The following is a 144,179-nucleotide window of genomic DNA, read 5'->3' as shown; positions in this document are numbered from 1 at the left end:
GAGGGTTAGGACCTTTTAGAGTGCGTACCATCAGTAGGACGGGCAATGTCCAACTTGAAACACTGGAAGGCAAGGGCATAGGATTTTTCAATGGCAATCGCATGAAGAAGTACTACCCTCCCACAGATCCTTTACATGAGCCCCCTATGATAGAGGCCCTTGTCAATGTCTGTATCGCAACCATCACCGAGATAGAGGATGATGAGGAAGCTCTTGCTCCAACTTATTTATGGATCACGGCCACAGCCCAAAAGACACATTCTTTTGATGCTTTGGTCGATGAGGGAGCTGACTTCAATATCCTAGCCCATGCTCATTGGACCCTCATTGGTCAACCCTAGTTGCAGCCAACTAATGCTAAACTTAGCCCATTTGGGGGCGAATCGTATGCACTCCTTGGGAAGTGCAAAGTCATTGTCTCTATTGAATCTAAAAGTTTGCCAATCATCTTCAATGTGTTGCCCAACACGAAGGAGGCAGGCAAGGCATTGCTACTAGAGCACAGTTTCAAAAAAAAAACCCATTGCTACGTCAATTATGACCTGCAGCATATCCACCTTGCCATAGGAAATGTGCACGTCGTGACAACTTTCAGCAAGGGCAGTGCGGGTCCCTCCAAGACCGCTACTCCACCAATAGAGAAGACCATGCCTAAGGCTAAGGAGGGGGGTTGTGATGTGTCACATCCCACTCAGCCCACAAAACACCACCCCATCAAACCCACTCCTAAGGTTAAGCAACTTACATTTCAATGGGTACCTAAACATCAAGGCAAGCCTTCCCACAATAAGCAAACATGACCCCACAGACCTAGGAACTCTCATACAAAGCTTGGAAAGCAGCCTAGACACCAAAGCTATAAATGCACCCTTAAGCCATGATGGGTCCCCATAACTCTATTACGTGCTCAAAGACACTATGAGGGAAACAACTGGATCTAGGTGCCCAAGACATTAGTCCTTAAGAACAAACCCCTTACATAGCTTGTGGCTACACCTGCTTCAAGCAGCGCGTTCACTAAACAACCAGCCATACCTAAGATCCAAGATGTCAAATCTATGACAACCACAAAGGCCGAAGCCCCAAAACCTAAGCCCATCTATTGGCCAAACCCACAACCCATTGGCTCTAAACTAGCCACTACTGATGCCAAAGTAAAGCCTCTAGGGACTCGACCAATCAACCCCGTGCAGCTTGAACCCACTATGTCTTTGGAGATCGCGCGAACCTATCAATTTATGTAGCAGTTAGATGTCCCACAATCATCTAATGTGACCGACTCTTGTATTCTTAAAGTAGCTCACGATGCAGGCTGCACGTCTTCCAAGCCACAGGACACACAACTAACCTTCCAAGCGGATGCTCATCCCAAGGAGCAATCTAGTGAAACATCATCGTTGATGCATCCATCTAGTTCTGTTCCAGTGCATCCACCAGCAAGTCTTAGGCCTTCATATGAGAGACACTCATTTCTTGCTATGGCCAAGGACCTTGTTGCCAATTCAGGTGATGACTTGGTTACTTGCATTAAAATGTTGGACAACACATTCACGACCTTTGCCCGAAGTTATGAGCGGCTAGACCTTGGCCTTCTTGATGAGCCACTTGCTTCTGAAGTTCGTGCTTTACCATGCACTTGGGAAGAGTACGAGCTCATGACCATCAAATTCCCCAAGGTTGTAGCTGAGCTTATCACTAGGGGTGAAGTCTCAAAGGAGCAAGCAATCATCGTCAAGATGCTGACCTCATATTGAAAGCCTACCGGCTCTGCAATCAATCATCGACAGGATGCTTATTGCTAGTGGTGAAGTCTCAAAGGAGCAAGCAATCATCGGCAGGATGCTGACCTCATACCAAAAGCCAGCCGGTTCTGCACCAATCCAAGAGCTTGAAGAGCTCCCGAGTCTTGCAAACTCTACCTCTTCATTCTTACAGCAATGGTACGCCTTTCGCCTCCAATGGGAGCAGAAAGGTTGCCAAATTATGATGAATGCCAAGCAGAGATGCGCAATCAAGGCTACGAAATATGACCCCACGTACATAGCTCCTACTTCTTTTAGGGTTATGGCCATCCTACATAACAAACTACTTGACAACCATTTATTGGCCCATCCTTACATCGATCAAGTCCTTATAGAAGAAGAGCTACACATTGCTAGCTCCCTCAAATCTGGTGATGTGCTACACGATGTCCTAACGTATATCATGCAAGCATCCATTTGACCGCATGAACTTGGCCATCATGCTCAATTGGAATACAACCCAAATTTCTACCAATGGGGGCTGTTGTCAAATTAAACACACCATGCTATGCTTTAATGCCCTTGCCTTGTCCTATTCAATTCTAGGAAGGATTTTCATCTTTCCATGAGGGGGAGGGGGTAAGGTGATCAGGAAAACATAACACAAAGGAAAAACATAATGAAGAGTTGAACTACACGTAAAAACTTAAGAGCAAAGCACAATTGGAAAATTCATGTCTTTTCTTTCAGTTTGTTATTTCTCAAATTTCACGTTCTTGTGCAACTTTTCTAAATTTTCAATTCTTTCATAATGCCATAATTCACTCTTGCCTACCCCATCAATACTAATTATGGGTAATGTTGCATGGTAGGTATCCATAATGGCAGGACATGAAAAAGGCGGTAAGCTTTCGTTCATGGAAGAAGAACAAGTCAAGTACGGGATAGGTGTGGAGACATGAGGATTTAATCAATTCACCTTTTCAAGCACACTCTAAATCTAGACGAAGCCATCCTAGAGGAGCCAACAGTAAAGCAGCTGGTGGATAAGTGTACTCTCCGAAAGTATGTGGAGGAAGTGGGACAAGTAGTGGATTATACTGCTTGTGCAAAGTTTCTGAGGAGTTTTGATGCTCGTAGGAACTGTGGCATAGTGACAGTAAAAAGAGGGGATGTTGCCACCAGGTGGAGGTACTACTTAATGCTGAAGTGGTAGAGAAGGCCCTTGGATTGGGCACCAAGGCTATGAAGCATCATAGAAGAGACGTATATGCCATGCTAGGGATGAATAGGAGTGAGGTGCACACAGTGGATGGAGTAAGTTTGGAAGACATCCCAAACCAGGAAGTAAAGATGCAAGCAAAGATGGTCCATACCCTCTTCTTAGGATAGAGATACAATGCTTTGATGAACAGGATCAGTATCTTGGTGTTCGAAAGCATAGCAATAGGGTCCCCTGAGGAAGTGGATTGGAACGGGTTCATCATAAAGACCATCAAGATAGTAGCAAAGGCCCTTGCTACGAGTGCAGTAGCAGCTGGAGGAGAGTCCCCAGCCTCTATAGTGAGATCGGCTTGCAAGAAGTCCTCTACCAAGGCTTCTACCATCAGATATAGTGGTGTACTGACGGCCATTATTCACAAGGCCACCAAGGGAGCAAGGGGAATTGAAGAGATAGTAGCACCCTCCTAGCCACTGCACCGTGAGGAAGATAGATCCAGTGAACATATCATTAGTAACAGAGAAGAGCCTGAAGCACCATCCACTCAAGCCGAAGTTAGGGCACAAGGCGAAGACTGCCAAGATCCAAAAACCAAAGAAGGAAAAGTTAAGCAAGGAAGAGAAAGCTAAGTTGAAAAGAGCACAAGAAGAGTCCAAGAGAATGGAGGAGGAATGCAGGAGAAAAGAAGAGGAAGAATTTGAAAGGATAAGAGAAGAGTCAAGAAGAGCCGAGGAGGAGAGGAAGAGAAGAGCTGAAGATGAAGCTGAAGAAATGAAGAGAAAGGAAGCTGCGGATTTGGTAGAGGCAACTCATAGGTCCGTGGAAGAGACCCATGGAGGGGGAGAGATGAGCCCACTAAGCCCGCATCATAAGGCTAGAGTTGGTGGCATTGTAGAAACAACCTCGATGTGGTTGCAAGAAAGGGCAAGGCGCCTCTACACCCCCTCCCCTCTTCCCTTGTGCCACTCCCAACTGAAACCACATCCACCACGACACAGGAGTCGATTCCAGCTGTGGACACGGCTCAATTAATGGCAATGATATAGCTCTTGGCTAACAAAGTGGCGGAGATTGCCCCCGAAGCAGGAACAAAGAGGCTAGCTCTAGCAGATGCAGAATCACGGCAAGACCCTAAGCGGTAGAAGCTAGAAGCATCAACCACTATGGCCTCTCTCATAGTGTCACCAACAGTAGACTATGATGCATATGTGGCTAAACTCCTCACTCAGTTGAGAAAGGTCAGAGAGGAAAAGAAAGCGGCCTTGGCAGAGCTGGATGTTGAAAAGGAAATCTTGGTAGCTTTGAGGCTCAACATGTCCAAGCAAGCCGCAGATCATCAAAAAGAGCTTAAGGCCCTAAAAGAGCAGTTGGATGCCAAGACCAAGGAAGCTCAAGAGAATGAGAATCATTTGAGGTGAAGATTGGAGGAGGAGGAACAGGATGTACTAGCTCATCTAAAGAGTCAGAAAATGTTAATTCAGCAGTATGATGAGCTAATGGAAAGGACCGCTCACTTGGAGAAGCACCGACAACAGGAAGAAAGCCAAGAGTTGGAAGAGAAACGTCAAGAGCAAGAGGACGCCCTGGCATTGCGACTGTGATATGAAATAGAGGAGCAAGGAAGACTAGAAAGAGAGATCCAAGTCCTAGAGCAAGAAAGGCAGGATGCCACATGAAGAAGCACACAGGAGCTAAAAGATAACTTGGAAAACACAAAAAGTGATGTGGAAGCTCTCATGGCTATGGCAATAACAAAAAGATGACTACATTTTGCAAAGTTAGAAAGTCATGAGCAGATCCGGGAGGAACTGTCATAGAGATTCGCAGAGGCACAACTGCAGTTTACCATTGCGGAACAAGGAACGAAAACAATAGAAGAGCAGTTGAACCACCACAATAAGGAGAAGACGCAGATGCTAGGCTTAGTGAATGAGCAACAACAGGTGGTAGTGATGTTGTCTTGAGAAATGGAGGAGGGAAGGAAAAAGATGGAAGAGAAGGCACAGCAATGGGAGTGGCATAACTTCGAAAGAGTGTGTGGACTAACAGAACGCCTGGTGGTGAGTGAATGCAAAAGAGTGTTCGCAAAATCAAGAGCAAAGGCTGCCGAAGCGTGCTCAGACACTCAGAGACAAGCCTTCTTGAGCACGATACAGAATGTTACCCAAGTTGAAGGCGAGGACGCAATGGAAACGATGAAGAGGAAGTTAGAATTGACATCTCATGCCTTGAGATATGGCCTTCAAGAACACACCCTTCCAACTGGCACATGTATTACTGGGGCACAATAATATAGTTACCTATGGCAAGCCAACCTTTCTGTTGAAGAGCTCAGGGAACTAGGGTTTGAAGGACAAGTGCAACAGCCACCACTTGAAGGCCAGCCGACGGTAGAGCAAGCCATGGAAGAGGGACCAGACTTTGAGCAAGAATTCAAGGAAGAACAACATAGAGAGCCTAGTCCACCCTTGCCTGAATTGCCACCGAAAGAGCTAGAAGGGGCACAAATTCCTGAACACATAGTAGCAGCCTGAAGAAGAAGGCAAGAGCTTGCAGAGAAAGCCCATAGGAGAGTGAGAGTATGGCCATAGCAACTCTGTGAAGAGCCCATGCCGATACACGAGGATCCCCATCCCGTCAACTGGTCTCAGGAGTTGATTATATGGCCACAGCACGAGTTTCAAACATGACCATTTGAGCTATCCTTGTCTTATCCACGAGCTTTGGATCGTGTTCTACCCCTAGAGACTGTGGCAAGAATCAACCAGATGGCTAATGACATTTCCAACATATGGATAGAGGAGAGAAACATTGTAGTTACCAGATGGAGGTAGAAACCAGCAAATTATTGGAAAGACAAGGTGAACCGGGTTCCCAAGACCGTCCAAGGCTACAAGGCGCAGCTGAAGTGGAGGAGGAAGATTTGGGATACCAACTTTGATGCCCGGACTGCTTTTTGCACCTCATTTCCTAAAGAGCAGAACGATCCCATCTACATGCCTTACCCTCGCAGACATGGAGTCGACCATGATAGGAACCTGCATGGGCCCCTTGACTTTCCAACGATCTACAGTGTCAATGCACGGACTCCCGAGGGATGCTTGGTTTTTAGATTGGAGGATATCCTTCCATCAATCAACCACTTCCTTGAGGATTTCTCCTCATGTCCACACCCGGCATATATAGTAACCTGTAATTACCTTAGGCTCATTAAGTTCTTACTTAAGTAAATGCCTGCAGCTGAGGAAGCCCACCTTCCCCCTCTCTTTTTTGATATCAACTTAGGCATTGATATTCGTACCATGGCTAGGCTCATGATGAGGGCGACCTTACTCCCCTCCTTTTGCACGAAAATCCTAGAGGACATGAGCAATACCCACTTCATGAGGTGTAACCATCCCTTTTTTTCCTCAGCACCTCTGAAGGTAAGAGCTAGCATCAAAGAAAATCTGCAAAGCCGCACATTTTTGACTAAGTGCCTGAGGCCACCTCGTGGACTGTCTGAGGATGATAGGAATACAGCATACGAACTCTTTTTGTATTCCAGTTAGCCATGATCAATGAGTCATCCAAAAAAAAAAGAGAAAATGAAAAAGAGAGAGAGAGAAAGAAAGAGAAAAAGAAAAAGAAAAGAGGCCAGTACCAGGAATGAAAAGAAAGAGGGCACTAGAGGACAAAAAGATGCAAGAAAGAGAAAAGCAAAGGTTTGAGCTCCCCATGAAACATCTTGAATGCCACATTTAGTGCACATAGGGTTTCCACCTAGCCCCTTTCCCACCTCACGCTTAGGGCACATCAAGGGTAGGACTACCAGACCTGTCACCCTAAGCTCTGCACTGCACCCATGGCGATGCACGAAGTGGGTTCTCAAGTGTGGGACAACACCCTGGGCTTGCCCAAGGTTTGACCCAACTCTCAGTTCTACTGCCACGTCCATTGCACACACCACGGAGAGGCAGACACCCCCCTTAGGACGTGCAAAACTTTGCCTTGCAGGTTGAGATCGGGCTGTATCAAGGAGAAAGCACATCAACCAATGGATCCACCCCACTACCATTTTCAATTTCAAGGGTAGATCTTTGTCAAGACACCTTTTTCCAATTCAACACCATTTTCAATTTCAAGGATAATCCCTCCAACACCATCCTTGACAAGGGCATGTGTACAAACTCAAAAGGCCACCCAACCACCAACACTACCACCTTCCAAGCTACCACCCATCAGTGCCATGCGATTGGCACTCGGCTAGGAGGGGGGTAATGTTTATTGCAACACCAGCAATAGGAAAAAAGCAGGAAAATAGAAAAATCTGAGAAGCAGGAAAAGGCATAGGGCAGGCATGGAGAAGGCGCCAAGAAGAATAATAAGTCTAAGAAAAATCCAAAAGCATAGGAACAACCCCCAAAAGTCCAAGGCGCAGCCGCCAAATTCTGGAGGAGTTAAAAGCAAGAAAGCACACCTTTAAATGCAAAGGTGCTCTCAAATCCTTGTAAAAGAGTGCCAGGCTCCCTCCTGTGCAAATTGTAAACTTAGAAGGGTGGTAGGAATACCTAGGAAGTGAAAGAATGGAGAAAAAGGGCCTAGGCCATGGCCGAACATGTAAAAATTGAGGATGACCACCCGTGGGAAGTAGGGCATGTATATAAACTTGAAAAGTGAATGAGAAGCTCATTCTTGTGTGTGGAAAAAAGCTTCTTCTTCTTCTTCTCTTCTTCTTGCCTTCTTACTTGTGCTTGAGAGAGGGAGTGAGTGAGTGTGAGGGAGTGAGGGAGTGAATGTGTGAGAGTGAGGGACCGAGGAGAAGAAGCTCCCCATCTCCTCTCTTCATCTTCTACTCTTCTCTACTCTTCTCTTATCTCGCGCCGCTATGGAGGATGGAGTTTGTTGGAGAGGGATTGAGATTGCTTGAGCTTGCCTCAAGGATCTTGGAATTATCAGCATGCACGGGAGAGGAGGGTACTCGATCGGGCATCAAGGTGAGCTCACTACACCCCATAGGTAGGGAGGGCGCATCGGCTATGTGAGAGGTAGCCATGGCCGCTCGGCTTGAAATGCTTGACCAATAAGTAGTCTGTAGTCTCAGGGGTTGAGTTTGTAGCTCCCTTCATCTATCAAATAGGTAGTCAATAGGTTTCGCAAGGTATCACCAATCATCTCCAGTAGGTGGTTTGAAGAGAAATGATAATGGCAGAGAAGAGATCTCCATGGAAGCCTTTACCAAGAAGCTTGGAAAGAGGAAAGAGAAGCCATGCTCTAAAAAGTAACCACAGTTTAACACTTCTAAATGGTCCCAAATTGACCACGAACTACCAAAATGACCATGAAGCTACCATTATTTCTTCAGACATTCTTCAAGACTATCAAATCTAGTCACGACTTACTGTAGAGACCTTAACTAGTCGCGGTTTTAACCGAGTCAAATCATGTGATTAATTCTTGTCCTCTAGTTACTATGTGCCTACACTGTAACTATAACCAGATTCACTGTGAAAATGGCCTTCCCATTGGATCAAAGATGTGCTCTGATACCATTGTAAAGAAGCTCATCCTCGCAGGAAGCCATTAGACTGAAAATACAAGAATTAGGCTATTTAACCAAAAAACCATAGCCAAGGTGGCTAGGCATGAAATGATATTACCAATGTTGGTTGAGAATCAAATGATGAGAAGCTGCAGCATGGTATGCACCCCAAGCTATGGTGGCCATCCAAGAGTATTCACCCTCTTAGATGGTGGGAGGTTGAGACTCCAAATATGTAATGTTGTAAAATCACAAAAAGATTCTAGCCTAGTTACAACTTAGCCTTTTATACTTAACCCTAATAGGCTGAATACTGGCTAAGGCATTTAGGTACTTTACTCTATTACATTTAGTCCTATTTCTCTAAGTAGATAATGACATCTTGCGGCACATGCATGGCATTATTCACCTCTCTAGCAAGTTCCATATTATACACCTTCCATGGTTACACATGAGTTATATTGATGTACTGGTCCCAAGATTCATTAACACAAAAGGAACACAATCATGACATACTTTAAAACAAAACTTATGTAGGGTCTTTGTGACTTGATAGACAATGTGCATTGTGAGTACCTTTGACTATTTGGCATGCATATGTATTACCTAGTTGACATTATTGACTTTCAGCTCCATAAAAACCTTTTCTTTCCATCATCTATCATCTTCCAAGATGGTTAACAAAGTCATGGGAATTCTATATATTGGCACCATTTTCATCTATTTACTCAATTGTAGAAGCACACTTTATCAAAACACATGTGCCATCATCCTCTCCCTTACAATGCTTGGTATCAAATAGTTTCATAGCATTCAACCATTGGTTACTAAAAAGTACCTATCATTACCAACATAAAGTGGCATAATACTTATACATGATACTAGCATAGTATACATAACACTAACATAAACTATCATGATACCAACACAAAGTACTAATGTAGTACTAGCATGAGCCAACATAGACTAACATAGTACTCACACATAGTGAGATTGTTGGTGGGTTAGTCAATGCAACTAGTTTTCAAGGTATTTCTAGTTTTTTAGATTTTAAACACTTGTCTTACTAGGCCTATTGAATTTTTGGCTTGTCTAGTTGTTGATGTCCTATGCGTTTAGGGTACACAATTTTTCTTATATGTGTAGGCACATGCATATACATATGCATCCACCTATATGTATGTATGTCCCTATGTGGATACATGTACAAATATCTATGTAAACATATACGTATACATATGCATGATCCTATGTGTACCAGTATGTCATGTTATGCCTATTGATCCTATTATACTATTTTATGCGACATATACATAAAGGCACACCTATAAACATGGGCTATGTATGCATATAGTGTAGCATATAGTATATGTGTGCATACACGTAAGCCTATGTGTACTTGGATATATATATATATATATATATATATATATTGTGTGTGTGTGTGTGTGTGTGTGTGTAAGCCTATGTGTACTTATGGGTATATACATAGCTATGGGTATACATATACATATCCATATATTGTCTTGTGCTACATGTACTTATGTGTAAACATATGCATATGCATATATTGTGTTATGCTATGTATATGTATAGGAACATGCATACTCATAGGCTATGTATACATATACCTTTGGATACATGTATACATTTAGACATATGTATTCACATGCATAAGCCTATGTGTACCTATGGGGATATATATACCCATGGATGGAAGTATGCATATGCATATACTATGTTATGCTGTGTGTATCATGGGTATACATATGTGTATGTAAGCATATGCATTTATTTTATGATCCTATGTATAGGTATAGGCATGTGCATACACATAGGTTATGCATGCACCTATATGTATACGTGTACCTATACATGTATGTGTCTATAGGTAAACATATACCTATAGGTATACATATGCATATGCATAAACCTATGTGTACCATTATGTCATGTTATGCACTATGTTTTTGTAGATGCTATGCAAATTTTGTTGTATGGGGGTCATCATCTTAAGATCTCAACCTATGGATGAGAGAGAGAGAATGATGACTAAGGTAGAGGCCTTCTTTGGGTATTCCCCATACCCTGGCCAAGCTATATGAGTACATGATCACCCCTTAGCCTTCTTGACTACAAGCTTAGTCATACAATCCCTAGTTACTCCAATAGTAGCTTTACCTTTTCAAGGTGCAAACACTCCATAGTCTCCATCACATGAGCCATCTTGAGAAAGTGATAGTAGTAGGAACCATGGGTGTAAGGGTCAAGGTAGAGATTGTTTTGGTAGTGATGAGGGCCCCTTCCCATAATAGCATGGAGAGAGATGATCCAATGTCATGAAGAGAATGAGGCATATCCCTAGCTGGATGTGTACTACCAACTAAATCCCAAGGATCCTCCAAAATCCTATGTAAAAGGAGGTCATCAACTACTTATGTGTTGTAATGTGTATACAAACTATAGAGATTTTCTTTTAAGCCCTTAAAAATAGTGACCCAAATGCATCCATGCAACCATTGTTGTAGTGCATGAGAAGCTCCCTAATCCCTTGCATCTAAGATTAAGAGACCATTGGGCTCGAGAAAGGATCCGAAATGAAATTTCTAACAAAAGGGCCATAGTTTAAAAAAGAGCAGTGGAAAATAAGAGGAGGTTAGAGCATGACGTGGGTCTTAATCCATTATTCATTACTACACATTGTCAAGAGTGGATAGATGATCAAAGTAGAGAGGAGCATGGGGCCTTAATCCCATAATAGAGGTAAGCACAATAAATCCAAATGGATTGTATTGGCTCATTGCATTTTTTGTTAGGGGGCATCAATACATGGGAGGTGAATTTTTTAAGTATACATTTTTTTCAAATTTTTATATGTGACTATTTGGAATTGATTGTATCTAGTACTTTTGGTGTTTCCATTTTGTAGTTTAGTATTATTGGCCAACTACTTATCATCCACACCATGAGACAACTTATATAAACATTTTCATAATAGGCCCAATACATGGATGCACTTGTGGCAGCAAGGTGTCATAAAAAAGTAACTGGTATGATATCATAATACAAAGAGTTTGTTAAGTCATTTCTTTTGTCAAAAACATTGAAAGTAATTAGTTATTATAAACTTGAAATTTTCACATCTATACGGGAAATAATGCAATGAGGCAATTGGAGAGTGAGGGAGTGGAGAAGGGGGTAATACACAGAGTGACGATCAAAATGATAAAATGGTGATGAGGATGAGTAGAGTGATGGCAATGAGAGGATGAGGAGAGTGATGAGGATGATGACCAGAAAGGCACTGGTGGTGATAGATCTTTAAAAGACATGTGAACTTTGATGTACATAGTAGCATAGTAGTACTACATGCCATAATAGATGGTTTCAAATTCATGTATATATCTTCAATATATTTCTAATAATATAAGCCACTTTTTCCATTCTATTGTGTACATTTAATTGTCTCAATCCATGTTATTGTGTATAGTATTTTCTTAATATGTGGATTCGATTTGTAAAATTAACTCCCAATGAGTATGCAACAAAGAGCACAAAAAAAAACATGGAGTTTCTAGTTTTACAAGACAGTTCTTGTTAGAACTAAAAGTCTACAACTAACAACTTCTTGGTGTTTTTTTCTACAAAAGTGAATTTGTAGTCACATGAAAGGAAGGGTGAGAGCGAAATTTTAGTGCCGAGAAGTGCTTAAAAATAGCTTTAAAAATTATGAATATCAAAGGAAAAATATTCAACGTCGAAGGCAGCGGCTCGATCTAGGACGATTTTAAGCGCCAAAGTGCTTTAGAGACACCCGAGCGACACTTGTTGATTTTTCATAATTTTTCAGACTGTTTTGCGGGTTGACAAGAGTTACTGGCCAATGCGGGATGCCAAGCGGGATGCCCAAGATTTTTCAGAGCTCAATTTGGAGTCCGGACGGGGAAATGGCCAAGAAACCGGTCAAGATGAAAAGAGGTGGACAAAATTTGGCCAAAATGGGCAAGTGACCCTTAGGAGCCCAACTTTTAATGTGGCATGAAACTTTCATGCAAAAGAGAGATGCAAGAATCGTGGAGAGCATGCACCAGACCACGCCCAAAAATTGCGCTTCTTGGTTGATGGAGGCATCATGGCTGTTGTAAACAACCCCCCCAATTGATCATGGGGCTTGAATCCCCCCTGCCTGCTGGTCTTATCGCCGTGCTTCACTCCTCCAATGGAGGTCTCTATGAAGAATTCTGATTTGATTATTTCCCTCTCCTCCCTCTCTCTCCCCTAAAGGCAGATTCATGTGGTGAAGAAGAAGAAGAAGAATGGATGAGGGATGCTTGTCCAATGAAGACCGGATTGCTCCGTGGTTCAAGAGGAAGGAAGATTGCTGATTGTGGACTGTCATGAGCATTAATGGTGGCTGGAAATCAGTCCCGAGGTATGGCAAATAAAAACCCGCAACCCGCAAAGAACGGTAATCTCATTTTTACAAAGGAAATTGATGTTTTATGCAATTTGCTTCATGAATACTTGTTCCCATGGAATGATTATGCATTATGATGTTGTTTGCTATGAGTTTGATCAGTTTATGCTCAAAAAATCAGAAAATCATAAGTGTCGTGGATGAAATTAATAGTGTAAAACCTGTAAAACACGCGAAATATGGGGAAATTAGGTGTTTTTGAGATATAAATGGAAAATATAATAAGACACACCAACTAAATTTGTGTTTTTGCTACAAATGAACCTAAGGGCCATAGCCCACAACTCACTTTGTATTTTCATTTATTTAATATTGTAAAAAATACAAGGAAAAATAGGAAAAACAAGAAAAAATAGGGGAAAAATGGATTTTGAGTGCCGAAAATTAAGGAAAAATAAGAACCATATTTGTGGATGTATGGGGAGTCTGAAGTATGAGGTTTAGCCTCAGTTTAGCCCTACCTTTATGTTTTAGTGAGTTTTTATTGCTTTTCATACAATAAAAATGTGGAAAATGCACCCTAAACCTATGCACCATGCACAACCTAAACGGGTGAGGGGGTAGAGTGTATAAAAGGTGTTTAAATGCTAAATGAAATGATGAAAATCTTGCTGGTTTTTTATGCATACCATTTAGGTTGGTCGATAATTAAAAATTAAGAACCTAGTAGCACGAGGGTTTCTCGGTGCTAGGTTCATGCAACGCCGCATACGAGTAATAGTCAAAATCATTGAAAGGAATGTTTTCCACATGTGCACCAATGCTGATTTTCTTAATTGTTTGAGCACATGGACATTCACAATTTGCATGAAGCATAAAATGATAAAAGGTATCAGACAATATCTCCTGGATACATGGCAATTGCTTTGTAGAGACATGACCAACGTTGAGTGAGTAAGGTTGTCCAAGTTGTAGGCTAGGCATTGGGTCCTAGGGGAAAGAAAGTGAGGAAAATGGTACATTCCTGGATACGATTAATTGGTACCTTGAGTGGAAATATGTGCGACATTGTGTTATATATGTTTAGCAACGCATCGAGGGGCCAATCCCCAAGGTGTAGGAGAGTCGCAGTGAGGTAGCGGCAGTCAACCGTGGAAGGACCTCCTATGTTTGTACTTCGTGCTATGTGGCAATGTGCTAGGACTCCCTCTGAGGAGTGTTAGTTTGGTTAGAGTTGGACTACGAGACGTGATACAAACGCAAGATGTTTAGGAAGATGATGTATGTGTCATCCACGCTCCTGGCCGCGAGGCCGTGGGGTTGTTGAGCGCATGATAGAGGTCCGGCTAGTGCATGAGCCAGTGCTAGCCCGTTTTAGGTCCTATCAAAGGGCAAAAATTACAAGTGTATCGCATTTAAATGACTATTTAAGTTGTCACAAAAGAAATGAATTGCATTTACATATGTAGAGTCACTACAAGGGATGAGGGGAATATTGATGAAGATTTTTTATGCATTCATTTTATTAAAAAAAGCCAATGCCGATATGCAAACTGATACATTTGCCAATATATGCTTGGTAATTACACCAATAATTATGTCTAAAAAAGTTTCTACATTTTCTAATATCTATAGTGACATAATTTTAATATGAATATTTTATCTCATGTATAAATGCTATTACGATCAATGCAATTAAAAATATTTCGACCAAGGCTCTACTATTTTGCTCATTTCAATGCCATTCACATTCCGAGTAAGGATGGTGTTTTCTAAATTGTTGAATGTGAATATGGAATGTAGGTTTGAATTACTAAAGTATAGGTGTTTTGTTACAGTTTTTGTTTGTATTGAGAGAGAGAGAGAGAGAGAGAGAGAGAGAGAGAGAGAGAGAGAGAGAGAGAGAGAGAGAGAAAGTCAAAGTGATGGGAAAGAGAGGGAGAGTGAGAGAAAAAGAAAGTGAAGGAGGGCAAGACTAGAGGGAGAGAAAAGAAAAAAAGAAAGGGCAAGAGGAGAGAGAAGAGAGAGGGAGAGGGAGAAAAGAGAGATCGACAAAGGACAAGAGAGGAGAAAGAACATTTAGAAAGGGAAGAGAGAGGGAAAGGGAGAGAAGAGTAAGAGGGAGAGATCAAAGTAGAGAGAGAGAGAGAGAGTGAGAGAGAGAGAGAGAGAGAGAGAGAGAGAGAGAGAGAGAGAGAGAGAGAATATTTCAATATAGTGAGTTAGAAGAGAGGAGAGGGAATATTTTAACATATGAAATTATTCTCACATAGTAAAAGACACCAAGGAGGGAAACTTGGAATCAAGAACAAGTGGATTAAATTTTTTGGGTAAGGGTAGTTTTCATATTTTGTATGTAAGCCAAACCTTGGTTTCCAAACACTACAAAGAATTAGGCCCACAGACAGCCACATTGTCACATTTTTCAAATTTAAAAATTTTTATAGGCACACTACACGTCTAATTTTTCAATTAGCAAAGCATGAGCATACCCATGTTGAAAATCGAGTTTATATGACATCATATAAGTGTGGCCCTTTATGCAACTACTTTAAATGCATATTACATGTAATTTTCATGGTAATATAAATGCCTACTTTAATATGCTTTTGTTTGCAATTTTCACACTTTTTCTCACTCAACTTTAAAAGCACTTTTTTTGTCCACATTAAAAAAAACTAGGGAGCTACTAGTTATAGATCTATCACACTATAGCTTCCTAGTTTTGTCTTTTCTTTTTCCCCCTAATTCTTGCATGCTGGTTGCACACTATTTATACAAATAGAACCAACATAGTGTTAAAGATTGCACACAATAACATAGCTTGACAAACTGAAACATTGAAGGATAATACAAAGAAAAAGTAAGAATGAAAAAATAATATTTTTGTTTGTATTACAATCTATACATGAGCTTGTATAAAGCTTTAAATGTCAATATTTGGCTTGCATACGATATATATGAACTTAAAGCTACTAAATCTTTGCTTGCATTGAAAATAAAAGTTTTATAACCTAAGGTAATATATATAATCCACTACTCCTAAAACCATTTGATTGAGTGGTTCTTGCTTCCAAGTCTCCCTCTTTAATGTCTTTTTGCCTACACAAATGAAACAATTTACATATTAGGAATAAGAAAAAATAGTAGAAAACTAGAAGCACAAAAGCTCAAATATTTCAACACTACAATTAAGAACCAAATTACAATAGAACTAATAGTTTTATTTGACACCTTCAAGTGATATACAAAGTATGGCCTTGCACTTCTACTTCGAGAACTTTGTATACTCCATGCTACATTCCTTGAAAGTATAGGATGGAAATTGCATGGACAAGACTCCCACAAAGATTTGAGCTTTGTACAATCATATGGCAAAGCATGTATATCAAATTCTACAGAGCTCATAGGATAAGTTTTACAAATCAACAATAAATAAAATTGAATTATCTAAACCATACAATTTAAACAAGAGAGAACATGATACATACCTTGGATATTTTGAGAATAGGCTTCTTCTACTTCCTCCTCCATAACATGGCTCAAATACTGCTCATGTTTTTTTATTATAATTTTTTTAAAAAGAAGCTCTCCTTTAAAAAAAATTGGCTTGAGCACACCTACAAGAAATAGTGATATTTCATCATAGCTACCCTTATATAATCTCAAAGTTTCAATATTTAAAAAGTTTATTTGTGTCATACACTTTAACAAACTCTTTAAACATGATACTTTGAGATTATAAATTGGGCGACGATGGTGAAATATTATCATCTCTTGTATGTGAGATGGACCCAATGAAAAAATCTCAACAAAATATCGTTAAATAGAGTCCTATAAAAAACGTAATAACAAAACATGAGTGATATTGGAACCTTCCATCAAGACTAGAATCTTGCCTCAAGGTGAAGCTAGGAGAGAAACCCTAAATCTCACAAGCTAAGAGAAAATAAACAAGAACCTCATGATCTCTGATAGCAAATAAGTATGACAGTCAAGAATATTCAACAACAAATAGCAAAGAACAAGAACAATAGAGAAGCTCTATATAAATAAAAGGAATTGATGAAGAGCCAAACCTTGGATTTTTTGAGAAAAGGAAGGGTTCTCTCCACTTTAAGAAAGCTCCCATGATTTGTGATACAAGCACAAGCACCTCATAGCATCTTTGATAAAGTCTCTCTCCCCACCCCTCTCTCTCTCTCTCTCTCTCTCTCTCTCTCTCTCTCTCTCTCTCTCTCTCTCTCTCTCTCTCTCTCTCTCTCTCTCTCTCTCTCTCTCTCTCTCTCTCTCTCTCTATTGGTTTGCTTACAAATGTTATTCCTTTTTTTAAAAAAGCTATCTTTCTTTATGTGTTTGTCAATGTAGCTACATGGAAAAAAAATTTGCTAAGGTCTACAAAATTATAAATGGATTTTATTCTGGGAAGTTAAATGTGCTTTATCTATTGTAGTGAAAGCTTTATCTACACCCGTGTAGATGTTGTAGTGGAAATAATATTACTATTTAGTCATTTTCAATTTCTTCTTGCATTGTCCTTCAAGATGGCATTGTGTCAAGTAATGTTATTATATATAATTTTTTATAGCATGTGGTTAGTTCGAATCTCATTAAAAATACCTAATGCGCACTTATACATGTCCAAATATTAGTCCATGTCAGACAAGATAGCAGACATGGATAGCAATAATTGGCCCCCCTACAAATCCTTACTTTTTGTTTTTCCTATGTATCCTCGATTTATGATTAGTAATATATTTGATATTTGGACATATATTCTGTCACACATATTGATGTACTTGTATCAAAGCTTTTACCAATAGATATTTTGATGGTGAGGCTTGACATTTTCAAACAATTTCATGCAAATGTACAACTTTAATCTCAATAGTATAACATTCATATGTTTTAATGAGTATTGTTTATAATTCATAAAATAAATGTGATTTTCAATATGGATCTTTTGACATATTGGTTCTGACAACCATAGATATGGTCAAAAGTTGTTTTTCAACTCAACGAATGTGTCAATGTGGCAATCTTTGGGCCTAATTTCTTGTAGTAACTTTACTAGTCCTTGATTTGTTCTATCAAGTTGACAAGGATAAAATAAAGAGAACTTTGGATAGTTTTTACATGCTTATAGTAAATATGGAAGATTGTGCCACTTACCTAATTGCTCCTTTGGTCATACTACCAACCTCTATAATTCTAACACAAAGGAAAAAGAGGTTGCATAAGTGTTGCACTTCCTTTGCATTTGGCCTACGAACTATATATAATCAATTACTTGCATTTCTATGTAATGATTTTATGTCCATCCTCATGTGGATGTCACCATAAGCCACATTAAATCAATGTTTATAGGATAAACTTAATAGCATGTGTTTCTCTCCTTAAGTTATCTAATAGAAAAAGGCTTTAGGCTCAAAAAAGCACAAAACCCAATGTTAATAGATGGATTTTTCTCATTGAAGTTCATGAAGAACTCACCCTATTCATGAAGAACTCTCCCTACATGATAAGAACAAAGATGAAAAAATCAAGAATTAGCAAGTATGAGCTTGGATACTATCAATAGTAGTTTTAGTTGTTATGGTATTGGTGTTACTCGTACTAATAATACTATCAATAATAAATGTACTAATAATCTCAATAATTCATAGAAAATTATCAAAGAGGTTGGTGGTACTGCTTGAGAGAGTAGACCTGCTAGTCTAAAGATATACACTCAACAGAGCTTTGTGCTTCCTGATCCTAGACTAAGTTATCAAATGATTCATATGAGAATATTCAAACATGAATATAGAGGTGGTGAATTAAGAAGCTTAGTTGCTCATCCACAAAAGTTTTTTGCTTCTTGGTTCTACTTGTAAAGGATGCATATGAGAATATTTAGAGAAGAAATTTGTTGTCAAGCTAGAAAATTCATTAAAGAAAAATATGTAAAGGCAAGTTATATCATTGATAGTAGTAATACTTGATGTAGATGTATCTCAATAAACTCTAGATAATGTCAGGGATGAAATATGTAGTTTTTTCAACTTATAAGTCCCTACCTGTAAACATCCTTTTTGTTTGGAGATACTCTTGTGTTGCTTGTGCAAAATTAAAAGTGAACAACCTCTTCACTTTGACAGTCATTCCTACATCTATGACTTTCTCCTATCCATGTAGACTTCTTAGCTTGCATATTAGCATCATATTTCTCTAAATTAATTAGCTAGATACCAAGGGATTTAGCAACTCTCTTATCATTGTATTGTTTTTTTGTTGCATTGTTAGAGTCACAACACATATTGCAAGTAAAGAAACTTGGCATGCTATCCTATCACATAAAGGTTTTGCAAACATACATAAGTCTACATTTCAAGGTCAACAATGAGAGAGAAGATAAATCGAGGAGTGAGAAGGGACGTTCTTAACTCTGTAGTTGAAAGCAAGAGAGAGAAGCCTAACCTTAACCAACAACAATCCCCACATTGATAGATTAATGTTTGCACGTGGAGTACCTCCATTTTTTGAGGTATTCCATTGACTCAGCACAATCCTATGAATCACACCGACAATGGGTCTCTTAGGTCTTGAAAATCAAGGGTATCATAGGCACCCATATAGAACTGCCTACTAAGAGCAGACTTGCTCAAGTTAATAGATTTAGGTGTGTCACGGCTCTTAGCAACCATATGAAGTGTTGTTCTCCTTGTAGCTAGCTTATCTACACTTTCACATCTGTGACCATGCTTATTGATGTATTCATGTTCTTTGCAATGGCCTTTGAAATTATCTAGTTAGGAAGCATGGTCTTCTTAACTACAATTCTTTGTAGTTTAGGATGTCATGAAATCCTACTAAGAGTTTTTTGACTTCCTTCTCCATCAAAACTACTAGTAATATTGAGGAAATAATGCATTGTACACAATGCAAGACCATGCTTGCTCCTCTCAAAGCGCTTTGAATATCCACATGATGACCTAGTGTGCACACATGGCTCAATTGGCATTTGTTCCATATGTGCAGATATATATGAATAGGATAGAGAACCTAGAGAGGGGGGGGGGGGGGTAGGGTAGGCAGGTGGTGGGCAAACAGAAGGGAGCAATAGGGGAGGCAAGCAAAGAGAGGAGTGGAGAACAAGAGGGTTAGAGAGCCAAAGTGTGATAGTACCAGAAGAGTGTGAATGTGACAAGAACGAGGGTAACATAGACTAGCATGCAATTTTAGAACTTCTTAAATTTTGGGGCTTTATTTTTTTGAATCTTATCTTTTTAGTGCTAAAAATATATTTAGCGCACTCAATTTCTTCCAAACCAAAAGACACTACTAAATATGTAACGTACCATGCTTTCACCCAAATATTTGGAGTCACTAATAGTGTCCTCATAATGCGAAACAAAGTAAGCAACGCTTAAAGGTGATAAGCATCGACCATTTGAGATATGATATACAAGTGAATATTTACAGACACTAAGGGTATGCTATACAACAAGATCCTTGTGATGCTCTGGTAAAGAAATTTCTGACATATGAGAAAACCTAAGCAGTAATATAGAGGTTTTCTGCATGTAGAAAAGAGAGAGTAACATGGCTGTTCTTCTTTACATTCTGAATGCTCACATGCGTTCGATAAAACCCCTGTTTTGAATGAATGAACTGGTCTAATGAAGCAGAAAGTTAGACATGGCGGTTAGCTGCTTGTGGAAGATGAGGCCAAGCTTGCTTGACGTAGAACTGTGTTGATCATGGCGACGTCCTGCAGGTGAGGAATGTTCATCCAACAGGAGAAACAGTTCTTCGGCCTGATCCCTCACCGAGATCAGAGACTGGGACGTGCTCTGCAGCAATACCGACAATCTATGGATGATCCCGGCCTTGAGGGCATCCCTCACAAGCGCTGCACGCATATTCGGTGTTGAGGCGCCCCTTATAAGCTGTATCAAAGAGTTAATGGCAGCACCGGTTGCCTCACTTGATACTGTCATTATCCCTCTGGCAAGTATGGGGACCATGTTCACATGCTGCGCAATGGCGACGGCAAGGCCCTCTCGGCGACATACTAGAACATTTAGGAGAGCCAATGCCCTCTCACAAAGCTCGGCTTCAATTTCCGACTCTGTCATTAGAAGCTCGAGGATGATGGCCATGGCGTGGCCATCCATGAGTGTCTTGAAAATCAAGGCTTCTGTGTACTCATGCAATCCAATAGATACTTTGGATAGGACCAGAAGCATGTGCAGGCTGTGTTTTCGTCCGGCACCGGCTGTTTGTTCTCGCCCGGCACTGGCGGTGTAGCCAAGTAAGGCTCTGATGAGATTGTCTATTTGGATATGGCGGAGAAGTTTGGCTTGAGCCTGATTGCTGTGGAAGAAGAGCCTGTGCAGAAGCTTGAGGGCATGGAACCTTGCTGTTCCTGGTAGCACCGATGATGAGAGGATTGTCATGATGCATTCCGGGCATGGAGCCCCACAAAGGAGGCTCACAGTCTCGCCCCCCAGATGAGGCAAATGCGTCAGGACACCAATCGCTTCAACACATATCTCCGTGGCTGCATTGTTCTGTGTATGCTTTGCCATCGCTGAATCTGCACGGGTGCCTTTCCTGCAAGCGCTTTGATGGTGCAAGGCGATGACCGCAGGGCCGTACGTGGGGAGAAGTGAGGCAACTGTGGCGGCAGCATGGCTTGAGGAGGACGCGTGCAAGGATTGACGGTGGAGGTAAGCAAAGTGGACGATGCTATGGAGGCGCTGTAGCCGCACCAGCGTCCTGCGGTCGGAGGAGATGCCTCGGACGACGCGGCCAATGGACACCTGCAGTCGGGCCGCAAGCCGATTGGAGGCTCGATCAACAGAGCTAGGGTTTTGGTCAGACATGGAGATAGGGATATCAACTTGATGATCAGGGTTATGCCAATCCGAGTTGCGATCTCGATCAGAGGCAGGAGGGTTCGTCCGATTAGAGTTAGGGTTTCTATCAGACACGCTAGCGTTATTCTGATCAGAGTTCGGGTTTCCGACAGACACGCTAGGGGCATTCTGATTTCGTCGATGGAGACCAGACGGGTTGCTAGGGACGTTAGGGTTCCGATCATCAACATTTAATCCATTGGAAGCAGATGAAGAAGGAATGATCAGATCTGGAGAAACATGGTGGCCGTGTGCTTGCGCCCACCGGTGGATGAGACGATGGAGGGTGTGGTTGGGCACCATGACGGAGTCGACTGGGTCCTGCAGGATCACTGCGTCATGACTGGCGCCATGGATGCCGCGCCCGGCCAGGAGTACTAATTGGCCTGTGACGGGGCAGAAGCGATGGCCGGAGGCGAGCCATTTGACGATGGAGGGCCGGTCGTAGGTGATGCCCGTGAGGAGGGTGACGGGGTCGCGCATGGGCTGGAGAGAGATCGGGCACAGAAACTCGGCAGGGACGTCGTCATCCTCATCAATGTCAGGCGTGAAGGGTTCTCCATCGTTCTGATCGACAGTACGTGTCATGAATATGTGAGAGAGCGAGAGAGAGAGAGAAGGGCGGGGGAAATGGCCGAGATCGATCGATGAATGGCAATGACGTGACACAGAGTGCGTGTCTGAGAAAGAGGCCGGGGGGGGGGGGGGGGGAGCGGCGCGGGGATCGATTGATGAATGGATTATGGCAATGTGATAAGAGTGTGTGTATCTGCCAATGTGTGTGTGTGTGAGGACAGAGCAATTTTTATAAGTGGTATTGAGAGAATTTGTGTGCTATATAAGAACATGTCCTTGGTAGTCCTTGGCACTTAAGAACTCACGCCATTGAACCAATTCTAAATGAATAAAATCTTATGGAGTTGACCTTACCAATCCTTCACCATGCACAATAAAAATTATACTAGTTACGAACATCTCCTGGCTAGTCCTTGGCACTTAACTTATGCCAGTGAACCAATTCTAAATGAATAAAATCTTATTGAGTTGACCTTACGAAGCCTTCACCATGCACAATAAAAATTATACTAGTTAAGAACATCTCCTGGCTAGTCCTTGGCACTTAAGGAACTTATGCCAGTGAACCAATTCTAAATGAATAAAATCTTATTGAGTTGACCTTACGAAGCCTTAACCATGTGCTTATTAAACCAAGTCCAAAATCACAAAAAACAGAATCAACCTCATAATCAACAATTGGACATGGATTATGATTACTTCAAATCATGCTTATAAACTGAGATATAAGATATCAACGTTTGGATAAACATTAAGACTACGCTTACAAAAGTAGATAAAGGTTGACCAAACTCATAGAAGGAAAAATGAAGAAGAAGATGTTAACATGTTTTACATGACTTTGAGGTACACAGATTGGCAAAAACAAACAACTACTTTGTCCATTGGTTCTTGGGTGTGTGGCTTATGGGGTAGACAATAAACAATATCCTTATTTTAGAAACTAATTTCCATTTTTAGGCTAAAATAAAGGGCCCCACAAAATTAAAAAAGATAGGATCATTCTTTAGCCTCCAAGATCATAATGACACTTAAAGTTCACAATCTAGAATAAAAAGTGCCATTTTAATCAAGGAAAAGTAGTGGCATCCATAGAAAATCATAGAGGAATGCATTAAAGGATGTGATAAGCTACATGTCAAGTTGAGGACTTTGTCACAAGTATGTGATGAGAGGTATTTCAAGGAAAAAAAAAACATTGAGGATAAATATTTATCACTTTGACCATGTCCACATAGTAGCACAAAAAATAGGAAAGTCTTTGTTCAAGTAATGGATCTAATTTGTGTGGGCAAACAAATAGATCATGCTTGTCCCCACAAGAAAACTTTGAAAAGTCAACTATTCAAATGAAGGAAGCTCACATCCTATTTTATGAAATGATTTCTATCACATTTTGAAAGCTACTTCCCTCGATTCCAATCATAAATATTGATCAAGAATGGAATTCATGACATAAAGTCAAGGAATAAAAGCAAAAATATATCTACTTTGGCAAAAGGGGGTTTCACTACTATCATGTGTTCAAGGCTACCCCTTACTTGTAGATCTACTATAAAGTAAACACACCCTTTTCTTATTCAACCTATGAATATTCCATGTAAATTATAATACTTTTATGTTAGAAATGTCTTAAATGGGGATTTCAAAAATCCCATCTATTGAACTCACATGATAAACTTACATATCTATAAGTGATCCCAGAGTTAAAAGTAAAGGTATCACATCATGCATGATCTTAGAACCAACTGACATGTATAATGGTCTATAAATATATGTTATTTATCTCCCCAAATGGCTCAATTGGCAATATCTAGGCCAAGGTCCAAATCCTCTTTGGTTTAGAAGTTAGCATTAATTTACCAGTATGTATGCAAACTTGTTAGTGCTTTTGATGTTTATCTAGTGGGGCTTTCTCTTCATTGCTTGAGATCTCTAAAATCTAATAATTTTGAAGAAAATAAAGTCAACCCACTAATTTGCACTCCCATATCAATTGATTCACTTATTATTGCTCACTACTATTGGTTGGTGTGCTATTCCATTCTTCGTGCTTATAGCATACATTGGTGACTTATTAGTTTGATGTAACACTTTTGTGATTATTATCATGTATGAGTTGCATTAAATGGCCCCCATCCCCCATAGTGATACCATTTTTCATCACTCAACAAAGGCTTAAGTGATTGTTAACCTTCTTACATTAATTCACTAGAACACGTGTGGAAAAGATACTTTAAGGATGTATTAACTTTTAGACCCTTATCAATATTATTTTGGGCACTTTTTTTTTCAAAGGACACCATGTTGTATTTTGGAAGAGATTGGGGCTCACTCCTATGAAAATTGCTCAAAAATTGTAACAAAATTTTGGGTTAGATTAGTTTGCCATAACAAACACGAGTACGGTCATAGAGTCTTCAATTCATTTTAGTTGGAGGAGGTCTAATTGGGCAAGGTATGTGCATAAAACAAAAGTGGATCAATAATAGGCAAAAGAGAAGGGTAGGGTGCCTAACCCAATCCCATGTATAAGACTCAAAAAGTGAATGGAGAATATCATTCTTGTGTGTGAAATTTTGAGGGAGCCTACTCTTGCTTCTAACTTATCGTGTTTTGTGCTTGTGGAGAGAGAGAGAGAGAGAGAGAGAGAGAGAGAGAGAGAGAGAGAGAGAGAGAGAGAGAGAGAGAGAGAGGGGAGGGAGGGAGAGTGAGGGACCAATAAAATAAGCTCTTCTCCATCCCCACCTTCTTCTTCTTCCTCCTCGTCATTCATCTTTTACAATGCATCTTTCATAGACAATGGCTTACAAGCTATGAAGTAGAGGTAGTGGAACCATCTTGACTAAAACACATGAGCTAAGAAGGTGGGCTCACTTCAACTCATCAAACCTATCGAATCTGAACTATAACATGTAAAGTAAGAAGTTGGGCTCACTTCAACTTATCATTGCTCTTGCATTCTTACTTTTAGGATATCGAAGAAGACTGTACAAATGATGTGAGAGAGAGTATATATAACTATGTGAGAGGTAGCAATGCTATGGTTAATCAAAGCTCTTGAAATAGGAACAATATCGTCCAATCTCCCATTGCTATGCAATGCATGAGACATGACATTTTGGTTTCATTTCCAAGACCAAAGAATGGATTCAATCAAAAGAATTCTCACTTTCATAGCATGTGATAGAATAAGAGCTTACACTCTAAAATGGATCATGGATAAGATAGGAAGAGTAGGTCAAGGTAGACTTGATCCATGGGTTTTTGTTGTTCTTGTTGTGATTGTTGTTATTTTGTTGTAGATTAGACCAAGTTAGGAAAAAAATAAAAGAAATCCCCAAAAATAAACTAAAAAATATTTAGACACTATGGAAAATGTGGTTTTGTAGATCCCTATTTCATAATCTATGAGAGCTAGAAAGATGGATTATGAAGGGTGAGAGAGGAAGCTTATATTCCAATTTGCCAATGAGTAAAAAAGAGCATTAACTTCACTTCAATGGATTCGGTCCACAGGAAAAAATTTTGACACATTTTTTAAACTTTTAAATACAATTTATGGGTGCATGTAAGATTGCGCTTTAGAACTTATCAAGAGACCCATGTCCATGGTTGTGTGTATTTCACACAATACAAAAAAAATCTACATGAACTTTTATTTGTAATCTAATTGCAACTTTCATGGTACTATAAATGTGAATTTGTACACACTACAACTACATTCTTTGAAACATGTATACAAATGCCCATAAACATGCACTAGATATTGGGATTATTAAAAAATGACAGAGCTACTAGTTTGTGGCTCTATCCATATTTTTGCAATCAACACCTCTCCTCTCTTTTTTTGCCCCTTTTGGTATGCCTATTATGCATTGTTTTTGCCAATGCCTATGCCTAGCCAATATGTTTGCATAGCCTAGACTAGCTTATGCATTTTCATAGCCTATATTCTAGTCTATGCACTTATGAATTAATATGGCTCCATGATATTTCTTTCAAAGTGATCTATACTATGATCAGATATTTCACTCAAGTTAATACAAAGTTCTCGGATTAACTCAAGTAGAATAACTAATCATAGAAAAGCTCATGACTATAAGCCAGGAAATGAGTTCAAATCCACCCTCCAACGTAGGGACCATTCTCATCTCCCTATAAGGTGAAAATTGCATTAGAAAATAATAACAATTTTTGCATAATATAAAATTTGAGAAGCCCAAAGGAGAGAAGCCCTAGTTATCCAAACTTGAAAGGGTTTTCAAAAGTGTTTGTATTGTGCTAGTGGACATGTGAAATTACTCATCAATATACCCATCCATAGATACATTTACTGTCATGCAAAATCATCATCCCAAAATCATCAAGAATCAAGAGGGTATATGGTTGTTAGAGAGACAATATGCATAGGATATGTTGAAGAATTATGGCATGGATTATTGCAAGCCTATTTGTATACCTTTAGATGTTAATACTAAGCTTAGAGCACATGAGGGTGACTCGATTGGGGATGTCACTATGTGTTAAAAGATTGTGGGAAACCTTATCTATTTGATGATCACTAGGCCAGACCTAAACTACAAAGTTGGTTTGGAGAGTTAATTCATGTAGCTTCCATAGAAGCCACATTTGGATGCAGTGCAACACACATTGCACTATGTCAAGTCCACATTGGACTATGCCGTATTCTATAGTGTTTAGGTACACCATTGGATTTGCATGGTTACACAGAAGTAGATTGGGTTGGTAGCATTTCATATAGGAGATCTACCAATGTTTTTATGTTTTTCTTTGGGAGTGATTTTGTTACTTTGACTAGCAAGAGACAGTCATTGCCTTGCCTAGTACAATGTAGAAGATAATAGAGGTGCTACAATTGTAGCATGTGAGGTAGCTTGGTTACGCAAGCTGCTCGATGATTTGGGGATGCAGGTGGATAAGAAGGTTATCATCTATTGTGACAACCTTAGCAGCCTTCAATTGGCTAGGAACCTAGCGTATCATGCACAGACCAAACACATAGAGGTCCATTACCATTTCATTTGGGAGCAGGTTCTAGCAGGTGATATTGACTTGGTTTATGTTAGCACTGAGGATCAAGCTATTGATATTTTCACCAAGGCATTGGGAGTTGAGAAGCTTCAACACTTCATGGCTATGCTTGGAGTTCACAAGCTCAACTCCCTCCCTTGATAAAAATAAAGGGTTCCGACTTTACATCTCAACAAATTTTAAGTCATTCTAAAAAAGTGTTTGAGGCACAAAAATACTTAAGACTTAGCTCTCAACCTATACATGGAATGCATGCTTGGAATAGTCATCAATGAAAGTCACAAAATATAAGTAGTTACAAAAAGATGTTATCTTCATTGGACCGTAAGCATCTTGGTGCATGCTTAACTCAATCAACTACAACAACTGATGCAATTTCATTGGTCCAAGATGTGGAAGATGGTCACTAAAATTGTCTAGCCTAGCATCCATAGCTACTCACAAGTCCCAAGAAGCTCAAGTCCAACACTCAAGCATTGTCTCAAGGTATACCTTTGCGGTTCAATCATCTCTCTATACCATTTTTGTTCAATGGATTTATGGTTCTCGAAGTAAGGGGGCTACTTGCACAAGCATAGGCCCTGCTTAAGGGGGTAGCTTGAAGAGAACCAAAGGGGGGGGTCGCTTATTTCAAAAGTAAGGGGTCTCCCTCTTGTTAGAGACAAAATTTGACAATCTCTATCTTAATATGACCTACAAGAATTAAATCAATCATATATATAGTAATGAGCACATACCTATATCACTCTCACATACATAGAGTGAGTGATCAGCATGTGCTTTTGTGAAATCTAGTGCTGACAAAGTATTCTACAATCCTATCATGGCATGCCCTAGGTGCTTACTACAGCCCCATAAAAGGCCTTATGAAGCCTCCATATATAATCTAGAGGATGATTCTCGTTCACATATAACGAGGTGGTTGCTCCACATATACTTTCTTAACATCCATTTGATGCATGATCCAACCTTTTTATGTAGCCACTACTATTACAACCCTTATAGTGGCCATTTTAGCCATTGGAGCAAATGTCTCCTCATAATCAATACCATAAGTTTGCACATACCCTTTGGCAACTAGTCATGCCTCATATTGCTCAATAGATCTATTTGACTTATGCTTGACCTTATAAACCCATTTGCAGCCAATAGCTTTCTTACCTTCAGGAAAGAGCAATAACTCCCATGTGTCATTATCCATGAATGCAACCATTTCTTCATCCATACCTATTGCAATGCTCATAACCCACTGCATCCTCAAAACAAATAGGTTCCACGTCCTCCACAACCTTAGCCATGTATGCATATGATGAGCTACATATGATAGATACGTTTTCAGGAAAAAAAATGGGTCGACACCCTAGCTCTAGGGCTCTAGTTGGGCCTCCTAAACTCACTAAAAAACCCCATGGCCTCGTAGCCAAGAGCGTATAGATACTATGAAAAAATTTAACTAACGAATGCATTTATAAATACCATTTTCAAATCGTAGTCCAAAGGAATGCCCTCCTTGACTCCAATCAATTGTATCCGAACATAACGATGTCTAGCACCTAGTAACACAAACAAAGGGAGTATCTCCTAGCTTATTGTTGTGGCCCCACTATGGCTCTCTTACACCCCATGGATCATTCCTACGATGCACCATTCCAACATAAAGCACATAAACAACATAGCCCACTCTTTATTGAAATGTTCAAGGAGATCATTAGTTTCCCAAATGAAATAATAATGCTAGACCTACAACTTAGGGAATCTCACACTCAACGTTGGTCAATCGTTCAAAAACAAGTGCTATGCATCCAAGAGATAATTCTCTTAATACCATGTGAAAGGAATGAGAGGATCGAAAGACCATGCATGAGCTATGGCGGAGAGCAAGAGCAAGAAAAGAGAGAGAGAGACAAATGGAAACTCCAACGATCACAATGTGTGACCAGGCCTTCCTTTATTCACTAGTCACTGAAATAATAAAGAATAAGTGTGATGGTGACGGATGCTCGCCACCTACAGTGTGCAGTGGCGGGTACTATTAGTGTAATAATACATGGGGTGGCACGACGGAGGCGCCTTTACCCCAACAACCTCCCACTTAAAGGCGAATCTGCCCTAGTGAGAGAGAAAAGAAAAGAAAAGACAGTATAAATGTACATAGGTACAAGGGATGAGGAAAGGCAACATCTCATCCAACGCCCATCAATCTCCTAAGGAAGGCAAAGCGCTCAATAGTGAGGCTTTTCGTGAGCAGATCTGCGGGATTGATGTCAGTGGAGATCTTGACAAGGTCAACAGACCTGTCTTCCACGACACCCCGAATAAAGTGATATCTCACCTCAATATGTTTCGTCTTCGTATGGAAGACCAGATTCTTAGCCAACTAAATGGCACTCATAGAATCCGAATGCAGTGTAGGAACAACATCAATCCCAGGGTTAGAAACAAGATGGCCTAGCCAGATAGCCTCCTTGCAAGCCTTAGTGGCTGCAACATACTCGGCCTCAGTGGTAGACAAAGCCGTACACTTCTGCACCTTGGACATCCAAGAAACAGCCCCTCCAGCATAAGTGAACACATAGCCAGAAGTGGACTTCCTACTATCTGCATATCCTGCATAGTCGAAGTCAGTGTAACCCACGACCCCTGTATCCTGGCTGCCATAGCATATAGACATACCTGCAGTGTCCTTCAAGTACCTCATGATACCTTTCACAGCATCCCAATGCTTCTTGCCAGGTGTAGCCATATAACGTGCCACAACACCAACTGCGTGCGCAATATCTGGACGAATGGCTAGCATGGCATACATGAGACTGCCCACTGTTGATGCATAAGGGATCTTGGCCATCTCGGCCCTCTGCTCATCTATCTGTGGACAATCGACCTGTGAAACCCTCACATGACAAGGCAAAGGACAGCCCGCAGGCTTTACGTCCTGCATGCGGAAGTGTTCAAGGACTTTATGGATGTACTCCCGCTGTGAGAGATACAAAAGCCCCTGATGCCTATCACGCTTAATGCGCATCCTAAGAATATGTGAAGTCTATCCCAGATCCTTCATCTCAAAGCTCTTCTTGAGCTGAGCTTTCAGAGCATCAAGCTCTGCATGAGCTTTCCCTGCTATCAACATGTCATCAACATAGAGAACCAAAATCAGTAAATTGCCATAACGGGCTTTCTTCGTGTAAAGACACGGATCCATAGCACTCTTGCTGTAGCCTTGTGACTGCATAAAGGCATCAAACTTATGATACCATTTCCTAGGTTCCTGCTTCAAGCCATAAAGACTCTTCTTCAATTTGCACACTAGGTGCTCCCTGCCATGTTTTGCAAAGCCCTGAGGCTGCTCCATATAGATCTCATCATGCAAATCCCCATGCAAGAATGTAGTCTTAACATCCATCTAATAAAGATCCAAGTCAAGTTGCACGACCAAGGACAAGACCAAGCGTAGGGTAGTCATCTTGATGACAGGAGAGAAGACCTCATCAAAGTCAACTCCATGCTCCTGCTTAAAACCCTTAGCTACAAGTCTAGCCTTATAGGCCAGCTTGGGGTGCCCAAGGGTACTTTTCAACTTGTACACCCATTTGCATGGCAAAGCCTTTTTGCCCTTAGGCAAGGCAACAAGATCCCAAGTCATATTCCTATGCAAGGAGTCCATCTCAAACTGCATAGCCCTCTCCCAGGAGTGACTATCACCCCCGCGCATAGCCTCATCATAGGTGAGAGGATCTCCTGCATCCGTCAACAAGACATACTGCATAGAGGGCTCATAGCGATCAGGTGGACGTCTATCTCTAGTAGACTGTCTCACCGCAGGCTCTGCTGCCTGTCCAACACCTTGGCCCTGTGTAGGAACTGTTGCAGGCTGTACTATTGGCTGTGCTGGAGCCTGAGGCTCCTCCTGAAAGATCACTCTACGGATCTCAACCACCTTCTCAGGCTGCTTATGCATTTTGTGTTCATGGAAAACTACGTCATGGCTGCGTACTATTTTCCGCGCATGTGGATCCCATAGGCGATAGCCCATCTCTCCTGAATCACCATAGCCAAGAAATATGCATTTAATGCTCTTTGGATCCAACTTACTCCTCTTGTCCTTTGGCACATGGCACAATGCCTCACATCCAAAGACACGGAGATGTGCATAAGAGGGTGGCTTACCAGCCCAAACTTCCTCTGCAACCTGGAAATCCAAACCACTAGAAGGTGATCGGTTTATGACATGCACTGCCGTAATAATTGCATCAGCCCAAAAGCTCTGTGGTAGGCCTGCATGGCTAAGCATAGAGCACACACGCTCCTGAATAGTCCTGTTCATGCGCTTAGCCAAACTATTCTGGGGTGGGGTGTAAGGGGCGGTCAACTGACGCTTAATATCCCTGTCATCACACAACTTCTCAAAAGCACATGAGACATATTCTCCCCCATTGTCAGTCCTAAGGCATTTTAGCATATACCCAGTCTAGTTCTCAACAAGAGCAAGTCAACGCTGAAAGACTATCAAGACATTGGACTTCTGCTTTATGGGATAAGCCCACACTTTCCTAGAAAAATCGTCAATGAAGGTAACAAAGTACTTCGCGCCACCCATAGACATACAAGGCATGGGCCCACAGACATTGGAATGCACCAAAGCCAAGGGCTCACTCATGCGTGGCCTACTCGATTTCTTATGCGTAGACCTATTCTGCTTACCATAAAGACAATGATCACATGAGTCAAAACATGCATAGTCTAAAGGCGAAAGATATTGCAAAACAGAAAGCATTTTCATTCCCTTCAAAGAAATATGCCCCAAATGGGCATGCCAAAGTGATACATGTGGGATAGAACCCACTGACAAAACATGATCAAGTGTAGGATCATCCACTACAAGAGGATAGAGGCTGCCAGCCTTGGCACCTCTGGCCAGTACATGTGTACCTCTAGTAATCTTCCAGGTAGAGTCTCCAAAACCAATGTGAAACCCTGCATCATCCAGCTGACCTACAGACATAAGGCTATGTGTAAGCATAGGTACATGATGTATATCTCCGAGCACAAAAGAACTGCTAGTGGAAAACTGCAATTGTATGTCACCACTGCCCACAATAGCCAAAGACCTGTCATCTCCAAGCCTGACTGACCCTGATACAGTACGGTAGGAGTGGAACCACTCACGATAAGGCGTCACATGAAAAGACGTGCCTGAATCCAAAAGCCAACACTATGCATATATGCTAGGAGTCTCAGTCAACTGTGAGCTATTAGATGAACTAGCTACCAAGATAAACTCATCACCGTTAGATGGCTCCTTAGTGTGCGTAACATTGATCTCTTCGATCTTTACACTAGACTTTGTAGGTACAATACTGCGATTAGAAGACTTTTCCTGCACTTTATCCTTCCCCTTGTCCTTGCACTTCTCATTGCGCAACTCATGACACTGTGGTCTGATATGGCCCTTTTTCCCACAATGATGGCAAGTGACATTAGCGTTGCACCCATGTGACTTTCCACAAGATTTGGACTGACCCTTCTGAGAGTCATGGCCACAGCCATTCCCACGGTCATTGTTGTCATTCCTGCCTCTAACTGTCAAAGCATGAGAAACACGAGAGGCATCCAAGTTCTTCCTGTTGATCTCTTCCTGCAAAAGATCACTCTCTACATCAGACAATTTCAGCTCAGTAGGGAGCTATGTGAGATCTTTCTGAATGGCTTAGAGATTAATACGCAAATCCAAGTGGGACTGCGGAATCCTGAGTTGTTAAGGGAAGCAAAAATGCATGCCATTGATTATGGGAATCATATTCAGAGATGTTGGAAAAACTTTTGGAGTTTTCCCCACTCAGTACAAGTGCATCCTAGCTTCCAACCATTTTTGCAAGAAGATAGCTCACTTGTTGATACCAAGGTAGCCTATGAGGGGAACCTTGGTGGCCAAAATCTCAAAGCAGAAAATGGCCATCCTATGAGTAGTAATGACATATCTCTCAGTGAAAAGATTCCAAGCCATGTAAGTCCCATTAGGGCTTGCAACACTTCCATGAGAGGTAGTTGTGATGGCAACATGGATAGAACAAATGGGCCTATGAGTGTTGATAAGCATTCTATGTGTGGTTCTAATTTTGTTGCTAGTAAGGCTATTGAGAGACCTTTGGTGTCGGAATCGTGCTTCCAGGTGGATGTTGTTCCCTTCAGTGAAAGCAGGGTTCTTATGGAAAAACATTTGCAATATGGACGTAAACAAGTAAAGGCATCTTTTGTAAAGAGGATGCAAAATGCTAAAAGTCCACCTGTGCTTCACAAAGGTCATAAGGATGTGAGGCCATTTGGCCATAGGGATAAGTTTGCATTGAGTTCGTTAGACCAGTGCAGCAAATTTAGGGAATGAAAGAATATTAAGGGAAATGTGAGATGGGTTTGGAGACCCAAAATCTCCAAAAGTATGGTAGGAGTGTCGGATGCAAGGCCAACGATCCCATCTGGATATATTTTGTTGAACCCCTAAAAGGATAAGACTGGATATACATCTTACAATATACACTACCTTGGGATACACCCATGTGATGTGCCTAGGCTTGAAGCTCTACCTAGTTTGGGTCACAGCACTGATTTATGTGAAAACCCAAATAGGGGAGGTTCGAATGAGTACAAAGCTATGATTATTTCTGCCAAAGGAGCTACTCAGTCGCTTGAACGACCAGTTTATTCAGATGATAATAAATGTGGGACATGCGAGCCCACTGAGGCCATTCATTCAACTTATAGTGCCCAAGAAGGGATCGGTCTTATTGATGAGTTATTTGTGGAAAGACTTGGACTTGTAGCTCTACAAAAAAAAAAACCTAAGATCAAAAAACACAAGATCAAGTTTTTAGCTAACTTGCATAAGTAGCATGGGGCTAGTCGACCTATGATATGCTATCCTCGGCACCCTGGGTAGTCTGATAGGGTGTGATGTATATGCTAAGGACATCAGCATTACGTGGACTAAAATGACATATCTAGTTTTAAGCTAGGAAGGGTAGCTACTTTGGATATTACGTCCAGATTTCGTTCAGCCAAGAGGGTCAGTCATCTGTTTAGTGTAGGTGTGGTTAATGGTTTCTTGTTTTAGTTCTGTGCTAGACAGGTTTAAAGAAGAGCTTGGAAGGAGCCTTTGTTGCGTGGAAGCTTCTTGTGGCCCTATCTAGGTGATATCTCTCCTTTTCGAGTACCATTTTTTATGTTGTATGTGTCTTTGTACTTGTAGGGGATTTTCTTTTCTTGTTGGGGACCGGTGTCCAAGGCATGAAGTCCCAGGTTTAGGTTAGGTATGTCTGAGGGAGGTCTGAGTAGTTGTTGCCTCCTGTAAAAAAAAATTTAGGCATCGAAAGACCTTTTTGAGAAGGCAGCCCTAGTGAGCATGTTTTGCTAGCCTACTAGGCAGCCATTCTAGGAGTTCTTGTTAGTTGTGAGGCACTTAGAGAAGCCTGCCCGAGAGGAAAATGATGATGATAGAGAGGAAGAAAAAAAACCCTAACCCCTATAAAAATAAAAAAGGAAAGAAGGGAAAATTTGGAAGCAGTTGATCATTGCCTTGCAAAGGCCTGGTAGGTTCCTGGGAACGAGTCGGGGCCGATGCCTTGTCTTCCTAGGGGTGGCTTCTTGCTGGAAAAGAAGAAAGTAAGGAAGGTTGGAGCGAAAATAAAAGTGAGTGTTAGAAAAGGATTAAGTGTCGCCTCGCGAGGGCTTGGTAGGTTTTTGGGTACGGAGACAGGACCTAAGGCCAATGCCCTGTTCTCCTTGGGTCACTACGCTCAGCTCCCTCCTTTTTACATGCCTGAGTATGGAAACATAAAAACCCTAAAAGAAGAAATATGCTAAAAGAAAATACTTCTTGATCAGGCTATAGGAGTCCTCACCTAGTAGAAAAACATGGTTGTGTTGTCCTTAGTTAGGTAGATAGTTCAGACCACCACTTAGGGCGTCCTCTTTGATAGTTCTTTTTAGTTTGGCCGTGTTGGAGCAGTCAGTTAGTAACTAGCTTCGGACCTTCTATCAGATTATGTTAGGCGTACTCCTTGTGGATTTCATGCCTTGGTTTTGTCAGGGGGTAGGGTGAGCATTGTGCTGTGGTTTAATATGTATCTATTTTGTATCAGCTTGATGCTTCCTTTGGTTGTTTTGTGCAGATCTGTTGTGGGATTTGACGAGCTGAGTCACCCTATCCCGTGGTCGCCAATGAGAGCAGAGTTTTGAGCTTGGGATGTGCCTAAAATTTGCCAAAAAATCTGGAATTTAGGGGAAAAATATTCAATATTGAAGGCGGCGGTTGCAGCTAGGACGATTTTAAGCACCAAGTGAAAGACGAATTTTAAAAGGTGCCCGATCGACACTTGTGGATTTTTCAGGTTGTCAAGAGTTTCTAGTCAATGCGGGATGTAAAGCCGGACGCCCAGGATTTTTCGGAGCTCGAATCAGAGCCAGAACGGGGAAATGGCCACAAATCGGTCAAGATATAAAAAGCTGGACAAGTTTAAGGCCAAAATTGGATGTGCCTTTTGGGAGCCTTGGACCCCCCCCAAAATTTATGCAATCTTGATGAAAAAATGTGAGGATGAAGAAGAAAAACATGGAGCAACATGGCGGCCGTTTTTTGCACCCTCATCCATGATGATGGTGATGGCAGGCTAAGAGCAACCTATGCAATGGACATTGGGGCTTATCTTCTCCCTCTTGGTTGGTCTTATCGCTGCCCTTCGCTCGTGGAATGATGGACTGAATGAAGAGAACCAGATCTAGTCTTTCTCTCTCCTCCCTCTCTCTCTTCCCTATGGGTTGTCCATGTGTTCTCTCTTGAAGAAGGAATCCGGGTGGAAGAATGAGGAAAGTGATGATGAAGATTGATAGAGATGCTGAAGAATGAAGAGAAGCATTGGATTGAGAGCTATGGAGGCTCCGTCTGTTGGTTATGCATGCATTCAAAGTGTCTCGGGTTACGAAAAACACGGTATGAGTATTTTTATGAAGGAAAATGAAGAATTTTTTATAGTTTATGATGATAATTATGTTTTTATTGGATGAAAATTTATGTGAGTGATGTTTGCATTATGAATAATTGTTTTATATCAAAAAATGTTGAGTTTACAATGATTTACATGCTTTATTTAATTCTCGTAAACCCGAAAAGCAGGTTTTAAGTGATAAAATGCTAGTTTTGTCGTTTCCGGTGGGGGAAAATTGTTTCCATGGAGGGAATATGGAAGATAGACTAAATAATGACATGCTAAAGTGAGTGGGATAAGAAAAACCAGAAAATGGCCTATTTTATTAATAAATAAATCAAGAAAATGAAAAAAATGAGTGAAAAAATAGAAATACGACTTGGAATAATAAGGAATAATATAATAATTATTTGTGGATGTATGGTAGTAGCAAAGCATGAGGTTCGGCCTCCATTTGCCCTATCTCTTTGTTAAAGTTGGTGATTTATCGCTTTCTATACATCAAAAAATCACGAAATGAACCTCTACACCTATGCAACAAAGCAATACTTAAACGTAGGGGGTTGGGAGGTTTGAATGGTGTCATTTGTATGCTGATTCTTGCTGTTTTTTGATGCACATCATGTCATAGAGTTTCATGGTATATTAATTAAGATGATAGTAGCACAAGTGGTATCTCGGTGCTATCCTTTTAACGCTGCAACGGGTTAGTGAATAATGCATTATAAAGCCTGTTTGTGCACAAGCACATTTTTTATTTTTAAATGATGTTTGAGAACCTTAAAATCATACACCTTTGCATGTGCATAATGATCATGGTATCGGGACATAAAACATGGATGCATAGCACCTATTTTCAATGACAATGACCCACGTTGAGTGTGGAAAGGCATCTTAAGCCGTAGGATAGATGTTCATTTCTTGTGGGATTATTTGGTGAGGAAACATGGCATATCTCCTGGAAACGTTTAAAATGAAAGAGTGGAGTGTGTTCGTTTGTTTTATATGTTGAGCGACGCATTAAGCGGTGAATCCCTGTGATATAGGAGAGCTGCAGTGGGGCCACGGTGTTTCTACCGAGGTTGCCTCCATGTATGTGATTATCGTGTTATTTATTGCCAATGTGTATGGTTTCTCCCTCTGTGGGGTTTATAGAAAGAGAAACGTTGGACTACAAAACTATAAAAACTATAAACGCATAGATTAGACTTTAGGGGAGTTAGTCCTTTAGCAGTAGATTGATGCTCCTGGTCCGCGAGGCCATGAGGGTGTGTTTGTCTGTCATGAGCATGAGGTCCAGCTAGTGCCATAGCCAGTGTCGGCCCATTTCAAGTCCCATCAGATAACTAGCAAAACAGGTTCAATCAACAGTTTGGTGAAATGCAGGTTTCTGGAGGCGAAGGGAAATTTAGAGGCAAGGGGAGCTCTAGAGGAAGAGGTGGATGGCAAAATAGAGGTTCTAGAAATTCTGCTATTGTTTTCCATTATTGTGGCAAAACAGGCCATATTACAGCCCATTGCTATGCAAAGAAGGATGATATTCATAGTGGTAAATTGCAGCAAGAAAACTATGCATCGTCTTTACGATAGAATGAAGACAAAAATGAGTGTCTTTTTGTTATGCAGCATATGCTGAATGCTATTACAAGAAAGGGAACACATGATGATGTTTGGTATGTTGATTCAGGTGCATCCAATCATATAACCAGCCATGCGGAATGATTTGGAGAGATGTAAGATTTGCAAAATATAGGTTATGTGCAGATGGGTGATGATTCATGCCACCCAATTTCACACATTGGAAAAGTTTCCTTGTCCTTGCATGATGGTAAGACAAAGAGTCTTTCAAATGTATTACATGTGCCATCTATTACAAAGAACTTGGTGTCAGTCGATCAGATGGTAGAGCAAGGGCTGCAAGTCAGATTTAATGCAAAGGGCTACTTTGTAGAAGACTTCAATGGCAAGTGCAGGTTGGTTGCAAAGGGAAGTAGAGTTGGACGTATGTTTACTCTAGATGCTGGAATTCCTACTATGATTGCTGCTATGTATGCTAAAGGAAAAGGTGTTGTTGCAAATATTGAAATTTGGCACAAACGCATTGGACATGCAAATGTATAAATGCTGAAATTAATGCAATCCAAAGGGTTGGTTACAAGTTTTCCTACATTTAGAATTGCAAAATTTCATAAGGTATGCGAAGCATGTCAATTTGGTAAGCAGGCAAGACAACCCTTTCCACATGACAGAGATGTAAGTAGAAATATCCTTTATATTGTGCATATAGATATTTGGGGGCCTACACAAAATGTATCTCTTAGAGGCAGTTCATACTTTGTCACATTCATTGATGATTGTTCTAGAAGGCTGTGGGTATATTTTATGAAGGAAAGAAGTGAAGCATTTGAGCACTTTAGAACTTTCAAGGTTGCAGTTGAAAGAGAAATAGGCTTGAAAGTAAAGTGTTTGAGGTCAGATGGAGGGGGAGAGAACCTCTCGAATGATTTTAGTGATTTTATGAGGTCTCATGGGATAAAGAGACAATTCACATGCAGGTATATCCCACAACAAAATGGGGTTGCAGAAAGGAAAAACATGCATATTGCAGAAGTTGCACGCGCCTTGATGGCTGAAAAGAATATGCCTAAGCATTTTTGGTCTGAGGTTGTTCATACTGCTGTTTATATTATGAACAGAACTCCCATAGATGCAGTTCATGGTATGACCCCCGAAGAATGTTTTACAAGCAAGAAGCCTAATGTATCGCACTTGAAGGTATTTGACTGTGTTGCATATGTTCATGTGCCAGATGAGCTACAAAAGAAGCTTGTTCCAAAGGCAGAAAAATGTGTCTTTATTGGATAATCTTTAGAGTAGAAAGGGTATCACTGTTATAACCCTGTCACATGTAAGTTAAGAGTGAGCAGGGATGTCATCTTTGATGAAATGAGCAATTGGTATGCATCTAGTGGTGATCCATTGAATGATGATGATGATCATGACACTCATGTGTAGGGTGAAAAGCAAGAGTCACGGACTCTTAGTGGACCAGAGACATCATCTAGTAGTCCTTGGTTTGGGAGACTAAGGAGTAGCTCTATATCTTCAGGTGCATCTAGTAGCACTAGAGGTAAAGACAAAGGAAAGAATAAAGTGTCAGATGGCATTGATGCAGTTCTTGATGGAGACTCCAGTGGCTCAAAGAGCTTGGATGATGAGCTTGGTATTCCTTCTGTCAGGACACCAGGTGTACAGAGAGCTCATAATAATGTAAAGGCTCCATTGAGTGATCCGGTGGTACACAGATCTAGTAGGGTTAGATACCCTGTTAAAAGATTTGGTTTTGAAGGTTATGCAATTCACCATTATGCTTATATGGTGAAACTAGTTGATGATGTTGAGCCTACTTATTTTGAGGATGATGTTGGTCATACTCATTGGGATGCAGCAATGGATGAGGAGATGGCTACATTAGAAGCCAATAAGACTTGGGATCTAGTATCATTACTGAAGGGCAAGAAAGCTATTGGATGTAAGTGGGTTTATAAGATTAAGCACAATGTAGATGGTTCTATTAGTAGGTACAAAGGCTATGCCCAGACATATGGCATAGATTATGAAGAAACCTTCAGTCCAGTTGCTAGGATGGCAACTTTTGCAGGAAGAAGTGTATATGGATTAGCCGGTAGGTTATGAAGATTTAGAGCATCCCACATATGTGTGCAGGTTGAAGAAGGTGCTCTATGGGCTCAAACAAGCACCTAGAGCATGGTCTGACAAGATCAGAGAGTATCTTGTCAATATTGGCTTTTATGTTTCTGATGCTGATCACTCACTTTATGTGAGAAAGGGAGATGTAGGTTTGGTCATCATAGTCATCTATGTGGATGACTTGATTATTACAGGTGATAATGATAGTGGGATTGCTGAAGTCAAGGACTTTTTGAAGAAGAAGTTTGAGATGAAGGATTTAGGTAAGCTAAGGTACTTCCTTGGCATTGAGGTGATCAAATGTGACGATGGTATATGGCTGTCCCAAAGACAGTATGGCTTGGATATGTTGTCCAAGTATACTATGACAACATGCAAACCACTTTTAGTCCCGTTGGAGTAGAATGTAAAGTTGAGTGCTGATGTTGGGGATGAGATAGAAGACCCTACTATGTTCAAGAGAATAGTGGGGAGTTTGATCTACATGACCATTACAAGGCCAGACTTGAGCTACGCTGCTGGTCTTGTGAGTCAATTTATGCAAGTATCTAGAAAGCCACATTTGGATGCAATCAGACACATATTGAGATATGTGAAGTTCACATTACATTATGGACTTTTCTATGAGGCAAGTACAGATGTACAGGTGTTTGGATACACAGATGCAGATTGGGCTAGTAGTATGTCTAATAGAAGATCTACCAACCGATATATGTTCTCTCTTGGTAGTGCAGTAGTTACTTGGAGCAGCAAAAAGCAATCTACAATTTCTTTGCAAGTACAGAGGCTGAGTATAGAGGTGCTAATGTTGCAACATGTGAGGTAGTATGGCTGCAAAAGTTATTGGCTAATTTATATGTGCAGGTGGAAGGTCCAGTTGTCATTTATTGTGACAACATGAGCAATATACAGTTGGCTAGGAACCCTGTGTTCCATGCCAGGACAAAACATATTGAGGTACACTACCACTTTGTGAGAGAGAATGTACTAGCAGGTGAGATTGACTTGATGTGTGTCAGCACATAGGATCAGATAGCTGACATCTTCACAAAGGCATTGGGTACAGAGAAGCTTCAAAAGTTTCGAAGCTTACTTGGAGTTGCAGAGATGCAGTTGAGCTTGAGGGGGAGTGTTGAGATGACAAGCTCAACACATGCGGACATTAATGATGGACCGCCTAGTTAGATGGGTCCACACGTCTACACTTAGCACGCTGGTGGTCATTATGACTCTCACATGGCCACTGACTCATTTACAGCTGGCATAGTTATAGCGCCAATCGACTAGTGTAGTCGGTTATGCATTGTTTGACTTAATAGGCCACTTTCCTTTATGTTGTATCTTGTCTATAATTTGTGTACATTGTAAAGTGTGGAAGAAGAAGAAGAAACCAACAAGAAAAAGTTTTGGCCTCCATCTCTCTTCTTATCTCTTGAGTGAGCTTCTCCTTGTGCATTCGATGTGTGTTTGGCATAGCATCTTGAGCAAGTCCCCCCACCACGCGATTCTTGACACACACTGATCCTTACTAAGTTGACTAGTTCCACTTTTTCTTGCAATCAGGTGTACACTCCTATGTAGATTGTTTGAAGACATGAAGTCATGGAGATCTCCAAAGCAAACTGAACACTAGAAGCTAGTTGTGAAAGCATAGATCCAGAAATCACTGTTTGCAAGGAAGGAGGAATCTGCGGATCTAGTTGTCCTTCCTATTGTGCTACAAAGAGGTTGGTATACAGGACAAGGACGAGGGAAGGGGGCTACCAGAAACATCAAGAGCAGAGACGTGTATAGGAGGGTCTAGAACAAAAGGTGAATTGGAAGGGGCGATTGTACATAGCCTTTTGATTCTAAAGAAAATAATAGGGGGTTCATCCTCAGAATCAAAATTTGGTTGCATTGGGGGAGGGGATGAAATAGAAGATGGAGGTTGTTTTGGAAGAGGTGCAAGATCAAGCACAACACTGGTACTCCACCTAGAGGATGCACAAGAGTAATAATCTTCTGGAGAAAAGCTCCATAAGAGACATTACTGAAAGAGTGCAATATTTGACTATTTATTAGGCATTTCCTTCGACCGAAAAAGTGGCCATTGGTTCACGATACGAATACTGTTCTAGGGATGTCGCTAATGACTTTTACACACTCTCTGAAAGTGTTGAACCATCTTTGATGATAGAAATTCCACCCAATTAAATTTGACAACATTCAAGATCTTAATATATGCGGTAAATAATTCTTTAGAGAGGCATTTGGTCACAGGTTCACCTGACATGAAATAGTATTATAGAAACTAGCACAACTAGTTCCAAACACGAGAGGAAATATGGGATATAGACACCCCTAAATTGTTGATCACTTTACTGGCTATCAAAGGAGCATAGATTTATTTAGACACCCTTGAACTGCTTCCAAACAAGAGAGGGAAAATTATATATAGACACCCCTGAACTGCTGATCACTTTAGCGGCCATCAAAGGAACAGAGGCCGATTTTTGTAAAAGAGCAACAATCTCTTCTGCATGAGTAGTTGGTTTCCACTGTCAAAGTTTGAGAGTGAGAGAGAAAGACACAGACATCAAGAGAACCCTACACATGAAAAGTAGAGTACTCTCATGTTCTTCACCTTCATTATTCAAAACCCACTAAACTAAAGTCTAGTCACACATTACATAATAGTCTAGGTCACTAACTATATCATTAACTATGGTTGAGTTTCTAACTCATTTATTACAACACACATGGTAGATGATGACATCTAAGACTACAACTGTCAAGAGCATTAGGGGAGTTTTGAGGTCTTGAAAATGCCATGGAAGTGATCCTAGAGAGAGAAAATATTTTAGGAAATGAAGCAAACTATTTTAGGCCTTCGAAATCGACAAAAGGCTCATATGAGGAGATGGTTGTAGTAAAAGAATGCAAGCAAAAGGTACATTTTTTCCACTTTAAAAATATGAAATATGACTTTGTTTATAATTAATTGTATTGATTTGTGGTATTGATTTTGTTTAGGTCTCTTCTTCAACCAATTGGAAGTGAAAGAGATTCTTTGAAAAGCATCTGTGTTTTATTATTATCTTCTTCCTTCAGTAGTTTCAAAAGATATTTTGGAGAAGAAGAAATTTAAAAAGGCAAAGAAACAATGCTTGGAGTCATTTATAAAGTATCATTCTTTGGATACTTGGGGGGGTCACCTTATAGAAGCTCTCTATATAACATGCGTTCAAAGGATAGTTTAAAAACCCCTTTTTAAAAATTTTGCACCATTTTATTTACTTCTTTTGTGAATTTTGGAGGCAATAGTTATATCCCTTCTATAAATCTAAAATTCAAAGAGAGTGCATTTTCATGGCCCCTTCTATATAATTCAAATTGAAGCATGATAGTGTAAATATTCCCTCTCTCCAATAGAACCTATATGTGATAATGACTGACTAAGGAGGAGCCTCAATATAAAGGACAAAAATATGCCATAAATGGTAGTAGATCAGCCTGCATTAAATGCTCAAATAAACATCATAATGGTCATAGTAAAATATCTAAAATGCCTAGAAATGTTATGCATGAACTAGACTTACATGAGCTAATAGACTACTAACATCCTCTCTTGAATCATGGGTGATCTGATACAATAGAATGATACAATGATGATGACTCATCATAGTCCATACAACAAAGACTACCAAAATAGGACCACGGATACCCAAACAGTTGTCAAGAATCGTGAGGAAAACCAAAGAGCGAGCGATGAAAACCGAGCAAAGCTAGAAAAGCGAGGAATGGAAATCGAGCAAGGCTAGAAAATCGAGCATGAAAATTTGAGCAACAAGCTACCTTCTAACATACCTACCCCTACGGCATCACTGACATATACAGATAAAAATTGTAGATTAAAATTAAATATAATGAAGACACACACATAGAGCTCACATAACTCATCCCAATAATGACACAAAAAAGTGTAATCCATGTTCATCTCACAAAGAAGGTGGTAAGAAAATAGTCTGATCTTGAAACATAGATGAGGAACTAATTTCAGTCTCCCAATGAACAAAACAAGTTCACATTACAAAAGTATTTCTTATATCATTCCATATCATGGGATGAAGCTAACAAAATGGACACAATAGATGAAAGCTCATTAAAGGAGCTGTACATGTCCAAAAAGAAAAGGCCGTATGTTGAATTCAAAAATACCCTAGCCTCGAATACCTTCAACATAGTGATTTATCTGCCTATATAAAACCATTAAGACGAAAGGATACTTTTTTTAAATGAAAAAACATTTAGGGAAATGTTTCCTCAAAGCTTTGGCCATCCACAAGACCAAAAAGCGCACTATCCAACTCTTGGAAGTAGTGCTTGAGCCAGCTCCACCTTAGTAAGAGCTGCTTGGTGTATGAATTGATGCACGACTTCATTGAGTCCCAAGACCTTTATGAAGACATAGTATAGGTGTTTGCATGGCATGTATACCAAATTCTTCGTGTCTCGCTGAGTAAAGTCCTCACATGAGCATCTTGGATATTGTGACACAGTGATAGAATAGGTCAACCCATCTACTATTGAGCCTTCTGTCTTTAGAAAGTAAACATGAGCTTCACCAAGAGTAACAATACTCTCTTTCACAACCTCTGCAACCATTGACTTTGCCCTATTTATTCGTTCTTGAAACGATTTAGATAACTTGCTTCTCCACTTCACAGGCTTTCCATTTCTCCACAGTGGCCGCTCATGGCTTGGAGGTGGCCTATCACGTGGAACTGTGAAGCTATCCACAGCCTCATCATTCTCTGCAAGAACAAATCCAGCTCTTTGCAAGTTTGCTTTCTCTGTCTCTGTCACCATGGTGCTTTGAGCAATCTTCCATGTCGCTGGAGCATCTCCTGGTATTCCCATCATTGAGATATCCACCTTCCACATATGGAGAACATCATTTCCACAAAACCATATGAATTGTCCCACTGTACCATCAGAACTATAACGTCTCCTTCCTTTGAAACATGGTGTAGGCACACCTACAGTTGCATTCTTACCAAGAGGGTTAATTAGTTTCCCACATCTAGCCTTCTTGGACTCCAAGAAGCCAAACCAAGTCACAAGACTATGTGCTTCTGTTCTTCTAATGGCCCAATGCGTAGGGTGGACTATGCTCTCTTTGCATATCTTCAAGGCAATTTCTATCTCCTTTTGTAAATTTTGCTCCATTCCATCACCTCTAAACCCCAGATGAGTATGAAATATGAAGAGAACTAGATAAGGGAAGCCTATCCAGTAGAACTTGCACACTCATTGAGTCAGTCATTTGCTTTATAAGAGGGATATGCTTAACTTGGAGACTATAGACACTGCTTTGTCCACCATCTAGTATGAATCCCTTCCTACCATCTTCTAGTCTCATCAATGGCATGGTCGTGTACACACCCGACTGGCTTGTTGCATGTTGCACTTCCACATCAATATCATCACCAATCTCAAAGTGACTCTTAAGCTCTTCCAATGCCACCTCACAAAAACATGAGTCATACCTTATTGACAAGGTACTAAAACTACCATATTTGATTTGCACAGTGTTTGGCATTGTTGCTAAATAGGTAAATAGTCCTGTCTGTGTGAATGTCTTCTTAAGAAGCCAATAGACACAGTTAGAACCTCAATAGAGTTGAAGAACAATCTATGCAAAGGGAACAAGAGAAGAGTTGACATTAATGTGGGAATAGATGGGTGCGCCATGACTGGGCTAGTGCTGCACGCTGCTTTACTCCCATCCTTTTGTAGGGCGGGAGAGAAGTATGAAGACTTGCTCAAGAAAGCTCCGTATGTATGGCCTGTTTCAAGTGCGTTTGAAAATGCAGTCATAGTCACAATGGGGCTTCCTCTTTGAGTCCTGTAAGGTGGCCCTCTAACAGCTCTAATAGCCACCAATGCTTTTCAAGAAGTATGAAGTTTGCTCAAGAAATCTCCGCTGTACAAAGATGTGCTTCTCTCTGGCACTTATGATGTGCTATTATGATGGCCAATTTGACTCACAAAAGCATATCATGGTTCAATTCCTGAGGTCACCCAATGGCGCTACAGCGAGTTTCTGAATGCTATCAAGAAAGGCAAAGTGGAGAGGGTCCACTTTAGCAAGGATGGTTCTACCTTGCAGCTCACTGTTGTCGATGGCCATCGCGCCAGTGTCACGCTTACAAATGACATCTCTGTACCTGAGACTGGTAATACAATTTAGGATGTAGCCGATGCTGATCAAGCCAAACTATTACCAATTTCTCTTTCCCTATCTGGGTACTGCATACTTTGTTGACAGGCCCATGGGTTGCTTTATGAATAGCCTGCTCCCTTGTGGTAAACTCAAGCAATACAACACGAAATCTATACACATTGCTTGTGATAGTATGGTGCTGAAGCTGATACTATAGTGTGTTTTCAGCCATCAAAGACATGCAAATCCTCACCAAGACCAGGTGTGAAATCCTGAAATCAAAAACCCTGACAGTCCATCCACTATCCAAGTCAATTTGAGCTCTTGATATGCCTATGTATGATGGGAGGTGCAACATAACTATGATACTCCACACTTCTGGCAGCTTAAGAAGCTATTTTTATCTGCATTTGCCACAATAGAGCCCCTTCCCTGTTTGCTCCTCTAAGCCTTCCATAAATTGCAAGAAGTTTTGGACTTTCTTGATAACCCTGACAAGTACACTGCCTTGGGTGAAAAAATTCCCAAGGGTTGCCTTTTGGTTGGGTCGCTCTGTTGGCCATCAATGCTCTATTGGCACGTCGCTCCAGGTCGGGCAGCACTCCAGGTTATGTACAGGAAAGGGTTGGTTCTGGGTTATGTTGAAGTTGTTGCCATGGAGCTCGAGCTTGTGTTGACATACAGTAGGAAATGGAACTGCAGAGGCCAGAGAATTGGGTGACTAAGTGGTGCGTCTTAAAACACATTTCTTGAGCTTGGATTGCAGTAACATGCGAAACCCGTAATGTAATGTCACATCTATTAAGGATTCCAACTTCTGTAGTATGACTCGATAGCTCATGATCTGTTACAAGCAAAGAAAAGGGCTGCGTTTTAAAACATAGTGAAATTGGATGATGCTAATGTATGCAGAGCTATTGATGCCATTTTATGCAGAGCACAAAGTGTTGGATGATGCCATTGTATGCAGAGCAAACACAGTGAAATTGGATGATCCCATTGTATGCCATTGTAAGTAATGATATAGCCCAGATGATGCAAGAAAAAGTCATGATGCAAGCAAGTGAAGTTGCATGGATGTTACATGGACTACACCTAGATTAGGGTGCGTTTTAAAATGCAGTAAAAAATGGATGAGGCTTTTGTCTATGATTGGGCAGACAATGTTTGAAGGCCAGTATAGTAATTAGACTTGCTCTTCAAACTAAAATGTTACATTTCAGCTACAGGAAAGTTGCCAAGTACTCCAAGAATAGAGTTTGAGACATTATTTGCTTGGTTTAAGACATTATTTGCCATTATACTTGCAATGTTTGGCCGTTTAATAATGGATTACTCTCTACAAGCTCAGTGCTTTGTATTTTGTAATAATGTTTTATACTTTGTTTGCATTTTGCAACAACGTTTGAAAACACTTGCATTTTTTAGCTAGAGTGAGATGAGACTTTTGTTTCTCGAATGTTGCAGGTCAAACGATCCAGTCTCTCACACGTATCTACTTGTGTTGAGCATCTCAGCAGAGATATTGCTGGTATTTTGAAAGGCCAATCTCAGGTACTCTTTGTGCATATTCAAGTAATACAAATAGATATATATTCAAGCGCTACACATGTACTGATTCTTTTATGTGGTATTTCAATCATGTCTCCACGAAAGGCCAGAGGCAAAGGTCGTGCAAGATTATCCAGAGATAATTTAGCCACTCCACAAAAAAGAACTCATGGATCATCCCTCTCTACAGTTCTAGAGGAGGGTACACCAACTATAGAAAGTGAAAGACTTCGAGTGTTGTAGTGGGGGCTTCAGATCCTCAACTGCAAGAAGAAAGTGAAGAAGGAGATGACACAGTGGTGGGGCAAGGGTCTCAACTGGTACATGAGGAAGATAAGGAAGCAACAAGCCAGGTTTTCGATATTGATATGCAAATGGTAGGATGTGGAGATGTAATAAGTCAATGTAGACTTCTATCTCAAGAAGTTTGCCCTCATATCCCCTTGTGTCATATGATTGCACATGTTGTTGTTAGAGGGATTCGTACTGACATGTCCTCTTTAAAAAGTGCATTTCAATACGAGGGTTATTTACCAGAGAAGGGCTCATTTTTTTTGTCTGTATGTAAGTATAAAGGAGAAGAAACACTAGTGACCCCTACCATAGTGTCAACTTGGTCTCCTCTATGACGTGAAGTGGATGCAGAATTTGAGAAGGAGGTCTTGGAAAAATCAGAGTTCAGGTTCTTATTTGGTAAAATGTTTTACGTATGGGAAGGAAATCATCGGTTGACTGCTTGGATGGATTTTATCTCACAAATGTACAAAGAGAAAAGAGCTCGCCATGTCAGGGTTGTTTGTTCTATTATTGATCCCACACGAATTTCAGAGATTGCTCTTCTCGCTGGACTCCAAAGAGTCAATAGGTGAGTGTATCAATATTTGTTACAATGAATTGACGTCTATATTTTTATCTATAGAACTCAATCTTACAAATTTTCCTTTATTAGCATGAACGAGTATGCCATCGTGAAACCTAGCTTGCGGGATGTACTTTGGAACTGCAACAATATCTTCAAGTGTGACATCAACGCATTCTTGAGTGCCTTACCCCAGGACCAACTAAAACTGTTGGAGTCCTTGAGAGCAAAAGATAGCAGTGTCAAGGGAAAACAACAATGGTATCCACTGACAAGGGGGTACTTGGCAAGATTGGTATTTCAGGTAATACATGTCATGGTTGTTATTAAGAGGATTATAATAGATAAGTTTCCTTTTTAGGGTAAAATTTAAAAGCTTCTCTTTTGTTGTGAAGGTTGAGTATACTTCACAACTCAATAAGGTTGAGGATTTGGTATTAAACACAGTCTCTATTGAGAACAGAGAGGAGACATTGAAAAAGGAATGTGCCAAGATACATAAAAGATTGGCAGACAAGATGGGCATGGTATGGCCCCTTTGCTTCTTAGTTTACTCCCCATTACAGTAAAATCTCTAAATATAGGTTTCTTATCCACTTTGCAGGCTCTTAATGTGCTTGATCCCAAGCTAGGGGATCAATGGTTGGATAGAATATTTACACTGAAGTTTGATAGCCTAGACTCAGTGATTACTATTGCCAAGTTGAAATTCCTAGCAAATGCTGATATGAGGGAAGAAAAAATATTGGTGATGCTCTCTCTCTTGGATGCAAACAAGAGATTAAAAGATATGTATGGTATGCCATCGTCGGATAATGAGTACATATTGTAAGTGTCAATTTGAAAGCTTTTGTAGTCTTGATATTGCTAGTATCATGTGTATCTTGTGATACTAATAGATTTGATTTTTTTTGTTAAGGTGGTTGACACGGGAGTGCTTTTTGGAAAAGGTTGAGGTCGAGGTTATTCAATGATTGGAAGACTTGAAAAAATGTGTGTTTTAGGTACACCATTGGATCTTCCACAGGATTACTTATTACAGGATTACATGGAGGGTGTGAAATTAGAGGCTAGAAAATATATGTTTGCTCACGTAAGAGCAAGAGAGCAAGCTATAGATGCATGAGGATCAAAGAAGGTGGAAGGTCCTCAGCGCCGAAAGAGAAATGAAATCATAATGTCTGCATATCGACTTGTCTACAGGTAGATTTGTTGCCATAATGAGCTTAACTTTAGTTGCTCTTTGTTTATTTTAATAGCTTGTGCTAATATGTCATGCAAAAGGTATCTACTTCATTTGATTGGAGAGAAGAAGATAGCCAGGGTTCCAAATCATTGCAAAGGATGGATTGACAGAGATAATGAGGAAGTATGCATGTATCCCAAGAGCATGCATAATCTCTCTGATTGGGAGATCGACCATTGCCCTTGGTGGGTGGATCTTGGAAGTGGATATGTTTTGGCAAGAGAGAAGGAATTGCACAAAGTGCATTCCAAAAAATCTGTTGATACACCTCTTGGATATCGATGCAATACACGGTCTAAAAAGGAGATAAAGAAAGAAAGTGATGGTAAGATTATATTTTGGGTGCAATAGTTGTGAAGTTTTTTTCCCTTGTTAAAATGCGAATCATTGCAAATGCTTTGTGTTGCAGCAATGCAAGAGAGAGAAGACAATAATCCCAAACAACATGAAGTGGAGCAAAGGAGTAGCGTCCAAGGAGGTGGAATAGATTATATCATTAGAGATCGTAACACATGTTGCATCCAATTTATACTCATATATTCTTGTTTATTGCAGGGCAAAGGGTTGCCATCAAGGAGATAATTCCATTTGTATTTCTTCCTTGCCCACTAAATGATATGCATTCCAATAAAGATGATGATGTGATAAGTTATGGGTGCATGATGGATGACTACATCTCTATGGGGCAAGATTTTATTGCAGGGAGAAAAAATGATGCTTACAAGACAATACATGAGTTCTTTTCTAGGCTTGCAAAACATGATATGACATATGTACGGAATGGGAAGCATGTGAAATGGGCTTGCGATGTTGTCTTCATCGACTTTCCTACTGAATGTTTGATTGATAAAGAAACCACCTTGCTTGCTTGGAATATGCTCACGGAGGCACACATTTGCCTAGGAATTACAGTTGCTGCTGCCTCTTTGGGAGATACTGGATGGTTAGTTACTTGGATTACTTTGACAGGTATATTGTCCTGGTCAATGTGTGTTGGCATAAGTACTTAACTAAACAAGAAAGTAAAGTTTTTCTTTGATAAAATAGGTGATGCATTATCTTGGCTTGAGAAGTACATACATGTGCTTGGTCTTGAAGTTGTCAGGCGAGTTTTTGTGCTTGACAAGCTTCCATATGGCTATGGGGAACAATGCGATCTTCAGGTGTCAGTAAGTGATCTTAAACTTTTGGTTTGTAATTCTTGTAGTGAACATATCTGACCTTTATGCTTTATGTAGAGTTGATCTTCTCTTTTGGTATTTCCTCGTCGTAGTGGATGTCATCCACCCACCTTTCTTGGAGAGAGCAGCTCTCAACTCCGCAAGTTGCAAATTGATCCATCGAGTGACTGCTGGCCCCATTACCTTCCAGAGAGAAACAGATTGGCACGACCATCTTCTTCGACTCTTTGGCGTGGAGGTCTTCGGAGATCACATGTATTCTTGCTCTGTGTATTAGATCTTTTGTGTCCACCATCGGGATTGATTTTGGAGATGGGGTGTGGCACTACACCTTTGATGCGTGCATGCCAAGCATCTTCTCGTCCATGTTTTTCATTTGATATATGTGAAGATATAGTCGATGTTGTGGTTCGACCTCTTGTAGAAGAAGTAGGTGCAAAGAGAGCACGCTTGGGTCTTGATGATGAGGAGCTAGAACTAGATGCCTACAAGTGCAAGTTGTGGACAATCCCTATGATGATTAGTGAGCATTCAAAATTCTGATACTTTGGAAGCAACTTTTATTATTGTCACTTTTATCAGTAGAACTTATGTGTAGTTATGGTGAAACTAGTTATGAATCTTTGTTTTGAACTACACTTTACTTTTATTATACCATTAACTTTTCTTGCTCGCTTTTTTGGGCTCGCTCGATTTTGTTCACTCGTTGAATTGACTACATCAAGAATCGTGTGGTGGGGGGATTTGCTTGAGTTGTTGTGCCAAACACACACTGTATACAAGAGGAAGCTCGCTCAAGAACACAAGAAGAGAGATGGAGGCCAAAACGTTTTCTTACTGGTTTCTTCTTTTTCTTCACACACTATACAATGTACACAAAGTAAGGATAAGATACAACATAAAGGAAAGTGGCCTTCTAAGTTAAACAGTGCATAACTGACTACACTAATCGACTGGTATTATATCTTTGCCAGCTGTCGGTAGGTGTAACAAACTAAATATAATAAGTGATAAGTCAATGGTCATGTGAGTATCATAATCACCACCAACATGCTAAGTTTATACATGCGGACTCATCGAGCCATGCGGTCCATCATCAATGTCCGCACATGTTGAGCTTGCCTTCTCAATACTCCCCCTCAAGCTCAATTCTATCTTTGCAACTCAAAGTAAGCTTCGGAACTTTCGAAGCTTCTCTGCACCCAATGCCTTTGTGAGAATGTGAGCTATCTGATCCTGTGTGCTGACATATACCAAGTCAATCTCTCTTGCAAGTACCTTCTCTCTCACAAAGTTGTAATACCCCTCAATGTGTTTTGTCCTAGCATGGAACACTGGATTCCTAGCTAGCTATATGCTGCTCATGTTTTCACAATGAATGACAAGTGGATCATCTCCCTGCATGTCCACATCACCTAATAACTTTTTCAGCCATACCAACTCACATGCTGCCATAGCAACACCTCTATACTCAGTCTTCTCTATAATCAATAAAGCAACTGTAGGTTTCTTTTTGCTGCTCCATGTAACTGCTGCACTACCAAGGGAAAACATGAATCCACTTGTAGATCTTCTGTCTGACATGCTACCCGCCCAATCTACATCTGTGTATCCAAAGACCTATACATCCTTACCTACCTCATAAAAAAGTCCATAATGTAAAGTGGACTTCACATACCTCAATATACATCTAATTGCATCTAAATGAGGCTTTCTAGGCATCTGTATAAACTGACTGATAAGGCCAACAACATATCTCAAGTCTAGCCTTGTGATAGTCATGTAAATCAAACTCCCTACTATCCTCCTGAATATAGTAGGGTCTTCTATCTCATCCCCAACATCAGCACTCAACTTAACATTTTGCTCCAATGGTACTGAAAGAGGCTTACATGCTGTCATACCATACTTGGATAACATATCCAAGCCATACGGCCTTTGGAATAGCCATATACCATCATCACATTTGATCACCTCAATACCAAGAAAGTATCTCAGCTCAACCAAATCTTTCATCTCAAACTTCTTCTTCAATAATTCCTTAACTTCAACAATCCCAGTGTCACTGTCACCTATGATAATCAAGTCATCCATATAGATGACTATGATGACCAATCATGCATCTCCCTTTCTCACATAAAGTGAGAGATCAGCATCAGAAATACAAGATCCAATATTGACAAGATACTCTCCAATCTTGTCAAACCATGCTCTAGGTGCTTGCTTCAACCCATAGAGCGCCTTCTTTAACCTGCATACATATGTGGGATGCTTTAAATCCTCATAACATGCTGGCTGCTCCATATACACTTCTTCTTGCAATTCACCATGCAAAAAGGCATTCTTAACATTCATTTCCTGGAAACTCCAACCTTTGGCTACTGCCAAGGCAATCACACACCTAACAGTTTCCATTCTAGCAACTGGATTGAATGTCTCTTCATAATCTATGCCATATGTTTGAGCATAGCCTTTTGCAACCAGCCTAGCTTTATACATGTTAACTGAACCATCTGCATTATGCTTGGCTTTGTAAACCCACTTACAGCCAATAGCTTTCTTACCCTTAGGTAAGGGTACCAAATCCCAAGTCTTATTGGCTTCTAATGCAGCTATCTCCTCATCCATTGCTGCATCCCAATGAGCATGACCAATAGCATCCTCAAAACAAGGGGGCTCAACATCCTCAACTAGTTTCATCATATAACCATAATGGTGAGCTACATAACCTTCAAAACCAGATCTTTTAATAGGGTATCTGACCTTGCTAGATCTGCGTACCATCAGATCACTCAATGGAGCCTTTACATTACTATGAGCTCTCTGTACACCTAGTGTACTGACTGAAGGAATGCCAAGCTCATCATCCAAACTCTCCGAACCACTAGAATCTCTATCAAATCCCAAATGATTGATAGATGCATCATTACCATCCAGCACTTTCTTTGTTCATTTGTCCTTCCGTGCAACACTTATAGATCCACCTGAAGATGTGGGACTACTCCTTAGTCTCCCAGACCAAGGACTCACTGTAGGTATAGTACCAGATGATATTTTTGGTCCACTAAGACTCTGTGATTCTTGTTTTTCTTTTTGCACATAGTTGTCCTGATCATTATCATCATCTAATACATCACCAGTAGGTGCATACCAACTGCCCATCTCATCAAAGATAACATCCTTGCTCACTCTGAACTCACCTGTGATAGGGTTATAACGGTGATACCCTTTCTGCTCTAAAGAGTACCCAATAAAAATACATTTTTCAGCCTTTGGATCAAGCTTCTTCCATAGCTCATCTGGCACATGAACATATGCAGCACATCCAAATACCTTCAAGTGCAATACATCGTGTTTCTTGCCAGTAAAGCACTCTTTAGGAATCATCCCATGAACTACAGCTGTGGGAGTTATGTTCATAATGTAGACAGCAGTATGGACTCCCTCAAACCAAAAATGTTTGGGCATATTCTTTTCAGCCATTAATGCCTGTGAAAATTCTGCAATATGCATGTTTTTTCTTTCTGCAACACCACTTTGCTGTGGGGTATACCTGCAAGTAAATTGTCTCTTTATCCCATAAGTCCTCAAGAAACCACTGAACTCATTAGAGAGGTACTCTCCCCCTCCACCTAATCTCAAGCACTTCACTTTTAAGCATGTTTCTATTTCAACAATTCTCTTAAAAGATTTGAAGTGCTCAAACACATCACTCTTTTCCTTCACGAAGTATATCCATAGCTTCCTTGAACAGTCATCAATAAATGTGACAAAGTATTTGATGCCACCAAGAGATACATTTTGTGTAGGCCCCCAAACATCTGTATGCACTACATCAAGTATATTTCTACTCACTTCTCTATCATGTGAGAAGGGTTGTCTTGCCTGCTTACCAAACTGGCATGCTTCACAAACTTTATGCAATTCTGCAACTCTAAAAGAAGGAAACCCTGTAAGCAATCCTGTGGACTGCATTAATTTCAACCTTTGCATATTTGCATGTCCAATACGTTTATGCCATATTTCAATATCTGCAACTACTCCTTTTCCTTTAGCATACATAGCAGCATCCATTGCAGGAATTCCAACATCTAAAGTGAACATTCAACCAACTCTACTTCCTTTTGCAACCAACCTGCACTTATCATTAAAGTCTTTTACAAAATAACCTTTTGCATTGAATTAGACTTGCAACCCCTGCTCTACCATTTGGCCAACAGATACTAGATTCTTTGTAATTGATGGCACATGTAGTACATCTGTTAGACTCTTTGTCTGGCCATCATACAAGGACAAGGAAACCTTTCCAATGTGTAAAATCGAGTGGCATGAATCATCACCTATCTGCACATAACCTGGGTTTTGTAAGTCCTGCATCTCTCCAAACCATTCAACATGACTGGTCGTATGATTAGATGCACCTGAATCAACATACCATACATCATCATGTGTCCCCTTTCCTGTAACTGCATTCATCATATACTGCATAACAAACAAACACTCATTTTTGTCTTCATTCTCTCGTGAAGCAGAGTTACATGCAAATGGGATTGAAACATGTGGACTTGTGGATTGATTGGGAAATCTATCCAATCAACCCCTTAAGCAATAGACCTCCAACTTTCACAAGAATCACAAATTTTCTGAAGTATGTATGAGAGAGTGAAAATTGGTTGCTTGGTTACACTAGGTGGCTCAATGATTAGGCATTCAAAGTATTTAAAACTTGCCAAGAAACCATAACAAATTGTCATGATGTGATTGTTGCACATCAACTTCATATACAACAGCTCATAAGAAAAGTGGTATAATAGAATGACACTATAATTCAACAAAATAATCAAATTATTTCAATGTAGGACACTATCCATAACATTGATATCTCATATGAGGAGGCAAAGGCACAATTAGATGACTTGAGAAAGATCAACAACAAGCTAACACAGGAGCGTAAATGAAAGGAGAAGCCAATCAATGAGCTAATTGTGAATAGCGGCCACTGGAAGCGAGATATCAAAGCATGTAAGGTTCCAGAAAGAGAACCTAGGTGAGGGTGAGGTTGGATCATGTATTAGTAGATTGCTGAAGGCAAGTACATTGGAAAACACTTTAAGCAATCCTAAGTTTAAGGCTATGAAGGAAAAGGTGATTGAGTGCACATTAAAAGATGTGTCAAATGAGTTCTTAGTTGTGGATGCACAATCTATTTGTGACAGAGCTAGTATTAGCACAACAACTTACTCAAAGATATGCAAAGGTGTGAAGGTTGGGTTTAGTCGTGTGCTGAAGAGAAATAGAAACACACCTCTTCCTCAACCTTCAAAGTTAATAGAGGCCCAACGACAACTTAATACGAAGGTTTTGGTGCTGATAGGAGATCCCATGCATGTTCAATGCATGGAAAGACTAAAGGTCGGGACAGAAAATGCATATGAGGTAAAGTTCATCGAACTCAACAATTACTATTTAGATTTGTACAAGGTGGAGTCGGTAATGGTACTGTACTATAATATGTCTGTTGAGGAATATAATGGTAAATTATAGTTTGTTATAAAATTAGATGAAAGTGACGTTGTCAAAGGAGTAAAGCTTGAAAGAGTTACTGTAACTTTGATGAATAGAGATTTATAATTCGACAAGAACAACCCATGAAACTTTAGTGTTCAATCTGAGTGCCATGTGTGGTGGCTTGCTGCATTTGAAGTTCCTAAATATTTGAGAGGTGCTACACCTGTTCTTTATGCACACAAGCATTCAAAGCATCATCGATCGTCAAGAACATGGTGAGATGCTCTCGATTGAAGGGTATGGTCAATACTTGGTTGAATGGCATCTTGCAAGAGACTTGAAAACTTTAAAATGTATGTGTGGAATCTCCAATAATACAAAGAATCCATGCCTATATTGCTTGACAGAGTGGGTGGAAGGAAAGGACGGAAAGAAGAACTAGAAAAGGGTGACAAGTGCTGCACTGGTGCACAATAGAGAAGATTCCACTTGGAAGCCCATCTTCAACATTCCATTGGATCGTATTCACATTTTTTCATTGCATGATTTTGTCAAAATAATGGAGAAACTTGTATATGAATACATTTTCTTTGCTTGTAGGATGCAACTAGAAAAAGAAGCCATTGCAATGTGTAGGAATGTGGAGCGAGTGCTATCAGAAATTGGGCTACACAGAGAAAGTTTAATCAATTGTAGGAGATTTAGGTTTGGTTTAACTTTGCAAAGAGAACTTGCTAGGTCAAAGTCGTGGTAGTTAGCCAAAGTTCTCTTCTCATGCCAAACCATTCTCTCCTTTGGTCTTTCAATCGGATTTGGTACCTCGTTTTTAGCCTTTACCTTATTTCTTGGCAATCCTTTATCCTTCTCGGGATCAACTTTACTATCAACAGGTCTTAAAGGTGTCAAGATTGTGGGAGAGAAGGAAGGAGTCTCACTTGAAGCTTTCTTGCTTGCACAATGGGGGAATACACACAAGGGTGGAGGCTGAAAACAGTTTTCCTCTTCTTAGTTGTGTAAGCTAAAAGAACTCAAGTACAAAGAAATAGAAGAACCCTATATATGGGTCTCAAACCAAACTCAACTAACTAAGATGGCATACTAACTGAGCCACGAACTAGAGTAGATAAGGATAGATATCATGTAGCTATTATTCATGGGCAGTGTACCAACCGCGTCCTCAACTGACAAGTCGGTGACATAAATACACAACGGTCACCCTGGAGTATCACGAGTGGAGCTCGATATCTCAACACTCCCCCTCGAGCTCAATCCCAATTCCTGCACACCAAGCAGGTCTCTAAACTTGCGCAGCTTCTCTGCGCCCAATGCCTTTGTGAATATGTCAGCTACCTGATCCTCTGTGCTGACATAAACTAGATCAATAAGACCTAGTAAAACCCTCTCTCGCACATAGTGATAATGCACCTCAATGTGCTTTGTTCTAGCATGATAGACTGGGTTATTTGCCAAGTCTATACTACTCATGTTGTCACAATAAATGACAACTGGCCCATCTATAAACTGATGCATATCATACAATAGCTTATGCAACCAAGCTACCTCACATGCAGCCATTGCTGCACCCCTGTACTCAGCCTCTGTGCTTGACAAGGCAATTGTAGGTTGTTTCTTGCTGCTCCAAGTGACTGCAGCACTCCCAAAAGAGAACACATATCCACTGGTAGATCGTCTATCGTAGATACTACCAGCCGAATCAGCATCAATGTATCCATGCAACTGTATCTGAACCCAGTCTCATAAAATAGTCCATACTGCAATGTGGACTTCACATACCTGAGTATGCGTCTAGCCGCATCCAAATGTGGTTTCCTTGGAGCCTGCATAAACTGACTTACCAATCCAACAACATAGCTCAAATCTGGCCTGGTAATAGTCATATAAATGAAACTTCCTACTATGCGTCTGTACATAATAGGGTCTTCTAGAAGCTCACCTACATCTGTGCTCAGCTTCACATTCTGCTCCAAAGGAACTGAAATAGGCTTACAGCCTGTCATCCCATATTTGGACAGCATGTCCAATCCATATTGCCTCTGCAAGAGCTATATCCCACTTGGTGATCTAATCACCTCAATGCCCAAGAAATAACGCAGCTCTCCCAAATCCTTCATCTCAAACTTCTGCTTCAATAGCATTTTCACATGAAGGATATCTTCATCACTATCACCTGTCATAATCAAATCATCAACATAAATGACAACTAGCATAATATCTTTCTCTATTTTTCTCACATAAAGTGAGAAATCTGCCTTGGATATCTGAAAGCCAATAGTGACAAGATACTATCCTATCTTGTCAGACCATGCTCTAGGTACTTGCTTCAAGCCATACAAGGCTTTCTTCAACCTGCAAACAAACTCAGGATGAACAGCATGCACATAACCTGGTGGCTGCTCCATATAGACCTCTTCTTGTAAATCACCATGCAAGAAGGCATTCTTTACATCCATCTTATGTAAAGACCATCCCTTTGATGCAGCCATAGCAATGACTGCTCTTATGGTTGCCATCCTTGCAACCGGACTGAATGTTTCTTCATAGTCAATGCCATATGTTTGTACATACCCATTGACTACTAATCTTGCCTTGTATCTGTTCACAGAACCATCTGCATTGTGCTTCACCTTATAAACCCACTTACAGCCGATTGCATTTCTACCATTAGGCAAAGGTACCAATTCCCATGTAGCATTTGCTTCCAAGGCATCCATTTCTTCATCCATGGCTTTCTCCCATTTTTCTTTTCCCATGGCTTGCTCAAAAGAAGTAGGTTCTGGTTCCTGTATCACTTTGACCATATATGCATAGTGAATGGCTGTAAATCCATCATATTTCAGCCTATCCACAGGATACCTAGCTCTCATAGACCTCCACAAAGTAGGTTCACTCCTAGGTGCTCTCAAAACATCCCTGGTCTTCCTTACTCCAGGTGTAACAATAGAAGGAATACCCAACTCATCATCAATGCTCTGTTCTGAGCCACTGGATTCACTATCCACATAAGAGTGACCTACATTCACATCAAACATGGGCTGATCAACCTTCTCTTTTCCTTTTCGTGATACCTGCATACCACTATATGCATTGCTTTGAGAAGATTCTCCTGATCTCAATCTGCCTGTCCATGGCGAAGAATGTGAACCACTGCTAGAGAACGCTCAAGGTCCACTAATATTTTGTGACTGCTGCTGTGAATTCTGTGCAGCATTACCATTTTGTGCATCTACATCATCAATCACATTTACTGGTTTATACCAGCTACTCATCTCATCAAAAACAACATCTCTGCTCACTGTAAACTTACAAGTAGAAGGGTTATAGCATCTATACCCTTTTTGCTCTACAGAGAGTAACCAATAAAGATGCACTTCTCAGCTTTTGGATCCAACTTGGATCTCAACTCATCTAGCACATGTACATAGGCAATGCAACCAAAAATTTTCAAATGAGAAATATCTGGTTTCCTACCAGTATACCTCTCCTCTGGAGTCATTCCATGTATTGCTGCAGTGGGAGTCCTATTCATTATGTAGACTCCTGTAGCAACTGCTTCAGCCCAATAAAAATCTGGCAAGTCTTTTTCATTGAGCATGGCACGAGATACCTCTCCAATATGCATGTTTTTCCTTTCTGCAATTCCATTTTGTTGTGGTGTATGACTGCATGAATATTGTTGCTTTATGCCATGCTCCTGTAGGAACCTTGCAAACTCATTTGAGAGGTTCTCTCCCCCTCCATCTGACCTTAGGCATTTTATCTGCATGCCTGTTTCTTTTTCAACCATCGCTTTAAGAGTTTTGAAATGCCCAAAAACTTCACTTTTCTTTTTCATAAAATACACCCAAACTTTTCTGCTATAGTCATCAATAAAACTGACAAAATAATGACAGCCTCCAAGAGATGCAGCTTTAGTTGTCCACACATCAGAGTGGATTAATTCCAATGGCTTCTTACTCTCTTGAACATGTCTAGGAAATGGTTTCCTTGCCTGTTTTCCAAACTGACAGGCTTCACATACCTTATGCATTTCTGCAACCTTGAATTTTGGCAAACCTGCAACAATATTTTGGGCTTGCATTGATTTAAGTCGTTGTACATTAACATGACCAATGCGTTTATGCCAGATATCAATATCTGCAACTACACCGGTCCCATGTGCAAACATTGCTGCACTCAATTCAGACATATCTGCATCCAATGTAAACATTCTGCCCTTCTTCTTTCCTTTTGCTATCAAGCGACCTTTATTTTTCATATCCTCAACAAAGCATCCATGAGGATTAAATCTGACCTACAAGCCCTGCTCAACCATTTGACCAACAGAAACCAGATTCTTGGTGATATTCAGGACATGAAATATATCGGACAGGTATTTCTTTTTCCCATCCTGCATAGACAAGGGAATTTTTCCAATCTGCACAATAAGATGTGCAGTATCATCACCAGTCTCCACAAATCCTGGTTTTTCCATTTTTCTTGCATCCTCCATCCATTCTGCATGACCTGTCATGTGGTTTGATGCAGCTGAGTCAACATACCATACATCATTGCTTTCTTCTGCACTTGCCACAGAATTGTTCATGTGCTGCACCATAAATAAGTGCTCATTTCTGTCATCACCCTGCTTACTAGAAGATGCATAATTCCCTTGTTGCAGTTTTCCATTCATGATGTCATTATGCTTTTTATAGCAGTCTTTAGCCATATGACCCATTTTACCACAGTAGTAGCATTCAACATTACTGTTTGCATTTTGGCCTCTTTGCCATTCACCACGACCTCTTTGGCTCCCATAGGACTGGTTTTCTTGAGTTTGCTGTATATTCTGATTTCTGCCACGGCCTCCAAATCGGCCTCCTCTACCTCTGCCTCTACGTCTTCCAGCATTTGAGTAGAAGACAACTTCTTTTGAAGTTCCTCCTGAAGAAGATGTACCACCATTTCTCTGCTCCTCAGAAATTAGAAGAGCAATCAACTCCTCAAAATCAGGATATCTTTCACGGACGGAAATGGATGTTCGGAACTGTGCATAATCCTTTCCTAGACCATTCAAGGTCATGAAAACTAAATCATCATCTTCCACTGGCGACCCAATGGAAGCAAGTGCATCTGCAATCTTCTTCACCTTCATGTGGTAGTCGTTGATGCTCATACTTTCTCTTTGCACATTATGCAACTCTTGCTTGAGTTGCATTTTCCTAGCTTGCGTATTTGTGCTATACATTTTTGACAAAGTATCCCATGCCTCCTTTGGCGTACTTGCATCCTGAATATGCATAATCATAGAGTCTGAAATACTGATAGATAGCCAATACATAACTTTTCTGGCTCTCTCATGCCATGTTTTGAATGCCTGCATTTGCTGTTGATTGGGAACATCAGGAAGAGCTGGTTCTTCTTCATTTCCTGCAACAAATTTCCAATATCCTTTTCCCATAAGGAAATTTGTCATTCTAAACTTCCATGCTTGGAAGTTGTTCTTGTCAAGCTTTTCAATGACAATCTCTGAAAGAGAATCAGACGCCATTACAGAACACTGCAAAAAATTATGTCACTGCAAAGAACACAGCTTCAGCCTCACAAGGGCAAATCTGCAAAACTGACGAAAGTGGTATTTGACCACACAGTCACTTCCTAGTGACGATTTTGCATCAACAGGCAACAAGGATGATTCTGTAACTCCCAATGTCTCTACGCACAGGCATACAATGCAATTTCTACAGTAACTTTTCATCGACCTGTAGAATAGTGGTCGCACAGCATAAAACTGGGCCTTTTCCTAAGTGCGTGCAGAAAACTTCCGCCTCCAAAACAGGCCCCGAAATGGCCTCAAATCAAAAAAACAAGGTCGCCTAGGGCGTCTCAACTTGAGACAATTCACTCCTGCACTTTCCGGCTGTGCTACCTGCAGAGATCTGCTCCCAAAACAGAAAATGAAAGCAACACTGCTCCTCTTACCAGAACACCGCGAGCTTGGCTTTCTTTCTTGAGCTCCTTACCACAAACAAGGCTCTGATACCATGTCAAGATTGTGGGAGAGAAGGAAGGAGTCTCACTTGAAGCTTTCTTGCTTGCACAATGGGGGAATACACACAAGGGTGGAGGCTGAAAACAGTTTTCCTCTTCTTAGTTGTGTAAGCCAAAAGAACTCACGTACAAAGAAATAGAAGAACCCTATATATGGGTCTCAAACCAAACTCAACTAACTAAGGTGGCATACTAACTGAGCCACGAACTAGAGTAGATAAGGATAGCTATCATGTAGCTATTATTCATGGGCGGTGTACCAACCGCGTCTGCAACTGACAAGTCGGTGACATAAATAAACAACGGTCACCCTGGCGTATCACGAGTGGAGCTCGATATCTCAATAAAAGGTCCACCTTCCATATTAGGATTCAGGACTCGCTTTTCCTTAGCATCTTGCTTAGGGCTTCCCTCGACAGGTTTTACAATTCCTTTGTCACTCTCTTTGATATTTTGACCTCTTGTTATGGCTCGTAGATTAGAAGTTTCAGCATCATTGACACGTACAGCCTCAATAAGGCTGACTCCACTGCTATGAGGCAACTCCTCTACAATAGCCTTTCCTCATTGCAGTATTTGTCTTGATCCCTCATCTTGTTGGAGATTATTCCCTTGTACGTGATGGTGGTTAACTGGACCTGGTTGTTTACTCCCTTGTTGGAGAGAACTGACCTTAATCCAACAGGTAGCAGCTAAGTGGCTAGACTTTTCGCAAATATTGCATTTGACATTCGGGTAACTCCTAGGGAAATGTTGGCCACCACACCACTTACAGCTGAATCTTGAGGGGGCATCCTCTTCAAAGCATTGACTCCCTATCAAATTCTGCTACTTCTTAAGAAAATTGCGTCCATAGCTATTTGTATGTATTGTTCAAAAATCATATCAATATAGTGCTTCATCATGTCCTTAACTTTGCCAAGGACATTAGAGGCACTCGACTCATAGCCGTGATCATCTATTTGTCATCCCATCGGCCTAACTACTTGATTAGGAATTGGCCGCTAACCTACTGGGACAACATTAGCATTCATTGTTTGGCTTCCACCACTATTTAGTGAGGCCACCTGACTAGCCATGGGCATAGTCATACTAGGAGGGGCTGGTAACATAGGCAAATTTGGCATGATACTCCCTCTCCCATTTGTGTTTGACATGGGGTCCCCTTGACTCCCATTGGTTAAGGCCAAATTATTACCATTCCAATTTATCCTTGCTACATAAGCCACTAGCAAGCGCGACTTTACTCCTTCTGCTTGGGTAATAACAGTGTCAATGTCAACCAAAGTGACACTACTAAGCTGCACCTGGATATTAAAATCCAATCCATGTAGAAAATATTGCAACTATGCAGCTGCTGCTAGAATGGGAATATAAGCATTAAGTTTGCGAATAACTTGCTTTAGTTTCTTGGCATAGGTTTGGACATTCTCATTTGGCTCTTGGCATGTTACATTCAAAACACACAACCAATACTATCCACCCTTCTCAGGAGCAAACTCTCTACGGAAAGCCGTAAAGAATTGGACACTACTAATTATGGTTTCGGCTTCTAGACTGTGATACCACACGACCGCTCTTCCTTTTAACGTGATGCCGAAGAACATCATTAGGTGTCCTTCGTCTTGGATCCGATAGTTGAACATGAGCATTTGGAACTCCTTAAAATGGATTTCTCCATCTTCTTCTTCTAACCCATGGAAAATGGGCAAAGGTGCTCCTAATGCCGTTAAATTTGGTGTTCCTGCTGGAATTGCGATAGGTTGTTCCATGGCTACAACCCGATTGACAACGGGAGTTCGTATAGGTGCAACTACATCCCCACTTGTTGTGGGTTGATTAACTGAAAGTAGGGAAGTACTAAGACTTCCACTTGCACTCGAAGAGCTACTTGTAACACTTACATTACTAGAACCACTACCGCTTATGCGTAGTGGGCTGCTTCTTTGAGGAGAATATCGCCTTACAATCTCCAACCGCCGTCTAGCCCTCTCAACATGTTCTGCTTTTTGTATTTCGGCTTGACAGTCCTTGTCAGAGGACATAAATCGAATATTTGGTCCCTAAAAACCCTAGATTCAAGAACCACCACTTGTTGGTGGCTCCCAAAAAATGCACCACCGATGGGATCTCAAATGGGTCGGCACTGGCTATAGCACTAGCCGGACCTCTGACATGCACAAGACAACCCCACAGCCTCGTGATCATGAGCGTCTATAGGACACATTGCCTTGCCATCGTACGTACATTTTTTGTTTCTATCGTGTTTATAGTCCAACCCTTAACATTCTCAGACTCCTTAGAGGGAGATCCTACATATTTTGGTATAATTCACCACGTAGAACAACATAAGAGGCACCCCTTGGCTAATTGCCACGGCCCCACTCTGTGACCCTCCTACACCTTGGGGATTGGCCCCTCGATGCGTCGCTAATACATATAACACATACGAAACCGACTCCGCTCTTGGTACCAATATTATATCATTCTAGGAATGTACCAGTCCTCACTAGTAGTACTTGTCCCCTTGGGCCCACCATCTAGACCTATAGCTCGGGTGCCTTACTCTCTCCAGTGTGGATCATTTATACTTCAACCAAGTGCTGTGTATGCTAGGAATAGATACCACGTGTATGATTCATGCAATAGTGTATGCCTTTTTGTGCACAAACAATTATGGTTTAAAATCAGCCTATGTTTCGTGCAAAAACAACCCTTTTAATGAATTTTCGCTAATACGCAATGCTTAGTTGTAGGAACCTAGCACCAAGGTAAACCTCGTGCTACTAGATCCATTATTTTTAAATAAACCGCATCCTAAATATTATGCATAAAGAGAACAAGCAGACTTTGTATTATTTCAGGGCTTAAATTATTATATAACATCATTCTCCCCCTCATCGTTTAAATTTTGCTGTGATGCATAGGTGTAGATGTTCTTTTATGTCGTTTTTTGTATGTAAAACCAATAAATACACACTTTAATACAAAGGACAAGGGCAAAACTGAGGCTTAACCTCATGCTTCAGCCCCGTCAGACATTTACATACATAGATATTATTTTTCTATTTTTTTCAAACGCAAAAAATCTATCTTTTTCATTTTTTCTATATTTTTTATTTTTTTAAAATAGAAAATATGTATTTTTTGGTTTTTTTCTAATGACTAATCATTGGAATTGAAACTCTACATTTTCTCCCATTTTATCCCATGTCCACTCATTTTTTTCCACTCAAAATCAAAGAAACTATCAATTTCCATCAAAATTAGTATTTTTGAAAATTTATAATTGCTTTAAATCAATAGGAGTTATGCATAAGAGTGATTGCAGCCCTAAAACATAATGCAAGGAACATTTAAATAAAATTTCAACCCATGTGCACACCATTTAGACCATGAACGATAAAAAACAAGCAAAATTCTTTAATAAAATAGAGCATATCACCTTTTTTGTGTGTTTTCGGTTTCTTGAATATTTAATTGGGATTGTGTATCAACCAACCAGCCATGGATTTCAACATAGATCTTCAGCCTTCAGCCTCCTGAGCCTCTTGGAACAATCCGGTGCCTCCCGGATAAGCATCCATCTCCCGGTTCTGTTCTTGATTCTTACTACATGAAGTGCCTCTTGATGAAGTTTATTTTTCCCCTAAAATTTAAACTTTTTGGCTATTTTTAAGCACTTCTTGGCATCAAAAATCATATGTCACTCCAGCTTGATTAACATACCAATGATTAGTCATGTCCAGATAGTTCAAGTAGGCATATTCTTTTTTTAATTCATGTTGAATTTTTGGGGTTGGATGTGACCACTTCCTACTATAAATGATGAGCATTACCAAGCACTCATTAGTGCCAATCATATCCCACACAAAGAGCACAATCATATTAAGATGATGAGACACACAAATTTGCAAAATCACAAGTGTAATGCTATCCAAACAGGCAGGGAAAACATGTGCAAGGCTTCTCTAGATGACATTTTTGATGTAGTTGGTCTTCCTTTGTCAATGCTCATTCGAAATGAGCTCTTTCATGTGACATTTCACCCATTTAAATAGCCTCAATAGGCTCCACCAAGCATAAAAATCAACACTTTCTAATACTCAAAACTATGGTTGCTAGCACTTGCTTGCAAACCACTTCATAGGTCATTATTTCCCAGCTCTTGCAATAGCCAAGCTCATAGACTCTCTTGCTCTAATATCATGTAAAAGGAGAGGGAGAGAGACACAAACATGGAGCAAGCTCAAAGAGTGGAGTTCTCTCATGCTATTTATTCATTATTCATTAACCTGTAACACATCATTGAGTCTACAACAATAGTGTAAAAGATAGGTCTAGGAATTGACCCTAATTGACTAACTAGAGTTAACCTATCCGACTTATTTAAGACACACACATGTCTAATCCAGCTAAACTATAGCTGTCTAGTGTCAGTGGACTAAGATGCATAAATGAGCTAGAATCTCAACATAACTTTGGGTTCTACTCTTCTTCATTCTCTTCTACTTCATCTCTCATCTTCTAAGCTTGGGGTCTCACCCCTACACATTGAGGTGTTGGTGCCATGTAGAAGATTTCCTCCCTGATGTCTTCATCTTCTAATTCTACCTCTTCATCTAATTTCTCATCATCTTTATCATAAAGGCATCACATGCCTTAAAGGAGGATGCCACATTAGCCTCACCCTCAATCTCAATGGGTAGAGGTGTTTCTTGATTCATGTAGTTAAGCATCTCCTCTCCCTTCTCTATCTTCACTTCTTCTAACATTGGTTCTTCTTCAAGTTGGGCTACAACTTATAGGTGCAAGGTTTCATCCTTCTCCCATATCCACCTATCTTTGTCTTCCTTCTTATAGCCTAAGTCCACGATCTTTTCTAGCTTTGATCTAACATCTATGTTCCATCCTTCTCCTTTCATATTGTATTCTATCTCTTCTTCTTCTTCCTTCACTCCTTGTTTGTTTTGGCATCCTTCTAGATCTTGTTTGGGGTAGTCGTGGGGGGACTTGCTTGAGCTACTACGCCAAACACACACTGTATACACAAGAGGAAGCTCACTCACGAACACAAGAAGAGAGATGGACGCCAAAACGTTTTCTTGCTAGTTTCTTCTTCTTCTTCCACACACTATACAATGTATACAAAGTATAAATAAGATACAACATAAAGGAAAGTGGCCCACAAAGTCACAGAGTGCATAACCAATTACACTAATCAACTGGTGCTATGGCTTTCCCAGCTATAGGTAGGTGTAACAAACTAGATATAATAAGTGATAAGTTAGTGGCCATGTGAGTATCATAATGGCCACCAACGTGCTAAGTGTACACATGCGGACCCATCTAGCCAGGCGGTCCATCATCAATGTCCGCACATGTTGAGCTTGCTATCTCAACAATTCATTGTAGAGGTATTCTACCTCCAGGTGGTAGTTGATGCAACATTCTTTAGGGTGGGAGCATTCACTTTCTTTACAGTAATAGTTTATGGGATATTTATATTTGAGGTAGTATCCTTCTACTTCTCTTGCTCCTTCATAGTAGTCTTCGAGGTAGTAGTTTACTTTTGGCTATTAGTACTATTTTCTATCCTCTTCTAGCTTGAACTCATCTTTACATATCACCTCTTTTTCTCTTTGCTCTCCTTTGGCTTCAATTTGATGTTCTACTTCTCTTTTTTTGGCTTCACTTCACTCTGCAACTCTTGGACTTTGATAGGATTCATTTGCTTTAGGTACAACTTAGTCCACTCTTGTGCTTCTTTAGATTCAAAGGTAGCCTCCCAATCCTATTTTATGGTAGTCTCCCAGTCCTATTTTATGGTTATATCTACTTGCAACTCCGTAGTGAGTTCCCAAGCCATCTTGACTTGCCATAGTCTCTCTCACTTTCATGCACCATGATCAATCGATAATTGACCTCATCCATGTCTTTATCTAGATCTTCATCCTTCTCCTTTAGATTTCTCAATGACTCGGCTTCTTTGTGAGTCTTCTTCAACACCTTAATTGTCTTCCATGTTTGCTTGGCCTACTTGAGCAGTAGCTCTTTCTTCTTGTATGCAGCTTTGAGCTAGTGACATAGCTTGGGTTCCTCTTCAAATGAGGTGTCCTTCCATAGCTTGAGATCATGCAGCATTGAGTTACTTACATATCTTGGGTTCCTCTTCAAATGAGGTGTCCTTCCATAGCTTGAGATCTTTCCAGGTGGTTGTCATCTTGGACAGTATGTATCCTCTACGAGACCATGAACATGCTTGCCTATCAAGGTATCCTCTACGAAACCATGAACATGCTTCCCTATCAAGCTAGCTTGCTCCATGATTGCTCTAATACCAAGTTTTATTGACTTTCACAAGACCTCAAGTGAAAATCTATCAAAAGGCATAAAAATGGGACAATAGAAATGAACCTAGAATATATCAATTAGAAATCCTTGTTTTCATCAAATAGAAAAGTACAATAGATAGGCATAGCTCAAGAGTCTACCCTCTTGATGCCACATATGTAAGGGTTCACTGAGCATAGGGAATCACATACAGAACACATCCCAAGCAAAGCTTGAGTGACTCCTACTCCCTAGTATATAGACTCATTAGTATGCAACACGATGGTATGCCTAAAAAGCTCCAAATGAGGGGAAGGGGGATCCCATATCCCCCCCTCCCCCCCTTCTTGCCCCCTTCCATTCTAAGTAATAACCGAATACTTATTCAATATTGTCCAAAGATAACATAGTTAAAGTTTTTACTGATTCAAAAGGCTTTCTAACTTATGAAAATATTTCTGTAGGACACTCTTGACATAAGACTATCCATAGATAGAACACAATATCATGAGTGGAAAAAGGACTAATAGAGAGATAGAGAAACATAAATACATTTTTGAATATGCAAAGAAATATATGATACTAGAAAAAGATTTTGAAATTGTATTTCATGAGTTTAGGATCCCCCTAGTACTATACCAATACTAACCCAATACTAAATCAACAGTATCCAAAGATAGCATGTATGACATGAGTTTAGGATCCCCCTAGTACTATACCAATACTGTAATGTGTCCACTAGAATCATTCCGCACACGTCTTAGCAGTCCATCGGGAAGGATGTCTAGAAAGCTCCGCTCGGCACTCCCATGGAATGTTACGGGACTTGCGATCTAGGTCTTCCCGCGTCTGCCACGTAGCGGAAGTATCCTGGCCGTTCCCACTTAGGATCGACCTGAATTTGGGTTTTCCTGTTTGGTCATTAGCTAGCAACAACTAGCGTCAGACCCGAGCGAACTACTTTACGCAGAAACGCCAGGTCTGAAGCCGATTCACGCTGCACTTGGTTCAAGGAGAATGGGAAATGAGAGGGATGCAAGGCTCGACCTCTCTGCCATAAGGCATAGTCCCATTCCGTTCCCCTAAAACAACGTGAATCGGGTAATAGTTAATTCTAAGTCATCGTTCTCGTTACTTGTTTCGGTGAAGACGATCATCCTCTGTTCGTTGAAGACTTTGAGAAAAGTTCCCGGCTAACCGGGACCACCCATCCATAGGACAGACCCATGGTCCGTCCTCCGCACTTTCCTCGGTTTGTTTTAGTTATGTAATTACCTACCACATTAATTTGACATATAACAAACAGCTTCCTTGATTAACCCTGTTAAGCACTGGTTCCTTCACGTAATCTTATCACAGGACATAAAGAAAACAATGTCAAACAACTTCTTTTATTATCATTTTATCATTTTATCTTTGAAATACAAGGAGTTCCGCCTGTAGGCTTGTTCATAATCTGCCCGAAGGCTATCCAGTAATCCACCAGGGATCACTAATCCAAGTTTCCACCCGTAGACTAGTATGCGGGCCTCGAGATCCAATCCCGAGTCATGTTAGCCTCTTGTGCAGGGCCCGGAAGGCGAGGGATTTACGGCCAGAGCCCCCTCTGGCACCCAAGCGTCCTCCTGCTCCAAGTAGAACTCAACGGAGAGACCTCTCACGGCGGGTTCGGTCCACGTTCCCGGCGCGATTAACAACCCCCTTGGTTAGGGTCAGGCAGGCAGTCGGGGGTAACTGAAGCTGCCTCTCCCTTCAGGCCTTCAACTTGAAGTATTTAGATATCTTTTCATCCTTTAGTTCATTGAGCAAACAATGCAAACAGTGCTTTCTAAACTGTTACAAGCACAATCAATTCCAATGGTCGTTTAGCTGGCAAACTGTTAAGGAGTGACTCCTTTTCTCCGAATGCAACCCGCATTCGATCCGGAATCAATTGCAACTTGGCAAGATTCCTATCATTCTTGGGTTAGGGTCATACCCTACCAATACTTTAGGTTTTGTTATGGTAGATTCCAGTGACCATGTCGCTTCAATCTATTGATTGGTCAATTGCTTCCAGGCAAATACCTAACTTTCCCTTTCCTTAGCAACTATTTCCCAGGAAAGGTGATGTAACAGGATGATTACTCATCCTTTTGTAGGTTAACTTAGCGCAAAAACTTGCCAACATCATTTCCAAGAAATGACAAAACTCTCTTGTGGACAAATCTCAAGTCTATGCGATGTTGCAACTTTTTGTACATGTGATGTATCTATTCCACGGGATCATTTCACCCATTGAATGGCGTATTCAGGTTACGGAATTAACTTCAGGCGAGTAGCAGGGTTTAGGGTGTCTTCTTACCCAACCCATTCCTAATTATATTGGTCCACGGTCCTAGGAATTTCCAACCCAGTCGGAGTTTCATCATTTGAACGAATGATCCTTAGGATAAAACCTTAGATCATTTTATGCATGAGCATCCAATTGATTCGACATCTCGTGAATGTGTGTAAGATCTTTGGGTTTGCGGGTTTTGACTTGGCAACCAGTGTAAAACTAGGTCGAATTTCTTGTTGCACTAAACCCTAGTTAGCACTTGAGATACCTATCATATGGACCCAACCATGTCCATAAGAATCCTTGTGGTTTAGGTGACTTAGTCAACTCAATATTCTTGTCTTGCATCACGGATGAACCTTTCCTAAAGGTAATAAACTAGATCTAGTGGAGATTAATAGTTACAATTACACCAATACGTGTAAACATGCGATTCACTACTTCTACGCATCACATGGTTCACAATAACCCTATCCTTCCTTGGTAAGGTAAAAAAATGCCTGATAACCTGGACACTAACTTTCCTAGGTCCTACTAGGACTTACATTAAATAGTCATGCCTACAACCTTATTGTCTATACTTAGAATCTTATGCTTTGACTCCTAAATGCGGCTCCTAATGACATTTTTGCATGATGACTATGCAATACGCAACGTTCTCCTAGCTACAATGAAGTTCATACAAAACTACAGCTAGTGATAATTTATTCCATTTTACATGCCACCCGCAAGCCCATAAGATCATTTCCGTACTCTCTTCTATTTTTTTTCGGATAATATCTTATGGGTGTTAACTTTTCCTCATGAAGTCATTACGAGGAGGATGTTGCCTAACATGCGGCACATACTTATTCCTACCATGTCTAAGAAGAAAAAATGCACTTATAAATTCCATTTCTTTGCCTAAGCAATATATGTTTAGACTCATTACTTTGATAAGGTACCAAAATAGCATCATGCAGCTAGTCTCCTAAGGCGGGCAACCCGTTTCGAATTCATGACATACTTCAACCTTGCCTAACGTTTCAAGAGATACTTTATCAAATGTCTTTTTACCACTGCCACATGCATTAAAAATAAGCGTAAAATGCATTCTTCCCTATGGAACTAAGCGCACCTAATCATTTCCTTATGCGAAAATAAACTTGAAAGAACCTGGACTTGTGGGCTCGGGGAGATATCCACTTGTATGCTCGGAGATGAACCTCCCGCAGTCGCACCTTGAGTCCTTTTAGGGGCCATCGTAGGCGTGGTTTCGGCTTCTGGGTTGCCTTTGCGGTCAATGAATTGACTTGCCTCGGAATGCAGCTTCTAGACCTTAGCCTTTTTCCCTTGTACGCAGGAGATTCCTTTGCGGGACTTTGGATAAATGGTGCTTGCGGAAGAGGGCTTTATCAGTCCTTTAGGAAAACCCGGGGTGGCGCGGAATGGTTCAAGGATGGCTTGTGGCTTTGAAATCTTTTTGCGAAAAGCCTCTTATGACGGGCCTTATGGGAGGTCTTTATGAGCTTCACCTTCTCCTCTACAAGGTCCCGGGGGGTATGAATAGACCTTTGGGGAGATGTGGTGGGAAGGGGGCTTAAGGAAGCCCCCCTTAGAAGCTTCTTAAGAAGCTTCTAAGAAGCTTCTGGCTTCAGCAGCGACGTCGAGGGGGGGGTATCGTAATCCAGCGGCGGCGGCGGACTGAGGTGGCCTGGCGGCTGGCGGACTGAGGCGGCAGCGTGGCGGCTTCATGACGGCGACGGCCTGGCGGCAACAGCATCCTTCCCTCTTCCTCACGGTCCGTCCCTCCTCCTCTCACGCTTTTTCCTCTCTCCCTGACTCCCTGGGGAGGGGGGGGGGTTTTATAGGCCTTGGGGGGAGAAAGAGGGCCTCCATACACGTGGCCAATGCATGGGTTTCCCCCCCCCATGCAGGCCACGACTCAACCATGGGCTATCCCTCCCCACACTCCCTCTTCTCCAGCCATGCATCGGCTGGGAAAAAGGGATTAAAGAAAAAAAAAATTGCCTTAAATATTTAAAATTGCCCCTCCCAAGCGGGTGTTTCCTCGCGGCTTTTACGGACTTCAACCCCAGCCTCTAATTCACAACGTGGAGGCCTCATTTTTTAGCGTGCATGGTATGGATTAAGCTACCAATAATTACGAAGTAGGGAATACCTTTGCACAGGGTTTACACGGCGTGCGGGAAGTTAATATTTACGGTACGCAGTGCACGGAAATATTACATTCTCTCCCCCTTAGAAGAATTGAGATGTCCTCATCTCGAGATAAACTGGGGATATTGAAGATTGAGAGAGCTTTCATCCATTTAGGTAGCATCCTCTTCGGGATAATCTTTCCACTGGACGAGGTATTCCTTCAAGGTTCTAGATCTTAGCTGTCTCTCTCTGACATCTAAAATCTTTTCCGGTCTTAGTTCAAGGACTCCTTGACTAGGCATTACAATTTGTTGGTCATCAAGTACATGATTTGGGTTGGGTACATATTTTTTCAAGAGGCTAATATGGAATACATTGTGAACTTTTAGGTTATCTGGAAGTTGCAATTTATAAGCATTGGGTCCTAGGCATTTGAGGATTTTATACGGTCCACAATACCTTGGACTTAGCTTCTTGCATTCACCTAGAGATAGAGAACTCTTTTTCGGCCGTACACGAATGAAGACCATGTCTCCTTCTCCGAAGACCCTCTCTTGGCGTTTCAAATCCTCATATGCCTTTTGTCTATCTTTGGCTGCTTGTATATCTTGTCTTATTGACCTTATTTGGTCATCCATGTCCTCCAACATTTGTCTTGAAGCTTCCACTCTCAGGGTAGGATCAGAAAAATTTAGGGGACTTCGACAATCATGACCATACAGTGCCTGGAAAGGCGTCATTTGAATGCTCTGCTGGTAAGAAGCATTGTAAGCAAATTCTACTAACGGTAAGTACTGAATCCATCTCTTCGGTTCCCGACAGCAGTAAGCCCTAAGCATATCCTCAATGATTTGATTTACTCGCTCTATTTGTCCATCTGTTTGGGGATGGTAGGCAGTGCTAAAACAGAGCTGAGTTCCAATAGCTTCAAAGATAGCTCTCCAAAAGTGTGAAGTGAAAAGAGAATCTCGATCGCTAATGATCCTTCTAGGTAACCCATGTAGCTTGAATATTTCTTTGATAAACACTCTAGCAATGTCGGAGGCTTTATAGTTTGTCTTTACTGGAATCAGGTGTGCAACCTTAGTAAGCATGTCAACTACAACCATAATGGAGTTGTACCCTCCTTGGACTTGGGGTAAGCCCACCACAAAATCCATACTGATGAATTCCCATTTCATTTGGGGAATGTCAAGTGGTTGCAATTTTCCTGGCATCATGACATGTTCAGCCTTGATACGTTGGCAAGACAAACATTCGGTGACATATTTGAGGACGTCACCTTTGAGCCTCTCCCAATGGTAGCTTTTCCTAACTGCGTTAAGAGTTTTTGCATAGCCAGGATGTCCTGCGAAAGGGGAATCATGAGCTTCCCATAATATCTTTTGCTTAAGTGACTGGCTTGTTGGTATACATAGCCTTGTTCTATAGTAAATAAGTCCATCGTCAACAGAAAATTCATGATACTTGGCCTGTAACTTCAGATTCTGATCCTTGGTAGATATTTCTTTTATCATTGCTTGGTAGGCTAAGTCATGGCATGCCTCCTCTCTAGCTAGTTCGAGTATAGGGTTGCTTGGCATAGATACCTTTGTAGCCAGAGATCTGGCCGTTGATGGATTCTGCAAGATTAGGGAATTTAGGAATGCCTTGCGACTGAGTGCATCGGCAACTACATTCTCTTTCCCCGGTTGATACTTGATTACAAAATCATACTCCTCCAATACTTCGATCCATCGACGTTGCCTCATGTTGAGCTCGTTCTGGGTAAAAATCCATTTGAGACTCTTATGATCTGTTACTAGAGTAAACTTGTTACCCAACAGGTAGTGTCTCCAAAGCTTTAGAGCATGGATGACAGCTAATAACTCCAGATCATGCGTGGCATAATTCTTTTCATGACTCTTCAATTTCCTTGAAGAATATGCTACGGGATGACCTTCCTGCATGAGTACACACCCCAAGGCAAGAATGCTGGCATCAGTTACTACCTCGAACTCCTTATTGAGGTCGGGAAGTTTCAGAATAGGTGCTGATACCAAACATTGCTTCAATTGGTCGAAGCTATTTTGCTCGGGGGTTGACCATGTAATGGAAGTCTGCTTCTTTAGTAAGTCGGTAAGAGGTGCTGCAATCAAAGCATAGTTTTTGATAAAGACCCTATACCATCCTGTCAAGCCAAGAAAACTACGTATCTCTTTGACGGATACTGGTATTGGCCATTCAAGCACATCTGTGACTTTGGCTGGATCTACTGATATTCCTTCTGATGATACTATGAATCCTAGATATTCAATCTGACGCTTGAAGAATGCACACTTCTTCATTTTTGCATACAGCTTATGAGACCTCATTGTCTCCAAAACAATCCGTAGTTGAGGTTCATGATCTTCTTCCTGCTTAGAATAGACTAAAATGTCGTCGAAGAAGACAAGCACGAAATCATCAAGATATGGTCTAAAAATATCCTGCATTAATCTATTGAAGGTGGCAGGTGCATTTGTAAGCCCGAATGACATAACCAAGAATTCAAAGTGCCCATATCTTGTATTGAAGGCTGTTTTTGGAATATCCTCATCCTTGATCCTGATTTGATAGTAACCTAACCTGAGATCAATTTTGGAGAAGATCTTTGCACCTTGAAGGCGATCGAGAAGCTCATCTATTCTAGGAATAGGATACTTGTTCTTGACTGTTGACTGATTCAACCCATGGTAATCAATACATAGTCGAAGTGTCCCATCTTTCTTTTTCTGGAATAGAACTGGAGCTCCCCATGGTGAATTGCTAGGCCGGATGTAACCCTGATCTAACAGTTGCTTGAGTTGTTCCTTCAACTCAATAGCTTTCGGAATAGACATTCTATAAGGTCTCTTTGCAATTGGCGCAGCTCCAGGTATTAGCCTTATTTCATGATCAACTTCTCTTGGAGGTGGGAGTTCAGTTAATTCCTCAGGGAATACGTCAGCGTATTCTTTTAGCCAAGAGGGACCCTCATGAGACTCTTGCTTTTGATCTAACTTGTTGAGTTTGATCAAGTAAACAGGTAATCCTTTCCTAACCCCTTTTATGATTCGTGATACTTTGGCTAACTGGATCCTTGGCACTCCTACCTCACCTTGAGTTGTAACAAACTCTCTTTCAGAGTTTCGAAAGGAAACTTGGCCCTTTCCACAGTGGATGTGAGCGTCATTAGGCTTAAGCCAATCCATCCCGAGTAGGCACTCATGGATACCTAAATTCATGACTCTGAATTTGACTGAGGTTTTCTTTCCTCCCAGATAGAACTCCTCCTTAGCAGTTTGCCTGGTACAAGTTATCTCACGACTGTTTGCCAATTCCACAAGTAGGGTAGGTGCTTCTACTGTGGCTATTCCTAATCTCTTAGCACACGCTGGTGAGATAAAGAAATGTGTACTGCCACAATCAATCAAGGTTTTGAAACCTTTACCTCGATAGTCTGACGGTGTTTGAATCATCGAGAATTGGCAATTCGGGCCCTTCTTATGTAGAGCGGCATGGACAGTCGCTCTTTCGAAATCCGCTTCCATAGTCGGATCTTCCTCTTCCTCTGCTTCACATCTTTTCCTATTGATAATGCAGGCAGCTCTTCCTCTACCACGGGTGGCGGCTCCTTGACCGCGCCCTGCACCTTGACGGTGTCCTTCGCTAAGCTTGGGACATTGCCTTTTGAAGTGACCGAGTTCGTTGCAGTGGAAACATCGGATGTTTCGGCCATTACTGTGAGTAGGAACAAAGTTGTTGACATTATTCGTCCTTGCTTTCTTCCTTTGTCCCTAATTGTGGCCTTGAACTCTCTTAACCTGGGGTCTGAATGCTCCTCTGTTCGGGTCTCTATAAGACCAATTCTTAATACCCCTTGGTTTAGCTTGCACTTCCTGAATTATAGGTGCCGCTCGAATGAGTGCATCCTGAAGATCTGATGGACGCATAGATTCGAGATGGGTATTTACAGGTGGATTTAAGCCTGCGCAAAATTTGGACACCTGCTGTGTCGTGTCCATTTGTGGCGCATACTTTAAGAGTGAGACAAATTTAGAGTAGTATGCGTCAAGAGTGAGTCCTAACTGTTTTAGCTCATAGAACTCATTCATTTTCTGTGTACGATATGCAGGCGGAAAATATCTCCCTTGCACGGCTTGCTTTAACTTCTCCCAGGTAACGGACCCCTCTGAAATCCCTTGATCCCTGCACCATTGTTTCCACCATAGTCTGGCTTCACCGGTGAGTTTTAATTTGGCGAGCATGGCCTGATTGGTTGGTGCAGTGCCAGCTGCTTTGAAGTAGTCCTCCATAGATTCAATCCAAATCTCAACATCCGACTGGACGAATCTGCCTCTCCCGTCAAACTCGGGTGGCTTTATCTGTTTGAGGAGGAACTTCTTCTCCTGGATCACAGTCGTACTTGATGTAGGGGGCGAATTTGGAACCTGTACTTGGGGTTGTGCCTGAGTAAAAGTTTTCTTAACATTATTATATGATAATTGACATTAGCTTATCTTTAGTTCAGCTAACTCGTAACTCATGAAGCAACTTAACTTTTTGCAACAACCCTGATGCACAATCGGATAGTGATAAAAAGAAGTCCTTATTTATATTTATATGGCGTAGCCTCATACAACATCTCGAGTGATGATAATCCAATCATTACATTTAGTTTGGGGAGAACAACATTGTATTGGATTTGTCTACAGGAACTGTATAATAGTAGGGTTTTGGGTCATGAATCTTTAGGAATCGATAATTCATCGGGAGTTCGGGATATCCCTTCCGTTGGAATCCATACTTCCCATGGCGGCCCAATACCTTAATCCTATCAGCTGGAATTACACGGGTTACTTCCTCATATACATATGAGTTCAATTCAACTCTCCGACCTTGAATATGCAAAGTCGAATTTACGTGAGCTTCCACAAAAATGAACAGCTTCACGACTTTCAAATCTTCCAACCACTTGATCCTCTTCAGGTTGGTCTGTAGATAAGCGAACCGGTGGGCAGCTATGTAGTAGATTCCTGAAGACCCAGTCCATCTTCGCTCTATATATAGAGGTGATGGATTATAAATCTGCTCCAAGATGTTCATCATTTCAATTCTCTGCCTATAATGCGGAGAATGCATTGCAGTCATAAACATGATCCGGAACACCAAAAACTTGTTCCACGCCTCATAATTCTGCAAGACAGTATTGAATATGAGGAAATGTTTGGACAGGAACAATTTCTTTACTTCATTTTTAATGAAATCTCATGAAAACAATTCCATTGTTGGTCGGCTCTGATACCAACTGTAACGTGTCCACTAGAATCATTCCGGACACGTCTTAGCAGTCCATCGGGAAGGATGTCTAGAAAGCTCCGCCTGGCACTCCCATGGAATGTTACGGGACTTGTGATCCAGGATACTTCCGCTACGTGGCAGACGCGGGAAGACCTAGATCGCAAGTCCCGTAACATTCCATGGGAGTGCCGGGCGGAGCTTTCTAGACATCCTTCCCGATGGACTGCTAAGACGTGTCCGGAATGATTCTAGTGGACACGTTACAAATACTAACCCAATACTAAACCAATAGTATCCAAAGATAGCATGATTAAAGTTCTTGATGATTAACGAGTTATGAAAAATTTATTACTATCCAATGTCAAAATTCCAAGAATTAAATAGAAGAAAAGAAGAACAAAGGTAAAAGACTTTTGGGTTAACATCATCAAACCTACAATAACATTTTTATAGCATAAACTTGATATAAATTTTTCCAAAGATAGGATACAACATCATGACTAGAAACATGACTAAGAAAGAACTAGAAAACATAAATATATCATTAAAATCTCAAAAAAGTATATGATCTTAGCAAGATATGTTGAAATATGCATTCTAAGACCTTAAGTTGTTAACTATTACGAGGGGTTAGTTTGTCCTGGTTTGCTCTCTTGCAAGGAAAATGATTCTTCTTATTCCTATGCTCTTTGATGTGATTAACCATGTCAATCATGTAAGTAGCTAACTTTCCAATCTTGTCTCTCAAATTGACCTCTTTGAAATTATAAAAGTGAGATGTTACTAAGGCTACACCCTTGCACCTCCAAAGGGACATGATATTAAATTGGTTTGCATCCTTTTACCTGGTACTTTCCTTATAACATTGGGAACGTTATTGCAACTATTGCCTTAGTATCCAATATAGCTATTGTTAACAATCCCAGTGTGGGGTTGATCATGGTGTGTGATATAGGTTAGGTGTTTAATCAAGGTGGATTAAAGTATATCAAGAAAGACATGGTGACAAATGAGATTTTATACTCAACAATGATAATTGATATTCCACATCTCACAATGCTAAAATAAAAGGCTTCTTTAATAGATATCCTTTTTCCTTTCACTCATACAAGTGGCTATCTTATGTGGCATCCTTATCTTGACTTTTCCATGGTCAATACTTATCCACTCACCTTACACCTTTAGGGTGTTGTCCCATACATATACACACATTGACAAATACTAAGCTTACATTCTCAACATCTCCTCTTAAGCAAGGTGTTTACGTTACCTTGTCACCCATCTAATGTAGCATTGTGCAACTGCAATCACTACCTCTCAACCTTCCTTGCATGGAATTCACCACAACATGCTACCCATATACTTATCGCCATCCTTTTGGTTAGCCTACCGTTTTGGTAGACACATAGCCTGCACAAATCATCTTCTATCTCCACTTCTCTTCATCATATCTCACATTCCTCATCTCTTTTACACTTAACTAAGACTAGCAATCATAGAGATTGTAAGAGGAAAGTGATTCAGGCTATGCGGTTGTGGTAGGGGCATGGAACACTGCCAACTGCAGTTTCATATGCAATCTTCTCCAGAAGGAGAATAGAAATAGAGCAATCAATCAACGAATGTAGAAACAAGAATGCCCAACAGAAGAGAAGCAAAAGTGCTTGAGCTTGGAAGATTGCATAGAAGCTAAGAACCAAGAAACATGACTATGATTGGAGATACTAATGAGCATCTTTCTCGAAGTGGACGATCTGTCGCATGTAGCAAAGCCAACTCAACAACCACAGGTTCACCTCTCTCTACTAGCATGTTGGAGCAGCCACATGTTCACCTATCTCTACGATCTATCGCATGCAGCAAATCTCACAGGATGGGATATGGAATTTTCTGGTTACACTTTAAGCATCAATCAATGCATAGAATCACGAAATCACACACTTGGTTCTCAAGTGTCAAGCATTGGAAAGAAAGAATACACAATTGGAATAGACTGTGGAGGAACATGCCAAGAGAATCATAGACTTGGAAACAAGTATGGCGACCCGCACATGTATGGAAACACAAAAAACATGGGCCGGAGACATGCCTGTGTCAAGATTGTGGGAGAGAAGGAAGGAGTCTCACTTGTAGCTTTCTTGCTTGCACAATGGGGGAATACACACACAAGTGGAGGCTTAAAACAGTTTTCCTCTTCTTAGTTGTGTAAGCCAAAAGAACTCTAGTACATAGAAATAGAGGGACCCTATATATGGGTCTCAAACCAAACTCAACTAACTAAGGTGGCATACTAACTGAGCCATGAACTAGAGTAGATAAGGATAGCTGTCATCTAGCTATTATTCATGGGCGGTGTACCAACTGCATTTGCAACTGACAAGTCAGTGACATAAATGCACAACGGTCACCCTGGCATATCACGAGTGGAGCTCGATATCTCAACACTCCCCCTCGAGCTCAATCCCAATTCCTATACACCAAGTAGGTCTCTGAACTTGCGCAGCTTCTCTACACCCAATGCCTTCGTGAATATGTCAGTTACCTGATCCTCTATGCTGACATAAACTAGATCAATAAGACCTAGTAAAACCCTCTCCCGCACATAGTGATAAGGCACCTCAATGTGCTTTGCTCTAGCATGATAGACTGGGTTATTTTCCAAGTATATACTACTCATATTGTCACAATAAATGACAACTGGCCCATCTGTAGACTGATGCATATCATAAAGTAGCTTATGCAAACAAGCTACCTCACATGTAGCCATTGCTGCACCCCTATACTCAGCCTCTGTGCTCTACAAGGCAACTGTAGGTTGTTTCTTGCTGCTCCAAGTGACTGCAGCACTCCCAAAAGAGAACATATATCCACTGGTAGATCGTCTATCAGAAATACTACCAGCCCAATCAGCATCAGTGTATCCATGCAACTGTATCTAAATCCCAGTCTCATAAAATAGTCCATACTGCAATGTGGACTTCACATACCTAAGTATGTGTCTAGCTGCATCCAAATGCGGTTTCCTTGGAGCCTGCATAAACTGACTTACCAATCCAATAGCATAGCTCAAATCTGGCCTGGTAATAGTCATATAAATCAAACTTTCTACTATGCGTCTATACATAGTAGGGTCTTCCAGAAGCTCACCTGCATCTGTGCTTAGCTTCACATTCTGCTCCAAAGGAACTGAAATAGGCTTACAGCCTGTCATCCCATATTTGGACAGCATGTCCAATCCATACTGCCTCTACAAGAGCCATATCCCACTTGGTGATCTAATCACCTCAATGCCCAAGAAATAACGCAGCTCTCCCAAATCCTTCATCTCAAACTTCTGCTTCAATAGCATTTTCACATGAAAGATATCTTCATCACTATCACCTGTGATAATCAAATCATCAATATAAATGACAAGTAGCATAATACATTTCTTTGTTTTTCTCACATAAAGTGAGAAATATGCCTTGGAAATCTGAAAGCCAATAGTGACAAGATACTGGCATATCTTGTCAGACCATGCTCTAGGTGCTTGCTTCAAGCCATACAAGGCTTTCTTCAACCTGCAAACAAACTCAAGATGAACAACATGCATATAACCTGGTCACTGCTCCATATAGACCTCTTCTTGCAAATCACCATGCAAGAAGGCATTATTTACATCCATGTGATGTAAAGACCATCCCTTTGATACAGCCATAGCAATGACTGCTCTTACGATTGCCATCCTTGCAACCGGAATGAATATTTCTTCATAATCAATGCCATATGTTTGTGCATACCCCTTGACTACTAATCTTGCCTTATATCCATTCACAGAATCATATGCATTGTGCTCACCTTATAAACCCACTTACAACCAATTGCATTCTTATCTTTAGGCAAAGGTACCAATTTCCATGTAGCATTTTCTTCCAAGGCATCCATTTCTTCATCCATGACTTTCTCCCATTTTTCTTTTCCCATGGCTTGCTCAAAAGAAGTGGGTTCTAGTTCTTGTATCACTTTGACCATATAGACATAGTGAATGGCTGTAAATCCATCATATTTCAGCCTATCCATAGGATACCTAGCTCTAGTAGACCTCCGCAAAGTAGGTTCACTCCTAGGTGCTCTCAAAACATCCCTGGTCTTCCTTACTCCAGGTGTAACAATAGAAGGAATACCCAACTCATCATCAATGCTCTGTTCTGAGCCACTCGATTCACCATCCACATAAGAGTGACCTACATTCATATCAAATATGGGTTGATCTACCTTCTCTTTTCCTTTTCGTGATACCTGCATACCACTATCTGCATTGCTTTGAGAAGATTCTCCTGATCTCAATCTGCCTGTCCATGGTGAAGAATGTGAACCACTGCTAGAGGACGCTCCAAGTCCACTAATATCTTGTGACTGCTACTGTGAATTCTGTGCAGCATTACCATTTTGTGCATCTACATTATCAATCACATTTACTAGTTTATACCAGCTACTCATCTCATCAAAAAAACATCTCTGCTCACTGTAAACTTACGACTAGAAGGGTTATAGCATCTATACCCTTTTTGCTGCAGAGAATAACCAATAAAGATGCACTTCTCAGCTTTTGGATCCAACTTGGATCTCAACTCATCTGGCACATGAACATAGGCAATGCATCCAAAAATCTTCAAATGAGAAATATCTGGTTTCCTACCAGTATACCTCTCCTCCGGAGTCATCCCATGTATTGCTGCAGTGGGAGTCCTGTTCATTATGTAGACTGCTGTAGCAACTGCTTCAGCCCAGTAAAAATCTGGCAAGTCTTTTTCATTGAGCATGGCACGAGATACCTCTCTAATATGCCTATTTTTCCTTTCTGCAATTCCATTTTGTTGTGGGGTATGACTGCATGAATATTGCTGCTTTATGCCATGCTCTTGCAGGAACCTTGCAAACTCATTTGAGAGGTACTCTCCCCCTCCATCTGACCTTAGGCATTTTATTTGCAGGCCTGTTTCTTTTTCAACCATAGCTTTAAGAGTTTTGAAATGCCCAAAAACTTCACTTTTCTTTTTCATAAAATACACCCAAACTTTTTTGCTATAGTCTTCAATAAAAGTGACAAAATAATGACAGCCTCCAAAAGATGCAGCTTTAGTTGTCCACACATCAGAGTGGATTAGTTCCAATGGCTTCTTACTCTCTTGAACATGTCTAGGAAATGGTTTCCTTGCCTGTTTTTCAAACTGACAGGCTTCACATACCTTATGCATTTCTGCAACCTTGAATTTAGGCAACCCTGCAATAATATTTTGGGCCTACATTGATTTAAGTTGTTGTATATTAACATGACCAATGCGTTTATGCTAGATATCAATATCTGCAACTACACCGGTCCTATGTGCAAACATTGTTGCACTCAATTCAAGCATGTCTGCATCCAACGTAAACATTCTGCCCTTCTTCTTTCCTTTTGCTATCAAGCGACCTTTATTTTTCATATCCTCAACAAATCATCCATGAGAATTAAATCAGAACTGCAAGCCCTGCTCAATCATTTGACCGACAGAAACCAGGTTCTTGGTGATATTCGGGACATAAAATATATCCAACAGGTATTTCTTTTTCCCATCCTGCATAGACAAAGGAATTTTTCCAATCTGCACAATAGGATGTGCAGTATCATCACCAGTCTCCACAAATCCTGGTTTTTCCATTTTTCTTGCATCCTGCATCCATTCTGCATGACCTGTCATGTGGTTTGATGCACCTGAGTCAACATACCACACATCGTTGCTTTCTTCTGCACTTGTCACAGAATTGGTCATGTGCTGCACCATAAACAAATGCTTATTTCTATCATCACCCTGTCTACTAGAAGATGCATAATTCCCTTGTTGCAATTTCCCATTCGTGATGTCATTCTAGTTTTTATAGTAGTCTTTAGCCATATGACCCAATTTACCACAGTAGTAGCATTCAACATTATTGTTTGCATTTTGGCCTCTTTGCCATCCACCACGACCTTTTTGGCTCCCCCTGCCTCTAGAGTTACCACATTCTCCTCCATAGGACTGGTTCTCTTGAGTTTGTTGCATATTTTGATTTCTACCATGGCCTCCAGATCGGCCTCCTCTACCTCTACCTCTACCTCTTCCAGCATTTGAGTAGAAGACAGCTTCTTTTGAAGTTCCTCCTGAAGAAGTTGCACCACCATTTCTCTGCTCCTCAGAAATTAGAAGCGCAATCAACTCCTCAAAATCGTGAAATCTTTCACGGACGGAAATGGATGTTCGAAACTGTGCATAATCCTTTCCTAGACCATTCAAGGTCACAGAAACTAAATCATCATCTTCCATTGGCGACCCAATGGAAGCAAGTGCATCTGTAATCTTCTTTACCTTCATGTGGTAGTCATTGATGCTCATACTTTCTCTTTGCACATTGTGCAACTCTTGCTTGAGCTGCATTTTCCTGGCTTGCGTATTTGTGCTATACATTTTTGACAAAGTATCCCATGCCTCCTTTGGCGTACTTGCATCTTGAATATGCACAATCATAGAGTCTGAAATGCTGATAGACAGCCAGTACATAACTTTCCTGGCTCTCTCATGCCATGCTTTAAATGTCTGCACTTGCTGTTGATTAGGAACATCAGGAAGAACTGGTTCTTCTTCATTTCCTGCAACAAATTCCCAATATCCTTTTCCCATAAGGAAATTCGTCATTCTGAACTTCCATGCTTGGAAGTTGTTCTTGTCAAGCTTTTCGGTGACAATCTGTGAAAGAGAATCAGATGCCATTACAGAATACTGTAAAAAATTCTGTCACTGCAAAGAACACAGCTTCAGCCTCACAAGGGCAAATCTATAAAACTGACGAAAGTGGTATTTGACCACACAGACACTTCCTAGTGACGTTTTTGCATCAACAGGAAACAAGGATGATTCTGTAACTCCCAATGTCTCTGCGCACAAATATATGATGCAATTTCTACAGTAACTTTTCACCCACCTGTAGAACAGTGGTCGCACAGCATAAAACATGGCCTTTTCCTGAGTGCATACACAAAACTTCCGCCTCCAAAACAGGCCCCGAAATGGCGTCAAATAAAAAAAACAGAGCAACCAAGGGCTAAAGCCTTTCCCGCAGCATATACTGCCCTCTTGCTACACCGCGAAGGATGTCTTAATCTGAGACAATATACTCTTGCACTTTCCGGCTGTGCTACCTGCAGAGACTTGCTCCCAAAATAGAAAAATGAAAGCAACACTGGTCCTCTTACCAAGACACCGCAAACATGGTTTGCTTTCTTGAGCTCCTTACCACAAACAAGGCTCTGATACCATGTCAAGATTGTGGGAGAGAAGGAAGGAGTCTCACTTGTAGCTTTCTTGCTTGCACAATGGGGGAATACACACACAGGTGGAGGCTGAAAACAGTTTTCCTCTTCTTAATTGTGTAAGCCAAAACAACTCTGGTACATAAAAATAGAAGAACCCTATATATGGGTCTCAAACCAAACTCAACTAACTAAGGTGTCATACTAACTGAGCCATGAACTAGAGTAGATAAGGATAGCTGTCATCTAGCTATTATTCATGGGCGGTGTACCAACCGCATCTGCAAGTGACAAGTCGGTGACATAAATGCATAACGGTCACCCTGGCATATCACGAGTGGAGCTCGATATCTCAACAGCTTTTACTTCATGCAGAGGGTGGTGATGCAATGGTAGATGATGTGAATGCATTTGAACGTAAAGAAAGAGAAAAGCGAGCTCAAAACTTGGTTATTTGGGGATTTCCCAAAACAAATGATGATATTGCGCTGTGTCTTACTATGAAAGTCTTAGAGTTTTTTGGTAAGCATTTTGCCATGGTAGATGTACCTATTTTTGGTGCTTGATGTATGGGCAAGAAGAAAGACAATGGGAAGGCAAGAGCCATTGTATGCACTCTATTGGATGCACATAAGAGAACTATACTTTTAGGCAGTAGTCAAGTATACCTCGAAGGAACATATTTTCATGTAAATGAGGAGTTGGTAAAGAGACCCACTAGACCGCATGTCCAGTGTGTGCATTGTGGAGGCAACCACATCCCTACCGAGTGCCAGGATCTAAGATCCAGGCCTTATGCAAATTGCGAAAGGTTTGGCCATGACGCAATGAATTTTTGATTGCCAAGAAGGTTTCCTTACGTACAATAGTACAACTCACCATACTACGGAAATAGGCCCCCTAACTTCTTCGGAAGAGGAGTCCCATTGGCCCTTCCAGCACCTAATGATGCGAAAGCGGCCATTCCTAGATTAGAGATCAATGTTATGGGCATACCCAGACCACCTGGACCCTTTGTGACACATCCACCAAGTGATGCTCCCATCCACTACGTGGAAGAGCCCAATGATGAGGAGTCATATGTGAACCTTTACATCTCGTATGATGAAGAGGGTGATTCGGCCCTCATGGACTACCGACCAATGTCGGTGATGGCGTTAGGAAGGGGAAGAGGCAGAGGTTTTTTAGGGCTAACCCAAGACCTAGTCACGTGCTGGACTTGTGGTCACCCTGGTCATATATCGACACGATGCCCAAAAAAAAGTAGGCTAATAGGGAGAGAGCTGATCTCAGGTGTGCCCAGTGTAGCTTCGCCCATCTCTTCAGGGAATGTCGTAGACAAAAGTTGTCCTCGAGCTCAGGCAATGTATCATCAGTGCCATTGGGACTGTTTGGCATTGAGACATTCAATAGCAAAGATACACCCATCCCACTGCATGTCATGACACATGCACAGATGCAGCATGCTGGCATATCACTGCTTTGGCCTAGCAACCTAGACGCTCCCTCAATAGGGAAGAAGAGTCGTCGGTGGAGAAATAAGAAAACTGACACTAAGATCACTCTCAAAATTGATGGAGAGACGACATTAGTGAGTGGCAAAAAAGTAACTAATATTGAGGTTGAAACCATCACTCCGAAAACAATAGAGAAAGGCAGTGCTAAGGTAGGGGAGTACCCCTGCCCGAAGCTCCAATTAGAAGCAATTGAAAAGGTAAAGGAGTGGGTAAAGGAAGCCCAAGAGAACCTAAAGGATGTTGAGGCCATCATAGAAGACGGAACTAAGAACTTCTCTAGTGTGAGCACCCCAGTCTCACCCTCTTGACCAAGGTCAAGAGATGCACCTAGCCACGGGAAGCACCACCCAGGAGAAGCTTAGGAGCCACGGGCTAGCAAAACGCCCAAGGCCAATGGCCTAGAGGTGTGGGAATGGTAGAGAGACAAATGAGGAGTAACCTCCTCATGACATTAGTAACCACCCCAGTAACTCTGAGCCTAGGAGACCTACTTAGGCAGCATCCGATGCTTTGGTTGGAACTGAAGCACTGGGTGGAGGGACCAACTAAGCAGATTGCTGCTAACCTGCATAAGCATGATGCAGTCACACAAATATCAATCTTGATGCTGCACTCAGTGCCTAAATCTTTGCATGTAAATGCTTTTTGGGAGGGCACCAAGATGCACACTATTCTACCCATCCTGGCCCTAGGAGACATGACACGGAAAGAAATCATAGACACGGGTGCATGGGTTAGTGTCTTGGGCCACACAGTCTTGCAAGCCTGGGAAAACCCTACCATCAAGATTGGTAGGTTTAATGCCACACTAGCAAATGAAATGAAGGTAAGGCAGTTCGGAGTTTTAAAGAATTGGCTAGTGAAAATTGTAGGTGTCCAGTTCTCTATACACTTCATTGTTATGAAGGGAGTGGACTATGACATCCTGCTAGGCCGACCCTGGATAAGGAATCCAAGAGTCATCGAGGACTGGGGAAATGGTCTAATCTTCTTAGGGAATCAGAAGGAAGCAGTAAGGGTGGAGATGGATACCTAGAAGACAACACCTGTTGATCTAGATGCCATCTCAGCCACATTGAGGGTGACACGAAATCAATCACATCATATGGGCCACTCACCAAGTATATCACCTACCCTGAGGATGAGCAAGATTGGATGCATGTACTTGCAACCATCGATCTCCCATTCTCAGACAATGAGGAGAAGTATAAGCAAGCCGCACAAGCCATGTGCATGCCAGATGAGGAACACTTAATACCACTCTGTATGATGGCAAGGAGTGTGTGTGGTCGGCCCAAACCTGTCACTTTCCATGTCCCAAATAATAAACTAGAACTCTTGAGGGGTGACATGCAATCAACCACATCGTATGGGCCACTCACCAAGTATATCACCTGCCCTGAGGATGAGCGAGATCGGATGCATGTCCTTGCAACCATCGATCTCCCATTCTCAAACAATGAGGAGGAGTATAAGCAAGCCGCACAAGAGATGTGCACGCCAGATGAGGAACACTCAGTACCACTTTGCATGATGGCAAGGAGTGTGTGTGGTCGGCCCAAACCTATCACTTTCCATGTCCCAAATAATAAACTAGAACTCTTGAAAACCCTAGAGTATTTCAGGCAGATTGGAGAGCAATCCTTCTGCTAATCTCTTGCCCCTTAGAGACATCTTGGGTGAGGACAAGTGGAAGTGGACCAAAGTTCATGACCTGAACTTGCTATACAATTGAGCTCTAGTCACCGATGAGAAAGAGGCTAGAAAGGAGGACCCAGGAGACGATGAGCAGTCAGGGAGTGATGGTTCTAACAATGAATATGAAGATTGTTCCTCCATCAGCGAGGAGAGCAAGGAGGAAATGAATACCATGGAGTACGATACTGATAGAAGGGTGATAGAGCAATAAGAGCAGACTCCAGGCCTCGAGAGTGGAATGCATATGAGATCAAGAGAGGAGTTATGAGATTGGATTGCGATCAATCTTGGCTGGAACGCATAGGGGCAGTGGATTATGAGCAGTCTAGAATTGCCCAACCACTAGTGGTGCCTGTGTTTAGGACAGACACACCTATTGAACTGCGACCACCCGAGGAGACTCCTTCCTCCAGTGAGGGCTATGAGTTTAACTTGGAATCTGAAGTCAGTATGGAGTGCGACCTTGAAATACCCATGCCATCCAAAACCAAATGCACCAAGGGGGACTTGCTAGTCCACCTAAGGCACAATCGGCTAAAGGACAAAAGAAAGAAACAAACAAAAGAGTCAAACGCAGAAAAACAGAAGAAACCGCAAGACCTACCCAAACGCTTCACTAAGTTCAAGAAGGGTGATAGAGTGGTGGTCTTGCTAGGAGCAAAGAGGCATGGCTAGATCAGCGAGCCTATTGAAGGATCCGCCAAGGTCAAGGAAGTCAACCTGGCAAGGGAAGGTAAGAAGCCTTGATTTATATTCATAGCAGAGGACTTGACCAAGGATGAGGAAGCTAGCCTTGTTGCTCTCCTACGAGAGTACATGGATGTGTTTGCTTGGTCTTTGGATGGTCTTTGGATGAACTTAAGGGAGTCGATCCTAGGGTTGTGACCCACAACATCCCTATGGTCCCTAACGCTGTCCTTGTAAAACAACGCCCTTATCCCATGAATCCAAAGCATGCCCATGCAGTAAAAGAGGAGATTGATAAACTCAAGAGAGCAAGATTCATCTACGAAATAGAGCACATAGACTGGGTATCACCAATAGTGATCGTTATGAAGAAAAATGAAAAGATCTAAGCATGTGTCAACTACAAGAAAGTCAATGCCACTACAAAGAGAGATAACTACCCATTGCCATACATCAAGCACATCCTTGAGAGGGTGGCAGGTAAAGAAGCCTACAGTTTTCTGGACGACTTCTCGGGCTACAATCAAGTGCGAGTACACCCCGACGACAGGCACGAGATTGACTTTGCTACAGAATGGGGGGTATTTGCCTACATCATTATGCCCTTTGGGCTAATGAATGCACCCACAGCCTTCCATCGCCTGATGTGCACTATCTTCAAAGACATTCTTAGACATGAGCTAGAGGTGTTTGTGGACAATATATGCATCCACTCTAGCTGGGCGGAACACTTAGAGAAACTATGGGCAATCTTTGAGCGTTGTCGACTTTATAATCTCTCATGAACCCCGTGAAGTGCCAAGTTTGGATGCATCCTAGGGCATGTGGTGTCCAAGAATGGCATTGCCACTGATTTCTCGAAGATCAAGGTTATTGTCGACTTGCCACCACCAAAAAATTATAAGGGTGTTCAGTGCTTCTTAGGTCACACAGGGTACTATCGGTGCTTTTGTACTAAATTATGCACTAATTGCAAGACTATTGTAAAAGTTTCTAATTGTATTTGAGTGGACCAAAGAATGCCAATATGCTTATGAAGAATTGAAAAAGGCTCTTACCACTGAACCCATCTTACGAGCCCTAGATTGGACTAGAACGTTCTATGTGCATATAGATGCATCTAAGTTTTCCATTGGAGCTGTTTTGTGCCAACCTGGCAAGCACAACCTTGATTACCCAATGAGCTTTGCTAGTAGGTAGGTCATTGACATGGAGATGAACTATTCCACTACAAAAAGGGAGGGGCTAGCCATGGTGTTTGCCATTAAGTAATTTAGACATTATCTTTTGGCAACACCTGTTACCTTTCTTGTTGACAATCAAGCATTGCTCTATGTAGTGAACAAGCCTTGTGCTACAAGATGAATTGCACGATGGTTATTGTTTCTTCTAGAGTTTGTCTTATTTGTGGTTGTACGCAAAGAGAAACAACATTACATGGCAGATCACATGTCTCGCATACCCACAGGTGAAGCCGCTAGACAAGGCATAACGGACGACCTTCGAGATGCGCATCTCTTTGGCATGTCTAGTAACAAGGAATTATTCAAGGCTGATTTAATGCCATATTGGGATGATGATGTCATCCACGTGCTCTACCCAAGAGACCTATCAAGAAGGTCAAGTGAATATCCAACCCTATTAGTGGATTGCAAGTCAACTCTATATGTTAAGGCAAGACGGGTTTCTATGCAGATATGTGTGCAAATATGAGATGCACGACACATTGAGAGGCACATGTCAAAATCGCTGGGGGGCATTTCAGTGGAGACATGATAGCCCACAAGGTGCTGCAGTCTCAACTGTGGTGGCCCACGCTATTCTGTGATGCAGTTAGATTTGTCAAGCACTGTGATGAGTTCCAAAGGACCAAGGTCTCCGTGCAGAAGGACAAAATGGAATTGACCCCTGTAATAGCATGACAAACTTTCAAGAATTGGGGCATTGACTTCATCTGACCCATTAGTCCTATGGCCCAGTATTCACATGCTTGATATATCATCATAGCAATTGACTATTTGACGAAATGGGCTGAAGCAAGAGCCACAAGGAAGAACGACGCAAGGACCACACTGAAGTTCTTATGGGAGCAAGTCATCTCAAGATTTGGTTGCCCTATTGAGATAGTGAGCAACCAGAGCACCCACTTCATCAATGAGGTTATTGTCCACCTCCTCTCAACCTTCTTGATCATCCATAGGAAGTCTTCACCATACTATCCCCAAGCCAATGGCTAGGTAGAATCAACGAATAAGATCCTAGTCAACGTGCTTACAAAGTTGGTTTCCACTTCTCGGAGCGACTCGGATAACAAGCTCATGGTAGCTTTATGAGCCTATCAAATAGCCTATAAATGGTTGTGGGACAAACACACTTCAGGCTGACTTAGGGAACCGAGGCTATCCTGCCTTTAGAATTTTTTATCCCTAGCTTGAGGATAACGGTGCAGGAGCATTGGGAAGGGAAAGAGGCTTGTACTAACCATCTTATCAAGTTGGAATGCCTCACTGAAACTAGACTCATCGCCACCCATGCTCTAATTTGTGAAAAGGTGTGAAGAAAGATGTGGTTTGACAAGCATGTCAAATAACGTGATTTTGATCAGGGCGACCTTGTGTTTCTGTACTCTATGAAGGGCAATAAGTAGAAAATGAAGTTCTGAGGGTTAGGACCTTTTAGAGTGCATGCCATCAGTAGGACGGGCAATGTCCAACTTGAAACACTGGAAGGCAAGGGCATAGGATTTTTCAATGGCAATCGCATGAAGAAGTACTACCCTCCCAGAGATCCTTTACATGAGCCCCCTATGATAGAGGCCCTTGTCAATGTCAGTAGCTCAACCATCACCGAGATAGAGGATGATGAGGAAGCTGTTGCTCCAGCTTATTTATGAATCATGGCCACAGCCCAAAAGACACATTCTTTTGATGCTTTGATCGATGAGGGAGCTGACTTCCATATCCTAACCCATGCTCATTGGACCCTCATTGGTCAAGCCTAGTTGCAGCCAACTAATGCTAAACTTAGCCCATTTGGGGGCGAATCCTATGCACTCCTTGGGAAGTGTAGAGTCATTGTCTCTATTGAGCCTGAAAGTTTGCCAATCATCTTCAATGTGTTGCCCAACACAAAGGAGGAAGGCAAGGCATTGCTGTAGAGCACAATTTCACAAAACAAACCCATTACTATGTTAATTACGACCTGCAGCATATCCACCTTGCCATAGGAAATGTGCACGTCGTGACAACTTTCAGCAAGGGCAGTGCGAGTCCCTCCAAGACCGCTACTCCACCAATAGAGAAGACCATGCCTAAGGCTAAGGAGGGGGGTTGTGATGTGTCACACCCCACTCAACCCACAAAACACCACCCCATCAAACCCACTCCTAAGGTTAAGCAACTTACATTTCAATGGGTACCTAAACATCAAGGCAAGCCTTCCCACAATAAGCAAACGCGACCCCACAGTCCTAGGAACTCTCATACAAAGCTTGGAAAGCAGCCTAGACACCAAAGCTATAAATGTACCCTTAAGCCATGATGGGTCCCCATAACTCTATTACGTGCTCAAGGACACTATGAGGGAAACAACTGGATTTTGGTGTCCCAAGACATTAGTCCTTAAGAACAGACCCCTTACATAGCTTGTGGCTACACCTGCTTCAAGCAGCGCGTTCACTAAACAACCAACCATACCTAAGATCCAAGATGTCAAATCTATGACAACCACAAAGGCTGAAGCCCCAAAACCTAAGCCCATCTATTGACCAAAGCCGCAACCCGCTGGCTCTAAACCAGCCACTACTGATGCCAAAGTAAAGCCTCTAGGGACTCGACCAATCAGCCCCGTGCAGCCTGAATCTACTATGTCTCTTGAGATCTCACAAACCTATCAACTTACGTAGCAGCTAGATGTCCCACAATCATCTAATGTGACCGACTCTTATATTCTCAAAGCAGTTCACGATGAAGGCTGCACATATTCCAGTCCACAGGACACACAACTAACCTTCCAAGCGGATGCTCATCCCAAGGAGCAATCTAGTGAAACATCATCGTTGATGCATCCATCTAGTTCTGTTCCAGCGCATCCACGAGCAAGTCTTAGGCCTTCATATGAGAGACCCTCATTTCTTGCTATGGCTAAGGACCTTGTTGCCAATTCAGGTGATGACTTGGTTACTTGCATTAAAATGCTGGACAACACATTCATGACCTTTTCCCGAAGTTATGAGCGGCTAGACCTTGGCCTTCTTGATGAGCCACCTGCTTCTGAAGTTCGTGCTTTACCATGCACTTGGGAAGAGTACGAGCTCATGACCATCGAATTCCCCAAGGTTGTAGCTCAGCTTATCGCTAGGGGTGAAGTCTCAAAGGAGCAAGCAATCATCGTCAAGATGTTGACCTCATATTGAAAGCCTACCGTCTTTGCAATCAATCATCGACAGGATGTTTATTACTAGTGGTGAAGTCTCAAAGGAGCAAGCAATCATCGGCACGATGCTGACCTCATACCAAAAGCCGGCCGATTCTGCACCAATCCAAGAGCTTGAAGAGCTCCTGAGTCTTGCAAACTCTACCTCTTCATTCTTACGACAATCGTACACCTTTCGCCTCCAATGGGAGCAGAAAGGTTGCCAAATTATGACGAATGTCAAGTAGAGATGCACAATCAAGGCTACGGAATATGACCCCACGTACGTAGCTCCTACTTCTTTTAGGGTTATGGCCATCCTACATAACAAACTACTTGACGACCATTTATTGGCCCATCCTTACATCGATCAAGTCCTTATAGAAGAAGAGCTACACATTTCTAGCTCCCTCAAATCTGGTGATGTGCTACATGATGTCCTAACTTATATCATGCAAGCATCCATTTGACCGCATGAACTTGGCCATCATGCCCAATCGGAATACAACCCAAATTTCTACCAATGGTTGTTGGCAAATTAAACACACCATGATGTGCTTTAATGCCCTTGCCTCATCCTGTTCAATTCTAGGAAGGATTTTCATATTTCCATGAGGGGGAGGGGGTAAGGTGATCAAAAAACATAACACAAAGGAAAAACATAATGAAGAGTTGAACTACATGTAAAAACTTAAGAGCAAAGCACAATTGGAAAATTCATGTCTTTTCTTTCAGTTTGTTATTTCTCAAACTTCATGTTCTTGTGCAACTTTTCTAATTTTTCAATTCTTTCATAATGCCATAATTCACTCTTGCCTACCCCATCAATACTAATTATGGGTAATGTTGCATGGTAGGTATCCATAACGGCAGGACATGAAAAAGGCGGTAAGATTTTGTTCACAAAAGAAGAACAAGTCAAGTACGGGATAGGTGTGGAGACATGAGGATTTAATCAATTCACCTTCAAGCACACTCTAAACTTGGACGAAGCCATCCTAGAGGAGCCAATAGTAAAGCAATTGGTGGATAAGTGTACTCTCCGAAAGTATGTGGAGGAACTGGGACAAGCGGTGGATTACACTGCTTGTGCAAAGTTTCTGAGGATTTTTTATGCTCGTAGGAATTGTGGCACAGTGACAGTAAAAAGAGGGGATGTTGCCCACCAGGTGGAGGTACCGCTTAATGCTGAAGTGGTAGAGAAGGCCCTTGGATTGGGCACCAAGGCTATGAAGCATCATAGAAGAGACATATATGCCATGCTAGGGATGAATAGGAGTGAGGTGCACACAGTGGATGGAGTAAGTTTGGAAGACATACCAAACCAGGAAGTAAAGATGCAAGCAAAGATGGTCCATGCCCTCTTCTTAGGACAGAGATACAATGCTTTGATGAACAGGATCAGTATCCTGGTGTTCCAAAGCATAGCAATAGGGTCCCCTGAGGAAGTGGATTGGAACGGGTTCATCATAAAGACCATCAAGACAGTAGCAAAGGCCCTTGCTACGGGTGCAGTAGCAGCTGGAGGAGAGTCCCCAGCCTCTACAATGAGATCGGCTTGCAAGAAGTCCTCTACCAAGGCTTCTACCATCAGATACAGTGGTGTACTAACGGCCATTATTCACAAGGCCACCAAGGGAGCAAGGGGAACTGAAGAGATAATAGCACCCTCCCAACCACTGCACCATGAGGAAGATAGATCCTGTGAACACACCATTAGTAACAGAGAAGAGCCTGAAGCACCATCCACTCAAGCTGAAGTTAGGGCACAAGGAAAGGCGAAGACTGCCAAGATCCAAAAACAGAAGAAGGAAAAGTTAAGCAAGGAAGAGAAACCTAAGTTGAAAAGAGCACAAGAAGAGTCCAAGAGAATGGAGGAGGAATGAAGGAGAAAAGAAGAGGAAGAATTTGAAAGGATAAGAGAAGAGTCAAGAAGAGCCGAGGAGGAGAGGAAGAGAAGAGCTGAAGATGAAGTTGAAGAAATGAAGAGAAAGGAAGCTACAAATTTGGTAGAGGCAACTCATAGGTCTGTGGAAGAGACCCATGGAGGGGGAGAGATGAGCCCACTGAGCCCACATCATAAGGCTGGAGTTGGTGGCAGTGTAGAAACAACCTCGATGTATGTGGTTGCAAGAAAGGGCAAGGCACCATTACACCCCCTCCCCTCTTCCCTTGTGCCACTCCCAACTCAAAACCACACCCACCATGACACAGGAGTCGATTCCAGCTGACACGGCTCAATTAATGGCAATGATATAGCTCTTGGCTAACAAAGTGGCAGAGATTTCCCCTGAAACAGGAACAAAGAAGCCAATTGCACAGCAGATGCAGAATGACGGCAAGACCCTAAGCGGTAGAAGCTAGAAGCATCAACCATTATGGCCCCTCTCATAGTGTCACCAACAGTAGACTATGATGCATATGTGGCTAAACTCCTCACTTAGTTGAGCAACATCGGAGAGGAAAAGAAAGTAGTCTTGGCAGAGATGGATGTTGAAAAGGAAATCTTGGTAGCTTTGAGGCTCAACATGTCCAAGCAAGCCATAGATCATCAAAAAGAGCTTAAGGCCCTAAAAGAACAATTGGATGCCAAGACCAAGGAAGCTCAAGAGAATGAGAATCATTTGAGGTGAAGATTGGAGGAGGAAGAATAGGATGTAGTAGCTCATCTAAAGAGTCAGAAAATGTTAATTCAGCAGTATGATGAGCTAATGGAAAGGACCACTCGCTTGGAGAAGCACCGACAGTAGGAAGAAAGCCAGGAGTTGGAAGAGAAACGTCAAGAGCAAGAGGACGCCCTAGCATTGCGACTGTGATATGAAATAGAGGAGCAAGGAAGACTAGAAAGAGAGATCCAAGTCCTAGAGCAAGAAAGGTAGGATGCCACATGAAGAAGCACACAGGAGCTGAAAGATAACTTGGAAAACACAAAAAGAGATGTGGAAGCTCTCATGGCTATGGCAATAACAAAAAGATGACTGCATTTTGCAAAGTTAGAAAGTCATGAGCAGATCCGGGAGAGACTGTCAGAGAGATTCGCAGAGGCACAACTACAGTTTGCCATTGTGGAACAAGGAACGAAAACAATAGAAGAGCAGCTGAACCACCGCAATAAGGAGAAGACGCAGATGCTAGGCTTAGTGAATGAGCAACAATAGGTGGTAGTGATGTTGTCTTGAGAAATGGAGGAGGGAAGGAAAAAGATGGAAGAGAAGGCACAGCAATGGGAGTGGCATAACTTTGAAAGAGTGTGTGGACTAACAAAACGCCTGGTGGTGAGTGAATGCAAAAGAGTGTTCGTGAAATCAAGAGCAAGGGCTTCCGAAGTGTGCTCAAACACTCAGAGACAAGCCTTCTTGAGCACGGTACAGAATGTTACCCAAGTTGAAGGCGAGGACTCAATGGAAAGGATGAAGAGGAAGTTAGAATTAACATCTCATGCCTTGAGATACGGCCTTCAAGAACACACCCTTCCAACCAGCACAGGTATTACAGGGCCACAATAATATAGTTACCTATGGCAAGCCAACCTTTCTGTTGATGACAAGCTAAGGGAACTAGGGTTTGAAGGACAAGTGCAACAGCCACCACTTGAAGACCAGCCGACGGTAGAGCAAGCCATGGAAGAGGGACCAGGCTTTGAGCAAGAATTCGAGGAAGAATAGCATAGAGAGCCCAGTCTACCCTTGCCTGAATTGCCACCGAAAGAGCTAGAAAGGGCACAAATTCCTGAACACATAGTAGCAGCCTGAAGAAAAAGGCAAGAGCTTGCAGAGCAAGCCCATAGGAGAGTAAGAGTATGGCCATAGCAACTCTGTGAAGAGCCCATGCCGATACACGAGGATCCCCATCCCATCAACTGGTCTCAGGAGTTGACTATATGGCCATAGCACAAGTTTCAGACATGACCATTTGAGCTATCCTTTTCTTATCCACGAGCTTTGGATCGTGTTCTACCCCTAGAGACTGTGGCAAGAATCAACCAGATGGCTAATGACATTTCCAACAGATTGATAGAGGACAGAAACATTGTAGTTACCAGATGGAGGTAGGAACCAGCAAATTATTGGAAAGACAAGGTGAACCGGGTTCCCAAGACCGTCCAAGGCTACGAGGCACAGCTGAAGTGGAGGAGGAAGATTTGGGATACCAACTTTGATGCCCGGACTGCTTTTTGCAGCTCATTGCCTGAAGAGCGGAACGATCCCATCTACATGCCTTACCCTCGCAGACATGGAGTTGACCATGATAGGAACCTGCATGGGCCCCTTGACTTTCCAACAATCTACAATGTCAATGCACGGACTCCTGAGGGATGCTTGGTTTTTAGATTGGAGAATATCCTTCCATCAATCAACCACTTCCTTGAGGATTTCTCCTCATGTCCAGACCCGACATATATAGTAACCTGTAATTACCTTAGGCTCATTAAGTTCTTACTTAAGCAAAAGCCTGTAGCTGAGGAAGCCCACCTTCCCCCTCTCTTTTTTGATATCAACTTTGGCATTGATATTCGTGCCATGGCTAGGCTCATGATGAGGGTGACCTTACTCCCCTCCTTTTGCACAGAAATCCTAGAGGACATCAGCGATACCCACTTCATGAGGTGTAACCATCCCTTTTTTTCCTCAGTACCTCTAAAGGTAAGAGCTAGCATCAAAGAAAATCTGCAAAGCCGCACATTTTTGACTAAGTGCCTGAGGCCACCTCGTGGACCGTCTGAGGATGATAGGAATACAGCATACGAACTCTTTTTGTATTCCAGTTAGCCATGATCAATAAGTCATCCAAAAAAAAGAGAGAGAGAGAGAGAGAGAAAGAAAGAGAAAAAGAAAAAGAAAAGAGGCCAGTACCAAGAATGAAAAGAAAGAGGGCACTAGAGGACAAAAAGATGCAAGAAAGAGAAAAGCAAAGGTTTGAGCTCACCATGAAACATCTTGAATGCCACAGTCAGTGCACCTGGGGTTTCCACCTAGCCCCTTTCCCACCTCACGCTTAGGGCACATCAAGGGCAGGACTACCAGACCTATCACCCTAAGCTCTGCATTGCACCCATGGCGATGCACGAACTGGGTTCTCAAGTGTGGGACAACACCGTGGGCTTGCCCAAGGTTTGTTGCCCAAGGTTTGACCCAACTCCCAGTTCCACCGCCACGTGCACTGCACGCACCATGGAGAGGTAGACACACCCCTTAGGACGTGCAAAACTTTTCCTTGCAGGTTGAGATCGAGCTGTATCAAGGAGAAACCACATCAACCAATGGATCCACCCCACTACCATTTTCAATTTCAAGGGTAGATCTTTGTCAAGCCACCTTTTTCCAATTCAACACCATTTTCAATTTCAAGGATAATCCCTCCAACACCATCCTTGACAAGGGCATGTATACAAACTCAAAAGGCCACCCAGCCACCAACACTATCACCTTCCAAGCTACCACCTATCAGTGCCATGCGATTGGCACTCAGCTAGGAGGGGGTAATGTTGATTGCAACACCAGCAATAGGAAAAAAGTAGGAAAATAGAAAAATTTGAGAAGTAGGAAAAGGAATAGGGCAGGCATGGAGAAGGCGCCAAGAAGAATAATAAGTCTAAAAAAATCCAAAAGCATGGGAACAACCGCCAAAAGTCCAAGGCGCAGCCGCCAAATTCTGGAGGAGTTAAAAGCAAGAAAGCACACCTTTAAATGCAAAGGCGCTCTCAAATCCTTGTAAAAGAGTGCCAGGCTCCCTCCTGTGAAAATTGTAAACTTAGAAGAGTGGTAGGACTAGCTAGGAAGTGAAAGAATGGAGAAAAAGGGCCTAGGACATGGCCGGACATGTAAAAATTGAGGATGACCACCCGTGGGAAGTAGGGCATGTATATAAACTTGAAAAGTGGATGAGAAGCTCATTCTTGTGTGTGGCAAAAAGCTTATTCTTCTTCTTCTCTTCTTCTTGCCTTCTTACTTGTGCTTGAGAGAGGGAGTTTGCGAGTGTGAGGGAGTGAGGGAGTGAGTGTGTGAGAGTGAGGGACCGAGGAGAAGAAGTTCCCCATCTCCTCTCTTCATCTTCTTCTCTTCTCTACTCTTCTCTTGTCTCGCGCCGCTATGGAGGATGGAGTTTGTTGGAGAGGAATTGAGATTGCTTGAGCTTGCCTCAAGGATCCTAGAGTTACCAGAATGCACGGGAGAGGAGGGTACTCGATCGGGCATCAAGGTGAGCTCACTACACCCCATAGGTAGGGAGGGCGCATCGACTATGTGAGAGGTAGCCATGGCCGATCAGCTTGAAATGCTTGACCAATAAGCGGTCTATAGGTCTCGGGGGTTGAGCTGGTAGCTCCCTTCATCTATCAAATAGGTAGTCAATAGGTTTCCCAAGGTATCACGAATCAACTCCAGTAGGTGGTTTGAAGAGAAATGATAATGGCAGAGAAGAGATCTCCATGGAAGCTTTTACCAAGAAGCTTGGAAAGAGGAAAGAGAAGCCATGCTCTAAAAATTAACCACAGTTTAACACTTCTAAATGGTCCCAAATTGACCACAAACTACCAAAATGACCATGAAGCTACCATTATTTCTGCAGACATTCTTCAAGACTATCAAATCTAGTCATGACTTACTGTAGAGACCTTAACTAGTCACGGTTTTAACTGAGTCAGATCATGTAACTAATTCTTATCCTCCAGTTACTATGTGCCTAGACTGTAACTATAACCAGATTCACTATGAAAATGGCCTTCCCATTGGATCAAAGATGTGCTCTAATACCATTGTAAAGAATCTCATCCTTGCAGGAAGCCATTAAACTGAAAATACAAGAATTAGACTATTTAACCAAAAAACCATAGCCGAGGTGGCTAGGCATGAAATGATATTACCAATGTTGGTTGAGAATCAAATGATGAGAAGCTATAGCATGGTATGCACCCCAAGCTATGGTGGCCATCCAAGAGTACTCACCCTCTTAGATGGTGGGAGGTTGAGACTCCAAATATGTAATGTTGTAAAATCACAAAAACATGCTAGCCTAGTTACAACTTAGCCTTTTATACTTAACCTAATAGGCTAAATATTGGCTAAGGCATTTAGGTAGTTTACTCTATTACATTTAGTCCTATTTCTCTAAGTAGATAATGACATCTTGCGGCACATGCATGGCATTATTCACCTCTCTAGCAAGTTCCATATTATACACCTTCCATGGTTACACATGAGTTAGATTGATGTACTGGTCCCAAGATTCATTAACACAAAAGGAACAAAATCATGACATACTTTAAAACAAAACTTATGTAGGGTCTTTGTGACTTGATAGACAATGTGCATTGTGAGTACCTTTGACTATTTGGCATGCATATATATTACCTAGTTGACATTATTGACTTTCAGCTCCATAAAAGCCTTTTCTTTCCATTATCTATCATCTTCCAAGATAACGGTTAACAAAGTCATGGGAATTCTATATATTGGCACCATTTTCATCTATTTACTCAATTGTAGAAGCACACTTTATCAAAACACATGTGCCATCAACCTCTCCCTTACAATGCTTGGTATCAAATAGTTTCATAGCATTCAACCATTGGTTACTAAAAAGTACCTATCATTACCAACATAAAGTGGCATAATACTTATACATGATACTAGCATAGTATACATAACACTAACATAGACTATCATGATACCAACACAAAGTACTAATGTAGTACTAGCATGAGCCAACATAGACTAACATAGTACTCACACATAGTGAGATTGTTGACGATGGAACTAGTTTTCAAGGTGTTTCTAGTTTTTTAGATTTTAAACTCTTGTCTTACTAGGCCTATTAAATTTTTGGCTTGTCTAGTTGTTGATGTCCTATGCGTTTAGGGTACACAATTTTTCTTATATGTGTAGGCACATGCATACACATATGCATCCACCTATATGTATGTATGTCCCCTGGGTGATCCCTGCCGACAAGGGCGCTATGAGAAGAACGAGTATCAAAGAAAGGGATACCCCAAGCTTCCTATGACTTATCGTTTCCTGAAAATCCATGACCCCACTCCATATTATTATTCCCTCCTGATAGCCCATTGTAACACAATCCTATTTTCCTCAAATTGATGTATCAATCAGCTTGTCCTACGTTTCCAAAATAAAATGTACACAAAGGGTTATGCCCTCATGAATAAATAAGGCTTTTTACTATTGTCTATCTTGATTATAAATGTGGCAAAGATGTTAAGTGATTAAGTCACTTGACTAAAAGCTGTGCAAGTCACATAAATGTGATATGGGGAACGATTGATAAGATATTAACATAAAGAATCTTATTGTCCAGACACAGCCCCAAGCATAGGTTCCAAGTTTGACTCCTGCACTAAGTTCAGCTGTGATTCAAGAGAAGAAGTTCCTTCTCAAAAAATTAAGCCACCCAATTTTGATGGTAAGGGAAGGACTGTTCAAGCCGATGCCGACATCTGGATTGAGTCCATGGAGGACTACTTTGAGGCAGCAAGAACTGCACCTACTAACCAAGCCATGCTCGCCAAACTTAAGCTTACACGCGAAGTGAGACTTTGGTAGAAACAATGGTGTAGAGACCAAGTGATCTTGGAAGGGACAGTCACTTGGGAGAAGCTTAAGGAAGCTGTGCGAGGGAGGTATCTGCCACCTGCCTACCGCACACAGAAGATGAATGAATTCTATGAATTGAAGTAGCTTGGACTATCCCTTGATGCATATTATTCAAAGTTCGTTTCTCTCTTAAATTACGCGCCTCCAATGGATATGACACAACAGGTGTCAAAGTTTTGTGCTAGGTTAAATCCACCCATAAACACCTGCTTGGAATCAATGCACCCAATGGACCTACAAGACTCACTCATTCAAGCTGCTCCAATAATATAGGAGGTACAGACCAAACCAAGGAACAAAAGGACTTGGCCTTATAGAGATTAGAACAAGGGTATGTTTAGGGCTCATACTAAGAGAGCGCAGGGTCAAAATCAGGGTCAAAGGAAGAAAGCTAGGACCAATGCTATCAACAACTTTGTTCCTATACAAGGTAATGACTGCAATCTATGTTGCTTCCATTGTAACGAGTCAGGACACTTCAAGAGGCAGTGTCCCAAGCTTAGCTGAGGACATCGCCAAGGGCAATTCCAAGGAGCCGCCCATGGCCAAGGAACCACCGTCATGGCCAGAGGGAGAACCTCCAGTGTTTCCAACAAGGAGCTGGGCGATGAAGAAGATCCATCCATGGATGCTGACATTGAGAGGGCAATGGTTCACACTGCTCTACACAAGAAGGGTCCGAATCGCCAATTGTCGGTGATTCAAACTCCATGATCTTATAAAGATAAAAGCTTCAAAACCCTAATTGACTGTGGCATTACACATTCCTTCATTTCACCAATCTGTGCAAAAAGATTAGGGATAGCCACAATAGATGCACCTACTTTACTTGTGGAATTGGCAAATGGTCATGAGGTCTCTTGTACTAGGCAAATTGCTAAAGTGAAATTCCTACTGGGTGGGAAGCCAACTTTGGTGAGATTCGGGGTAATGAACCTAGGTGTCCACGAATGTCTACTCGGAATGGATTAGCTAATACCCAATGATGCCAACATCCACTGTGGAAAGGGCCAAGTTTTCTTTTGAAATTCTGAAGGGGAACTAGTCACGACTCAAGGAGAGGCTGGTAAGCCAAAAATACAGCTGGAAAAAGCAACTCGAATAATAAAAGGTGTTAGAAAGGGCCTACCTGTCTATCTGATTAAACTAAATAAGCTAGATCAGAATCAAGAATCCGGGGAAGAACCTTCATGGTTAAGGGAATATGCAGACGTATCTCTTGAAGAGCTAAAAGAACTTCCTCCCTAAAGGGAAGTCAACCACGAAATCAAGCTGGTGCCAGGAGCTGCACCAGTTGCAAAGAGGCCGTATAAGATGTCCATCCTGGAAGTTATCAAACTGAAAGAGCAACTCAAGCAACTATTAGACCAAGGCTACATCCATCCTAGCAGTTCACCATGGGGAGCTCCAGTGCTGTTCCAAAAGAAGAAAGATGGAATGCTTCATCTATGCATTGACTACAGGGGGTTGAATCAATCAACCATCAAAGATAAATACCCCATTCCAAGAATAGATGAATTAATTGACTATCTTCAAGGTGCAAAGATCTTCTCTAAGATAGATCTCAAATCTAGATATTACCAGATAAGGATCAAGGAAGAAGATATCTCGAAGACTACATTCAGCACAAGGTATGGACACTTTGAATTCCTAGTGATGTCATTCGGGCTAATGAATGCTCCTGCTACCTTCAACAGGTTAATCCAAGATATCTTTAGGCCCTATCTTGATGACTTTGTACTCGTCTTCTTTGATGATACACTAGTCTTCTCTAAATAAGAAAAAGATCATGAACCCCAGCTTTGCATTGTTCTTGAAACAATGAGAGCACACAAGCTTTATGCCAAGAAGAAGAAGTGTGCCTTTTTCAAGCGACAGATTGAATATCTGGGATTCATTGTATCAGTGGAAGGAATTTCTGTAGATCCAGCTAAGGTTAGAGACGTTCTCGAATGGCCAACACCAACTTCTGTCAAAGAAATACGTAGCTTTCTTGGATTGACAGGATGGTATAGGATTTTCATCAAAGATTATGCTTTGATTGCAGCACCTCTGACTGATCTACTAAAGAAGCAAGTAGCAATTGTATGGTCACCTACCGAACAGACCAGCTTTAACAAACTAAAGCAAAGCTTAGTATTAGCACCCATCCTGAAATTTTCTGATCTTAGTAAGGAGTTTGAAGTGGTAATTGATGCTAGCGCACTTGCTTTAGGATGTGTGCTTATGCAAGAAGGTCATCTCGTACCATACTCTTCAAGGAAATTGAAGAGCCATGAAAGGAATTATGCTATCCGCGATCTGGAGCTATTGGCTATCATCCATGCTCTCAAACTTGGAGAGATTACTTGCTAGGTAACAAATTTTCCTTAGTGACAGACCACAAGAGTCTTAAATGGATCTTCACCCAGAATGAGCTCAATATGAGGCAACGTCGATGGATTGAAGTGCTGGATGAATATGATTTTGAAAGCAAATACAGGCCTTGAAAAGAGAATGTAGTTACCGATGCACTCAGTCGCAAGGCATTTCTAAATTCACTTATTTTGCAAGATCGATCAACAGCAACATCTCTAGCCACAAAGGTATCAATGCCAAACAACCCAATTCTTGAGATAGAAAAAGAAGAAGCTAAAGATGAAGTATCAAGAATTCTCTATCAGTAGTGGACTTGACAACTTTAGGACAAGATTATGTATCCCTGCAAGCCAAACTCTCAAGCAGAAGATACTTTGGGAAGCCCATGACTTCCCTTTCTCAGGACATCCTGGCTATGCCAAGACCCTTAATGTGGTCAAGAAGAGCTATTATTGGGATAGGCTCAAGGGTGACGTTCTCAAATATGTCATGGAATGTTTGTCTTGTCAACGCATTAAGGCAGAACATGTCAAAATGCCTGGGAAATTGCAACCACTTGACATTCCCCAAATGAAATGGGAATTCATTAGTATGGATTTCATTGTTAGCCTACCCCAAGTTCAGGGAGGATACAACTCTAGTATGGTTGTAGTATATATGCTCACCAAGGTTGCACATCTCATCCCTGTCAAGACAAACTATAAAACCTCAAATATCGCAAGATTATTCATCAAGAAAATATTCAAACTATATGGATTACCCAGAAGAATCATTAATGATCATGACTCTCTCTTCACATCACACTTCTAGAGGGCTATCTTCAAGGCTATTGGGACTTAACTCTGTTTCAGTACAGCTTACCATCCCCAAACTGATGGTCAAACAGAACGAGTCAACCAAGTCGTTGAAGATATGCTTAGGGCATACTGCCATCGCGAACCCAAAAAGTGGATTCAATATTTGCCACTGGTTGAGTTTGCCTACAATGCTTCCTACCAACAGAGTATTCAGATGACCCCTTTTCAAGCATTGTATGGGCACAATTGTCGTACTTCGTTGAGCTTCTCGGATCCAACTTTGAGGGTAGAAGCTTCAAGGTAGATGCTGGAAGACATGGATGATCAAATCAAATCAATAAGACAAGACATCCAAGCTGCCAAGGATAGACAGAAGGCTTACGCAGACTTGAAACGGCAAGACAGATCCTTGGTTGAAGGGGATATGGTCTTCATCCACGTATGTCCTAAAAAGAGTTCACTATCCCTTGGAGAGTACAAGAAGCTAAGTCCTAGGTATTGCGGACCTTATAAGATCATTAAGTGCCTAGGGCCTAATGCTTATAGACAACAGCTGCCCGCAACCCTAAAGATTCATAATGTATTCCACGTTAGCCTATTGAAAAAGTATCTACCTAATCCAAATCATGTACTTGATGATAAGCAAATTGTAATTCCTAGCCAAGGAGTCCTTGAGCTACAGCCTGATAGAGTCCTACATGTCAGGGAGAGGCATTTGAGGCCAAAGACCTTGAGAGAATACCTCATCCAGTGGAAGGATTATCCCAAAGAGGATGCCACCTGGATGGATGAAGATACTCTTACTCTCAACCAACAATACCCCCAGGTCCTCTCGAGATGAGGACATCTCGATCCCTCTAAGGGGGAGAGGATGTAACATGCCCGTGCTTCTCCCCCCCCCCATAGGAATTCCCCTTAATTTCAAAAAATTATTATTATTATTATGGTTAGTTCAAATTTTTTTCCCCTCTCTCTCTCTCCGCTGATAGCACGTCAGGGGGAGAGAGAGGGAGTGATGTGGTGGCGCTAGGGGGCATGCAGCCCCCCATGTGGGAGGGGTGGCCATGCCACCCACCTCCTCTCCCTCCTATATAAGGGGAGGCTCCTCCCCTCCCTCTTTCACAGAGTCTGCAACCCCCCCTTCCCTACGTTGCCACCTCCTCCCTGTGGCAACAGCAACAACCCTGAGGCCTCCGAGGATAACTTTCTTTTCCCCCCCTCTAGTCGGCAGCAATTGCATGGGCCCCTAGGCCTTCAATTGAAGAACCACCCCACCCCCTCCATTTGTAGTAACAGTGCCCCCGCTAGGGCTTTCGACTGTAGCCACCCCCTTCTCAGTTGCCAATCACTGTGGGTCCCCCCTGGGCCTTCCAAATAAAGCCCCCCCTGATCGTCAGTTGCCGCAGGCCCCCATGAGAAGAGAAGAAGAGGGAGAGAAGAAGAAGGAGAGGGAGGGAGAAGAGAATAAGAGAGGAAGAGGGAGAGAAGAAGAAGAGGTAGACAAGGAAGAGGAGAGGGAGAGAAGAAGAGAAGGAGAGAGAGAGAAGGGAGAAGAAGAAGAAGAAGAGAAGAAGGAGAAGAGGAGAGAGAGAGAAGAGGAGGAGAGAGAGAGTAGGAGAAGAAGAGAAAAGGGAGAGAAGAAGAGGAGAGAGAGAAGAGAGGAAGGGAAGGAGAGAAAGAGGAGAGAGAAAGAAGGAGAAGAAGAAGTGAAGAAGAAGTAGATGAGGTAGAAGGAGAGAGAGAGAGAAGGATAAGAGAAGAGGAAGAAGAGAGGGAGAGAGAGAGAAGGAGAAAGAGAAAGGAAGAGAGTTGGAGACAAGTTACCCCCTCATCGACAAAGGATTCCCTTCCCGCGATCTTTTCCTCCCGAACTGATCATCCTAAAGGCCGCTAAGGCCCAGACTTCGCAAACCCCGAGTAGAAATGGCTCCCAAGAAGAAAATCGCGGGAAGCGTAGGTGCCAAAGCTACCGTTGGTAACGGTAATGCGGGAGAGGCAAGCGGAGCGACCAATGCAATAAATGCCCCTACGAACACAAATCAAACCCAGGTTCTTTAAGTGTTATAACTAATTATGTATTATTTCTCGTGGAAGAGATGAAAGGGTTAGCTACGTGCATGGAACAAGAACGAGTCTTAGGGTTTTTGTTACTCTAAGCGCTAGGTTGCATGCGTGAAATGATAGAGAATGGAATTTGCATAAGTTTATATGCATGATAGCTTTTACACACATAAAATGATGAGGTTATCACCTTACTTCACATAAAATGATAGCTTTTTAACCAGTTCAGTGCATGAATAGTCATTTAGAATTCATGTTTTGCAATCATGATTAAAAGAAACACATGAAATGTTAGTTTCCGTTCATGAGATACGCTTACGCAAGTCACATGTGATCCGGTGCATTAGGAAATAGTACTTGTTGCCAAGAATGAAGAGAGATAAAGGTCGTTTAGGACGTTCAGCTTTACTAAGCACACCATGTGCATGATGGATAAGGTTGATTGGAAAATTTTGCATAGAACCGCACAATCAGTGAAAAAGGTTGCTTGGTGTATTGTTGTGCACATGTTGTGAAAGATTGCAGAAGACTAGCTTGCTGTGTTGTATCCTTGTTTGTGATAATGGCGGAGAACTGTGGAAATCCCATTATTGAGAAGCTTGACAAGAACAACTATCCTTCATGGAAGTTTTGTGTGACAAAATTTCTCATTGGAAAGGGCCTCTATAAGTTTGTTTCAGGTGAAGAAAAGGAGCCAGAGCTGGGTATCCCTCCGACTGTAGATGAGTTAAAAGCATGGAAAGAGTGAAATGCGAAAGACAAAAAGGTGATGTACTGGCTATTTGCAGTCATTGATAATACTATGCTGGGACATATCAGGAATGCAGAAACTTCACATGCAGCTTGGACAATTTTTGAGAGCATGTTTTTAGTAAATACAAAGGCACAAAAGATTCAACTCAAGCAAGCATTGAATGACTTGAAGAAAGGGAAAATGTATGTCAATGAGTATGTGTTGAAGGTGAGGAGCATTGCAGATGCTTTAGCAATGATTGATGCAATGCCGAATGATGATGATTTGGTTTCATCCACTCTGAGTGGCCTTAACAATGAGAAAGCATGGAAATCATTTGTTACTTCAGTATATGTATGGAAACCATTTCCAGATTTTGATGAGCTAATCTCTCTCATGATTGCTGAAGAGATCAATATGCAGGGTGATTCGTCTGAAAGAAATGGTGAATAGGTCCAAGCATTTTACTCGAGTTTAGGAAGGGGACATGGTAGATCCTCTTCGAGAGGCCATGGTATGGGATGTGCTGGCGATAAACAGTAAAACAAGTTCAATCAACAGTTTAGTGAAATGTAGGTTTCTGAAGGTAGAAGAAACTTTAGAGGTAGGGGGAGCTCTAGAGAAAGACGTGGATGGCAGAATAGAGGCTCTGGAAATTCTGCTATTGTTTGGCATTATTGTGGCAAAATAGGATATACTGCAACCAATTGTTATGCTAAGAAGGATGATATTCGCAGTGGTAAACTACAGCAAGGAAACTATGCATCATCTTCACGAAAAAATGAAGACAAAAATGAGTGTCTGTTTGTTATGCAACATATGATGAATGTAGTTACAGGAAAGGGGACACATGATGATGTATGGTATGTCAATTCAGGTGAATCTAATCATATGACCAGTCATGTTGAATGGTTTAAGAGATACAGGACTTACAAAACCAAGGTTATGTGCAGACGAGTGATGATTCATGCCACCCAATTTCACACATTAGAAAGGTTCACTTGTCCTTGTATGATGGCCAGACAAAGAGTTTGACAAATGTATTACATGTGCCATCAATTACAAAAAATCCAGTGTCTGTTGGCCAAATGGTAGAGAAGGGATTGCAAGTACGATTCAATGCAAAAGGTTGTTTTGTAGAAGACTTTAATGATAAGTGTAGGTTGGTCGTAAAAGGAAGAAGAGTTGGCCGAATGTTCACTTTAGATGCTGGAATTCCTGCAGTGGATGTTGCTATGTATGCTAAAGGAAAAGGAGTAGTTGCAGATGTTGAAATATGGCATAAATGTATTGGACATGCAAATGTGCAAAGGCAGTTGAAATTAATGCAGTCTAGAGGATTGGTTACAGGGTTGCCTTCTTTTAGAGTTGCAGAATTGCATAAAGTCTGTGAAGCATGCTTGTTTGGTAAGCAGGCAAGACAACCCTTCTCGCATGATAGAGAAGTGAGTAGAAAAATACTTGACATAGTGCATACAGATATTTGGGGGCCTACACAGAATGTATCTCTTGGTGGCAGCAAATACTTTGTCACATTTATTGATGACTGTTCAAGGAAGTTATGGGTATACTTCATGAAGGAAAAAAAGTGATGTGTTTGAGCACTTCAAATCTTTTAAGGTAGCTATTGAAATAGAAATAGGCTTAAAAGTAAAGTCCTTGAGATCAAATGGAGGGGGAGAGTACATCTCTAATGAGTTCAGTGGCTTCTTGAGGACTCATGGGATAAAGAGGCAATTTACTTGCAGGTATACCCCATAGCAAGATGGTGTTGCAGAAAGGAAAAACATGCATATTGCAGAAGTTGCACAAGCATTAATGGCTGAAAAGAATATGCCCAAATATTTTTGGTCTGAGGCTGTCCATACTGTTGTTTATATTATGAACAAAACTCCCATAGCTGCAGTTCATGGGATGACTCCTAAAAATGCTTTACTGGCAAGAAGCCCGATGTATCACACTTGAAGGTATTTGGTTGTGTTGCATACGTTCATATGCCAGATGAGCTATGAAAGAAGCTTGATCCAAAGGCAAAAAAATGTGTTTTTATTGGATACTCTTTAGAGCAAAAAGGATATCGATGTTATAACCCTATCACAAGTGAGTTCAGAGTAAGCAGGGATGTTATCTTTGATGAGATGGGAAGTGGTATACACCTGTTGGTGATGTTTTGAATGATGATAATGATCAGGACAGCTATGTGCAGAAAGATAAATAAGAATCACGGAGTCTTAGTGGACCAGAAACATCATCTGGTACTACACCTACAGTGAGCCCTTGGTCTGAGAGACTAAGGCATAGCCCCACACCTTCAGGTGGATCTATAAGTATTATAAGGAAGGACAAAGGAAAGAAGAAAGTGATGGATGGTAATGATGCATCTACCAGTCATTTGGGATTTGCTGGAGATTCTAGTGGTTCGGAGAGTTTGGATGATGAGCTTGGCATTCCTTCAATCAGGATGCCAGGTGTACAAAGAACTCATAATAATGTAAATGCTCCATTGAGTGATCTGGTGGTACGCAGATCTAGCAAGGTCATATACCCTATTAAAGTATTTGGTCTTGAAGGTTATTGCAGCTCACCATTATGCTTATATGGTGAAACTAGTTGAGGATGTTGAGCCCACTTCTGTTGAGGATGCTATTGGTCATGCTCATTGGGATGCAGCAATGGATGAGGAGATGGTTGCATTAGAAGCAAATAAGACTTTGGATTTGGTACCCTTACCTAAGGGTAAGAAATATATTGGTTGTAAGTGGGCTTACAAAGTCAAGCATAATGCAGATGGTTCAGTTAGCAGGTGTAAGGCTAGGCTGGTTGCAAAAGGCTATGCTCAAACATATGGCATATATTATGAAGAGACATTCAGTCCAGTTGCTAGGATGGCAACTGTTAGGTGTGTGATTGCCTTGGCAGCAACCAAAGGTTGGAGTTTTTAGCAAATGGATGTTAAGAATGCTTTCTTACATGGTGAATTGCAAGAATAAGTGTATATGGAGCAGCCAGCAAGTTATGAGGATTTAGAGCATCCCACATATGTACAAGTTAAAGAAGGCGCTCTATGGCTGAAGCAAGCACCTAGAGCATGGTTTGACAAGATTGGAGAGTATCTTGTCAATATTGGATTTTTTATTTTTGATGTTGATCACTCACTTTATGTGAGAAAGGGAGATGCAAGTTTGGTCATCATAGTCATCTATGTGGATGACTTGATTACGGTGACAGTGACAATGGGATTGCTGAAGTTAAGAAATTCTTGAAGAAGAAGTTTGAGATGAAATATTTGGGTGAGTTGAGATACTTTCTTGGTATTGAGGTGATCAGATGTGATGATGGTATATGGCTATCCCAAAGGCAATATGGCTTGGATATGTTATCCAAGTATGGTATGACAGCATGTAAGCCTCTTTTAGTACCATTGGAGCAAAAGGTGAAGTTGAGTGTTGATGTTGGGGATGAGATAGAAGACCCTACTATGTTCAAGAGGATAGTAGGGAGTTTGATTTACTTGACTATCACAAGGCCAGAATTGAGCTATGTTTTTGGCCTTGTCAGTCAGTTTATGCAGATGCCTAGAAAGCCTCATTTGGATGTAGTTAGACGTATATTGAGGTATGTGAAGTCCACTTTACATGATGGAATTTTTTATGAGGCAGGTAAGGACGTACAAGTCTTTGGATACACAGATGCAAATTGGACTGGTAGCATGTCAGACAGAAGATCTACGAGTGGATTCATGTTTTCCCTTGGTAGTGCAGCAATTACATGGAGCAGCAAAAAGCAACCTGCAGTTGCTTTATGGAGTACAGAGGCTAAGTATAGAGGTGCTGCTATGGTAGCATGTGAGGTGGTGTGGTTGTAAATGTTATTAGGTGATTTGGATGTGCAAGGAGATGGTCCAGTTTTCATTCATTGTGGCAACATGAGCAGCATACAGTTAGCTAGGAATCCATTGTTCCATGCTAGGACAAAACACATTGAGGCGCATTACCACTTTGTGAGAGAGAAGGTACTTACAGGAGAGATTTACTTGATATATGTTAGCACACACAATCAGATAGCTAACATTTTCACAAAGGCATTGGGTGTAGAGAAGCTTCAAAAGTTCCGAAGCTTACTTGGAGTTGCAAAGATAGAGTTGAGCTTGAGGGGGAGTGTTGAGATGGCAAGCTCAACACGTGCAGACATTGATGATGGACCGCCTGGCTAGATGGGTTTGCATGTCTACACTTAGCACATTGGTAGTCATTATGAAACTCACATGGCCAAACTGACTTATCACTTATTATATTTAGTTTGTTACACCTACCTACAGCTCTGGCAAAGACATAGCGCCAGTCGTTTAGTGTAGTCGATTATGCACTGTTTGACTTAGTAGGCCACTTTCATTTATGTTGTATCTTATCTATACTTTGTGTACTTTGTATAGTGTGTGGAAGAAGAAGATGAAACCAGCAAGAAAACGTTTTGGCCTCCATCTCTCTTCTTGTGTTCTTGAGTGAGCTTCCTCTTGTATATACAGTGTGTGTTTAGCGCAGCACCTCAAGCAAGTCTCCCCACCACAACGAGATTCTTGACAATGTAGGGGTTTGATTTGGGGGAGGAGGAAAAGCCATACATTATGGACTTGGATATGTGAGTCATTGATTTGGATATGGTACAAATCATGAGACCACCTAAGGCTCTATAGGTGGATGAATCATGCTTTAATTGCCCACAATCTGTGTAAGTCTTGCCTTGTCAAGAGCATTTTGATGGCAAGTGGTCATTGTGCAATATATGCACTACATAGTTTATCAGTATGGTTGGTTTTTATTGAGTGATTCAATCATTTTCGAGAGCTCTTGTTGTTTTTTCATCAAATCTACCCCATGAGGTTTTACTTTTAGGTGTTTCCTATCTCAAGTTTGCCCCAGATGAGATTGGGATTTGGACTTTCGGGCTTTTCCTTTCTTAACTCAACTTGTCTCCTTATGTAGGTCCTCTATTCTAATTGCTTCATCCAATACTCTATTGAGATTTTTGCAATGAAGTGTAGAGTTACTAGTGAGTACCTCACTAATCTTTTCGTCACAAATTTGTTTGATGAAGGCTTTGGTGACGATTTTGGTGGATTGGTTTTTTTGTTAAGAGGATTCATATTCAATTTAGTTTGATGTGTCAAAATGTTCCTAAAGTAGTTTAACCTTTGTTTTGTTTCCTAGTTATTCTTTCAATTTCTTTCAAATTCAAAATAAATAAGAGAGTAATATGCAAAATCATGCCTTCTTCCATTCCAAAATCAATGTATAGGTGCGAAAGAAAAACTAAAAATTACCACAATAATTGAGAGGTCAATGTGTCAAATAAGCCTAGTGCAATGCAAGGACTAGACTCCTAAAACGCAAGCATAGATGTATCTTAGATTGATTTCTCTTGTCGCAAAAAAAAAAAAAACACTTGGCACACTTGCTTCAAGTCTAAAGATCCAATCTCAAAATGTGCAATGTGCAGAGTTACCAAAGTGCAGTTCTAAGTTCCTAAAAGTATGGAAGATGGAAAGTGTAAGGCCCCTATTGCATGAAACTCAACACACCAAAGAACACTATTAACCCTTAGAATGACACAACCTCGGAACAACACAAGGTGCAAAGTTGCAAAATAACACAAGGTGCAAGAGAAGACTTACCAAGGAGCATAAAAAGATAGCTTGTTGGAAAAAGAAGACCAATAAGCATGGGAAATTTTTTAAAATTCAAGAACAAGGCACATAAGAAATAAAGTGCATTTTAGCCCCTTGTAAAAGAGTGCCAGGCTCCCTCCTATGCAAGTTGTAAATGAAAAGGTACATGTAAAAAATCTATGAGAATAGGAAAAGAATAGGAAAGAAAGTGGAAAAGAGGACCACGTCCGAATGGCCGGTCATGGAAAGGGTTGGGTGCCCAAGGGGAGAAGGGCATGTATAAAAGTCAAAAAGTGAATGAATAAGCTCATTCTTGGTGTGTGTGCAAACTAGCTCTCTTCTTGCTCTCATTCTTGCTTCCTTCTTGTGCATGTGAGAGAAAGAGAGGGAGTGTGAGAGAGGGAGAGTGTGAGTATGTGAGAGCAAAAAAGTGCGGAGAAGCTATTATTCTCTTGTCTTCTTCTTCTCCTTCTTCTCTTCTCTTTCGTCATGCGCGCAACTATGGAGCTTGGAGCTTGGAGCTTGGAGATGGAGGTTGCTTGAGCAAGTATCTTGAATCATGGAGCCATCAAAAAATTCAATAAAGAGGACTACAATTATCGGATTCAATGGTAAGCTCACTACATCCATATGCAAGAGCATGCACAACTATGTGAGAGATAACCATTGTCACTCGCTTGAAATGATTGGCTTGCTAAGTGGTCTGTAGGGTCTCAACAGTTGCTAACAATAACAATGACATTTTGGTTTCATTGTTGGGACCAATGGATTCAAGATTCAGTGCTTCTGCACTCCAGATTGTGCAATGGAGTATGACTTTGTCTCCAAAACAGTGCTTGGTTCAGGTAGGAAGCAAGGGAGTCAAAAGGTATTCGATATCATTTTCCGAATAGTTTAGGTGTTTGAAGATTTAGTAATATTAATAAGATCAATGGTAGGATGTTTTTCATTCATAGGATACATTAAGGTTTGGGAAATAGGAAAAAAGAAAGAAAATGTAAGTTTCTGTAACAACGAAGAAACAGGGGAGCAAAAGAAGAAAGAAAAGAAGATTTTGAATATCTTGGAAGGAAAACAGAGAGTAAGGGAAGAAAGAGAGAGCATTAAAAGGAGAGAAAAGGGGAGAAGAGCTCGTTTGAGCTTGTGAGAGATTGAGAAAGAGAGAAATAGATCAAGAGAGAGCAGCAAGCCAATAGAGTAGTATAAATCCATGTGTCATCACCCTTGGTGGTTCTAGGTATGCTCAAAACCCTCCTTTTGCTGAGACTGATGAATGAGGGTAGGATTATAGTTAGGCACATGTGTGATTAAGCGACTCATTGTTATCAATATTTTGTCATTCAACACGTTTTTTTGCTGCTTGGATAGCATTCCTAGGCCTCAAATGGCTAAGTCCTAATAAAGAGCCCTTGAACGGCCAAGTCACTTAAGTCCACTCGGACACACTTAGTTAAACTTGGACAGTCCCACTCTCAGATGGCCAAGTACGTCCACTCAGATAATAAATAAGTCCACTCAAACATCCCACTCTTGGACTATCGGATTGTCCACTTGGATACATCTTCTCAAACTCAGATGATGGGCACCCCCTGTCCCAAACCATTTGGATAGGCCAAATCCAACACTCGGATGGCCACTAGGACGATCAAAGACTTGCAACTCGGAAGTCCGAATTGGAAGGCTACCTGAACCAAAACACATTCTTAGGGACCATCTCAACCCCACACACATACCAAATGCTATGAGCTAAATATCGAGTGACCTTAGCTAGATTTTAGACCTACGAGTGTGACCATAGAGTTAACCAACACCAGAATTTACCCAGATAGACCTAAGAGTTGACCAAATCAGTCGATCGTTGGTAGCTTACTTCTGTCAAGAATCACGTGGTGGGGGGACTTGCTTGAGGTGCTACACCAAACACACATTGTATACACAAGAGGAAGCTCACTCAAGAACACAAGAAGAGAGATGGAGGCCAAAACATTTTCTTGCTGATTTCTTCTTCTTCTTTCACACTCTATACAATGCACACAAAGTATAAATAAAGATACAACATAAAGGAAAGTGGCCTTCTAAGTCAAACAGTGCATAACCGACTACACTAATCGACTGACCTTATATCTTTGCCAGTTGTAGGTAGGTGTAACAAACTAAATATAATAAGTGATAAGTCAGTGGCCATGTGAGTATCATAATGACCACTAACGTGCTAAGTGTAGATGTGCGGACCCATCTAGCTAGGTGGTCCATCATCAATGTCCGCATGTGTTGAGATTGCCATCTCAACACTCCCCCTCAGTAAGCTTCAAACTTTCGAAGCTTCTCTACACCCAATGCCTTTGTGAAAATGTTAGCTATCTGATCCTGTGTGCTAACATATACCAAGTCAATCTCTCCTACAAGTACCTTCTCTCTCAGTGTAGTGCACCTCAATGTGTTTGTCCTAGCATGGAACATTGGATTCCTAGCTAGCTGTATGCTACTCATGTTGTCACAATGAATGACAACTAGACCATCTCCCTACACGTCCAAATCACCTAATAACTTTTGCAGCCATACCACCTCACATGCTTCCATAGTAGCACCTCTATACTCAGCCTCTATACTCGATAAAGCAATTGTAGGTTGCTTTTTGCTGCTCCATGTAACTGTTGCACTACCAAGGGAAAAAATGAATCCACTTGTAGATCTTCTGTCTGGCATGCTACTAGCCCAATCTACATCTTTGTATCCAAAGACTTGTACGTCCTTACCTGCCTCATAAAAAATTCCATAATGTAAAGTGGACTTCACATACCTTAATATACATCTAACTACATCCAAATGAGGCTTTCTAGGCATCTGCATAAACTGACTGACAAGGCCAATAGCATAGCTCAAGTTTGGCCTTGTGATAGTCATGTAAATCAAACTCCCTACTATCTTCCTGAACATAGTAGGGTCTTCTATCTCATCCCCAACGTCAGCACTCAACTTCACATTTTGCTCCAATGGTACTAAAAGAGGCTTACATGCTGTCATACCATACTTGGATAACATATCCAAGCCATACTACCTTTGGGATAGCCATATACTCTCATCACATTTTATCACCTCAATACCAAGAAAGTATCTCAGCTCACCCAAATCCTTCATCTCAAACTTCTTCTTCAAGAAGTCCTTAACTTCAGCAATCCCATTGTCACTGTCCACCTATAATAATCAAGTCATCCACATAGATGACTATGATGACCAAACATGCATCTCCCTTTCTCACATAAAGTAAGTGATGAGCATAAAAAATACAAAATCCAATATTGACAAGATACTCTCCAATCTTGTCAAACCATGCTCTAGGTGCTTGCTTTAGTCCATAGAGTGCCTTCTTTAACCTACACACATATGTGGGATGCTCCAAATCCTCATAACCTACTGGCTGTTCCATATACACTTCTTCTTGCAATTTACCATGCAAGAAGATATTCTTAACATCCATTTTCTGCAAAGTCCAACCTTTGGCTACTTCCAAGGCAATCACGCATCTAACAATTGCCATCCTAGCAACTGGATTGAATGTCTCTTCATAATCTATGCCATATGTTTGAGCATAGCCTTTTGCAACCAGCCTAGCTTTATACCTGCTAACTGAACCATCTACATTATGCTTGACTTTGTAAACCCACTTACAACCAATACCTTTCTTACCCTTAGGTAAGGGTACCAAATCCCAAGTCTTATTAGCTTCTAATGCAGCCATCTCCTCATCCATTGCTGCATCCCAATGAGCATGACCAACAACATTCTCAAAATAATTGGGCTCAACATCCTGAGCTAGTTTCACCATATAAGCATAATGATGAGCTACATAACCTTCAAAACCAAATCTTTTAACAGGGTATATGACCCTACTAGATCTGCATACCACCGGATCACTCAAGGGAGCCTTTACATTACTCTCAGCTCTCTGTACACCTGGTGTCCTGACTGAAGGAATACCAATCTCATCATCAAAACTCTTTGAGCCACTAGAATCTCCATCAAATCCCAAATGAGTGGTAGATGCATCATTACCATCCAACACTTTCTTCTTTCCTTTTTCCTTCCTTGCAACACTTATAGATCCACCTGAATATGTGGGGCTACTCCTTAGTCTCCTAGACCAAGGGCTCACTGTAGGTATAGTACCAGATGATGTTTCTGGTCCACTAAGACTCTATGATTCTTGTTTTTCTTTCTGCACAGAACTGTCATAATCAAGATTCTTCCATAGCTCATATGGCACATGAACATATGCAACACATCCAAATACCTTCAAGTGCGATACATCGGGCTTCTTGCCAGTAAAGCACTCTTCAGGAGTCATCCCATGAACTGTAACTGTGGGAGTTCTGTTCATAATGTAGACAGTAGTATGGATAGCCTCAGACCAAAAATGTTTGGGTATATTCTTTTCAGTCATTAATGCCCGTGCGACTTCTACAATATGCCTATTTTTTCTTTCTGCGACCCCATTTTGCTGTGGCGTATACCTGCAAGTAAATCGCCTCTTTATCCCATGAGTCCTCAAGAAGCTAGTAAACTCATTAGAGAGGTACTCTCCCCCTCCATCTGATCTCAAGCACTTTACTTTTAAGCCTGTTTCTATTTCAGCAACAGCTGCCTTAAAAGATTTGAAGTGCTCAAATACATCACTCTTTTTCTTCATGAAGTATACCCATAACTTCCTTGAACAGTCATCAATAAATATGAGAAAGTATTTACTACCACCAAGAGATACATTCTATGTAGGCCCCCAAACATCTGTATGCACTACATCAAGTATTTTTCTACTCACTTCTCTGTCATGAGAGAAGGGTTGTCTTGCCTACTTACCAAACCGGCATACTTCATAGACTTTATGCAATTTCGCAACTCTAAAAGAAGGCAACCCTGTAACCAATCCTCTAGACTGCATTAATTTCAACCTTTGCACATTTGCATGTCTAATATGTTTATGCCATATTTCAATATCTACAACTACTCTTTTTCCTTTAGCATACATAGCAATATCCATTGTAGGAATTCCAGCATCTAAAGTGAACATTCGGCCAACTCTACTTCCTTTTGCGACCAACCTACACTTATCATTAAAGTCTTCTACAAAAAAACCTTTTGTATTGAATCAGACCTCCAACCCCTCCTCTACCATTTGGCCAACAGACACTAGATTTTTTGTAATTGATGGCACACGTAATACATCTATCAGACTCTTTTTCTAGCCATCATACAAGGACAAGGGAACCTTTCTAATGTGTGAAATTGGGTGGCATGAATCATCACACGTCTGCACATAACCTAGATTTTGTAAGTCCTGCATCTCTCCAAACCATTCAACATGACTGGTCATATTATTAGATACACTTGAAGCGACATACCATGCATCATCATGTGTCCCCTTTCCTGTAACTGCATTCATCAAATGCTTCGTAACAAACAGATGCTCATTTTTGTCTTCATTCTGTCGTGAAGACGATGCATAGTTTCCTTACTGCAATTTACCACTACGAATATCATCCTTCTTAGCATAGCAATGGGCTGTAATATGGCATGTTTTGCCACAATAATGACAAACAAGAGCAGAATTTCCAAAACCTCTATTCTGCCATCCAGCTCTTCCTCTAGAGCTCCCCCTGCCTCTAAAGTTTTCTCAGCCTCTTGAAACCTGTATTTCACCAAATTGTTGTTTGAACCTGTTTTGTTGGTTATCGCCAGCACGTCCCATATTATGGCCTCTCAAAGAGGATCTACTACGTCCCCTTCCTGAACTTTAGTAAAATGCTTGAGCATGTTTACCATTTTTTTCAGATGAGTCACCTTGCATATTGATCTCTTCAGTAATCATGAGAGAGATCAACTCATCAAATTCTGAAAATGGCTTCCGTACATATACTGAAGTAACAAATGATTTCCATGCTTTCTCATTGTTAAGGCCACTCAAAGTGGATGAAACCAAATCATCATCATTAGGCATTACATCAATCACTGCTAAAGCATCTACAATGCTCCTCACCTTCAACACATACTCATTGATAGACATTTTCCCTTTCTTCAAGGCATTCAACTCTTGCTTGAGTTGAATCTTTTGTGCCTTTGTATTTACTGAAAACATGTTCTCAAAAATTATCCAAGCTGCATATGAAGTTTCTGCATTCTTGATATGTCCCAACATCGTATTATCAATGAGACTGAAGATAACCAGTACATCACCTTTTTGTCTTTCGCATTCCATTCTTTCCATGCTTTTAATTCATTTGCAATTGGAGGGATACCCAGCTCTTGCTCCTTTTCTTCACTTGAAACAAATTCATAAAGGCCCTTTTCAATGAGAAAGTTCATCACACGAAACTTCCATGAAGGGTAGTTGTCCTTGTCGAGCTTCTCAATAATGGGATTTCCACTATTCTCTGCCATTATCACAAACAAGGATACAACACAACAAGCTAGTCTTCTGCAATCTTTCACAACACGTGCACATCACTACACCAAGCAATCTTTTTCACTAAGTGCTCAATAGTACATGTAATCTGAAACTTGTTGCATATAAACCTTATGTTTGCTTTCTGCAAACACCTCAAAAATTATAGATTCAAAATCTATAACCTGTGCACCTACTTTCGATCAATACAGCCGAAATCACAATGTACCCTGAAACTACTATCCGCAACCTTGTGGCTCTAAAATGGGGCCCGAAATGGCCTCAGATGCCCAAAATAACTGTGGGAAAGTCCTAAAGGGATGATCTGCAAAATATACAGTGCTCTACTCACACACCAAATCTCACAACAATCTGAGATTTTCTCTCTACCCTGCTTCCTGTGCATCCATAGACACTATCAAAGGTAGAGAGTGGAAGAATGGGAGAGCTTCTTACTGGTTGCTTGCTTGCTCGAACCTTGCTTCTTCTCCTTCACTTCATCCTTCAAAATCAGCCTCTCTCAGTGGTGTGGCTCTGATACCATGTCAAGGATCACGTAGTGGGGGGACTTGCTTGAGGTGTTGCGCCAAATACACACTATATATACAAGAGGAAGATCACTCAAGAACACAAGAAGAGAGATGGAGGCCAAAACGTTTTCTTGTTGATTTCTTCTTCTTCTTCGACATACTATACAATGTACACAAAGTATAAATAAGATACAACATAAAGGGAAGTGACCTTCTAAGTCAAACAGTGCATAACCGACTACACTAATCGACTGTCGTTATATCTTTGCCAGTTGTAGGTAGGTGTAACAAACTAAATATAATAAGTGATAAGTCACTGGCCATGTAAGTATCATAATGGCCACTAACATGCTAAGTGTAGACATGCGGACTCATCTAGCTAGGCGGTCCATCATCAATGTCCGCACGTGTTGAGCTTGCCATCTCAACAACTTCCCAACTAGTAGAGACACTATTTGAATGCTTGATGTGTATGTGAATGATTTCGTTGAAGGTTGCACACATTGCCTTTGAAGGTTGCACATTGTGTTGTAGGCACTTAGGTGCATGAGAAAAGTTAAAAGCCTGATTCTGCACAACTCACCTTGCATTGCACCATCCAAGTATGTGAGTAAGCGTAAAACTAAAAAATATTTTTATTAACAAGGAACACAATAAAGGGGAATTAAGCTAAGAAACGAACCTACCAATAGGATTTGCAACATCCATGGGAACATGGGGACAAACAAGAAACCCACCAACACTGATATGTGAACTTCCTTAAATCACCTAATACCCAAGTGAAGAAAATAACAAACCACAAATAAAGACACGTCCTTAGCTAACCTAATCACCCTCATTGACACCTTAGTGGTGTCAAGAATCATGTGGTGGGGGGACTTGCTCGAGATGATGTGCAGAACACACACAGAATGCACAAGGAGAAGCTCACTCAAGAGACAAGAAGAGAGATGAAGGCCAAAACGTTTTCTTGTTGATTTCTTCTTCTTCTTCCACACGCTTTACAAATGTACACAAAGTATAGATAAGATACAACATAAAAGGAAAGTGGCCTACTAAGTCAAACAATGCATAATCGACTACACTAGTCGACTGGCGCTATAACTATGCCAGCTGTAAATAGGTGTAACAACCTGAATATAATAAGTAATGAGTCAGTGGCCATGTGAGAGTCATAATGACCACCGACGTGCTAAGTGTAGACATGTGGACCCATCTAACCAGGCGGTCCATCATCAATGTCCGCATGTGTTGAGCTTGTCATCTCAACACTCCCCCTCAAGCTCAACTGCATCTCTGCAACTCCAAGTAAGCTTCGAAACTTTTGAAACTTCTCTGTACCCAATGCCTTCGTGAAGATGTCAGCTATCTGATCCTGTGTGCTGACATACACCAAGTCAATCTCACCTGCTAGTACCTTCTCTCTCACAAAGTGGTAGTGTACCTCAATATGTTTTGTCCTGGCATGGAACACAGGGTTCCTAGCCAACTGTATACTGCTCATGTTGTCACAATAAATGACAACTAGACCTTCCACCTACACATCCAAATCAGCCAATAACTTTTGCAGCCATACTACCTCACATGCTGCAACAGCAGCACCTCTATACTCAGCCTCTGTACTCGACAAAGCAATTGTAGATTGCTTTTTGCTGCTCCAAGCAACTGCTGCACTACCAAGAGAGAACATGTATCCGCTGGTAGATCTTCTATCTGACATATTACCAGCCCAATCTGCATCTGTGTATCCAAACACCTGTACATCTATACCTACCTCATAGAAAAGTCCATAATGTAATGTGGACTTCACATATCTCAATATGCGTCTGACTGCATCCAAGTGTGGCTTTCTACGTACTTGCATAAACTGACTCACAAGACCAATAGCGTAGCTCAAGTCTGGCCTTGTAATGGTCATGTAGATCAAACTCCCCACTATCCTCCTGAACATAGTAGGGTCTTCTATCTCATCCCCAACATCAGCACTTAACTTTACATTCTGCTCCAACGGAACTGAAAGTGGTTTGCATGTTGTCATACCATACTTGGACAACATATCCAAGCCATTTTGTCTTTGGAACAGCCATATACCATCATCACATCTGATCACCTCAATGCCAAGGAAGTATCTTAGCTCACCTAAATCCTTCATCTCAAACTTCTTCTTTAAAGAATCCTTAACTTCAGCAATCCCACTATCATTATCACCTGTAATAATCAAGTCATCCACATAGATGACTATGATGATCAAACTTGCATCTCCCTTTCTCACATAAAGTGAGTGATCAGCATCAAAAACATAAAAGCCAATATTGACAAGATACTCTCTGATCTTGTCAGACCATGCTCTAGGTGCTTGCTTGAGCCCATAGAGCGCCTTCTTCAACCTGCACACATACGTGGGATGCTCTAAATCTTCATAACCTGCTGGCTGATCCATATACACTTCTTCCTGCAAATCACCATGCAAGAAGGCATTCTTCATATCCATTTTTTGCAACCTCCAACCTTTGGCTAATGCCAAAGCAATCACACATCTGACAGTTGCCATCCTAGCAACTGGACTGAAGGTTTCATCATAATCTATGCCATATGTCTGGGCATAGCCTTTTGCAACCAGCCTAGCTTTGTACCTACTAATAGAACCATCTGCATTGTGCTTAATCTTATAAACCCACTTACATCCAATAGCTTTCTTGCCCTTTGGCAATGATACTAGATCCCAAGTCTTATTGGCCTCTAATGCAGCCATATCCTCATCCATTGCTACATCCCAATGAGTATGACCAACAGCCTCCTCAAAACATGTGGGCTCAACATCCTCAACTAGTTTCACCATATAAGCATAATGGTGAGCTGCATAACCTTCAAAACCAAATCTTTTAACAGGGTATCTCACCCTGCTAGACCTGCGTACCACTGGATCACTCAATGGAGTCTTTGCATTAACGCGTGCTCTCTGCACACCTGGAGTACTCACTGAAGGAATGCCAAGCTCATCATCCAAGCTCTCTGAGCCACTGGAGTCTCCATCAAGAACTGCATGAATGCCTTCTGACACTTTATTCTTTCCTTTGTCTTTACCTGTAGTGCTACTAGATGCACCCAAAGATGTAGAGGTACTCCTTAGTCTCCCAGACCAAGGACTACTAGATGATGTCTCTGGTCCACTAAGAGTTCGTGATTCTTGCTTTTCAGCCTGCATATGAGTGTCATGATCATCATCATCATCCAATGCATCACCACTAGATGCATACCAACTGCTCATTTCATCAAAGATGACATCCCTGCTCACTTTGAACTTACATGTGACAGGGTTATAATAGCGATACCCTTTCTGCTCTAAAGAGTATCCAATAAAGACACACTTTTCAGCCTTTGGATCCAGTTTCTTCCACAACTCATTTGGCACATGAACATACGCAATGCAGCCAAACACTTTAAAGTGTGAGACATCAAGCTTCTTACTTGTAAAACATTCTTCGGGGGTCATACCATGAACTGCAGCTATGGGAGTTGTGTTCATAATATAAACAACAATATGAACAGCCTCAGACCAAAAATACTTAGGCATATTCTTTTCAGCCATCAAGACGCGTGCAACTTCTGCAATATGCAAGTTTTTCCTTTCTGCAACCCCATTTTGCTGTGGGGTATATCTGCATGTGAACTGTCTCTTTATCCCATGAGACCTCAGAAAATCACTGAACTCATTGGAGAGGTACTCTCTCCCTCCATCTAACCTCAAGCACTTTACTTTCAAGCCTATTTCTCTTTCAAATGCAGCCTTGAAAGTTCTAAAGTGCTCAAACGCTTCACTCTTTTCCTTCATAAAATATACCCACAGCTTCCTAGAACAATCATCAATAAATGTGACAAAGTATGAATTGCCTCCAAGAGATACATTTTGTGTAGGTCCCCAAATGTCTGTATGCACAACATCAAGGATATTTCTGCTTACATCTCTATCATGTGAAAAGGGTTGTCTTGCCTGCTTACCAAACTGACATGCTTTGCATACCTTATGAAATTCTGCAACTCTAAATGTAGGCAAACCTGTAACCAACCCTTTGGACCGCATTAATTTCAGCCTTTGTACATTTGCATGTCCAATGCGTTTGTGCCAAATTTCAATATCTGCTACAACACCTTTTCCTTTAGCATACATAGCAGCATTCATAGTAGAAATTCCAACATCCAGAGTAAACATACGTCCAACTCTACTTCCCTTTGCTACCAACTTACACTTGTCATTGAAGTCTTCTACAAAGCAGCCCTTTGCATTAAATCTGACTTGCAGCTCTTGCTCTACCATTTGACCGACTAACACCAAGTTCTTTGTAATAGATGGCACATGTAATACATCTGAAAGACTCTTTGTCTTACCATCATGCAAGGACAAGGGAACTTTTCCAATGTGTGAAATTGGGTGGCATGAGTCATCACCCGTCTGCACATAACCTGCATTCTGCAAATCCTGCATCTCTCCAAACCATTCTGCATGGCTGGTCATATGATTGGATACACCTGAATCAACATACCAAACATCTTCATGTGTTCCCTTTCCTGTAACAGCATTCAGCATATGTTGCATAACGAACAAACATTCATTTTTGTCTTCATTCTGTCGGGAAGACGATGCATAGTTTCCTTGCTGCAACTTACCACTGCAAATATCATCTTTCTTAGCATAACATTGGGCTGCAATATGACCTATTTTGCCACAGTAGTGACACACAATACCAGAATTGTTAGAGCCTCTGTTTTGCCATCCACCTCTTCCTCTAAAGCTCCCCCTGCCTCTAAAGTTACCACGACCTCTTGAAACCTGCATATCGCCAAATTGCTGATTCAATCTGTTTTGCTGGTTGTCACTACCACATCCTGTACCACGACCTCTTGAAGAGAACCTGCCACGTCCCCTTCCTGAACTGGAGTAGAAAGCCTAGACCTGTTCACCACTTCTTTCAGATGTCTCACTCTGCATGTTGATTTCTTCAGTGATCATTAGAGAGACCAACTCATCGAAATTTGGGAATGGCTTTCTAACATATACGGAGGTTACAAAAGACTTCCAAGCCTTTTCATTGTTAAGTCCACCCAAGGTTGACGACACCAAATCATCATCATCGGGCATTGCATCAATCGCTGCCAATGCATCTGCAATGCTCCTTACCTTCAATGCATACTCATTGATAGACATCTTCCCTTTCTTCAATGTATTCAACTCTTGCTTGAGTTGAATCTTTCGTGCCTTTGTATTTACAAAAAACATACTTTCAAGTATGGTCCAAGCTGCATATGCATTCTCTACATTTCTAATGTGTCCCAGTATATTATTGTCAATTATGCAGACAACCAATACATGACCTTCTTGTCTTTTTCATTCCATTCCTTTCTTGCCTTTGTCTCTTCTGCAGTTGGAGGATCACTCACCTCCGGCTTCTTTTCTTCACCTGAAACAAACTCGTAGAGGCCTTTTCCAATAAGGAAGTTCGTGACACGAAACTTCCATGATGGGTAGTTGTTCTTGTCGAGCTTCTCAATGATGGGGCTTCCATTGTTCTCTGCCATTATCACAAAATTAATACCAACAGCAAGCGAATCTTCTGCAACCCTCGACCTGTAGTGCACAGCAATACACCAGACAGCCTTTTTCACTGTCTGCTCAACAATACATGCAATCTGCAACCTGTTTGCAGATAAACCTTGTGTTTACTCACTGATAAATACCTTTGAACTTACAGATCTGAAATATGTAACCTGCGCACCCACGTTCAGTCAATACAGTTGAAGTCACAGTGTACCCTGAAATTGCTATCCGCAATCTTGCGGCTCTAAAACGGGCCCTGAAACGGCCTCAGATGCCGAAAATAACTGCGGGCAAGCCCTAAAGGGCTTATTTGAAAAATACACAGCGCTCTTCACGCACACCAAATCTCACTGCAATCTGAGATTTTTGCTCAACCCTGCTTCCAGTGCCTCCACAGGCACTATCCAGGAGAGAGAGTGGAAGAATGGGAGAGCTTCTTACCCGTGGCTTGCTTGCTCGAACCTTGCTTCTTCTCCTTTGCTTCAGCCTTCAAAATCAGCCCCTCTTAGTGGCACGACTCTGATACCATGTCAAGAATCACATGGTGGGGGGATTTGCTCGAGATGATGCGCCAAACACACACAGAATGGACAAAAGAGAAGCTCACTCAAGAGACAAGAAGAGAGATGGAGGCCAAAACGTTTTCTTGCTGATTTCTTCTTCTTCTTCCACACACTTTACAAATGTACACAAAGTATAGATAAGATATAACATAAAAGGAAAGTGGCCTACTAAGTCAAACAATGCATAACCGACTACACTAGTCGACTGGCGCTATAACTATGCCAGCTGTAAATAGGTGTAACAACCTGAATATAATAAGTAATGAGTCAGTGGCCATGTGAGAGTCATAATGACCACCGACGTGCTAAATGTAGACATGTGGACCCATCTAACCAGGCGGTCCATCATCAATGTCCGCATGTGTTGAGCTTGTCATCTCAACAAGTGGTCCAAGAGACCAATGCCAACATGCCAGGTGCTAGCATGAACATAGGCAGCCAAGACCTTGACTTAGGCATTTTTCCAATCAACATACAACAACTCATATCACGATACGATAGTCAAATGAAAATAGCACACCACAGGAGATTCGTAGATGAAATCATAGTTGATCTCAAGTAGGAGAGGAGGCTAGAAAGAGTTTCCCAGAAATGCTTATCCAACTATAACCAGGAGCAACATACTCAAAGGCTATAACAAGAAATAAAGCTTAATGAAGTCCAACAAGTTCTAGCCATCACAGGGAGGAACAAAGCAGGAGGAAATACCAATAGGGAGAGAGCATTAGAGGTTGATCTTACATTGAATGTGGGATCCTCTTGAAGTGACTATTAAATACAACTACCATAGAGCAAAGCGGAGCAGCTCTAGCAACTTTGTTGCTAGCTAGATTGGGAATCATCCCAAGTGATAGAAGTGAAAGGTGAGAAGGATCAAAGCTTGCACGCGAGCTATGGCGAGAGAGCAAGAGCAAGAAAGAGAGAGACAAGAAATGGCAACTCCAATAGTCACAATGTGTGACCGGGCCTTCCTTTATTTACTAGTCACTAAAATGAATGTAAAGAATAAAGTGACGTGACGGGTGCCCGCCACGTGCAGTGTGCAATGGCGGGTACTGTCAGTGTAGTAATACACGGGGCGGCACAGCGGAGGCGCCTTTACCCCAACAACCTCCCACTTAAAGGTGAATCTGCCCCACTGAGAGAGAAAAGAAAAGAAAAAGATAGCACAACTGTACATAGGTACAAGGGATGAGAAAAGGCAACATCTCATCCAACGCCCATCAATCTCCTGAGGAAGGCAAAGCGCTCAATAGTTAGGCTTTTCGTGAGCAGATCTGCAGGATTCTTGTCAGTGGAGATCTTGACAAGATCAACAGACTTATCCTCCAGGACAACACGTATGAAGTGATACCTCACCTCAATGTGTTTCATCTTTGCATGGAAGACCAGATTCTTAGCCAACTGAATGGCACTCATAGAATCTGAATGCAGTGTAGGTATAGCATCAATCCCAAGGTCAGCAAACTAGACGGCCTAGCCATATGGCCTCCTTGCAAGCCTCAGTGGCTGCAACATACTCGGCCTCAGTGGTAGACAAAGCCATACACTTTTGAACCCGAGACATCAAAGAGATAGCACCTCCAGCATAGGTGAATACATAGCCAGAAGTGGACTTCTTACTATCTGCATGTCCTGCATAATCGGAGTCAGTGTACCCCATGACCCCTGTATCCTGGCTGCCATAGCAAATACACATATCTGTTGTGCCCTTCAGGTACCTCATGATACCCTTCACAGCATCCCAATGTTTCCTGCCAGGTGTAGCCATATAGCGTGCCATAACACCAACTACAAAGGCAATATCTGGACGAGTGGCTATCATGGCATACATCAAATTGCCCATAGCTGAAGCATAAGGGATCTGGGCCATCTCGGCCCTCTACTCATCTATCTACAGGCAATCGGCCTGTGATACCTTCACATAAGAAGGCAATGGACAGCCAATAGGCTTTATGTCCTACATGCGGAAGCGCTCAAGGACTTTATGAATATACTCCCTCTGTGACAAGTAGAGGAGTCCCTGATGCCTGTCGTGTCTAATGCGCATACCAAGTATGTGAGAGGCCTGTCCCAAATCCTTCATCTCAAAGCTCTTCTTTAGTGAGATTTAAGAGCATCTAGCTCATCATGAGCTTTCCCTACTATCAGCATATCATCCGCATAGAGTACCAAAATAAGCAATGAACCATCACGGGCTTTCTTCGTGTAAAGACACGGATCCATAGCACTCTAGCTATAGCCTTGTGATTGCATAAAGGCATCAAACTTATGATACCATTCCCTAGGTGCCTGCTTCAAGCCATAAAGACTTTTCTTCAACTTGCACACTAGGTGCTCCCTGCCAGATTCTGCAAAGCCTTAGGCTGCTCCATATAGATCTCATCATGCAAGTCCCCATGTAAGAAAGCCATCTTGACATCCATCTGATATAGATCTAAGTCAAGATGAGCAACCAAAGCCAAGACCAAGCGCAGGGTGGTCATCTTAACCACAGGAGAAAAGACTTCATCAAATTCTACACCATGCTCCTACTTAAAACCCTTTGCTACCAATCTAGCCTTGTATGCCAGCTTGGGGTGTCCAAGGGTACTTTTCAGCTTGTATACCCACTTGCATGGCAAAGCCTTCTTGCCCTTAGGCAAGGCAACCAAATCCCAAGTCTCATTTTTATGCAAGGAGTCAATCTCAGAATGCATAGCCCTCTCCTAGGAGTGATTGTCACCCCTGCGCATAGCCTTATCATAAGTGAAAGGCTCTCCTGCATCTGTAACCAAAACATAATGCATAGAGGGCTGAAATCTATCAGGTGGATGTCTGTCTCTAGCAGACCGTCTCACTGCAGGCTCTGCTGCCTGCCCAGCTGCCTATCCAACACCCTGACCATGAGCATCTGCTGCAGCTGTAGGCTGTCCAACTGGCTGTGCAGGAGCTCTAGGCTCCTCCTAAAAGATCACTTTGCGGATCTCAAACACCTTCTTAGGCTGCCTGTGCATCTTGTCTTCATGGAAGACTACATCATGGCTGCGTACTATTTTCCGCGCCTGCGGATCCCATAGGCAATAGCCCATCTCTCCTGAATCGCCATAACTAAGAAAGATGCATTTAATGCTCTTTGGATCCAACTTACTCCTCTTGTCCTTGGGCACATGGCAGAATGCCTCACATCCAAAGACACGGAGATGCGCATAAGAGGGTGGCTTACCAACCCAAACTTCCTCTGCAACCTGGAAATCCAATCCACTAGAAGGCGATCGGTTTATGACATGCATTGCCGTACTAACTGCCTCAACCCAAAAGCTCTGTGGTAGGCCTGCATGGCTAAGCATAGAGCAGACACGCTCTTGAATAGTCCTGTTCATGCACTCAACCAAACCATTCTGGGCAAGGGTATAAGGGGCAGTCAACTAACGCTTAATACCCCTGTCATCACAAAACTGCTCAAAAGCACATGAGACATATTCACCCCCATTGTCAATCCTAAGGCATTTCAGCCTATACCCGGTCTGGTTCTCAACAAGAGCAAGCCAACGTTGAAAAACTGCCAAGACATCGGACTTTTGCTTTATGGGATAAGCCCACACTTTCCTAGAAAAACCATCAATGAAGGTAACAAAGTACTTCGCGCCACCCATAGACATACACGGCATGGGCCCACAAACATCTGAATGCACCAAAGCCAAGGGCTCACTCATGCATGGCCTACTTGATTTCTTATGCGTAGACCTATTCTTCTTACCATAAAGACAATGATCACACGAGTCAAAACGTGCATAGTCCAAAGGCGGAAGATACTGCAAACCAGATAACATTTTCATTCCCTTCAAAGACATATGCCCCAAACGGGCATGCCAAAGTGATACATGTGGGATAGAACCCACTGCAAAAACATGGTCTATAGAAGACCCAGATACAACAAGAGGATAGAGGTTGCCAGCCTTGGCGCCTCTAGCAAGCACAAGTTTGCCTCTGGTAATCTTCCAGGTAGAATCCCCAAAACAGACATGAATCCTTGCATCATCCAACTGTCCTGCAGACATAAGACTACACGTAAGCGCAGGTACATGACGTACATCCCTGAGCAAAAAGGAACTGCCAGTGGAAAACTGCAAGAATATCTCCACAGCCCACAATATCAAGAGACCTGTCATCTCCAAGTCTGACTGATCCAGATACAGTACGGTAAGAGTGAAACCACTCACAATAAGGCATCACATGGAAGGACGCACCTGAATCCAATAACCAGCAATGTGCATACATAGTAGGTGTCTCAATCAAGTGTGAGGCATCAGAAGAACTAGCTGCAAGTATGAACTCATCATCGCCATCGGAATCCTCGGTCTGCATGACATTAATTTTCTCAATCTTGATGCTGGACTTCACAGGTACTATGCTGCGATCAGAGGACTTCTCCTACACTTTCTCTTTCCCCTTATTCTTGCACTTCTCATTGCGCAACTCATGACACTGTGGTCTGATATGTCCCTTTTTCCCACAATAATGACAAGTGACATTAGCGTTGCGCCCACGCGACTTACTACGCAACTTTCCACAAAATTTAGACCGGCCCTTCTGCGAGTCATGGCCACGGCCATGACCACGATCATTCCTGTCATTCCTGCATCTAACTGTCAAAGCATGTGAAACACAAGAGGCATCCAAGTTTTTGCGATTAACCTCTTCCTATAGAAGAGCACTCTCAACATCATTCAGTTTCAGAGTGGCACTACAGGCACATAGGGCAGTGCGGAATACATCCCATGACTCATTGTCCCAAGCAAGAAAAGAGGAGTTACTTCCTCTCCAAAGGTGATATCCTGCAAAGTCAGGTTCTTCAGTATAGCATGGAACTGGCTTAAGTGAGAAGACATAGTCGCATTATCCTTCATGCACAAATCCATAAGCTGCTTCAACCAGTACATCTGACTCGCCGGATTTTTCTTATCATAAAGGTTCTTGATCTTATTCCATAGATCCCATGCACTCTGTGCTTCCTCAAATACATTATAATATACCTGTTCAGTGAGAGACAATACAATCGTGGACTTGCATAGCTCATCAAGTTCAAGCCAGTCATCATTGTCCATAGTTTCAGGCTGCTCCCCGCTCAACCAAAGTGGCTTAATCTGAGATTTCTGCACCAAGATCTGCCAAATTTGACTCTTCCAATAAGAGTAGTTGGTACCATCCAGCTTTGTGATGTTAAATATGGCATTATCAGTCGAAGAGGACGCCATAGTGCAGGCTAGAAATGCACAGACAATGTAAAACTGCTGGCTGTTTTACTGTAGAAAATGCCCAAAATCCATTTAAATGAGCTCCAAATGGCAAGAAAAGTGTGCCAAAAGATGCTGCCCACTTAGTACTAGGTGCGGTACACCAAATCAAGATATTTCAGCATAAAAACTACTGCTCAGTCCACCAATAAATGCTTGCTGTAATAAATTTCAGAACTGCAATAATGAGAGCAAACTGTCCCAAAACTGTGTCAACTAGACAATGCTAGGTCCAAAGCCGGCATAAAGAGGACAAAGCAAAGCCAAATGACAATGAAAATACATGAGCATAACACCGAGAGATGTCAAATAGCATCTGCCAGTAAGAGGCACACCCCCAGACAATCTAGGCAAAATGTACCTGCAACTGCCAAAACATGACACAAATAGGTGTCTGCTCAAAAGAAAGCGGATCCAAAACTGAGACTCAGCTCATAAGCATCCTTGAACCAAGACATATACTCAATGCAACATCCAATTGTCGGAGTATAATCCCAAAGTCTCAATACATTTGTAACTGCTCAATGACATAGACTGCTCCAATACATGTAACTGCTCCAATAGCATGTAATCCCTGCTCAAGTCAAGTAAGCATGCAAGATGCTCCCACTGGCACAAAAGGTGTACAAACAAGCTCAAGGGCTCAAGCAACCCAAGACAAAGTACCAGTGACAAGTGACCAAGTCAATGCGTCATATGCATCCCAAGAGCATGACATACATGAAGCAACTGATGGAAGCAACCAACGAGCAATACATAATCCCAAAATAAGATCTATGTCAACTCAATGACATCCGATAGCAACCAAGTAAATGATCAAACTGAGTCGGAAATGCTCAAATACATCCAAGGCAAAGCTCCCAATGTCAGTAAAGCATAGACGAACCAAGCGGCATATATCACGAACCAAGGCATGTAATGTATGAAGCCTAACTATCAAGCATAGACATGAGGCATAAGCAGTCCAAGAGCATGCCAAGTCAGTCCAAATGCTAGTGAATACAAACCAAGATGGAGCTTATGCGTAGCTCAAATACATTCCATAGATTCAAACATGAGCTCAAAGTCGTCCCCAAATGTCAGATACATGATGGCAAATCCCAAAGCATACATCTGGTACCAATAGGTAAGTGACAAAGCATCCAAAGTACCTTAAGCCCACTGTTATTACAGCCAAGTTTGACTATGAAAAGTGAGAAATTTCAGCCAATATTTTAGGCCAAAATCATGGCATTATCATGTGCATACATTCCCAAGGCACTAGGCATCATGTAGGCCGCATACGGGCATCAAACAAGGTAATCGGAGTAGAGTATAAGCATCAAATGCCAATGCCAAGTGTGGCTGCCCTATTTCCAGCACTGTATAATAGTAAATGACAGTCCCAAATCAGAGAATGTCAGTCCCAAAGCTTCAAGGCCAAGCACAAGGCCTAAAGAGGCTTTCAAAGTAGCTCAAATGCCTTCTAGAAACCATTGTTTAAGTGCTCATTTAGGAGCCAAGGCATATAGGCTGAAAACTTGATGAGTAGGCAGGCAAAAATCTGGCGCAAATTCAGGACAGGCTATCCTAGGAAGTGGCTACTCCATGTGGCAATGTTGGTGTGGATGGGAGGCTCAAAGAGGCCCCAAAGAGGGCATACAACAAAGCCATGAATGCCCGAAGCAAAGGGCAAGGGAGATATGGAGCTTTGAAGCTTCAAATGATGGATGCCCCTCTTCTTCCACCTGTTTAAAATTGAGAAATGAAGTAAAACCTTTGAAACTCTGATGTAATATCTCAAGGGCAAGGCCCTGAAGAAGCCCAACAATGCCGGGAGGGAGCTCAGGAAGCCGGGGAGTGTCGGAAGCTCGGGAGATCGGCTATGGCTGCCGGGATGGAGACCCAATGCGTGAAGGGAGTCAATGCAAAGGTAGAGAAGCACCAAGTCAAGCTCGAGCAAGAGGAAGCCAAGCTCTGATACCAGTTGAAAGGTGAGAAGGATCAAAGCTTGCACACGAGCTATGGCGGGAGAGCAAGAGCAAGAAAGAGAGAGATAAGAAATGGCAACTCCAACAGTCACAATGTGTGACCGGGCCTTCCTTTATTTACTAGTCACTAAAATGAATGTAAAGAATAAAGTGACGTGATGGGCGCCCGCCACTTGCAGTGTGCAGTGGCAGATACTATCAATGTAGTAATACACGGGGCGGCATGGCGGAGGTGCCTTTACCCCAACAAGAAGCCAGACCAAGATACCTATAGTTGCAAAGAAACTTGAGAAGTATCAGGCATGTAATAATCCTTATAGCTTCATTGAACAATTGTTTGAGCATGTGTATGAGGCAAACAAACTCATGGACCCTACTTAGTATTAAGACTTCAAGCTCTTTCACCTTTGGTTAGTGTGTACCTAACACTTAGCTATTATCTAGTTGTCTCCATATGCAAACATTGAATAATTCAATGATTCTAGGTTTAATCACAATTATTGTAGATGGTCAGTATGACCTGTGTTGTATTCTTTTAAATTTTGTGTGGATTATGGAATAATGAGAAATAAGAGGAGATAATACACTCTACTATATGTTGCCTCAACCCTTCTCTGACTCTCAACATGGTATCAAAGCCATCTTGGACCGCCTCTCTGCAGTGTAACAAAGTGAAGAAGACTTGAAGATTGAATAGACAGGATCTCTGTAAAGAGGAGTAGGCTACCATTGTTCAATCTGAGTAAGTGTTAGGTCATTTGTGTTTCTCTTTGCTATTGGAGTATGCTCAGGTCCTATCTAGAGCAATTGGAGGCTTCATTGACCACATTAGAGAGAGCATTGATAATCATTGTGATGGAGATTTATTGAACCACACTCTAGGCTACCAGCGTGATTGCGCCTGCTGATGTAGAAGATTCCCTTGTCTGCAAATCAAGGTAACAAGCATTGGTTAAGCTATCAAATGCTTGCAAACATACCTTGGAAGGTTGTCGAAGACCTTGGAGCTCTAATGCTTGCCTGGGAGCTCAAATATGGATTGTGAGATAGAGGTACATATCTAAAATTAAGTGCAAGCCTATTATAAACAGGGAATAGACATCATACACTTGATCTTGGATGGAAACTAAAGCTATCTGACATGCCGTATAGACCTCATTAAAGCATACATACATTGTGGAAGACATATGCATTCTTTTTCATGCCTTTGAGCTACAATTTCTTGAAGAAAATACATAGATATGAGAGATCATGACATGTGGAAAATCTATCATAGACTATTGGCAACAAGCATTGGTTTATGTTGAAGCACTCCATGACTTTGGTTGGCTCATGTGAGATGTATGACTTGGCATATGTCTGGTAAATGTCTTGTGGACTAAGAAGGGGATTGAATGCTAATGTTTGGAGCTAAAAACAAATGTATTGACATGGCTTTGGATTTTTATGAATAGTAAATTGGATCCCCAAAAGGAACACCAAGGAAAAGGGGATTGTACTGCAAGAAAATCTATCTTGTAATATCAACAAGCTTTTATTTCATTCTTTTGATCATTAAAACAAAGAAACAGCAATTCTTCACACAACATCATAGTAGATATCTCCCACGGATTTGATAGAATCAACCATAATCTTCAACATCTTCATAGAATCCACCAATATAACAAAGAACACAGAAGAATACACCATCTTTGAATGGAAATCAATCACATAGTATTCATCTTCAATGTCTTCATAGTATCTCATATACAGTTACATAGTTTTGATAGAATTGACTCTCTCTGACTGTCTCTCTCTCTCTCTCTCTGACTGTCTCTCTCTCTCTCTCTCTCTCTCTCTCTCTCTCTCTCTCTCTCTCTTTCTCTCTCTCTCTCTCTCTCTCTCTCTCTCTCTCTCTCTCTCTCTCTCTCTCTCTCTCTCTCTCTCTCTCTCTCTCTCTCTCTCTCTCTCTCTCTCTCTCTCTCTCTCTCTCTCTCTCTCTCTCTCTCTCTCTCTCTCTCTGTGTGTGTGTCTCTCTCTCTCTCTATCAATACTACATCATCTCCTCACTACAATACTCTCATAATAACTCTCAATAATCCTTGTTAGGTCGTGGATGCACCCCAAGAGGTATGCCTGATATGAAGAGTTACTAGAGCCACTACAGTGTCTTTTCACAGCTCACTACTGTCACTGTCACTTCAGTCTTCTCTTCAGTCTTCATACTTTCTACAAAACACTTAGAGAAGATCTACAGAATAGTTGCAGTACTGTACTATAGCAGCTACAATACAGTTACAGAGCAGAGACAGAGGCTCTATAGAAGGTTTACAGAGGGTTACAGAAGGTCATCAGAACCTCATAACTCATACCCAAACCATTCCAAAATATCAAAAACTATTCAATAAGCTTTCAAAAGATCTCAATCTTCATCAATTATCAATCCATGCTTCATACAGAAGACAATATGAACAAAACAGAAGCTACACAAAAGGTATACAGAACCAATCACAAGCTCAATAGAACCTCGCAGAGCTTTATATCGCCACTCAAAATCATCATGAACTTCCAAAACATAATCAATATCATCCAAAAGACTGTCAAATACTTCCATTACCAACCATACATCACTCTAAATCCATCAAAAATCAGTCAAAAATTCAGTCTTTTTCCACTCTCAACATATCCCCACACTTAGAAAGGAAGCGTCCTCATGACCTAAGGAAAATAAGAATATAAGTTCATTAAAGAGCTCAATTTTATCTTCTATAGGATCTTCAATAGTCTTTCCAAACCATGACCCCAACTTATTACCTGTATCTAATAGAAAATACTACTAAAGGAAAACGTTCGTTATACATTAACTCGTCTAATTAATCATTTAAAAGTCATAACAAATTTGTAAAGGATATGAGAGGTTCTCTTCAGCTTTGCACCATAGACGTCCATCCACCATCAATAGTTTGAAAAGATCTCTCGAAAAAATTATTCTCAATCAGCACGAACTCATCACATACAATTATTACAACACACACAAACAAACACTAACACAACCATCTGAATGACACCTCCAAAAAGAGAGATATATATCATTAAGAATCATCCAAAATACATTGCAAAGGCATCAATGAAGGTGATCCCTTTTGAAGGTTTGGTGGTTTCAAAAATGATCCATGGAAAAGGATTCATCTACAAATGTCTTTGGAGGATTTTGAAAGAACTGCAGGCAACATATCCTTTCTAGCAAAACAAGGTATCTGCTAGGTAGACATAGGGCATGAAAATACAGGACATCCAACTAGTGGGAGTCAATGTTCACATTGACATTCATACAAAGCTTTGGAATAGCCTTTTGATCATTATGGAAATGCCTATGCATGTATGCTAGATACCAAGCAAAATGAGCTGTCAATCTCACTGTGAAGGATCTAGAGATTGTGAATATTGGTGAGCAAAATGAAGGTAGTTCTAGTATGCTTGACTGGCAATTCCAATCTCCTGGAATTATTGGCCAGTTAATCTAAGGTCCTGTAAGAGAATCAGTCGAGCTCCATCCTCTTCTTCTTGGAATCTGTTGATCAAACCCTTCGTATTCACTAACCAACTGAGGGGGTTGAGAAATAGAAGTGGCTGGAGATGGAAGTGGAATAAGTAAAAGAGGATGAAGAGATGGGAGGCAAAATCATAAAAGGAGGAATAAGTTAAAGAAGGAGTGGCTGAAAATTTTAGGGAATTAGTTAGGAAAGGTATTAATTGATAAACAGGAAAAGTAGAAGGTATGTGGATAGATGGTGAAGGGCATGGTGGAGAAGGGGAAAAAACTTGATCTTCGATAAAAGAGAAATAGGTAAATATGGGAATTTGAGGAAAAGATTGAGGTTGGAAAAGAAGAGGTAAGATTGATGTTGAATTGGTTTGATAAAGGGAAAGATAGTTATCATAGAGATGAGCCATTTTTTGGTAGTACAATAGGCTAGGAACAGAGGGACCTAAGACAGATCTTCTCTGATAGGCATCAAAAAAGGTTGAATCAAATGGATGGTTTTTGGAAAGGTAAGCTAAGAGATCCACCCTCAGTTGGTTAGTGCTCTGTACATAGGTAGAAGTTGTATTCTGATGTTGATTCAAGACCGCAGAATCAATCATTGAGTGCCAGGAATTGTCAAGGCAAGTAGCCACTTTTGAGGAGTAACACTAGAACATGTCATCTATTTGCAACTCCAAATAGTTGACATACAAAACAGCTTGCAAAACCACATCTCCCACATACCAGGCCATATCTACTTCATCTAGAATCAACACATCACCTCGTAGATACATGTAAAATAGTAACATGGTATCTGTCATCCAGAATCTTCAAACACCATATGGACCACTTCTGTCAGCAACTCAGGAGACCAAGCCCTACTCCAATCATCCTCTAGAAGAGAAAGATCCATTGTTGAAAGCTTCATGTAGAAGGCCAACTTTTGCAATTGATAGCGGACAAAGGAGGAACAAACTCCTGGAAATGCTCAAATGTTGACCATAACAAATCCATCCTAGACTGCAATCTTTCCACTTTATCTTAGAACAAAGGATACAATGTGGCCTGTCTCTGGAGAACTACCAAGTCCTGCTTAGAGAGAGAAGGATCATAGGAACATTGGGGCTTGGAGGAACAGACCGTGACTGCGTCAGTTGGTCTTACAACTGCTTAATTTGGGATGCTTGTGATTCCACTGTGTCATGAGCAGTCTGTAAGGCTGAGAGTTTTGCATCTAAAAGAGTTTGAAACTCTTGAGCTTCTTTGGACATCCTCTCTTTCTCCTCTGAGATTTTAGTGATCTCTAATTGAGCTTTTGTTAACTAAATCCTCAAAGAAGATGTCTCTTCTCTTTGAGTCTCAATCATTTGGGTTTGCTGCTCCATCTGCTTAAACATATCTACAAGTGTGTCTTTAGCAGAGGCTAACTCTGCGGTTGCCTTATGCAACTGGTCTTTGGACTGCATCAGTTCTTCATAAAAGGAAGCATACAGTTGTTGAGCACAGACTGTCATTGAAAGTTCAATCAAACTCTAGATGTCTTTACAAAGGAATGGAATGGCATCTCCTGACACTAGACTGTTCAGTGAAGGGACTAATATGTCCAAGGAACCCTCTCTATGTGCCCTGAAAAAATTGTTACATGTGAGGTAAGGAGGAAGGTTACTACCAGATGTAGCAGGAATTGTGACTGAAGGAAGAACTGAATGAGTTTTATCTGCCACACACTTCAAGCGCTTTCGTTGAATGACCAGTGGAGGAGAGGAATCAAGATCCTCTATATCAATAGGTTCTAACTCTTCTGAAGGTGGTGGAGGAGGTACTAGATCAGATAGAGGAGGTGGAAGCACACCCTTCTTTAGGCCTGAGTATGTCAAGAAAGCATACAGGTAGGAACCATAGGTGACATTTGTAACATTTCCTCTGGTTACTTTGACAAAATGTTGGTCCATCTTTATAAGCAGGTAAGTACTCCAATCAATAGCCACTCCTTTTAATACCATCTTGGAAGCTGTGAAGAGCTCTTTGAACAAGTAATGGGATGGTGTTTTGGCAAGCATAAACCTGTCTTGGAGAAACTGGCAAACCAACTTTCAAAGAGGATCAGTGGTCATGGAAAAAGATACTCCTGAAGTGTTTATCACTTTCTTGACATCCAAAATTTCCTTGGTTTGCTTCTGTAACAGCTTTAAAATCTCATCGTTGGAGAATAATTGTCTAGCTATAGCAAAGGGCTCTCCTTTGTAGGGAAGAGACAAAGCCTTCTCTAACCCTCGCGGTGTCAATATCATGGAAGCACCATGAACCAGGCCCGACTTCTTAGTGTATGAGGCAAGGAACTCATCACACAAGGATGGATCATCTGGAATCAGTGGGAATGAAGCAACCACGAAAGTCGCAAGTCTTGCTTTCGCTATAGGCTCAAAAGCCAGTAGGGAAGAATAATCCCTACTAACCAGCGGGACATACTGGATAGGAGGAGGAGCATGAGACGCCATTCAGATGGAAAACACACACACCACAACACAGACAATCACAAAGAATGCCTGCAAAACAACCAAAGGGCTATAAAAAAGAAAGACACACACATACAGACATAACTAACCCATTTACCACCCCAAACAACCCACATCCTAGAAAAAATTCGGCATGACCTCTACACATATGCGATCGAAAACTTCATGCGATGCAACAAACAGACACCCAAAATCCTATATCAGGCAAAAAAAAGAGAGAAAAAACTACAAACCATACCCATAATCGTAACACATAGACAAACCATAATACCATAAAAATGTAAATCAAGACCTGACCATAACCTTGACCAACAATTTCAACTAAAAGGACTTTACCCGCCCATCCCACGAAGCGTGTTTATTAAAAGGGAAAAAAAGTGTAGTGAGGAAGAAATTATTTTAATGAAGGGTTCATTTTAAGAAATTATTAACAATGGGTGGCATTTTATTAGGTTATAAACCTTAATAAGAAAACAGCAGTTCCTTCTTAAAATTTCAATTACAAATTATTAGGGTGAAACAATGCTTTATTGAAACCCGGACTATGATACCCGGACTATGATACCCAGACTGGGGTCTCTAAATGCAATTTCATTAATTAAAAATTAATAGTGATGTGGAGCGCTTTTTTGCCAGCGCATGCTTTTTGTGACGGTTGGTTCATTTTTATTAAAAATTAAGGTACCTCTTAAGCGCACATAGCACATACAAAGTGAACGGCTGGTTAATTTTTAAATTAAAAAATTGTGTATTAAGCATGAATGCGCGTGAAAAGGTAGGTGAATATAGTTTATTTTAGCAATCAATTGTGATTAAGAGGTAATGAAAATAAATAAAGCTCACAAAATAAATAGCTGGTAGGGGTGTGTATGCAATGGACTGAAGGCGCACAGAGTAGTCCTCCAAATGCAATGAATCCAATCAAACAAAAACAAACACCACTGACTGAAAAAAATAAAGCACCTTAGTGTTTTTGTTGAGTTTTATCTTTTTTTAATTTTCTTTTTTATTTTGTTTGTTTATGGTTTTTTTAAAATTGTATTGTAGGTGTGTTTGTTTTGTGTATATTGTTTGGTTTGGTTTATTTGTTTTATTTTTTTATTTTTATTTTTGTTATTTTTTTAATAAATCAAGATATATGACACGTGAATATGCTATGAAGTGTAAGAGTGAATTTTCAACCATCTAGTAAGTGTCAACAATGTTAATTCATCCATGACTTTCCAACTGATTTTTAGGATTTAAAATGAATTTTTATGAAGTTAGTATTAAAATTAGGGTTTTTTGGCTTCAAATAATATTTTTTTCCTTTTATCGAAGCATTTTTAATTGAAATTTTATTGGCAAAAGAGACAAGGGGGTTTGTGGAATATTTTTTGAATTTATTTCTGAATCTTAACTAATTTTTAATGAATTTTACTCATTTTTCATGTATTTTTAATGAATTTTTAGATTTATTTTTTTTTTAATTTTTTTAAAATTTCCACTTTAAAAATATTCTAAATAATTTTAGTAATATTGGTAAAATTTAAAAATTATTTTTAAATGCATTTTTTAGACTTTTTAATGTGTTTTTTGTTATTTTTTATGTATTTTTATATATTTGAGGGTTGGAAAATAAAGGGCGGTACCCAAGCTGCGTATGAATAGCAAAGGATGACTGCGTGTGAATGGCTGACTCCAATACTCCACCGCACGAACAAGTTGAAAGTGCGTCCTCGCGCGTGAACACTCGCTAGCACACCCATACATAATGGGAAAACAATGGAAGAGAAAAGGCAGGAACGGAGGCTAACTGAGTAGATTAAGTGAATTAAGTTAGCTTAGTCTGAGATAGTTGATTAAGTTAATTTAGTTGAATAAATCAATTAAGTTAGTTAGGTTGGTCTTGTTAGTCAGATTAAGTTTGGTAAATTAGGTTACTTAGGTTAAGTCTAGTAAATTAGGTTAGGCTAGTTAGTCAGGTTAACGAGGTTAGGCTAGTTGGTCAGGTTAAGTCAGGTAAGTCTGGTTAGGTTCAGTAAGTCTAACTAGGGTTAGGTGTCTAACTAAAGGTCAGTTAAGCTAACTAGGGTTAGGGAGGCTAACTGTGGTTAGGTCAGACTAACTAGTGTGCAATTAGGCTAACTAGGGTTTAGGTTAATTAACTGTGGGTGAGTTAAGTTAACTATAGTAAGGTTAATTAATAGGGGGTAAATTAAGTTAACTACTAGGGGTGAGGGTAGGCTAACTAGAGGTGAGTTAGTCTAACTAGGGGTTAGTTGAGACTAACTAGGGTTTAGGTCATCTAACTATGGTTAGTTAATGTAACCAAGGGTGAGTTAGGTGAACTAGGGTTAATGTAGACTAACTAAGGGTGAGTTAGCCTAATTAGTGTTAGGGGTCCATTAACTAGGGTTAGTTGAGCTTTTGTTAGGGGTAACTAACTAGGGTTAGTTTAGGTTGGGTTAGTGGGAACTAACTAGGGTGAAGTTTAGGTTAGGTTAGTCGGACTAACTAGGGTTAGTTTAGGGTCTAACTAGTGTGGGGTTAGTTATTAACTAGGGTTAGGTTAGTCTTTAACTAGTCTTAGGTTAGTCTTTTAACTAGGGTTAGAAACTAACCAGAAGGGGGTAGGGTGGTTGAAGGAGGAGGAGAAGAAGAAGAAGAAGAAGAAGAAGAAGAAGAAGAAGAAGAGGAGGAGGAGAAGGAGAAGGAGGGAGGAGGAGGAGGAGGAGGAGGAAGAGAAGAGGAGGAGGGAGGGGGAGAAAGCTGCTGGTGGGGGTGGAGGAGGAGGAGTTGCTGGTGGGGGTGGAGGAGGAGGAGGAGGAGGAGGAGGAAGAGGAGGAGGAGGAGGAGGAGGAGGAGGAGGAGGAGAGGCTGGTGGTGGCGGTGAACGGTGGTCCTCGACGACAGACGGCGAGCGTGGTGGCTAAAGGGCGTCAGTCGAAGGGGCAAGGCGGCGTCGAGCAGTGACTAGAGGGCGTCAAGGAGCAGCAGCGGCGGCGATCCAGCGGGCAGGTGGCGTTCATCGGCAACAGGGCCGTGGAGGAGGCGGCGTCCAACGGAAGCGTCCACGGCAGCAAGCGGAGGGGCGGCGAACGTCAGCAATAGCAGGGCGTCACCGGGCGGGAGCAACAGCACTATC

This window comes from Lygodium microphyllum, chromosome 22 (assembly GCF_053477565.2).
Source record: "Lygodium microphyllum isolate KBCC chromosome 22, Lygodium_microphyllum_v1.1.10, whole genome shotgun sequence".
NCBI classification, from domain to species: domain Eukaryota; kingdom Viridiplantae; phylum Streptophyta; class Polypodiopsida; order Schizaeales; family Lygodiaceae; genus Lygodium; species Lygodium microphyllum.
Note: the sequence above shows the minus strand (reverse complement) of the source record.